The sequence below is a fragment of the Cuculus canorus genome, chromosome 3, assembly GCF_017976375.1.
Source record: "Cuculus canorus isolate bCucCan1 chromosome 3, bCucCan1.pri, whole genome shotgun sequence".
Taxonomy (NCBI): Eukaryota; Metazoa; Chordata; class Aves; order Cuculiformes; family Cuculidae; genus Cuculus; species Cuculus canorus.
In genome coordinates, this window is record NC_071403.1 from 18,497,548 (window position 1) to 18,610,189 (window position 112,642).

Here is a 112,642-nt window from a genome sequence, read left to right on the forward strand (position 1 = left end):
ATAATCCTCAGACTGGTATATGGCCATTTGCCTTGGCCACAAGTTTGAAGTACATTGGGCTGCTGAATGAATCAACATGACAAAGGATTACACTCCCTTGCCCTCCCTGATGTGGACTAAGCGAAGTGCCACTAATACAAGGAGTAAAGATCTATAGCCTACCAAGGAGCAAAAACTAATGAGACATATTAGCAATATTAATATCTATCCATAATAATTATTTATATTATACCCTAGATATACTTACTTCTTCATTAGAATGATTATTTATTTATTCCATGGAAGTCTTTTTTTGCACAATCAATTGATATAAATAATTATTGCTTATAAAATATTTATATGATACAGTTCACTGTCTCATCTACTTCAGATTAGATAACTTTTCCTTGCTTGCAATTAATTCCTTTATAGTGGCAATATGATTGTACCTAGATAATTTCACAGAGCAATTAAGCCTTGAGAAGAGCCACAGCAGAGCTAAAGAACTCGGAGAAGAGGGAGAAGATGAACAATCTAATCAGAGTAACTTCTTTTGGGCTTTGACATTGGCTTTAAAAAATGGGATGATGTTTATATGAAAAACTGTTCTCATTAGTTTAACTTTCAGCCTGCAAGCATGTGGAGATGGTTTTAAAATTAGTTCTGTGTCTGAGGACTTCCAAACGCATCCCAGCTAGCTTCCTAAATTTGTGCACCTAAGCAGGATACACTGGTTCCAACAAAGCTGAGACCCACATCTTCTACTTAAAGAGAGCAGAGGGAGGAAGGCATCCAAAAGCATAGCATCGAAGCAGCCTCCAAGGAAATCTGCAGCATGGTAGTGAGAAAAATGTTATTTTTTAATGTCATTAATTAGCCACTGTTGTCATCTTCTTCTTGGCAACCTACACATTTCTTAAAGCATGGACACCTCAGATGTGCAAATTTCCGCTCAGAAAAAGACCGCCTGTGGCAGCTGACCCCAGAGGATCACATGGATTCCCGGCTGTGCTCCAGTCAATTTGCCCAGTGCTCTAGGGTGCTTGTGCTGGCAGCAGGCAAATTGTAGGCTTCAGGAAAGGTGCAGAAGGTAAGTTGTGGGACAGCCTGCCCCGGCAAAGGTCTGCCCTCCCAGTTCCCATTCAATGTACAAACTGTTCGTATTCCTCCAGACCTTTCTTTTAAAAAACCAAAGATATCTCATTTCAGAACTATTTCAAGCCATCTTCTGTTTCTTTATATAAATAAAGATATATATATATAATAAATAGCTATAGATATGCTACAAAGTCTAAATGATCAATGCACCTAGTAATGCATGTGAAAGAGCATTTATTTAATTGCAGTGAAGTATATTCTATTGTAATGTTTGATGAATGAGCAGATGTTTCTGCAGTAATTGAAAGTATTCCCACCTGGGTTTTGCTTCAGGTTAGCAATGAGATTGTTGTAACGGGAAAGTGAAATACTGGTATGCTGGATAATATTTGTTAGGTGTAGTAGGAAGAAAGCAGTGGGAACTTTGTATGTTGCCACTGGTGATCCCTCCAGGCAGCTCACCACAAGACAAAACGAGAACTAAAAGAACTGTGCTTAGCTACAAAGAGAATCTCAATAACCAGGAGCTTTCCTGATGGGAAACCATAGAAGTGCTTGAATCATTGTGTTTGACAGAAGATGTAAATGTTACACTGTGCGATAAGGGACGACCTATTCACTTACCAGTAAAGAAAACATACAAAATATTATATCAGTTAAGCATGACGAAATGTAAACTGTTCAAAAGATCTCAACTTTAGAAATGTGTTTTGATTACTTTTAACTATTGGAATATCATAGTTTTTATTTGATTCCATCAGTGTTTTAAGAAGGAAAATGACAAAATAAATTAGCACATCATTTTGCAATGCATGGGATTTTCCTGTGCAGCCTGTCAAATTATTGTGCTCCTTGCATTGAAGCTTTCCAGCTGATATGCCTTATAAAGACTGCTAAATATGCCGAAATATGCTTGTATGATCTTTGAATTAACAAGTACAGGATTAAGTGTATGCATTGCAATAGTACCACTAGTAACTGCTTCAATATAGAGGCTGGTTTAAGGCAGCTTTATAATTTACATACTCAAAAGAGGCCGTTTTAAAACAACTGCATTTTTTTTAAATAATAGCATTAAAACTAACAATGTGTCTTTCAACACTAATTAATTTTTTTGTTTATTACATAACATGTTGTTAACTCCATGATTTGAGGTGGGGTAACTCAGGTGCACAGGGATTACACAGCTTTTGCACAGGGAGTCTTCCATAGAATCTGAAACAGATCCAGCTCTTTTGTCTTCTAAACCATCTGATAGATGACATCTGTCCTTTCATGCACTCAACTGCATCCAAACAGTTGTCTTTGAAGGTGAATATAGTGGAATGATGCATCAGAAAGTATAAAAAAATGTTAATACTGAGTGCAGGCTTTGGCCAAAACTTAACCTTTGATGTAAGTTTCCACTAGGTTCCACCTCACTTGCATCCACCAGCACCAGCACTGATTTTAACTTCTGGTTTGTATAAACTTCATGTTTTGAACAACAGCCATTTTTTCTGTGGCTCTGTCTGAAATATCAGAATTAAAATATATTTAATATCCTGGCTTAAATGCTCAAGTGCCAGATCCAACAGAGACAATTCCTAGTGAAATATGTATGTTTGTTTCCACAAGACTCTATATACGTGTTGACATTTCTTCTCTATCTTTCTGCCCCAAAATTTGTTCCTGAGAAGAACAGGGAAGAGGTGAATAGCTTTATCTCAAGTTACATCAGGTTTTATTCTCAAGTAAATATAACTGATTTGACTCCATTATATTTATAGGTTTTAAACTGTAGAACTAACCCTATTTCCTGCAAATCTGGACAGAGATTGGAAGTATTGGCCTGCAGTGCTGGGCTGCATCCAGGTTAAACTGCTGCTGCTCTTTACTGGTCCAGAAGAAGAGCCATTAGTCCAGTGCTTCCCAGCCATGTTTTGAGAGATTTATTTATAAGTAATTCCTCTGTGGGAGACTTCACCTTAACCAAGAAGCTAATGTGCGATACACAGTATATAAGATATGTGGTATATCTAACAGGCTCACATTCATAGTTTTCCCTGTGTTTCAGCTTCCTTTTAAAAATGATGTTTCATGGACATAAGGATGATAAAAACCTGTATGTGTAACATCTTGTTCTCTCTTACTGATACTTTTCTTACATGGTTTCTCATACTTTTAGAGAGCTAAGGTCTTTATCTGCAGCGATATCTGTCACAGCATCTATCATTTCTGAGGTGTGGCAAGCATGCTTTTGCAATGAGGGCTTCATATGTGTACATGCTGGAGAATGGCTATGCCAAACTATCAGCTGATGTTTTGAGGACACTATGTTGAAACGACAGCAACATGTATAGTCAGATCTGCAGCACCTCTCTAAATACCAAATCCAGCCTTTTCCATAGGTGTGTGTCACTGCTACTGCACCCACTTCATTGGGTGTGTCAGCCTTCTGAAGGCGTGTAGCTATTTGTAGGGATGATTTTGCACCTTTGCTTCTGCGCTAGTAATGGCCTGAAATATAGGGCACAGTCCCCTGCTGAAGCCACTTACAGCAATATAGTTAGGTGGAGAGGTGCATATTACACAAGCTGTGTGCTATTACGCTGTCTCCAGCTGTAACTGTGAGTATGGGTGGTAACGATGGTGCTGGGCATACCCTTTATCTGTGTGATGTGTGGAGGACAAAATCATGGTAGAGGAGTTATATAAAGGCCGTGTCAGCCTCTGGGCCTCTGAACCTGTGTGACCTGGCACACGGTCAGCCTTTCATTCTGCCGGGGCGATATTCTGTAGAATGACAGCTTGAATGCCAGGCCTCGTTAGAGGCTCACACTGTCCTATCCCGAGAAGATCATGTGGAAGTATTTACCACAGGGTTATACATTTTATAAGCAGGTTACCCATAGAACACCCTATTGAGATAAACATGTACTAATAACTTCATTTTATGTATGATGAAATCAAGCTTAGAGCAAAGCAATGCCAGGTCCAGCTCTTCAGAATGGAATAGAGCAAAAAAGTTGGGATCTCTCTTATGTTAGCAAAGTCTTGTCAACTCACTTGTATAAACCTGTGGTTCACTGCTCTTTCCAGCACTATATTTAGGTGTCATCAGTTAAGACATGAGCCCCAGGGCCCCACTTTGAAAGAACCTGAAGACCCACTAGATAGCCATAGGCAAGACAGACACATAAAATAGTCTGTTTCCTACAATGCAGAGTGAAATTTCAAATTTCTCACAAAACATATAAGGGTTTTCTTCTCGTGCCTTTTAGTTGGCAGATCCCTCAACAGAAAATTTTGTAGTAGTTATGTTTGTGTATAACAAAATGGTGGTTTAAGAGAACAAAGCTGAGCAGAAAAAGTCAATACAACATGAACATTTACTTGTGGAAATTAGAAAAACATCCACTATCTTGTAAAGGACCTTGAAACTGTCTTCTACAAGCTCCTGTCCACACACAGCCTAAGTTGCAATATATCCATCTCTCCAGCCTGGGGACAGGCAGGGAAATCCCCAGGAAGGGCTGCTGTATAGGCGCCCCATGTTTTCTGCCAGGATTTGCACTGCCCATTGCAAGGTGTTGCGGTGCTGGGTTTGGTGTAAGCCTATGAGCCAGCCATTCCTAGCACAAGAGGCAATTAGGAAGATTTTACCAGGATTGTAAAAGTCTGGTGGGAATTAAGTCACCTGTCCCCAAGGTAAGAGTCACAACTCTACATGGCAGCTAAATGGACTTCCAGAAAGGAAGGTGACACCCTAAACTGTTGTGCTTTTTAAAAGGCATCTATTGCATATGAGTAGGTGTACAAAATATGTACGTTGTATCTGCCATGCACATTTCATCAACCCAGCATCTAGGTACAAACCTTTATTTTGCCTCAGGTCTTGTCTCAAAATTTTAGATCTTACCTATGTAATGGAGCAGGATAAACCTGATATTGGAAGAGAGTCTCCCTGTTAGAGGCAATAGTAAAGGATACTCAATGAAAAAGATTAACCATGGACTGTAATACCTACCTCAAAGTTATAGAAACAGAGGCACTCATGGACACAGAATAATAGTTCTGTATCTGCGTTGCCTCAAGAATTCGTGAAGCAACAGTTGGACCAGATCCTCAGCTTCTATAAATGGACAGGACTCTTGTGGGCTGCTTCTTTTGATGCAGCCCACTATATAGTTGGCTTTCTGGGCCGTGAGTGTACATTACCGGCTCCTGTCCAGCTTTTCATGTACCAGTCCCCCCAAGTCCTTCTTGGCAGAGCAGTGCTCAATCCCTTTATTCCCCAACCTGTATTGATACCAGAGGTTGCCCCAGTCCAGGTGCAGGACCTTGCACTTGGCCTTGTTGAACCTCATGAGATTCACACAGGCCCATGTCTTAAGCTTGTTCAGGTCCCTCTGGATGGCAGCCCATCCCTCAGGGAAGGCAACCACGCCACTCAGTTCTGTGCCACCTGCAAACTTGCTGAGGGGGCACTCAAACCTACTCTGTATGAAGAAACTAAACATTACTGGTCCCAGTATGCACCCTTGAAGGACAGGGGATATTGAGCCATTGACCTTCTGGATGCATCCATCCAAACAATTTCTCATCTATCCAATTCATATCTCTCCAATTTAGAGAGAAGGATGTTGTGAAGGTTATGGAGCCAATCCTTCTATAAGCCATGTGCAGGCACATAAAAGAGACCAGCATGGATTTACAAAGTACAAATTGGGCTTTACCAGCCTAACTGCATTCTGATACAATATAATGACTGGATTCAAAGATGAGGGCAGAGCAGTGGGTGTCATTTACCTTCAGTTTGGCAAGCTAGTCTCTTGCAGCATCTTTGGAGTAAACTAGAGAGATATGGACTAGCTAGGTGAATCACAAAATGAAGAAGGAATAGGCAGAAGCAATAGGATGAAAGTGTCGTAGTGTCTCTTTGTAACTGGTATTCCTTGAGCATTCATATTGGGACCAGTATTGTTTAAGTTAATCTCCATTCATGGCTTTGATAGTGGAACAGCGTGTGCCCTCCACAAGTTTACAGATGATACACAACTAGAGGGAGCAAGCATTGTGCTGGATGATAGGGCTGCGACTTTAGGTACCTTGGCAAGCTGGAGAAATGGGCTGACAAATGCTTTACTAAATTCAACAACTGAAAATGAGATCCAGCACCTGGGGTGAAATAGCATCTTACAACATTGCAGGATGGGTATTTAACGAGCAAACAACTTTGCAGAAAAAAACCCATGAGAGTCCTGGACAGCAAGCTGAACATGAGTCAGCAGCATCCTTTTACAGCAAAGGTGGTCAACCCTGTACTGGGCTGCAATAGCAAGAGTGTAGCCAGCAGGACAAGGGAGGTGCCTCTTCCCTCTGTCTGGCACTTGTGAGACAACATCTTCAAAGATGTGTGCAGTTTTGGGCTCCTAATTACAATAAAGACTTGGACATACTGAGTCCATTAGCAGATCACCATGATGGTCAGGGGCTGGAGCACACAACATAGAAGGAAAGTGAGCTGGGTTTTCTCAGCCCAGAGAAGAGCCAGCTTCAGGAAGAAGTTATTGCTGTCTAGAACTACCTCCTGGGAAGGTGCAGAGAAGACAGAGCCAGGTGTGCTCCTCCGTGGAGCACAGAGGTGGGATTAGAAGCAATGGGTAGAAGTTCCAGCCAGGAAAAAGATATTCAGAACTCAACCAAAGGACCTAAGCAATCTGTTCTGACTTCAAAGTTGTCCAGGGTTTGAGCAGAAAGCTGGACTAAATGATCCTGAAATCACTTCCAACGTAAATTCTTCTGTGATTTGCCTTCAACACCTGAAATTAATCTTTCCAGACTTAATTCCCGATGTTAATTTTCATCACTTTTAGTAAACTTCAACACTCCAATATGAGCAGACTGATGGTGAGCTGAGGTTGGTACTGTTTCTCACATTATCCCATGTGTAGGCTTGTACAATTTTCTGTATTTACTGTTAATGCTTTTAAACTTGTTCTTAAAAACGGTCTAAGGAAGTGCTAGGTAATGGCCAGTGATATTACCATGAAGTAAATATAAGTACATCCATGCCAGCATGTAGCAGTTTCATTTTATTGTTTTTGTCTCTGCCTCATTAATTTCACTTTAAATTTCTGAGTTTCCACACTCCATGTGGCAGCATCTGAAACAATCACAACCATGGTGTTGTCTATGCTGGACAAGAATTCGTCAGCTGAACTGGATGATCATTCTAAGTCCCTTCCAATGGAAACTATCCTATCCTATCCTATCCTATCCTATCCTATCCTATCCTATCCTATCCTATCCTATCCTATCCTATCCTATCTTATCCATTCTACTGAGAATAAGCTGCCTGTATGTTCCATTTAAGTTAACAACTAATGAAAGGGACTGGAATCTGTATCTCCTGGAACAAAAGTAAATGTTGTACTTACTGTAAGAATGTGAAAGTGTCCAGGCAAAGGTATGCTATGTCTGGTAGAAACCAACAGGAGAACAGAAAGTCATAACAGAAGCCCATAAATGGTAGTTCTGCAATAGGCTTCCCTACCTGCAAGAGTCTGTGATCTATCTTTGAAATTAGTTCTATGGGCATCCTTAAATGACAGAACAATCAGTCTTACTTCAGCACCAAAGAACGCTGTCTGAAACATTAAAAAGGGAATTTAAAAAACATGAAATCTGTTAAGACCGTAGCTTCTTGGTAGTATAACCTTCTGGGGAAGGAAAACAGTTTATTTGCTATTCTAATGTATTTTTTAGTATGTCAGAGAAACTTGATGACTTAATTTATCTATATTTTCCACAATCCTTTAAAAAGATCAGTTGTTAAAGTGCACTAGAGAAGAAAAGCTGCCATGATGGAATATAACAACATACATCAGACACCGGCTAAGAAAAAAGAAATAATAATGAACAGTTAACTCTGAACATGAAAATGGCTATCATATAGCCAAAGGTTAATAGATGTACAAATGGTATAGAGTAGTTTTTATTATAGGAACAGGCTCTAGAAAGGGTATCTGTAAGTATAGGGCTAGCTCCACAGGAGTGTATTCAGACTCCACAGAGGCTCTTTAGGTACAGAAATGAAATTTTAGTTCTAAATTTTTTAGTTTTACACAGTACAACATTGGTACCTAAATGACAATGCCCCCTAGGACTGTAACGTATTATAAGAGGATCTATATCCTCTCTTTGGCCGACGCATGGGCAAGGGAGATAATTCTGCCAAGGTGCAGGTCTATGCACAACCCAGGGCTAGCCCAGAACTAATCAGCGGCTGCAGCACAGAGGACAAGGTCCTCAGACCTGCTGGTTATTGTGTCATGAAGGAGCTGAAACATCCATCTTGGTTGCTGTCACCATCCCTGCTCTCTTTTCAGCCCAGACTGGCTGTCTGTCAAATAACCTCCATTTACCTTTCTGCAACAAAGCAAGAGGAAAGTAATTTCTTTTATCTCTGTGGCATACAATAGTTTCCATTTCTCTTCTATTTTGAATTAAGTACTTACAAGTTGTTATTTATCATCATTTTTTTCCCTGTCTGAATGTCCCGTTGTAGATTTTAACTACCTTTTATACTTTCTCTACCTTATTGTATAGATCAGTCTACTGTTGGCAATCTCTTCCCTATGAAGGTATTCACTTAGTAAGCTCTTGATTTTTTATTGGTAGTCTTTCTTTAACTGTTATTGTTAGGTACGTTATGTCATTCACCTAAGTTTTTGGAAGCTTTAAGGACTTTTTTAGAAAGGTGAATACCAAATCTGGCCAGTGTCTCAGAAATGGTCTTACTGCTTACAGCTGAACAGCTCTTAATTTTCTGTTACCCTTTCTGTCCTGTCACTTAGCTACTTGTTAATCCATATAATTTAAATTAAGCGATTTTTGCATCTCTAATTTTGTTTCATAAACTCACGCAATTCAGGTCCCTACAGAATGTTTACCTTGTATTCCAATTCCAATGTCTTTATTGGTAAGACTTTTGATCTTACAAATAGCAAACCTATCTGACAAAATCTGTATTTCATAATATCAGGTTTATGGACATTAATTATTTACATATTTTATTTTCTTATTCATGACATCCTATTTCTGCTTTTCCAACTGAATCTTGAATCCATGTCATGTTAACGAATGACAAAGTTCTGAAATCAACCAGTTTAACATTTGGACATATTTTCTCTAATGCACTTGAAATTCATGAACGGTTTGATATCAGCCAAAAATCAACTGAATTGCAAATGCAAATTGTATTCTGTTCCATGCTCATTGTATTTGAAATGATAGATATTACAGAAAAGTTTTTGTATGGCAACTTAAAAATTAAATCCATTCCTAGCTGTATTTTGTCTTTTTTTTTTCTATGTGCAAAAGTATCCTAGAACACAGGTACAATGCAACATGTCGTATGGGATTTATGATCGTTAATGTTAATAACCCCAAATGTGCTCACATTCATGAATGATACAGATAAGACACACTTTAAGGGAGTATTTGGGAATGTACAGATGTGATAATAATCACAAATATGCTACTGCATAAGAATTACAATATGACTAGTAATAGCAACAGTAGTAACAAAACAGTCAGAATATCCCTTCTGGCCATCACAGGAGTGTATGCAATGCTGCTTTATTTAGAAAATCAAACTCAAAACTATATATCATATATGATTATTTATTACCACAAAGATTCAGATTCCCTAGGAATGTATATAGAGTTTTTTCTTGCATGACAGTATTAAACATGGCAGAATAGCTTTCAGGGTATCCTAAAATGTGAATATTCTCTATGTCTGGCACATGCATGAATGGAATTTAATCCATGAGGAGAATACATCCGGTGTATAACAACTATGGATTATGGGATATTTAAAAAGTATTCTTCTCATTTCAAATAATAATAGTTTATCTGGAATGCCATAGCAATGAGAAACTTCGCTAAAAATCACACCTACAGGAAGGACACAGTCCTTAGCATTAAGACATCACAACATAGGCTTGGATTAAAATATCTTGTAGACAAGTTGGATATTGGCAGTTTCAAAACACTCTGACATGCTTGCATGAAAAATGCTTTGGTCATAGAAGAGGAGATGAGGGAAAATGGCACCTGGTCCACGTTATTGGTAGAGACTTCCAAGAAAATATAATAGTCCTATATAAGTATAGTGAACTGTAATAATGATTCACGGACTTTACTGTTGTTTAAACACGCACCTGAGGTGATTCCACCTCCTTCACCTCTTCCTACTCCTCCTTTCGTTTTTCCAAACATGAGCTCAGCTTTGATGTTAGGTTTAAATAGATTCTGTATTGGATTTCTGCGGTTAGGGCTAGCCATGCACTCAATGAAGAAACCTGAGCTCACGGCTGCAGGTCTGCGAGTTTCCAAGTGATTCTCCTGTGCTGTGTCTGTACACTAACAGTAACAATAACCTGCATGTGCAATGATAGAGCTGGGTACATGCTTGTATATCTTTTCTTATGTGGCTATCCAACTTGACTTGAAGGATACAGTGGACACAGTGCATATTATCATCCTACACAGGTGATATTTTAGGCATATTCTTATGAATATATAATGCATAGCAGCAGTTGTTTGAGCAAAATGCTAAGTCTTTGATTAATCTCACTTTATTTTGTGTGTCTCCATATCTTGTACTAACTACTCTAAGTTTCATAGCCAATGGGGAGAAACAGTCACTTACAGAGGAAGACACATCCTGCCACACTTAGATAAAACAAGATATTGCCTAAGGTCTGCTGTCTCTATCAATAATAGAAAGAGCCTAGAGAAGTGCATAAGGTGAGAAACCTAAGTGTTGGAGGGCTAAAGAAAATGAAACCCACCCTTATATGTAGTTTAGGTAAACTTCACCCATTCTGAGCCCATGTGGATATTCTGTACATACAGGCAGAATGTGCTGTCCAATTATAAGTAATGTGAATACTTTTCATGTATCTATCTCAATCAACCAAGGATATCCTCTGTCTGCTTTATAAACATTAATTAATGTGGTTTCATAGCAATTTAATGAGGAAAGAATTGCCCCCAATTTAGAGATGAAGAAATACAGCCATAGCATGCTTAAATAGCTTGTCCCAGGTTGCACAGAAAACCACTGGCATAAATGCAAATACCAGAGGATGCCTTACAATCATAGCCCAAAGGATAAGGTAATAATAAGGTGTGGCTCTCAAATCAATACAAACAGTGTAATATGGTGCTTCCTTCCATCCTATTCAAAGTAAATAGGTTGAGGTGTGGTGTGCGCAGTGCAATTCCTAATGTGTTCACATCGGTCAAACATTAAACTTGTACAGTTGTAGCCAGGCTGACTAAGGGCAGAAAGACAGAGCGAGGGTCAAATACCTGTTCCACATACTTGAGACATTTGTGCGTCTGTACAGTTCACATTTTTTTATTTTGCAGAATCCAACCTTTCATAAAAGAAATACAATTTGAGAGCAACCCTGTGGAGAAGGAGTTTGGGAGAAGAGTGGATGGAAAGCTGGACAGGAGCTGGCAATGCACATTCACAGCCCAGGTGGCCAATCATATCCTGGGCTGCATCAAAAGAAGCGTGGCCAGGAGGTCAAGGGAGGGGATTCTGCCCCTATTCTCTGCTTTTGTGGGACCACACCTGGAGGATTATGTCCCGCTCCAGAGCCCTCAGCACAGGAAACACATGGACCTGTTGCAGTGGGTCTGGTGGAGTGCCACAAAAGAATGATCAGAGGGCTGGAATACCTCTCCTGTGAGGAAAGGCTGAGGGAGCTGGTGTCCTACCCATTGGACAAGGCTTAGGAACAGCTGGCAATAAGGCTAGTTGGTTTAGGCTGAAAGCAGGTCAGGGAGCGCTTCAGGAGCTTTGCTAGTGTAGATTATTTCAGTTCAGGATTGTGGAACATTCTCTGCCACCTATTTATTAATGGAGACATAGGCATCTACTGAAGATGGGCTTTGTTCACACCTTCAGTAGGCTTCACATCATTACTTCTGAGGTTACCTTCAACAAGGATTTCCTGGATATTTTTCCCCACACCGTCCCTCTTCCTTCCTAGCCTCATCCCCCTACTGCCATTCTTGCCCAACACCTCTTATGTACATGTCTAAACCTACCACCATCGGCATGTGCATCTGCAGAACTGCAGGACAAATTGTGAGGTGATGTCCTTGCTTTCAAGTATGGAAGAAGCAAACACATGGGTACTTCAAATGCTGTTGAAGTAGTCTGTAAGTAGTATTCATATCAATCCCTTCACATTTTTCTTCTCCTCCTCACATTTTTCCTTTGTCAGTCTTCCAAGTATTGGATAACTAACTTCCTGATGTGTTCACATTTGTACATGTTTCACTCTCTCTTTCCATGTGGTCCTCTCCATTTGCTACACAGTTCATCTCAGTTATGTCAGCCAACAAAATGCCAAGTCACCTTTCCTACTGCTATCTGGGTCATGGTATGGTTTGGATTAACTGCTAACATGAGCAACCAACAGCCAACTCCTTCAGCCACCATCACCTGCTATGACATAACTTGGAACATATGCTCTGTCATCCTTTTCCTGGAGGATACAGGTGAAAGTAAATGAGAGGTTGCATGTTAATGGCAAAGAGGAAGGAGAAGCAACTGTAATGACCATGGGCCTCAGGGTCAGCCTCTGGTGGTGGGTGCTCTGGAAGGTGTTCTGCTGACTGTTACAGGCGCTGTTCTAAGGAAAACCTGTGCACACGTCTTAGAGAATGGTCTATGGGCCCAAAAAGGTCCACTGATCCTCTTTACTATTGTCATGGGTGAATTGTAAAAGAACATGAAGAGATTCCAGAATTTCACAGCAGTATCCAGATTTACACCCTGGATTTATCACTGTTTTGCAGCTATGATGTATTGTATTTGTCTTTGTGTAAAGATAAGAGAAAAAGTATTTCTCTTGCACCACTTTTTTCCTATATTTGGTAATCTATGGAGGATGGGAGTAATTTAAATATACAACTGGGGACTACTTTAAACTATCTTTGCAATTTGCATAAAGAGATATAGGTATAGTAAGGAAGAGTACTCATCTCCCCTGATATTTTTGTAGCTCTCTCCCAGTAGTAGATTGAGACAGATTAACTAACACTGAAAAATTGTCCCAAATGGATGGGCTGTGGAACCCAGTACAGTTACAGTCTTTGACTTGTGTTAATTTCTTAGCAAGGTTTTTCTGACTGAGATTGGATAGGGAAAGGTACATGAAACAATTTGCTCTTTGGAATTCCCTTCATAGTTCAGCCTTCTTTCATGCTTGCCTAGATTTTAGCTAGCAAGTGACACCTCAGAATGCTTCATACAAGTGGTCAATGAGATGCTTCTGACTGTATGTTTTCAAAGGCAATCTCCATAACTAACATATATTACAGTCCACAATACATGAATCACAAGGTAATGAAGAAATCTCCTCTGCATTAACTGGTGGAATAATATTTATCTTTTCCACAGTTTGCCCTTTTTCAGACTCAAGACCTACTGAGTATGAATAAATAGTGAAACCAGTTCTGGTAACAAGATCATGATGCCATGCTATATTATACTATTACATAATATAGCAAATTCTCCTTTCATTTTCCTAATCATTAAATGCTTTCATTAGTTAATAAAGAAAAAGAAACTCTTATCATCATTTCTGTTTGTTTGTTTTGGCCCAGAATGTGCTGGCTTTAAAGACTTCCAAATGCACACTGTTTCAAATGGGAATAGATGCATGCCATGTTGATAATAAATCCTAACCAGGCTTTTGGGTTTGTGTAGATAAGAGGAGGACACTTTTTCCCTCTTCTATGAAAAATATTTTCAGTTGTTCTGCACATACTTTTGGTTTTGCACAAACATTTATTTTTGTTGATACATTGGCTGAATATCCTAAAAATGGGGTTATGTGCTTGGAAAATGAAGGATAAACATGTTGCTGCACACAAACCTTTAATTGTAGGTAGAGTCTTTCAGAATTCTCTAAACCCAGAAGTCTATGATGCACAACATGAAATCAACCCATAACACGAGAGTGGATATGCATACCACACCAGCGCACAACACTACATGACCTACAGTCACCTTTGCATTCCTTCATTCCTGAGACACGTCACCCTGCGATAAGGGATGTGAGAGCAGGAGGCATCGCTCATTCTCCCTAGTTGCCTCCCCTTAGCCTCAGAGGGAGGAGATAGGCTTTCTGTCTTTGTGTGCCAGACCTGCAAGCTCAGTGTGTATTGGGATAACATAAGCGACCACAGCCTGCCATTATCTTTTCAGATAATAAGAAGATAATACGAGAAGTATGCAATTGTACACTATATAAGCTGCAGCATGGCCTATATCCAGGTGTTTCTCCACACGGTGCATTTTGACTGCAGCCTGCACATCCTTCTATCATCCTGCAGTCAGCAGGCATCATGGTAGGGACTTGGTTTAGTGGGGAAGTTGGCAGTGTTGGGTTTATAGTTGGACTTGATGATCTTTTCCAACCTAAATGATTCTGTAATTCTGTAGGAGCAAGTCAGTGGGATTCCTTGCAGCAACAGTGACATAATACACCTTATTGATTACCTTGTCTGTGAGTAAAGTCTCTGCTGTCCCAAAAGGCAAGCATTGCATCTCTTCACAATGTGACAATATGTACCTTTCCTGATACTTCTTATGTATATATACATATATACAAGTTGAGTACCACTTGAGAATGATGGTATAGCAACTCAGCAATTCACTTCCCACACATTCATTTGATGAGCAAATAATGTACGTGTGAGTAACACTGATGACCATACTGACACTTGGTAAGTCCATTCCAGTGCCTGACTGTATGGTGCTACTCCAACAAACTAACTAGAGAAAAGGAGTGAAGTGACTCAGCACATGGCAAGTCATCTAGGAAACAAAAATAACTAATCAAATAAACATGACAATGTATTTTATAGAACATACACAATTAACTAGCCAACAAGAACAAAAATGTTCATAATTCCCTGGTAATTTCATAAGTACAAAAATTAGATTGAAGCCCTGCTGAGCAAGAGTTTTCAAAATGTTCAGTGGGATCTCTTTTCCCTCTGCTAGACTGGACACATGTTTAAATAGATTGTTTTTTTCTGATCTATCTTTCAGGCACTACATGCTTTTATCTCCTGTCTTATTTGGTGTTCATGTCTCCATTGTGACCAAAGACACCTCAGCTTGATTGGCATTAGTTGTACAGCATCAACCATTTCTTTGTTAATAGGCCCTCCACTTAATGACATTAAAAATGGCACAGTGATGTGAGAACGTGGTAACTCTCATACAAAAATGGATGACAATCCTGTAACTCCATTTACAGATGGAGTCTTTGAAACTGTATTGTTAATCTTATTTTTAACTGAAGAAATTTGGCCACTTGAATCGTGCAGGACACAAAACGTATCCAACAAAGATGTTTCAGACATTTTTCTTGTCCTTTGCCTTGTTGAGGACAGCAGATTATTGTTGACATTTCAGTAAGATGCTGCATCTTCAAAATAATACTATGAGGCATTAGCTACATTATTTACAAACTGCATACCTTGGTTATATTTAAGATTTACAGAGAACCAGATTTTAAAATAAAAATGTGAAAGATCCTACCCATTTCACACTTGCTTGACCTGCTGGTGGGAAGCCATGGCAATCAAATAAAGTGATGCACTGTAACTGGATTGTAAAAGGGAATACAAGTGGTGCCAGAGTCAAGTGGTTCTGATGCTACCACATTTGTTACTACAGCTCCAGGTTAGCACAGGTGCCTCTCTACGGTGCAATAAAGCAGTGCTCTGGGGTCTAGTGAAGCAAGCATCTCATGAATCTAATTATTTTCGCTGTTCATTAATATGTCACTACCTTCAGTAGCTTTAAAAACTTCCTTTTGGATTCTCTTCATATACTGTCATTTAATTCCTTGGCTTGGTTTTCTACTTATAGAACAGGCTGTCTCGTAGACTTGATTGGTTAAAGAAGTCTTGCATTACCAAAAAAGAGAAAATTGAATGGTTATCTCTTCAAATAACCAAGCACTCCAAGAAAATGTCTTTGTTGGCTTTTCCAGGGTATTCTATAACACATTTTCTCAGAAGAACTGTACTTTATATGGAAAAATTAACCTGAAAATCTTTCAGTAGATAACTTTAGAAAGTATTTAATTTGAAGTCATCTGATCCTGCAATCTTTAACATGTAGTGGCATGCACAAAATCACAGGTTAATATTGTAGAATCATAGAATCATAGAATAGTTAGGGTTGGAAGGGACCTTAAAGATCATCTAGTTCCAGTCCTCCTGCCATGGGCAGGGACACCTCCCACCAGACCAGGCTGCCCAAGGCCCCATCCAACCTGGCCTTGAACACCTCCAGGGATGGGGCAGCCACAGCGTCCCTGGGCAACCTGTGCCAGCGCCTTACCGCCCTCAAGGTAAAGAAATTCTTCCTTATGTCTGGTCTAAATCTGCCCCTCTCCGGTTTATCCCCATATATGTTATCTCTGTAAACAGGGAAGGATTTTCCTTCACAGAGAGGTCTTGATATACACCTTCCTGTTTCAGTTTAGATAATCTAGTTTTCCTGAACGAAAATAGTCACTCTTCTCAAATGCAATTACTATCACTATCACTGACCCATAAGCAATCAAAATTAGGAGAACAGCAAATGGATGGACTGCTGGGCAGTAATCTAGGGATCTGAAGTCCCCACACACCATCTGCTCATTGCTATCTGCCTGTATACCTACTCTCACCTTGTGGTACAAGTGAGTTCACTGAGGGGTCATCTATTTACCACATTCTTCAGAGATTAAACCAGACAGTAACGTGGTAACATGGGCAATTAATGGACAGTCAATGCACTGTAAATTCATACCCTACCTTAGGCTGCGGTAACTGGCTGATACGTTTATCTCTTCAATTTACCTTCCTGGTATTATAATAACACCACACATGGTTTCTTCTCAGAACACATGTAAGATAAAGGCTAGGACAAAACCAGATGTGATGGTATTCGTTGATCTGCCAGTCATCTGGCCAGCTAGTTTAAAACACTGTTAGATCTTTAGATGTGGGAATCCAGATTCCAATGAAACAGTCAACATGGAGCACACTTTGATATGTGAGAAAATTTTACTATTTCTGTCTAATGTTGGGTGAGAACTCAGCAGATTTTTTTTTTAATGGGCTTTGTGGGCTTTGTGAAGAAATTCAATAAATCAGGCACTCAGCTGCCATGCACTTCAGAAAGACAGGAGGACATTTTTTTGACAAAACAGGACTCGATATTTCAGAGCACTCACAGAATAATATGAGCTATGAAGCACTGGATTTGTTGAACCATGAATACTTGATTCTTTCAGTTTAACATGAAGAACAAAACTCCTCCTTATCCACTTCGATTATTTTGGCTTTTCACACTACACGGAATAACTCACTATTCCTGCACTGGTAAATTTTTAAAATTTAACTTCTTTTATCTTATAATTTTTTTTTGAAGGAATAACAGGAGAGCTTTTATTGTAATCCATTTTTCTAAGGCATCTTGAAAGGATTAGTTTACATTTTCATATGAAAGAGTTGGTAATGGGGCATGGGTCTTGTCTGTTGTCAGTGGCTGGGAAAGTAAGAGTACCTGTAAACACTCATGATGCAGGCTTTATCTTGGTTCTCTTTACAGAAATGATAGAGATCATTTGATGAAATCACTTTCAACATCTGTAGGATAGTTTTCCTTTACATCATTCATTGATAGGTTAGATTAATTGCTAATTTAAACGCATCCCAATCTTCTCTGCATGCTTTTCCTCTATGCTAGCTCAGTCCTTGATCTTTGCTACCTTTACCTACCCATGACTGTACTTCAGTCTTGAAGGATTTGATATCAGCTGCTTTAAAATCACTTGCTCACTTAAGACAAAAGGTCCTCTAAGGACTCATAATATTTGAATTTCAGCTTTCCCAGGACATAAGCTAAAAAAATGGACAACTGGAGTTGTGTCTTCCCTAGACAGCATCAGAAATCTGTACTGCCCTTGCTTTATTCTTGTATTTTTCTTCCTGGGGACAAATTCTAATGTGATGCACTCCAAGTTTGGAATAACTGGCTATTCTCACATCTTTGCTTTTAGAAAGAAGTTTCATTTTGTCTTTCCTCTGGGTACCTATTTCACACAGAGTGAAAACAAGTGTTACTACAAGACAACAGCCCTTCCAGTGAGCCTGGAGGTGCCTTGGCAAGTTCAGCCCTCTGGGTAGTGTACTCCACTGCCTCCACTGGCCTCTACACATGTCCATCCACAAATGGGATGCAGAGCAACAGCACTGGTAAGTACCAGTGTGTGGTCTGTAACCTGGTAGCTCAGTTAACCACAGCATCAATAACAGTACCATCAGCAGTAGCTGCAGCTATCCAGTGAATAGACAGTACATGGGTTACTGGCCCCTACTGTGCTGCCATGACTTCACCACCGTGTTACTTCTTCTAAGATCAAAACTAACTAACGCATATCTGTTCATACTGCTCACACATCCAATGGAAAGCAAGGTGGACAAAGCCTTCTTATCTCTTTTTATCAGTATTGTGTGTCTGGACATTTACTAATTGCTAATTTCAGCTGTCACGCCTTTGATTAAATCACCGTTTTTGGTTGGTTCCCCTTTGTGCCATTAATCTATGGGTTCCTTTTTGAGTAATCTCCTTCCTTAAGAAACCCTGGGAGGAGACGGTGCTGCAGTGAGTTAACACAAGGGCAGTTTGCTATGCAAACCATGGTTCCTTTTCTAATTTTGTGCTGCTTTCATACCAAATCAATTAGAAAAGCGTGCAGGTCAGCATGCAAGATCTGATTCCCAAGGAAGTAGCCTGATTTTTCATTATCAACCTTCTTGCAAACCTGTCAGGATGGAATAAAGGAACTGTCTCTGTACAAAATCACAATAATCTCTTAAATTACAGTCAGTTTCTTGTGAAGCAAGGAATACTTTTTACCAGGCAGAGGCACCATGCAATATATTATAGGTGTTTCTTTAAAAGTGCTATTTAGGTACCAGAAGCAACAGTGACACCATGGAGAATCCTGTGGGACAGAGCACGGTTTCTCAGCTCACCAGATTTCAGCAGCATATGGGAGCCCACATTGCTCTCCGTTGCTGCCCCTCGACTACTTTCAGTCACCAGGTTAGCTCATTTGAGATGAGCGGAAATTAAAAGCTCTAACAAGGATGTCCTGGGTGGATCTTTTGGCTCTCGTACTGCGATTTACAGCTGTGATAAAAACCAGTCACATACGTACTCCTAAGAATAAGATCTTAAAATGCACCTCATGTTTGGCAGGCTTAGATCAATTTTGTCTTCTAAATATCTCCTAAAACTCTGCCTAGTAACAACTTCCATTAGTTTTGCTTCATTGTATCATCTTGAATCATATTTTTCAACTGGAAAACTCAGTTCTTTTTGTGGAAAAGTGTCATCCAATACAATTATTTTAGCCCTTTTTAATAATTAGGGCTTGGAACTAGACTTTTTCTTTCAGCTTCAATTTTATTTTCCTTCATGCTATATTGAAACATTTCAACCAATATTGTGTCAGTTCTAAAATTTCAGTTTGCTTCTCTTTTGCTGAAGTTTTAAATTTATTTTTTTAATTCCAGCAATGGTAACAATCCTGGATGTTTCTAATCCCACCATTTTTCACTGTTTACATGGTCTCATGCTATGAAAACAACAAAGCTCTTTATTTTCATTTACTGGGAGTTATCCCAAAAATCGCCAAAGAAACACTCAGTTCCCTTAAATGCTTATTCTTCAGTTAACCAAAGTTTTCTTTTTTCATTAAAAATATGTAGAAAAATCAGACTTAATTTAAAATCACAACTTAAAAAATTGTGGAGAACATATTTATTAATTTTCTTGATATATTAAAAGTCAAACCACAAACTTCAAGGGAGCTACTGCCTATTTTGAAGAAAATAAATTGAGAAAAATAATTTCACAGCAGAGAAAATGAAAGAAAATAGTCTCTAAACTCTCTGCATTTTATGGAGAGTGTTGATGGGATTATTTGGCTGTATTGGTAATTAAAAAGAAATCTATGTAACTTCAGCTTAAGCAGTATCCACAACAGGTGTTTTTCCGAGACTGCAACAAACAGTTTGTATCTCAGCCTTATCTTCCTCTCTGGCAGGGTCTGATTAATCCCTGTTTCCTATATGATTAGAAACAACAGGGTCCACTTTCTCAACGATACTGATGAATATTAATTACAGTGTACCTCCAAAGAGTGCTCAAGACATTCACATCAAGATGATGCAATGTAAAGCTGACCTATCTGGTACTAGAATCTGTTCTGTGTGTAATTTTAATTATCAGTCCAATGACATATTATAGTATGATATGTTGTTATTACTTGTCTGGCTTCACAAATAAAATTGATTGAGTTCTGTCTCCATGTCATTTTTTTAACCAACTGCCTGAATTTTTAATATTTTTCTGAACTCGTTCCAATTTGTAAATAACTCTGCGATAACGTAATAACTTGGTGATAACGCAGTAATTGGATGCCACTGATGCAGTCTGTCCAGGACTGTTAAGAAAAAGAAGACTGGAAAGTCTGAACCTGATCTTTCTGCTAATTCTGGCAGCAAAGCTATTTGAATTCATGTCCCTGCCATCCTGCCTGAATTGACAGACTTCATTGTTAGCAGAGCATTGATTTGTTGTATAGTTGTGGTTTGTGCATGCTCACAGTTCATCTACCACATTAAAATCTTCTGTTCAAATAAGCAGATAAATACTTAGTGTCGCTGGCGTCTTCCACTAATGCTAAGTGTGACAAATGTCAAACACCGCATGTTCTTAACATCTGAATTGTTTTCTCGTTATTACCAGCAAAACCAGTGAGAACTTTCAAGGTAGAAATGAATGTATCCATATCCAGGGGTAGGAGATGTTTTTTGAGAGTAATTGGCCTGGATGTTTTGATCATACTACTGAGAAAAAGAGGTGAACCAGTTTGAGAGACTCCCTTCATCCCCTTGCCTCAGGCTACTTTCCCTATAGCAGAGTGCATCAAAAAGATTGCACGTCTGAGCTGCACCATTCCAGTCAAGCATTCTGCTTTCACTGGGATTAAAGAACCACACTGCATTCTTTGTCGGCATTACGGAAGTAGTGACCTCCAACAAAGGAGGGAGAAACCAGGTTAGAGGTGAAAAGCAAGATTCATCAGCGCTGTCAGAGGCCATAATTGCTTAAAATGGCAATTGCTTTTGGGGTGCAGTCACGACATACTTACATCCTTGTGTAACATCATCTATACTTCCTGTGCAGCATTACTGATCGCCCACTTAGTCATTCTTCTCCTGTGCTTATAAATGTTTGCTTGTTTGTTTTTTAGTAATTTTGTTTCCTGTTCTTGTTCTATTTTGTATTTTTCCAATGTTACATGTCACGTTACTCACTTCTATACCAATTCCTCCCATTTACTTATCAGTTTCACTAATATTTTAGTTATTTCCTTCTTATGGTCATTCATAAAGATAAAAATGGGTCAGAAGTGCAATTTCTATGGCATAATAATACATTGTTTGGATGCATTGATAATTCAGAAGATGAAGTATTAATGACTGGCTACTTAAATTTTGAACCCTATTTCTCCAAGGCATATGGGGAGAAACTTCAGTACAAATGCATTATTTTTTATGAAATAATAGCTGCATTTGCATACTTATACTAGTATCTTCCACATAAGGAACTGCAATGATTACAAACCCATGATTATCACTTTTCATAGATAACCAGGACGAAAAAAAGCGAAGCCCTAAGTTGTAGCTAAATGCCAGTCAGACAGTGGAAGATTCAGAAAGAAAATGCAAGTCTTTCCACTACTAACTTTTAATTGTCTCAGTTTTTACAGAAAAGGGATGCTGGGTGGAAAGTAAGAGGTAGTAGAGATTGGGTTGAACTTATTCCCGAGGGGCAAAAGTGTTCCCATATATTGGATTTGGTGTTTGAAGGCCTGATACTGTCTAGGCTTTTTGGACTTTGATTGTGACTTCTTGGTGCTGCCCAAAAGAGTCCTGCTATGCGGTCATCCCCAAAGACCTTCTATCTCTCTAGGTCTACTGTTTTTCCCAGCAGATGATTTCTGGAAAAACAACTCATCTGCTGTTTTTTTTTCCTGTTACTAAATATCACAATTACATGGGATTATAGAAGTTGCATATGAAATCAGTCCAATAAAAACTGACTTCTTCGTTAGCTATTTAGAAGTCAGTTGATGTTCTTCTGGTTAAGAGTATCATTAGATTACCCAAATCTAGATTTTGTCATCAATTTTGTAGGACTGAATTCACAATTATACACAGTATCTTTTCATGCTTTCACTGGTTGTGGTACAGGAGTCATCAAAGGAGAAATTTAACCACTGCAATGGTCATGACACACAGTCTGTGGAGCAGCACATCCAACATTCCACAGATCTCCCACACTTCTAAAGACTCCACACAGTCACACAGACTGGTGAATTGCAGAAACAGGTATGTATCCGATTTTCTCTGCATGGCCCTATCACCTGACAATAAACAAATATGGTTCAGCATTTATCTTTCTTTTTTTGGACTCTGAAACAATAAATGTCTGATAACATAGCTGTATGGCATATTACAGCTATAATAGAGACTGCTGTTTGGATGTCTGCAACGCCTCTTTTGAAAGGTGTGTGTTAAAATGACTGATGCATACTATTGCATTATGGCCACCTACTCTTCGAAATACTCTAATAATGGAGAGAACAATGGTAACATGTTGTAATAATTTTAGGTCTTGATCTAGCATTGTGAACACGTGCATCTTTCACTCATGCACACTTATAAACTTACTACATTGAGCTGCCCAAATAAAACTACTTCTGTTTGGTTCTTTCTGATATTCTGAGTATTTTTTCCATAACCTAACAATAGCAAAGTCTCAAGTCAGTCATTTATAAAGAAAGATGTCAAGAACGGATGTTAAGCAAACTCAGGTCTCGGATTTCTCAAGCTGGAAGGCATTCACAGATGATTGACAGGCTGAGAGAGTTGGGCTTGTTTAGCCTAGAGAAGAGAAGGCTCCAGGGAGACCTTACAGGAGCCTTCCAGTTCTTAAAGGGGGCCTACAGGAAAGCTAAGAAGGGGCTCTTTATCAGTGATAGGACAAGGGGTAACGGTTTTAAGCTGAAAGATGGTAGATCTAGATTAGATATTAGGAAGAAATTTTTTACAGTGAGGGTAGTGAGGCACTGGCACAGGTTGCCCAGAGAATTCGTGGATGCCCAATCCCTGGAAGTGTTCAAGGTCAACCTGGATGAGGCTTTGAGCAACCTGATCCAGCGGAAAGTGTCCCTGCCCATGGCAGGGGCAGATGTAACTGGGTGATTTTTAAGGTCTCTTTCAACCCAAACCATTCTATGATGTCCCTCTGGCCACATCTCTTATTTTCATTTAGAAGTAAATTGCAGTCTGAAAGTAATTTGTAAATTGCAGTCTCAGGTGAGAGCTTTGTAAGGGAGAGGTGAAAATAGATCCAGATTTCTCTGGCCAAGCTAAAGCTAGTCACATAGAAACCAAGTGCAGTCTAAGGGCTGTATGGAGGAACACTATGCACAAAATACCATGTGCTGCTTCCCAGGCAGGTATCAGGTATTCTGGTACAATCATGTCTTTTCTGAACTGGACCCAGTCCATAACCAACTGGACCAGAATGTGGGCAGAAAAGATTGCAGCTTGCAGCTATCTGACTAATCGCTTTCAACTGACCACTTCTGCCAAAGCTTTAATCACCGAAGTAGCAGCCAGTATTATCTACAGTTTTACAGGTCAAAACTGCTGCAATCCAGCCTGGACAGCCCAGGGGCTGCCAGTGTAAGACCCTGAGTCTCCCTGTAAAATTTGTAGGTTCAATATCCACTGGGCTAAATGAAGGCAAAATGATGCCAAACAATTGATCTAAAAGGAATTTATTTGTACAGGCATTCTTAGGAGTAAGATTGGCATTGGCTTGCTAAATCTGTGTTAAGGGAAAAGAAAGAGAGAAAAGGGAAGAAAGGGGGTGAGAGAGAGAGAGAGAGAGAGAAAAGCGCAAGGACACCATCTGGGCTCCAGTCCTCCTCTTCCCAGGATGGTGGGCATGCTACAAATGTCCCTCTGTATTACAGTTTTATTTATAGCTTTTTAGTAGGCCTACACAGTGTTTCCTCTAGGAAGGTTCTGGAACTGAGCTCGAGGGGCTGCTCCTTCCAGGAGGGCTGTCTGGGCAGCAAGTGCAGCTGAGCTGCTTGTGAGAGTGAGATAAGGTATTGAAAGACACTGCCTCTGCTGCAGTCTCAGCTGTGGTTTGAGGCAGCAAAATAAGTGGTTTAAGGTAACCAAAAAGAATCAGTCTCTTACAAAAACCCGTATTTCAAATTTCACTGAGGACTGGATTAGCAGCCAGCATAACAAGTTTGATAGGTTTTACTGTAGTTAATATATATTCTCTGACATTTTTAGAAATATTCGAGAATGAACTTACATAAAATATACTGCAGCAAACTGTACCATGCTTAGCTGCTATAAGATGGATTCTCAAAAGGAAATTTCTGACAGATATATATACAAAATATGGTTTCTTCTTGTTTTTTTTTTTACATCAACATCCAACAGAACCTATGGAGCCAGCATGACCCAAAGTTGTGAACCTGCATAACAGATCATTCACATGATTTCTCAACTTTGTTCTCTTCTAGTTATTTCCAGCCCACGTGAATCTGTAACTGCATTTGGCCATATATGAAGTAAGCTGCTGAACAGCACCAGCTGGATCTGATGAAATCGATATGTACAGGTGGGTATTATCCTCCTACTGAAGGCACCACAGCTCTCCCATCATCACGGATTTCCTGTGTGGCCTCATACACACATTGCACTGGCCAGACAATAGAACAAAACACAGGAGAACCCCAGCGGAAAAGTCATCCACGGTGGATTAGTAATTATCCAGCATGCAGTGAGCAATCACCTACTGTTGGTTGTACTCACTGCCAAAATGTAGAGGCTGACACTATAACAGGTCTACAATTATCACTGGTTTATGTGAATACATGTAATAATATACTTTTCCTCAAAGAAATCCTCAAATGAGATGGTTCTTAATGAGCTGGAATTGATATGGGGATCTCCGGGGTTGATCTCTAGATCTGTTTTGGACATCCTGTACAACTTAAGGTATGCCACTCACTTTCTCATGCCTTAGTTTTCCAATATAAGATAGGAATAATATTTCTGTCTTACATAGGTGCTGAAAACAAAATTCTCAAGTATTTTCAAGGGTTTCTGATCAGATAGTGATGCACAGAGAAACATCTGGAAATGAAAAGACACTGACAGGGTGAAGACGGGTATTGAAACTGTGCAGCAGTTCATCTTTGAGATACACAGGCTGCCTTGTTACTTCTAAGGGGAATAAGTATTACAAAATCTACAAAGTGAGTGATCAGCTGAATTAAAGCCATTCATTTTTGACTTAAAAACAAAATGCAGATCATTCAGTGAAAAAGTATATCCATGAAAGCAGAAGCTAGTAACAAAAGCTAGTTTGGGGATACAGCACATGACAGGATGAGAAGAAATAACATTGCCTTTGGAAGGAAGCAGCTTACAAAGAATTAACTTTATTTAATTGATTGTGAATTACACATTTACACAGAAGATTCCCTCAGTAAGCAGCTGAGAGGAAAGAAGACACCTTCAGAAGGTCCCTCACCTCATCTGCGGACTGGAAGGACATAGGGTTATAGACAGTCTTCCCTATGCTGGATGCAAAAGGAACATGGATCACCAGCTCTGGCTGGCTAGCTACCTTTCAGATAGCTCAGAGGAGGTAAAATTAACCCTGCTCTCTCCTCTTTTGCTTTTTTTTTTTTCCCCCAATAGCAGCCAAAAGCTTAATGCTAGCAGTTATCTCAAATTGCAAAAACGAACAATCAGTCATTGCACCACCACACAAGTACAGATGTGCCCTTATTATAAAAGTATAATTAACCCCATCATCTCCATAGAATGCTCTTGTGCAACTGCTAGCTTTTTTTTTTGGCAAGTAACAGAGGTTTGCATCCAGATTAAGTAACTCTTGTTCGATAGATTTTGAAAATTATTTGAGACCAGTATTCCTTAAGCAGCAAAGCAGAAAGAGAAGAACAACGAAAGAGGGAGAATAAGAAACATACAGATTTCTATAAGGGATAAGAAGATTCATCAGAAATTACTTCTCTGATTCCCCTAGGAAACAGATGCTGTGAAGAAGCAAATCTGAAGGTAAGAAACTTCCTAAAATAAGACCTATACTTTCCAAGCAATGGAGTGCTGACTATTTCTTAGCACCAAGATTATGTCTCTCCTGAGTCTTGTGGATCCATGGAGTTCAAGGTGGAAAGGACCACTGGATTATCCAGCCTGATCTCTTCTTAACACAGTTTAGAAATTTCATGTATTAGCCCTGCTACTGTTCAGAGTAAGTTATTCTTAAACATAAGATATTCTACCACAAGACTTAACTGCCAAAAGCAGGAAAACGTATGCATTTCTTTTCTGAGCTTATCATCCCTTTTCTGATTTCTCAAGCCTTTTTGACCAACTTTGTGCCTCGCTTTCTCTGTCCCAGTGTCCTCCCAAATACACTATCTGCCTCTAATCCTTTTTCTCTGTTGCTTCCAGTTTTGATAAATTTGTTTTCAAATCTGGTATGTCTACTACCTAAGTGATCTAATGATGTGGTTACGTAGGTGCTCTTGGTGTTATAAGATTATAGTCCACAAAAGATGGCCTTTCCAAAACATTCCCGTTCAAACATTTGGGAACTCTGGCTCTTCCTCACATAACTCCTCCATAATGACATGTACGATCCAACCACCTTTCACTGCTTGATCTGTAGCTCTCATCAGCCTCTCACAAAGTTATGCATGTTCAGCAATTTCTCGTGTCACGTTCACTAGATTTCCACGTCCCCGCAAGCTGGCGTAACCTTGGGCCATGACAGTCAACAGCCCAGTCATTTGCCTGGAGCAATAACACCACCTTTGCATCATGGTTATTGACAGCCGTTTTATATTAACCTCTGTGTCACCAATACAATATTCCCAATACATCACAGTTAGAGCCAGTATGTGAGGTATCCTTCTGAAATGGACTGCTTCAACAGTTTTTATTGACACCTTCTTTTTGCGGTCTGTTGATTAGCGAGTTTATAAATCAGTATTTTGCGTGTGTGCACATTTGCGCATATTACAGACTTTCAGCAAAATTGGTATCAGACAACAAAGAAGCCCAGGTTCTCATTATTTCCACGATCAAGTGTGTCCATCCATAGGGAGAGAAAAGTTTATTTTCTAAGTCCAGTCACACAGCATGCATTGCATTCATGAATGAAGAAATACTACGAGAACCACTGATGCAAGTAACTATTGTTGTCTCTCTCTCTTCATTAAAAATAAAAACCCACAAAACATGTAAGTCTCAAAGTAGTGTAGTAGTGACAAACAAGTAGTATGTCATGGAAAAATAACAGCTAGAAGCTAGTGGGAATACTAGATACCTGGTGATTACACTTCCTGCTGAAAATCTTAATAGTTTGCTAATTACACACTTATTATTTTCAGAACAACTCAGTCGTTGAGGTGACTCTGCCATCTAGATCATTTGTCTGCTTCTTTTGGTGTACATCTGTAGATTGTAGCAATGGAGCAGAAGTCAGGAACGGTCCTGATGCTCTCAGTAAATGGAGTCCATGAAATATTCCACAGACCTTCCTCCAAAAGCTTTCCACCGACTCAGCTACAACAAATGTCTGTCATTAGTTGTAACTATAAGCTACCATCTATTTTCTTTTAGATCAGTCCTTTGTATCAGAGACACTGAACCTCAAATACCAACTTGAGAGGACACGCTAGTGGCTGTCAAATTTGCATTTGAAAAATCCTTCATAACTCATCTGTGCTTTTACTACACTCAGATTTGCAGCGCCATCATCCATGTTAAAAAGTTTTACCATATCATCGTGTATTTGAAATAATTAACAGGATTCTCCTGATGGTAACTCATTACAAAAGATTGACCTCTCTTTCCTTTCTTTTCTCTTTTCCTCATCCAATCTTGTCCTTGGTTTTTCTGTGATTCACATGCCACTTTCTTCATTTGAACGTCAATTGGTATACAGCTTAAATTCCATACACATCTCTTGACTTTATAATGAATAATATGCATAAGCATGATGATTCTACCAACAATCCAAAACCGCACATTTTATATTTTGTTGAAAAGTAGTACATGGAGGGTCCTTTGCTTTTTCGTACACCATTATAGCCTTTTCTTCTCTGAACCTTTTCTCTCTTAGTTGCTTTTTTCAGTGGTCTACCTACCCTGTCTTCTTTCACCCACTCAGTTTGGTTTTGCCAGAATCCTACATGGTATCCTGATACGTGATAGCTACAGAAATCAAATGACAACCTCTTACAGGTTCATTCACTACAACAATCCCATTCTCATCTCCTTTGACCAAATTAAAACTCCTCGTAATTGAATAATGCATGATTTTGTACCTCTAGTGAAGACAGATGCAGAGTGGATTCATGCAGCTTGTGCTGCCTCTTTCATCTTTCACTAGATCTGGATTCTAGTGGAACAGGAGAGCTCAAATAACAAAACTGTCAAAACAACCAAAAATGTGTATATGCAAGGACGAGTAACACAACAGAGAAAAAAAACCAAACCTCATTCAGTCTTAGATACCTCAAACTTAGAACAGCTCTATACTTAAGAGAAAAAATCAGAACTTCGTCCATGGGATGACCCACTCTAAAATGTGTGTTTGGACTTAATTTCTCTCTTGAAATGCCTATTTTCCTTGACTGCAGTGAGCTTGTATCACTAGATTAGACAAGATACTTAAATTCTGAAAGAATAAAGATGAGTGAGATAAATTTTAATGATAGGTCACTTTAGGTATTACATTATTAAGATATTGTGCATGCTACCTTTGAAAAGTTAACAATTAGTAACTTTTCAAATTAATAAGACATGTATACCTGTTTTTTATATCCGCACCAATCTTGACAGTATTATGAGCAACTAAAGAACCATACCTGCTATAAAGAACACTAATTAATACATACAGCCATAATGTAACCTGAGAGAGGCTGAAATGTTTTACGTGCAACAGTTGCATTACCATAATCCATCTCCAGGTAGAGAGGGACAGCTCAGAGAAACCAACTGCAGCTTTCAGCAGCCTTGGGGATACTGCAGATACGGGACAAGCATATGAACAATCCACTGCAGAAAAAGGTAGAGAAAAGAGGCAATCTGAAGGAGCTGGTCAGAACACATACTCCTGCAGTTCCATTACAGGAGCTAAACGAAGCTAAACACATACTCCTGCAGTTCCATTACAGGAGCTAAACGAAGCTAAAAAAAATGCCTTAAAGAGAAAAATAATTTCAGTAAGTTTGCATGATCTCATAGAAACATTTAGGTTGGAGAAGACCTTTAAGATCCTCAAGTCCAACCATTAACCTAACACTGCCAAGCCCACCACTAAACCATGTCCCTAAGCACTGCATCTACCTGTCTTTTAAATACCTCCAGGAATAGGGACTCAACCACCTTCCTGGGCAGCGTCTGCCAGTGCCTGATAACACTTTCAGTGAAGAACTTTTTCCTAATATCCCATGTAAACCTTCCCTGGAGCAATCTGAGGCCATTCCTTCTAGACCTATAGCTTGTTACTTGGTAGAAGAGACCAACACCCACCTCTCTACAACCTCCTTTCAGGAGTTATTAGACAGTGATAAGGCCTCCCCTCAGCCTCCTTTTCTGCAGGATGAAGAACCCCAGTTCCCTCAGCCGCCCCTCGCAACGCTTGTTCTCCAGCCCCATCACAAGCTTCATTGCTTTTTTCTGGACACGCTCCAGGCCCTCAATGTCTTTCTCATAGCGAGGGGCCCAAAACTGAACATTGTATTCAAGTTGCAGCCTCACCAGTGCTCATTTCTGTGCTCTATGCTTTGCAATCATGGACTGAACCCGGGCAGCTCACAGTTCCCCCTTCCCTCTCTCTACAAATTAGGAGTAATGACTGGAGCCACGCCAGCATCCTGGGTGGCAAGAGCCCCTACTCGGGCCGCCACTGAGCAGCGCTTGGGCGGGAGCCTTTCCTCACCGATAAGATGAGGTTTAAGAAGACCAAGTGTTGAGTCCTGTACTTGGGACACAAAAACTCCTTGCAGCGCTACAGGCTTGGGGAAGAGAGGCTGGAAAGCTGCCTGGCAGAGAAAGATCTGGGGGTGTTGGTTGACAGCAGCTGGATATGAGTCCACAGTGTGCCCAGGTGGCCAAGAAGGCCAATAGCATCTTGGCTTGTGTCAGAAACAGTGTGGCCGTCAGGACCAGAGAGGTTGTTTTGCCCCTGTGCTTGGCACTGGTGAGGCTGCACCTTGAATCCTGTGTTCAGTTCTGGGCCGGTTGCTACAAGAAAGACATTGAGGTCCTGGAGTGTGTCCAGAGAAGGGCAATGAAGCTGGTGAGGGGGCTGGCGTTGTTTAGACCGGAAAAAAGGAGGCTGAGGGGAGACCTTATCACTGTCTACAACTCACTGAAAGGAGGTCTTAGCAAGGTGGGTGTTGGTCTCTTCTTCCAAGTGACAGGTGATAGGATGGGAGGGAATCATAGAATAGTTAAGGTTGGAAGGGACCTTTAAAGCCCATCCAGCTCCACCCCCTGCCATGGGCAGGGACACCTCCCACTAGATCAGGCTGGGTCAGGTCACTCAAAGCTCCATCCAACCTGGCCTTGAACACCTCCGGGGATGAGGCATCCACGGCTTCCCTAGGCAACCTGTGCCAGTGCCTCATCAACCTCATGGTGAAGGAATTCCTCCTCTAGTCTAAATCTGCCCCTTTCCAGTCTATACCCATTGCTGCTCATCCTATCACTACAAGCCTTTGTGAACAGTCCCTCCCCAATAGTAAACTACAGCGCTTTGTAGTAGGAGCAGGGTTCAGGTCTCCTTGTTAGAGGTTAGGTTTCACAGGCTCACTTTTAGGTCCTTTACATGAATGCACTATAACTTTTTCGCCTCAGCCTGTAACCACATATTGCCAGTTACAAGTGGGGTTCCTCAGGGCTCGGTACTGGGTCCAGCCCTGTTCAATGTCTTTATCAATGACCTGGATGAAGGCATTGAGTGCACCCTCAGCAAGTTTGCAGATGACACTAAGCTGGGTGGAAGTGTGGATCTGCTGGAGGGTGGGGAGGCTCTGCAAAGGGATCTTAACAGGCTGGACCGCTGGGCTGAGACCAACGGCATGAGGTTCAACAAGGCCAAATGCCGGGTCCTGCATTTGGGGCACAACAACCCTATGCAGCGCTACAGACTGGGGGAAGAGTGTCTGGAGAGCTGCCTGGAGGAGAAGGACCTGGGGGTGTTGGTTGACAGCCGACTGAATATGAGCCAGCAGTGTGCCCAGGTGGCCAAGGCCTATGGCATCTTGGCTTGTATTAGAAACGGTGTGACCAGCAGGTCCAGGGAGGTGATTCTCTCTCCGTACTCGGCACTGGTGAGACTGCACCTTGAGTACTGTGTTCAGTTCTGGGCCCCTCACCACAAGAAGGATGTTGAGGCTCTGGAGTGTGTCCAGAGAAGAGCAACAAAGCTGGTGAGGGGGCTGGAGAACAAGTCTTATGAGGAGTGGCTGAGAGAGCTGGGGTTGTTTAGCCTGGAGAAGAGGAGGCTGAGGGGAGACCTTATTGCTCTCTACAACTACCTGAAAGGAGGTTGTGGAGAGGAGGGAGCTGGCTTCTTCTCCCAAGTGACAGAGGACAGGACAAGGGGGAATGGCCTCAAGTTCCGCCAGGGGAGGTTCAGGCTGGATATCAGAAAAAAAATCTTCACAGAAAGAGTCATCGGGCACTGGAACAGCTGCCCAGGGAGGGGATTGAGTCGCCTTCCCTGGAGGTGTTTAAGGAACGGGTGGATGAAGTGCTTAGGGACATGGTTTAAGGGAGTGTTAGGAATGGTTGGACTCGATGATCCAGTGGGTCCTTTCCAACCTGGTGATTCTATGATTCTATGATATAGTTGGGGCATGGGATGCTCCCCTGGGATGGCCTCAGCCTGCACCACGGGAGGTTCAAGTTGGACATCAGGAAGCAATTCTTCATGACGAGGGCTACTGGGCACTGGCAGAGGCTGCCCAGGGAGCGGCTGAGTCCCCATCCCTGGGGGTGTTTAACAGACGGGTGGATGAGGTGCTCCGGGATGATTTAGCAGAGGACAGGCGCGCTTGGGCTTGGCGATCGCGAACGTCTTTTCCAACCAAACGCTTCCACTACCACAACTCGCCCCCGGTCAACCCCCGCCCGCTCCGGACCGGGGCGGGGAGGGGAGGGGCCGGGACCCGCGGGGCGTCACGTGACGCGACGGCTTTCCTCCAACCGACGGGCAGGCGGGCCCCGCCTCGTGTTTCCCTCCGCCGGCCAATCAGGGCTCGCGCCCTGCCGCGCCTCGTGAGCCGCGCCGGCCAATGGGGAGAGCGCGCTGCGGGCGTTGGGGAGATTCAAACGGATAGCGGCGCGGGCGCGCGTGCCCACCTGGAGCCGCGTCCCGGCCCCGAGCGGAGCGGGGGTGAGTGGCGGCGGGGGGCAGCGGAGGGGGGGGGGGCGAGTGGCGGCGGGTGGCGGCGGGGGGCGGCGGGGGGCAGGGGGCGGGTGGCGGGTGGCGGGGGGCGGCGGGGGGCAGCGGTCCGGGGGATGGGTGAGTGTGGGGCCGCCTCTGCTGAGTGCCTGCGCGTTAGCTTTTAACCTGAATTGGAGGAGGAATTCCAGGAGGCAGCGCTTCTTTGTTTTTCTCCTGGGTGCATGCTTCTGGTTTTGTTTCTTTATGTTTTCCCCCCGGGTGCAATGCTTGTGGGGTTTTTTTCCCCCTGTGTTCAACGCTTGTGTGTTTTTTCCCTGGGTGCCTGCGCGTGTTTTTCTTTCTTATTTTAGTTTGTTGTACTACTGAACTCAATGAAGAAGTAATTGTGCCCAAGGCAGTTAGCTGCAGGCTTGGCAACGCGTGATCAGGTGTAACAGGGTGAGAACAGCAGTCCTGCAAGTTGTAGAATCGTGCTTGGTTGGAGAAGATTTTCGAGATCATCCAGCCCAAACATACTTGTTCACTACTAAATCATATCCCTAAGAAACTCATCTACCTGTCTTTTAAACACCTCCAGGGATGGTGACTCAACCACCTTCCTGGACATCCTGTTCCAGTGTCTTATAACCCATTAGAAATTTTTTCCTAATGTCCAATCTGAACGTCCCCTGGTGCAACTTGAGGCCATTCCCGCTCGCCCTGTCTTCAGTTAGGCTGAGGAGTAGCACTTTCTAGGAAGAGATACAAAGCAGACCTGTGCTTGGTGCTAATTTGTAGAATTATAGAATGGTTTGGGTTGGAAGGGACCTTAAAGCCCGTCCAGTTCCAAACCCCCTGCCACAAGCAGGGACACCTCCCACCAGACCAGGCTGCTCAAGGCCATGTCCAGCCTGGTCTTGAACACCCCCAGAGATGGGTCATCCACAGCTTCCCTGAGCAACCTGTGCCAGTGCCTCACTACCCTCGGTGTGAAGGATTTCTTGCTGATGTGTAGTCTAGCTGGTGGTTCTTTTTCTTATCATTGTGCTAGTCCTTGTCATCTGGCTTAATTAGTTACAGTGACATTATTTCCCATTCTTTCTAATGGCAGCCTTGTTAAAATTCCTTATTTAAGCATAAGTATCCAGGCTAGCTAAAAGTTATTATTCAAGCAAATCCTATATTTTAGTTCTAAAATAACGAAAACTATACATACTATTCAAATATATAATAGGTTAGCAGCTTATAACAAATCATTTCTTCCTTCAGTTTCCCTTTAAGAAAATCCAATTTTGGGCTTTAGGACTTGTAAACAAAACCAAGCACAGATCATGCACATATATAGGTTTTTTTTAAGCCCTGGGTTAGGCTTAAAAATCATTGTGTTTCTGTGTGTTTTTTGGGAAATGGTGACTGGATAAAGGAGAGAAGTGTACTCTGCCGTAGGGAAAAGGTTAGAAGTAAGTAATCAAGGCTGTCTAGTTAGAAAACTAATTAATAATCTCCTAATGCGGTCTTGTAATTAGGGTGTCATACACAGGCTGCCCAGGGAGGTGGTCGAGTCGCCTTCCCTGGAGGTGTTTAAGGAACGGGTGGATGAAGTGCTTAGGGACATGGTTTAGGGAGTGTTAGGAATGGTTGGACTCGATGATCCAATGGGTCCTTTCCAACCTTGTGATTCTGTGATAGGGTAAGAAGGGAACTCGCGCTGGATAGGATTTGAAGGGCCTTTGTCACTTCATCTGAATTCTGATTTTGGTGAAGGTTTAAGGAAAAAATTAGCCTGACTCTTTCTAGTAACCCTGTCTGGAGTAAACAAAAGTCACAGGATTTCTGTCACATTCCTGCTATGCAATTTGCTGTTTAGGCTTCAGCCTGAAAGCTTGTATCTTTCAAGAAGGAGGTCGTCTGCTTTCAGGGCTTCCCGTGGGCTTTAAAGAAACTCAGCAGTGTGCAGGCTAGTACTTTTTTCCTCCAAAACAGAAATAAAAACTAATTCCTGCTGTAATACTTACAGAATGCTTGCAGTCTTCCTTGCCTTGGACCAAGGTGGCAAAATCCTGAGGGCAGGAACTTTTAAACACTTAAATGTCCATGTGATAGATTCCAATGTTCAGGAAGGGTCTTCAGTAGTACCGTAGTGTATTTAAACAATGTTGATATAACTGCACTTGGAGATAGTTCTGCTTCCTGTAACTGACAGCATTTTCTGTACATACATGCAAGTATATGTGTCTGTGTAAATGGTGAGCACTATTAAATCTTGAACTGAATATATAGACAGAATAATGGAAGTACTGTAGAAGAAGGTGGCTACTGTGTTTGCTCTCAGTCCAAAAGTAGTCTCTGAGCTTTTATTCCTAGCTAAGAATTGTTTTATTGATTTAATGGAAACTATTTCTGGCATGTCATGAAGATTAAGTAAATTTACAAGCTATGCTTAGTATTTACTTAGTATTTACTTATAATAAATACTTAGTATTTACTTTTCGATGTCCAACTATTCTGGTTTTGATTCACAGGAATTGCTTCAGGATGGAGAGCTACGTTTCTTGCTTTTGCTGGATTCTTTGGATCATCTGAGGTACCCTGACAGTCATCCACGGTATCTTTTTGACAAGGCATATCCATTCTTAAGAAGAGATTTTCTCTTCTTTGTGTGTTGAGCCCCGAACAGTTAAGCACCGCACCAGAAATGTAAGTTTGATATGTATTCATGAAAGTTAACATCATATTTATGCAGCAAATAATTTTTTTTATCTACTACACTTGGCAAGCTATCCCTGCAAAAAGAATAAGCCTTTTACGTTGCTGAGAAAAATATAAATATTGTGTTTGAAAAATGAAATCTATCTGAGAATTGTTAGTGATTATGGTTGTAATAAGAGATAATGGTGTAACTAATTGTGAGTTAAGTTTCTTTTGATCTTGGTGCTTTGGGTTCTGGAGAAGCTGACTTCATCCATACTTTGAGGGAGTGGGTACAGTTCAAGGACAGATTTTTAAGGATATTCTCCCTCATAAAGAGGACATTTGGAGTACTGAGTTCCTGTAGCCGTTTCTATTATATTTACAAAAGGCAAAACTGCAATAGGTACCAGAATCTTCCTTATGAAGAGACAAATGGATTTCTTACCTCCCCCCCCATCATAAGTAGGAGAATGGCCTGTGAACAGTGTTTGCTGCTGTTATCAGCTATGGAAGTTTTGGCAACGTGATCCCCAGAAGATGGGAACAGGTTACAGAGCCAGTCTTGGAACAATCTAAGCCGAGGATGTGGCGTGAGTTCCTTAAAAAAAAAAAGTGTTTAAACCTCTAAATCTGTGTCCTTTTAGAAGCCAAAAAATAGGTGTCTCTTGTCTTTGGCAATAACCCTTTGAACGAAGGAGGGTATGAATCCTCTTCCACTTACTGAAATCTTACTTAAACTAATTGCTGTTACCTGAGGCAAGCAGCTTATTGTGTGCTAAACCTTTAGGTAAAGTAAAAGGATGCTAACAGGATTACAGTTCATTTTGGCTTTATGGATATGTACCTGCAGAACACTTCTGGTTTTAGGTATTTACCCTTTTGGGGAATTGCATATAGCAGTTCCTGTGGAGGAACAGGCTGTAAAGTGGAAGAAGAGACTAATTTTGTGGGAGGTAAAGCCTGTGAGGACCTCCCTTTCCGCGAGCTTTGTCCTAGAACTGTTGAATTCAAGCCTCTGACTTCTGTTGTGGTCTGAACTTTGTCTGCTTGCTGTATATTGGGCACGTGCCACTCATTAAAGCTGTAGGGGCATCTAGAGGAAGGGAATCATCAGGATGAGTTAAGTTTGTGCCGAACAGAGAAGATATAGAAGTTAATTTGCTTTTGGTATGCAGATTAGTCTACATAATGTAGGAAGTAACTACATCCCTCTGAGACTTCCATATACCTTGCTGTATATTCATGATTGGTTATTGTGTTTGTAGATTTTTAATATTAGTGGATTATTGTGATGGGAAAGGGATGTGAGTTGAGAAGCTGCCTCAAATGTGAAAGTATCAATTAAGGAAAAGGCCATTTTTCTCACAGGCTTTTGCCTGTGATACATCTATTGAAATTGCTGTGTATTTTTGTGTTATTTCACTAGCTCTGCTGGAAAAAAACTCCAAGCTTTATGTATCCTTAACAGACACTTCACTGTAGCAGTGGTTTTCAGCATGTATTGATTGGTAGAGCTCTCAAATCTTCTAATGAAGTGCTGGACAATTATCATTTTAGTGTAGTTTAATTTGTGTCTTTGCTAGCCTGTGTCCATCTGAAAGTTAGAGCCTTATAGTCAGTACATAAATTTTGAGTACCAATGTGCTCTGATATATTAATTGAGATTTGAGGGTCAGTGGCATAACAGTTCTTACATTTATTTTGGCATGTTAACAACTGCAAACCTAGATTTAAATTTCCAGCCTAATAAATGGTTGCAAGCACTTATATATAGCATTTCATAGTTAAGCTTCTGTTATAAAAGGCTTAAATGTTTTAACTTTTCCAAACCCCATCTTCAGTGATACTAATCTTTAACTTAACTTTGTTTTTATGTTTTTCCCTATATTCATTCTTTCTTGTACTTGAATGCACTTTAACCGACCTGTGTGCGCTCTGCCCTGATTTGTGCTTAGGTAGGAACTTGCAAGCCCTTACGTAGTTAGCTTGTTCTTTAGAAATAATCCCATCTTTGCTGGACTTTTCACCCAAAATATCTTCTCACATTTCTGTGTGTATATTAAACTTGTAGTATTGTGACTTTCTCATCTTGTGGTGAGAAGACGGCAGAGTCCTTTTACTGTGAAACTGCAAAATAATGCTGTAGGTGCATGTTGTGTTTTTTAAGGTATATGTTTGTTTTGTGACTGATACAATTTTTCTCCTGAACTCTTCAGGCAGAGATGTGTAGTTCATCCTTATTTTATCACTGCCTTAATTCTGTGAAGGTTTACCATGACATATTCACTGTTTTGTTTGGCTTATATGTAAAAGCAGTGGTAATTTCCATATATTTTCCTGTCTTCATTGCTAACCATGAGAAGAGCTTTGAAGTTGGGTATTTGTCTATGACTTCGCCCACTCCCAGCCAATTTTGTTCACACTTCTCCAACACAATGTTAGTTGTAATCGTAGAGTCATAGAACGTGTTGGGTTGGAAGGTACCTTAAAGACCATCTAGTTCATCCTGGGTCAGGTCACTCGAAGCCCCATCCAACCTGGCCTTGAACACCTCCAGGGATGGGGCATCCATAACTTCTCAGGGCAGCCTGCTCCAGTGCCCCATCACGCTCATAGCAAAGAATTTCTTCCTAATATCTAATTTGAATCTGTCCTCTTTCAGTTTAAAGCTGTCCCCCCTCATCATATCACTGCATGGCCTTGTAAAAAGTCCCTCCCCAGCTTTCTTGTTAGGCCCCTTTATATTATGGAATGCTGCTATAAGGTCTTCCCAGAGCCTTCTCCTCTGTAGGCTCAACAACCCCAGATCTCAGTGTGCCCTGCCAGGGGAGGTGCTTCAGCCCTCTCATCATCATGGCTCTCCTTTGGACTTACCTCAACATGTCGATGTTCCTCTTGTGTTAGAGGCCCTGGAGCTGGACACAGTACTCTGGGTGGGGGTCTCACGAAAGCAGAGAAAGGGGTCAGAATGATGTCCCTCAACCTGCTGGCCACGTTTCTTTTGATGCAGCCCAGGATATGGTTGGCTTTCTGGGCTGTGAGCACACATTGCCAGCTCACGTTGAGCTTCTCATCCTCCAGTACCCCCAATTCTTTTTCTTAAGAGTTACTCTCAATCCATTCTCTCTCCAGCCTGTATTTGTGCTTGGGATTGCCCCAGCCCGGGTGCAGGACATTGCATTTGGCCTTGTCGAACTTCATGAGGTTTGCACAGGCTCACCTCTCAAGCCTGAAGATCCCTCTGGATGGTATCCCTTCCCTCCAGCATGTTGACTGCACCACACTGCTTGGTGGTGTTGGCAAACTTGCTGAGGATGCCCTCAGTCCCACTGTCCATGTCTCTGACAAAACTGTTAAGCAACGCTGGTACTAAAACTGACTGACCCCTGTTTAACACCACTTGTCACCGGTCTACACTTGGATGTTGAGCCACTGACCACAACTCTCCAAATGCAACCACCCAGCTAATTGCTTATCCACTGAGTGGTCCATCTATCAAATCCATGTCTCTCCAAGTTAGAGACAAGCAGTTTGTGCGGGATATCAAATGCTTTGCACAAGTCCAGGTAGTTACTCTTCCCTTATCCATCAGTGCTGTAGCCCCATCATAAAAAGCCACCAAATCTATCGGGCATGATTTGCCCTTAGTGAAGCCATGCTGGCTGTCACCAATCGCCTCCATGTTTTCTATGTGCCTCAGCATATGAAGCTTTATAATTGTTTTAAGACTGAATTATATTGAATTAACTTGCAAGATGTTAGTTAAATGTAGGCATACAGAGAGAGGTTTGTGTAGCAGACCTCTGAGTAAAGAAAACCTTTTTGTTAGTAAGCTGCCATATGTCAGTGATGCTATTGCATGCTTAGAGGAAGTAATATGCTGTGTTCTTTGGAAATATGCATGAGAGTTTGCCCTTCCTGAACAGAGAGACTATAGAAAGGTTAAACATAGAAAGTTTCCTCTTCATAATAAAGCAGATATTCCAGCTAGGAATTGATACAAATTTGAAAATTATTTATTACAAGCAATATAGTACAGTAATTTGTTACATATCTGGTTACTGGTTGACCTGTATTCAGTGGTTTGTCTATATTTGTGTAGTCTCTTAGGATGGATTCTTTTGAATAGACATCTAAGTGGTAAAATTTTGTAACAATGACAATTAGTGACAACTACAATGAGGAACTATCTCGAGGTGTTTGATTTAGACTCTTGGTGGCATAAATAAGTGCACCACAGTAAATGCTCCTTCAGAGAAGCATAATGTTAACATAATAAGTATAAACTGAGGCATAACAAGTATAAACTGATATTTTCCAGAGTACATCTCACTGTCCAACAGTGTGTCAAATAAAAAATTGACATTCCCATTACAGAGAGGAAGTAATGCTAGAAGGTGGGCTTTAAGTATCTTCTACGTTTTGGGACTTATTTCTACTGTTATACCCCCTTGATTAGAAAAAATATTGATTAAATTTCAAGTTCATAGAATCACTTTTTCTTTCCATTTGTGAAATATTTACCTTTAATAGAGGTGTTGGGGGAGACATGTCTAAGGTAGTCTAACTCAGCCTTACAGGTTTCATGAAATGGAAGTCTCTCCTTTCTGCCTTTTCTTTCACTTGTCTGTATGGTGACACGGTTGAGAGAGCAGGAAAAACATCAAGCAAGAAGCTGAAAGCTCTTCCTGTTTATGTAGTTTTCTGTTGAGGTTTGTCCCCAAGCCAGGTCACAATGAAATATGACAAATACTTGTTCCATCGCTGTTTATTAAAGAGAAGTGGCAGGAGTATATGGCTAGGAGGAGGTTTGCCTTTTAGCCATTCAAATCTATGGATTCAAGCGGTGAGCTAATACTATAGACTCTGATATTCAGGCAGCACATTCCACTCTCCTTTTATTCAAACATTGGATATACCTTATTGGAAAGGGCTGCTGTGAAGGATGGACTGGTATTTGGGCAGATCAATTAAATCCCGATTCCTTTTGCTCATCTGTGTTGGCTTCTGCTAAGAAGTTTACTTGTGTAACTACATTGACAAAGGCTTAATAGAGTATTTGTTACATAATGTGGTTGAGTCTTGGTTAATCTGCAAAATATACACGAGAGGCTCTCCCATGGTAATTCCAGTTAAGGTGAGCTGTAACAGTGTTCTTCAGTAACTTCCCTGGTTTTTAACCTTCTGTTTGCAGATGGAGGAGGAGGAGTTAAGTGAAAGAGGATTGCCACAAATTGCCTCAATCATGAACAGAGTTAGAGACTTGAAAAACAAATACAGAAATGAAGACAATATCACAGATGAATTTAACTGTACTAAAATCTCAGCTGATACGACAGGTATGTTACTCTGTCAGTTACACAACTGATCTTAATCTAGACAGAGTGAAAGAGCCATCAACTGAAAGTATTTAAGGTTTAGCGTTTCTTCAATATTAATGACCATGTTTCATCTTATTTCTTTAGTTAACTGTGTTGCTCTAATCTTGTATTAAAAAAAGTAATCATTAGTCATCTTGCGTAAAAAATTTATGAAAAGTATTTTTTTCTGTTCATGTTTGCTGCAGTTTTAATCAATATCCTTTTGTTATTTTTCTGTCAGATAACTCTGGGACTGTTAATCAGATAATGATGACAACAAATAATCCAGAAGATTGGCTCTCTTTTTTGCTTAGGCTGGAGAAAAAGGGCCTTCCTCAGACAGATGTTAGCTTACTGAATAGACTCATTGGTCGCTACAGTCAAGCAGTGACTGCATTACCTGCAGAAAAGCATAGTCAAGATGAGAGCTATGCTCGCATTCTTGTGAGATTTGCCGAGTTGAAGGCGTAAGTATGAAGTTTCACTTTTAAATTTAAGAATGTATATTCAGAATTCTGAATTAGAATAAGATGATAAAAATAGCTGGGTTTTGTTAGTGGTTTCTGCCACAAATTATCACTTTGAATGGGAATGTTTTCCTTAAAACGAGCAGCTTTGGCTAGTCAGTTTATCTGTTGCCTCCACAGTACGTACATTTTGTGTATGCTAATGAAAAAGATTGTTCAGAGCTATTTGATTGAGATGTTATAAAAAATGTTGCTTGTCTGTAGTTTTTGGATATTAATGTTAAGTTAATCATCGAGTGCTTATTTGGATCTTTTGTATTTGTGTTCACTTATTGCTCAGAGTTTTATTGGTGTTTGATATTTCCCTAGTGTTTCAGACTCACCTTCTCTGTTCCTGGCTGTTAGCTTGTCTACTGGTATACACTTTCTCTCTACTCAGCTTTAGCTTCTGTTAAATAAAATCCTCTCATTTCATGACTTCCCTTCTGGAGTGCTTCTGACTTATTTTTTAGCTATTGCGAGCGGAGTAATGCTTTGACATATAGGTGCTCTGATGATACTGTCTTCAGTGGGAGATGTAGGTTGCTCCTCAGTAGGGTTTGTTTGCTGTTCTCCCAGATATTCCATTGAACAGGAAAAGCAAGCAAGTCAGAGCATCACAAACTTCAGAAGCAGTGACAATAGCTTGAGATTTTAGGGTCTGTTTTTATTAGTTTTCTTCTGATCAAAGCTGGATTATTCTGTTCTTGGCACTGGACCTGTTTTGTCTTTGTCTTCTCTAGCTGGAGCCTGGCTATGACAAAACCTTTTGACCTATTATGATACTGAGGTTGTTTGAAGAACCCAGTAATGTACTCTGAAGCGGGCAAAGGTTGAATAGCCAGCTGTGTCTGATTATCTGTATTAAACATTGGCCATGCCAGGCTTGCTTTCCATCTACTGCCTCTGGCTGCAGCACAGTGCCATCAATCATGTGGCACTTGATGCCTATTGCTAATGCTAGGTCTTGTTCTGCATATTGTTGTCTGAGGTGTTGCTGCTTTCCACGGGAACTTAAATTTTAACATGCTTTTTCAAGGTGAATGTAATTCACATATTACTGCTTAATTTGTATTAGTCTGACTTTGCCTGCAGATGGGTTATTCTGTGCCTCCTATTGCTTTGGATGATCACAGCTGAGTTTATTAAGTTTGCTGGAGTCCAGTAACATCCCTAAAGTATAATGGGCACTTTTTTCATTCTTAATTCCACAGGATTCTGCTGGAAGTACATTCATTTTAGCTTTGTTTTCTATTTTTCTGTACTTATTTTTTTAAGCCACTATCATAAATTTTTCATTGCTTGTACTTCCAGATACTACCTTTGCTTACCTGTTGGATCAGGGTGGAATTTGGGGAGAAATTCCTTTTTTTTTCATTGTGGATTTTGCTAAAAAGTGTTAAAGTAACTTTTATATATATATATATATATAAACATATATATGTATAAAAGGAGGAGGGAGTAAATTGAAATGTAATTTATTATTTCATAGTGTTATAGATTTGGGTCTTTTCTATCTTGTCAAGTATTTACTTAAATTGTAGGTCCTCTGAAATATTTAAATAATGGTGTACTGTGTGTAAGCACCTCTATCCTACTTAACAATGTATGGGTGAATGTAAAACTGGGATTAAAATTTAGTAAAAGTAAAGGAACCTAAAAATGAAGTATCTTATCTGGACTCTGTGGCATAATCTATACATTTTTTTAATTATAGCATTTTTGCTATTGCTGCTTTCAGTGGGTCTGTGGAAAATGGACTTAAATGCACCTTGTGCTAAAAAGTTTAACTGTTACTTCTGAGTATGGGGAAAACGGAATTACTTGTGTACATCTTGTAAGGAGTCAATGTTCTCATAGAACCTTAGATGGAGGTAGCTATTGGGTAAATGGTCTTGTTGCATCCTAGTCTTCTATAGGTATGGTATTACAGTTGTACCAACAGAAACAGCTTCCTTCTGCTTCTCTGCTAAGGGAATCGCACAATTTGGGTAAAATTGCTCATAACCTGTAGCAAGACTTTGCTGTTCAGTATGGTTTTAATATAGTGGCTTGTGAACTTTGTGACCATATTGCTGTAGTTTATAACTAATAGCATATGTAATATTTCTTCTGACTTGATTAACATGATACATTGTTCCACACTTGGTGTTTCTAAAGCTATCTCCTCCCTGTCCCCTTGCCTTGCAATCTCCTTAGTATAGGAGTGGGTGCATCTGGAAGAATGGAGATTTTTTTTCTCGATGGTGTCAGCATGTAACGTGGAAGGTATCAGTGGGTGTTCTGAGGGGATATGTGCATATTTTGAGGAATAATGACAACAGACAAAGAATGAGTCCTCAGTCTTTCTCATTGGGTTTGAGCACATCGTTTCTTGGGAAGGGTCAACTTGATATCTTCAAGTTATTAGCTTTTTAAGTTTTTGTTATTTGTCCTTCATTAATGGCTCTAATGAAGAAGCAAAACTTTGCCTTTAGAGGGATTGCTTGAAATTGATCCTTGTTAGTCCAGCTTTTCACCTCATGTAACTATTGGTATGCTATCTTTACAGTCTTCAAGATCCAGAGGAGGCACGGGACCAATTCCATCTGGCCAGGCTGAACTGCAAGAAATTTGCTTTTGTGCATGTGGCTTTTGCACAGTTTGAACTATCACAAGGTGTGGAGAAAAACTTGTTTGTTGTTGCTGTTCAGTGTTGTAGACTTCATTGTTTTAAACTTTTGCTCTGTTATGTATTCATTTTTAATTGAAATTTATCAAGAACTTGCATGATAATTTTTTAAATGAAACTATATACACAGCTAATAGTTTTTATCCTTTTTAGAAATAACCTTCAAGATAAAACTGGCAGTGCTTACAGTTTTTTTTGTTAAGCTTAGATATTACAGGGGCAAAGGTGAGCAAGACTATTGCAGTGTTGAAAAATAATGCTCAAATTTGAGTGGTAATTTCCATTTTAGGTACTTTCAACTTGCTTGTGGACAAAACTATAGATCCTGCCAAAAAACTACTGTAGATTCTTTGTATGTTTCTTTATTAAACCAAAATGAGTTGTAAATGTGCTGTAAATGGGTAATTTGGTCCAATGAAGTTTTCCTCCTTGCTGCTCAGGTTCTTAAGTAGGTAGCAATTGGATTTTCATTGATTCTTCCAGTTCCTGTTCCACTGAGGATTCAGGTTGGGATAGCGGAGATGGATATTATCTTCTGTTGCTTCATAATTGCTGTGGACTGTCTTAGAATCCTAGAATGGGTTGGGTTGGAAGGGGGACCTTGAAGATCATCCAGTTTCAACCCCTCTGCCATGGGCAAGGATACCTTCTGCTAGATCAGGTTGCTGAAAGATCCATCCAGCTTGGCCTTGAACACCTCCAGTGATAGGGCATCCATGACATCTCTGGGCAACCTGCACACCACCCTTGCAGCAAAAAATTTCTTCCTAATAGCTTCCTAATATCTGCTTCTTTGACAGTATCATAGATGCTGTGTTCCAGTCAGCTGGGCAGGGAGGGAAGAGTCTTGTCAGTTTTCAAAGTAGAATGGTAATCTTTGTTGCATGGTGCCATATTGAAGTATGTTAGGAAAGCCATTCTGCTAAAAGTGATCATGAGTTGGAAAAAAAAAATCTGGTTCCCTTCTTTGAGGGATGTCTGACCTGTCTGTCCCTGGTAAGGATGGTTGCACTGGGAGCAAATTTCTAAATGAATTTATTCTGTTCCTTGGTGTACTGTATTGGACTTTGGTGGCATCACTTTTCTTAGCTGCTCATGATGCTGTGTTTTAGTTTTATCACTGAAAGTGTGTTGGTTTCAGACCAGTGTTGTTGTTGAACACTGCTTGCATAGTGTCAAGGAGTTTGGTTTCTTGCTTGGCCTTTTCTCCAATGAAAGGATGGAGGTGGGCAAGAGGTTGGCAGGAGATGCAGCTGGAACAGCTGACTCAGATTGATCAGAGAGATACTTCATGCCATGTAGCGTCACACTCAGCAATAAAAAACTGGGGAATATTTTTTTTCACAGTAGCGGTTGCTTGGACACTGGTTGGGCATCAGTCTGCTGGCAGGAGGTGATGACTTTGCATCACTTAGGGGTGGTTTTTCCCTTTTTCCTTCACTTAGTAAACTCTTTGTATATAATTCTTTTTCTTGCTTTTGTTCTTCTCTTTCTCCCTCTGAACTACTCTAGACTATATAAATTATGCTGTTAAATATCTAAAACAATAGGTCCTCCCTCAGTACTTTGTGCCAGTAGTCCGCAAAATTCTCCTTGGCTCCTTATGTTGTTTCTTGCCTGTTGTGTAGAGGGGAGATGATCTTGGGACTCAGTAGCAGGGTTGTGCTGCCTATGCACAGACTTGTTTCTGGGGGTCTTTTTTCGTCTTTTCATGGGTGACTTGAGCAGTGACTTATGTCAGCCTGTTTATTTCCTCTCTTTAAAAGAAAAAAAGCACTGTATGCTTTTTAAAGACAATAAAACAGTAATACTATAATAATAAAGATTATCCTATAAGTCTAATAAACAAAGCCTGTTGTGTAATTTCAGTGAAGTGTAGAAATGGTATTAATGATTACAGATTACTAGATTCATGCTTCTGTTACAATTACTTGTGCATTTAATTACCCTGTACCTATGGGATGTGTTAATGCAATAGCTTCTTCCACTTTGACAGTGAATTGTCAACCTGAAATGAAATCCTAATCCCGAAGGACTAAGCTATTTGGAACAAGTTGCCCAGAGAAATTGTGAATACCCTATTCCTGGAAGGATTAAAGGCCAGTTTGGATGGGGTTTTTAGCATCCTGGTCCTAGTTGGACGATGTCGCTTTCTATGGCTGGGGGGCTGGAACTGGATGATCTTTAACGTCCCTTCCAACACAAACCATTCTATGATTCTGATTGGCTTTGTTTTATTTCCAGTGCTCTGTTATTTGTATCTGTGTTACTTGTGCTGGTCTGTTTACCATTTGATAATGTGTGTGGTACTATGATGTTTCTGCCCCTACTTCAAGAGTATTAATATGACATGTGAATTGTATTTTGTTACTTTGAATGCTGTTCCTTTTTCACAGTGTTTAGCTTGGGCCAGAGGGAAAGGATAAGAGCAATACTTTGCTACCTCCTCATCCTGGCACACCTCCCAATTATTTCAGGCTTAATCTTGCTGGCTTTCACTTTGCGTTAAGAGGAAAAAGTTCATTATACGTTCACTTCCCTGTCTTGAGCAAAACTGAGTTAATGCTCAAGTCAAAATTTTTAAGTTATGGTTGGCAAACTGATATTGGTTTCATTATAAATGGAATGTTCATGACCCGAAATAGCAACATAAGAAAGGTAGCATTCTGTTTTGTTTTTATTTTAGTGCTGAGTACAACTTCATTTGCACAGGTCAGATGAGCTGTGTCTTTTCCTTAATTTTGCTATGCCTTGGGTAGTGTGCTTGAAGCAAAATTTGCTGTGAATTGCTCAGAACTCTTGGCCGTAAATACAACTTTACTTTTGCTATGTAAAATGTTACACCTAGGTGGATCATTCAGGCTTTTTTGTGATTAATTCAGTTGATTGAAACTCTCATAATTCTGGATTTACTTCTGTCTTGGTTCCTCATCTGATGGGGATGGAGCAGTTCATTTTTCACATAGGTGTTTTGATGTCATATTATTTCTTATTCGGTGAGGCACATGGTACTGAGAGGAATTGCTTTCATTTTGAGTAGCAGGTCTTGTTGAAGCAATGTACGGTTACTAAATATAGCCGAAGGTAGAATGTTGGTTGAGGATTCTCAAAGAAATACTAGGCCTATCTAATTACTATGGGTTTGGGAGAAAAATAGTATTTGGTTACAAAACAAGGCATAACAAATATGTACCAAATAAATTTAGACGAAATCATAGTTGATCTTATTTTGGCATTTCGTTGCTTCAGTGTCCAACATCGCCCATTTAATATTCTCAAAATAGGTTACTTATGCTTAAGCACCCCACTTTCTCCCCTGTCTGAACTGCAGGCAACATTGACGCCTAACTTCAGTTATCAGTAGAGTTTTGAGTGCTGGAGATGTCGTGGACCTCTGAAATAAACTATTATATAGTATAAGAAATACTGAACTACATATGTATGTGGCAGCTCTAAAAAGCATGTTTTACGTTTTCCTGCTTCGGAGCTGAGGAAGAAGGACATTTGGAACTTTGAGCATTAACACCTGTAAGAAAACATTGCATCATTTTGCCCTGATGCTCTCTAAACCAAGAAAGAACTTTTGGTTGCAGTACACTTCTTTACTTATTTGACGCTCAGGTTTTTTGATAGCTATATGTGTATGTGCTTGTATATGTAAGCTGTTTACGTTCACTCTATTGTTAAAACACCTACTCTTCCTCTTCCAGTTCTCTTAAATTTCTGCATGTAGCCTTTAAAAATGTGTAAAACTGTAATGAAGCATTTTTCTTCCTTTTCACTATGCTTTTCTTAACTGCGATGCTTCTTTGAGTAGTGATGTTTGGTTTAATAGCTGGTTTTAATTTTGATTTCTATTAAATGCATTTAAGATGTTTTGTAATGCATATGTAATAAAGCTTGTATCTGGTCAGATCTAAATAAAAGGCTATGAAGCTCTTTCCTTGAAGATACTACAGGAAAAAAAAATGAATTTTGGAATTTGTATTGTACTTTTTAACAGTTCTTATAACACTAAACGAATGCAGAGAATGCAGTTTTGTGACCTGATGTTCAACTTCATGTGAAAAATTGACTTGCATGATATGCTTGTAATAAATTCCAGGCAGTATCCTGGCAGGGGATGCTTAAGGGGAAAAGTTTCCAATGAGCACTGGTTTCACAGAATGATGCAAAGTAAATACAAACCAGCATGAGTGTAATTTGTCTTTGAAAAAAACTGTTTTCCCAGTTTGACTCTGTGTTTCCTTGATTTATGTTTTTGTGTTCCTTAATACTTAGGAAATATGAAGAAGTGTAAGCAGCTCCTTCAGAAAGCTATGGAGTGCTTTGCTGTTCCCCTAGAAATGTTGGAAGCTGCTCTACAAAACTTTCATTCACAAAAGAAGCAGTTGCTTTCAGATGAGGAGAAGGAGAACTTTGCAGGTAACTGCAATTTCTTAAATTGTTGGAGTTTTTATATTTTGTAATGCTTGATTGAAAAAAATATTATGTTTGTCCTTTTGAGATACAAACTCAATATCTGTTCTTGTTCAAACTAGTCATATTTATCCATATTCTCCAGCTTATTCCTTGAATACTTGGTTCCATCTTTGCCATGATTTTTAGTTTGCAGGAGCCATAGGATAGTAGACTCTAATTCTGTAAGGAGTGTTCCTCTGACTTACTAGGTATTTGTACTTCATAAAAGATGCTTCCACCTGAAAATGTGAATTGGTAACTTCTGGTGGTAGAGAAGAATTAGACTTAAGCCATACAGAGTAAGCTATACAGGTAGCTTGCTTTGAGGTATGATACTTAGCTGCCAAAACTTTCAATGTACTTTCAATGCATATCTTGGAGAGCTCTTTCTGGCTTTAAGTCCGTGTTTGGCTTTTTTCTTTTTTGACTGAATAATTGTCTTGCATAATTATATAAAATTTCTGTCTAGACCAGTAGAAATAGTGATATGTCATTGATAGTAGATTACTGCAAAACTGTGCATATCAAAACTTCTCTTACTGTGAAAGAACTTCTTTTCTTTTGAAACAAATACAATCTGCAGTATTATCTGAATAATTCTAACTAATTTTACCTACAGTATCAAGTACACATGAGTCTGGACTTCAGAGCATAGTTGGAAATCACAGAAACATAAAAAGGAATTCTGGTGAAAATTCTTCTACTGTAACCAGGCTTTTTTTGGGGTAATGGCTTGATGTCTTATTTAATTTCTTATAACATCATTTAAACCAGACACATACTACAGTATAGTGTTTTTTTCTTGCCTTCAGGGAGGAGAAGTCACAGGAACTTGATGCTTTGACTAATAACCACATTCCGTTAAGACCACTAAATAAATTGAACCAGGTAGAACATGTAACAATTTACTTGATAATGTTAAAACTTTACATTCTGCTTTACACAGCTGATAACTTTCAATTTGCCCTTAGCCCTGCCCCTTTGGAAGGGTTCCTGTTAAATTGGTAACTGATGATGATGATGATGTGAAGATGACTGATATCCTACCTACAGCTAGTGTTATGAAGAGGTATGGTTATTTGGTTTACTACGGCACCATAGACTTTAATATTGCTTTTCAACAGTGTTTTTATTAGATAGTGAAAATGTCAGATGTTAATGTTAAAATTGATCTTAAATTTATCATCGAATAGTCATTATAATTGCAATAGCTATTGCAGTAACCTATATTCTGTCATGCCACTGAGATTCTTTGAGAGCATGCAAAGATGAATTTCTTGGTTTGGCTAATTGGTAGACCCAAAAGAAATGGAGACTAAGACAAAAAAGTTTTGTTCAAAATAGCTTTACGTTTCTGTATTCCAGCTTGGATATAAGGCAGTCTTGTAACTTTCAAAAGATATTTAAATCCTCATTTTCAACATATTCCATGTGATAATGATTATAGTAAGAAAATTGTTACGCTCATGTTATTGTGAAGAACTAGTTGTAGCTTGTTGCTGTTTTCTGTGAAAGACAACCCATTAAGTCATCTGTCACTTTATAGGATGATGGTGGCATTGTTACAGTTTCTTTTGTATTGTTTCACACGTGACTACTGGAGTGGACCTGTGTTTCTGTATATTTGAAACTTGTAGGAATCGGGTAAATAACAATACCATTTCAATAGGCAAATATCCAGCTCCAAGTGTACAGCCTTCATCACACCTCTTCTACCATCAGAGCCAAGATCTCGTGGGGGTGATTCTTGCAACCTGGGAGACTTACAGGTAACTTACATATTCTTAAAATAGATATAAGGGTCTCTAGCTGGCTGTTCTATGGTACTAGAAAGGAAAAATAATATCAATTTTTAAATTTAAGAAAGAAATAAGGTAGAATTTTCCTTTATGTGAATTTGCACAGAAACATTCATTGTGGCTTTTAAACTTGAAAATTGTTATGCATAATTAGGCGTTAAGAAAGAGCTTTCTCTGAACAATACATCTGATGGAAGAAATGAGAGGAAGAGTGTTAAATCTGTCATGATTTATGAAGAGATGATAAGCAGGTTTCTTCTTGACTGGAGTAGCTCTTTCAGCTGTACTCATGAGTTTTATCATGGGAAGTCCTCTATTCAATGAAGTACATTTAATTGAATTAATTAAATGCTCTATGAAGCTGTAAATGATGGCTTCGACATAAATTAATTTTGTGCTGTGTCTTGCATTCTCATGTCCTCTGTCTCTGGTCCCCAAAAGAAAATTAAAGAATAGAAAGCATTTAGGTCTTTGAATTTCCTATGAAAATTTTCCTAATGAAAATTTTCCTTTTTCCTATGAAAATCCTAATGCGGATTCTTTATCAGAGTGTTAATGGATTTTAAAAAAGGTATCAGTAATTCTTGTCTGTGTACTGCTGTGTAACGCGCTATTTTCTGAAGCATATTTGCTTTGTGGTGTATTGGTCATTAGTTGTCATAAGGAAATGTCTTTTGGACATGATGCTTGGGATCTCCATTGGTTCTTTAAGATGCTTTTTGTTCTTTTGGGGCTTTACAAGAAAAAAACTCTTCACAGTTGCAGGTGTTGGGCGAGAACAGCTTAGAAACAGCTACCAATTCATCTGTAACTCTGAAAACTAATATGGATACCAGTCTTACGATGAAAAGAGAAGGTAACTATTAATATCATGTTTTAGTAGTTTGAAATAGAATAAGCATTGGAAATTTCCTGTTCTGTGTTTAAAAAAAATGTGGTGCTAAATAAAATATTCTTCTGAAAGTGAAAAAGCTGGTCAGCTTGGAATTGAGGAGCATTTAATTAAAACTTGGATTTTGAGTCGTACCTCTGAAAGTAGTTAAAATCCCACAGAAATTCCCACTGCAACACTGTCCAAAAGTGTGGAGTGCTGGGCTGAAGTAAAATGACAGTGTATGGTGCTAATTCATTGTGTTCTTAGGTCTTAAAATACATGTAGTATAAACAGGCATTGAAATAGCAACAGTGGGATGTTTTGCATTAACACTTGCTGGCCTGAGTGTAGGAAAATGTTACCAGAGTATCGGATAACAGTGCTGGTTTATACAACAAAAAAAGGGTGGATGTTGGCTGAGAGAAATTCAAATTAATATTTATAATGTTTTTGAGGAGTAACCTGTTTTAGGTTTTTTTTGAGACAGACTCAAATTTATAGTGGTTTGCTTCTCCTGTGACTTTCCTTGTATCTGCTCCTAGTTTACCCTATAGATGCCACAGCTCTAATTTCTTTTGTTGGATCATAGAATTATAGAATAGTTTGGGTTGGAAGAGGCCTTTAAATCCCATCCAGTTCCAACCCTTTGCCATGGGCAGGGACACCTCCACTAGATCAGGCTGGTTGAGGCCCCTCCAGCCTGGCCTTGAACATCTCCAGGGATGGGGCATCCACAGCTTCCTTGGGCAACCTGTGCCTGTGCCTCACCACTCGTGGTGAAGAAATTCTTCCTTGTGGCTAGTCTAAGAACTGTGTCCACTGCTGTGGTTACCCCATCATAGGAAGCCACTAAGTTGGTCATACAGGACTTGCCCTTGGCAAAGCTGTGCTGGCTGCCATTAATCACCTCCATGTCCTTTTTAACTTACACCAGAAATGCCTGGTTCTAAAGTATCATGGAATCATAGAATAGTTAGAGTTGGAAGGGACCTTAAAGATCATTTAGTTCCAACACCCCTGCCATGGGCAGGGACATCCCACCAGTTCAGGCTGCCCAAGGCCCCATCCAACCTGGTCTTGAACACCTCCAGGGGTGGGGCAGCCACAGCCTCCCTGGGCAACTTGTGCCCAGTGTCTCACCACTCTCCTAGTGAAGAAATTCTTCCTAATGTCCAGTCTAAATCTGCCCCTCTCCAGTTTATACCCGTTCCCACTGGTCCTATGCCCACAAGCCTTTATGAAGCCCCTCTCCAGCTTTCCTGTAGCCCCTTTCAGGTACTGGAAGGTCACTATAAGATCTCCTCTAAGTCTTCTCTTCCCCAGGCTGAACAAGCCCAACTCTCTCAGCCTGTCTTGGTAGGGAAGGTGCTCCAGCCTTCTGATCATCTTTGTAGCCCTCCTCTGGACCCGTTCCAACAGTTCATATGCTTCTTACATTAAGGATTCCAGAACTGGACACGGTATTCCAGATGAGGTCTCACAAGAGAGGAATAGAGGGGCAGAATCACTTCCCTCAATCTGCTGGCCATGCTTCTTTTGATGCAATCTAGGACACAGTTGGCCTTCTGGTCTGCGAGCACACATTGCTGGCTCATGTTGAGCTTCTCATCGACCATCAACCCCATGTCCTTCTCTGCAGGGCTGCTCTCAAGCTGTCATCCCCCATCGTGTACTGAAAATGGGGATTGCCCCGGCCCAGGTGCAGGACCTTGCACTTGGCCTTGTTGAACCTCATGAGGTTCTCACAGGCCCACTTCTCCAGCCTGTCCAGGTCCCTCTGGATGACATCCCCTCCTTCCGGTGTGGCAACTACACCACTCAGCTTGATGTCATCTTCAAACTTGCTGAAGGCGCACTCAATCTCGCTGTCAATATCCTTGATGATGATATTGAACAGCACCAGTTCCAGTACGGACCCCTGAGGGACACCACTTGTCGTGGATCTCCATCTGGACTTTGAGCCATTGACCACTACTCTTTGAATACGACTATCCAGCCAGTTTCTTATTCACCTTACTGTCCATTCATCAAATCCATATCCCTCCAATTTAGAGAGAAGGAAATTGTGGGGCACTGTGTCAAAGGCTTTGCAGAAGTCTAGATAGATCATGTCCATTGGTTTACCCATGTCCACTGCTGTGGTTATCCCATCATAGAAAGACACTGTGTATTCCAGAAGTAACCTAAGTTCTACTAAAGTATTTTTCTAATGCATGGAGTTTGACTGTTGTGTGAAGTCATCTCATGTCATAGGAGTATTGGTGGTGTGAGATCATCTTGCATTGTGGTCTTTCTGGGAAACATAAACAACTCACATTTATAGTGAGTATTTCAGGGCTGGTAATGTTTATAAGCTTACATTTAATAACTCAGAACCAACATCGTGGAATAAGGAATATGCATACTAATATTTTGCTGTTAATTGCCACTCTGTTTTATCGGAAATCTAGTTCCCTAGGCAGCTATCTGATTTCTGATCCTGCTGAAGAAATTAACTGAAATGTTTTAATATTGCAAGAGTTAGTTTTAGGATTATATACACAGCTACTGTAGAAAATAAAAAGATTACGTTTGAAGAATAGTGATTTTTGAGCTTCATTGTCCCCTTAACCTCCCAGCAAAACCTTTCCCACTTACTTGCACTGGGAAAAATTTGGGTTTCAGGTCATGCTTTCCCTGTTTGTGCTTCATTCAAGCTTTCAGATGAGATACTGGTTGTAGTAGCTCAATCCTTTCATAGGTGGATTGCACTCAACTTGTGCTTAGCATGGGATACTGCTTGCTAGTAATTTGAAAAGAAAACTGAACAAGCAATTGAAGGAACTCTCTTGGGCTGTGCTGTTTGCAGCCTGCCCTGCAATCTTCCATCAATTCAATGTCCTATTACCTCTGCAAAAGGAACCATGGAATGGAGCATGCCTTGTTCTTTATGCTTCTGGATTCAGTCATTACACTGGATTATAGGTTGCCTATTGTCGCCAACAAGAGGTCTTAATTTGAAATATTGCTATAAGCTTATCTTCAGCGCTCATTGTCCCAGGATGTTGTAGTATAACTTATGAATAGGACCTTGTTCTCTGGGTTAGTAAAGGAGATAATTTTATCTGTTACTGTTAGAGTAGTAGCTTAAGATTTTGAAGAAAGCTTCCATGTTGCTGCACTGAACTGGTTATGAATCCTGAAGATTATACTAATGCCGGATTCTAGTAAGTTAAATGTGCTTATTTATTCCAATACAGAAAATGAAGTAAAAATTATCTAGAAACTCTGCAATAAATCTGCCAGAACAGTTTCCAGTACTAAATATAGAGTCGTCTTAATAATCTGATTTTTTTTTTTTTTTCAGAGAATGAAGTCCAGCATCAGGAGCTGAAGATGCCAGAGCCAAGGAGTCTGGAAAGTCAACAACAGCAATCTAGTTCTGGTGAAAACTATAGAAAGCAGTTGGATCAGATTAAACTAAACTGTGTAAACACCAGAAAAAAATGGCCAGTTCAAGAAGTGTCACAGAAAAGCTGCTATAGAGAGGTAAACTAACAGGAATACATAGTGTTGTTCTATGTTGTGTGAGCTTTCACATATTGAAAAAATTTGTTTTTGTAATTGTGACTCTGTGGAATAATATCTTTTCTCTCTATAGGGAAAACAGTCAAGCCTTGAAAAATCTGGTCAGCTGCTTTCAAAAGGATTATCACCACCAGATGCTGTTTCTAAGAAGAGTGATCCACCACGTGTTTGTGGAACACCAAGTGCCATATCTAATGATTATATGGAGTGGTAAGCCACATCTTTGGGCTGCGCTCTCATGAACGGTAGTTGATCTCTGGAAAGACTTAAGCAGTTTTACAGCAGAGTTTCTTAAACTTTTCTGTTCAGATAAGCAAACAAGATTTCAGAATGCTTCCAACACTTGATATCAAGTGCCTGATTTTAAGGTTCAGCCTGTGTTTAGGGAACTTTTTTTTGTCAGTCAGGAAGTACTCTGTCAAATCAATCAAATCAACTCCTTATTTACAGCACTTACCTCTTTCTCTGATCCTTGCTATACTATCTTTTGGATACCTTGAGTTTTGTGGCTGACAGGCTTTTTAGGCTGATAATTATATCAGTCTAGTTCCCACGATGCAAGTGCTTGTAGGCTTAGAAGTGCAAGGAATCTAGAGGCTTGTAAAATCAAGCACTCAAGTTAGGAAATGCTAGCATTTGTTTATCCGTGCAATCTTAAATTAGACATAAATCCCTGTGCATATGTTGATAAATCTTTCTAATTACATGATTACTTACTATTTTCATTAGTCTCTAAGATGAGTCATATAGGTCAAGGCTGTAAGGACGAGTAGCACTGTTCATATTGGTAGGACCTCTGTCTCCGTAGCTGTAGGCTTTACAATATATGTAGTGAATGAAGCACATAATAGAATCATAGAATAGTTTGTGTTGGAAGGGACCTTAGGGACACGTCCCCCTAGATCAGGCTGCCCTGATCATCTCGAGGTAGAACTTGATGAAAGTAGTCCTTGAATAGTTTGTTCTTGTTTCTTTCAGGCTTTTTTTATTACCCTTTGCTAGTCAATAGGTTTTAACTTTCAAGAAGCAGTGGAGTTTTCAATTTGTTAGAGTACTCTTTTAACAAAGTACTAAATGCACACATTTTTCATCGTTTCCTTTAGTTTCAGGACGCCAATTGTGAAGAACAACTTCCTACCAGCATGTCAAATTTCTACTCCCTACAGCCAGCTCCCATATTTCCTACCACATACTCCAGCAACTCCATTTCAAAATCAAGTTGGCTTGCAGGTAACAATTTTAGGCTGTCTTCTCCATTTTTCACTACATACTTTTATTGGACACTACTTTAAGTTAAATATATGTGTGTATGTGTATATATTTTTTTAATCTGAAGTTGTTGTTCATGTTTCTGGACGAGTAAGGAAAAGTAGTCTGTATTGCTTATTCTCAAAATAAAAGTTTCCTCATACATATGTTGGAATTTAGGTAAAATAGGCCAGCTCCTGAAAAATCAGTTCAGTTATGTCAAAGTCCTGAAGCCTTTGTGTGAAATCTAGGCCTTTTCAGATGCCACTTCATGACAGAGGCAAGAACTAGTTATTATTTTTATTCTATTATGTTCCCTACAGTAGCGTACCCATGAAAAGAAGCAGTGTGTGTTTGAAAACCTTACTATTTTGTTAGATTTTACTAATTTTGATGCTTTTGTAGTGGCCTGAAATAATGTAAAAATGGATTATCTTACATCGGTTGCACATTCAGGAAGGGATTTTCCCTCTTTTAGAGAGAATTGGGGAATAAGTGTAAGCTTCCTACCAGATGATTGATATTTAAAATTTATGGCTGTTGCAGCAGGTATGTGCAATGCAGGCAGTTTCAGCTTTACAGCACTGAAAACTGCTGGCCAGTGGTTAGCTTCATATAAAAGTGATTTGAGTGCTGCTCTGAGTTGCACTTAGTCTCCTGGGTAATCTTCCCACTATTACGTGTAAAGAGAGAGGTGTGTCTGAGAATGTAGTGATCTGGGAAGCCTTATTAAAGAACATCCTTTTCTTGATTTCCTATGTGAAGAGCATTGGTATCTTAAGATTTCAGTGGTGTTGCATGCCAAGTGATGACAGTTATACCAATACTCCTGCTATGGCCCTCTTTAGCTTTCAAAACAAACTTATTTAAAGTTTAGCTTTATTACACTTTATCTTGTTCAGAAAGACCAAGACTACTTAAGCACATTAACAATAAAAAGTATAACTCTACCATGTTCTGCTGCATGTGTACCAATAGTTATTTTTCTTACCTGTTTCTATATGTACACAGGTTCCAGCTCCTATACCTTCACATGAATGCCTTGCCATCAAAGGAAAAGTTTATACAATATTAAAGCAAATAGGTAGTGGAGGCTCGAGTAAGGTAAGATGCTCTTGTCATTTTAGACAGTTATCACAACAGTAGTAGTTGTATCGTAAGCATACATGTCAAAGTCATCTAATAAGGAATGCCTAATACTTACACGTACAAAGTGTTTGAGTGACCTGGAGAATCTAGAAGTTTATTTTAATGCTATGCTTAGACTTTACCCCTTATGGATGCAGAAGAAACATAGTACTATTTTCCCTGACTCTTCAGGCAGCTGGCAATAATAACTGAACTAACACCTAATAAAAATGGTGCTTCAGTTATTGCAGGATGTTAAGCATGCTACTGTCCTTTTTAGTGGAGATGTATAAACAGTGGGTACATAAAGGGGAAGTTGAAGTAAAGAATAACCGGTGAACAAATTCTGAACAGATGGGGTCGGCATGCTGAACAGAAGTTACACGAAATGGGAAAAAAATGATTACCCAACTCGTGGTCTTCTAAAAGTAACACTTAAATCAGTAAATGGTGGAAACCCAGTTCCTTTTGGTTTCTGAAGGAGGGCCTGAAGGTAGATTGTTTATGCTTGTGAAGGTAATGATTATTATGGTGAAGTGAGTATTAAAATCACTAATAAAATCGGCTCATATAAGAGAGGTGCTGGAGCATTGCTGTACATCTTAATAGGAGAGTGTTGTTTAGGGGAATGTGATTACATTGTTGGGCAACGCATGGCTCGTAAGGTGATTGAAAGTTCCTGAAGTGGGCACACCATCCCTTATTACTGAATTCTTCTATACCTTGTGTGAGACTTGGAGCGTTAAGCACAACTGAAGGAGCGAGTGAGCTGCTTATTATAATGAAAATTGGAGTCATCAGAGCCTGAGAAGGGGTTTTGGCAAATTTCTTGCTCAGAAGATAAAGAATTAAAACCAACATAAGCAGTTTGTGTGAGTTAGATTTCTGTCTGCTTTCTTTTGTCTCCCACACCTCTGCTTCACCTGCATGCTTCTGTCTGTGAGGGCTGAGTCACAGGGAGGCCTAAAAATTTGTAAGGGAAATTTGATACCTGCACAGGCTGATTAATCCTTAGTAACAGCTTCTGTAGTACTTAGTTTGCAACACAGGGGAAGTAAAATGGTTACTTTTAGTTAATGAGGTGCGCAGTGAAATATAAATGGCATACTTAAGTTAAATGGTAGAAATTAAGTATACTATTGACTTGCCAAAAATTGCTCAGCAAGCTTAGAGATAGTTTTAGAACTGAGTATGTCTAATCTTATCATTTAGTTCAGTCCACTAAATCCTGTTTTGTCTAAATGTGTGGATTTTCCCAAACTGGCTTTAAGTTCCTGGGATCTACTTAAAGTAGACCTTGTTTCATAGTGTTTCAATTTTCAAACTTTAAAAATATTTCATAGCTGACATTTCATCAGCAACTTAACTGAATGGATAATATTCAAGCTCTCATGTTGCAGTTACCTTGTTCACTTGAAACAGGCTTCCTCCTTTGCAAAACTGAAGAGTGCACAGGTGCAGTTTTAAAAAGGGACAAGTATTGTCAACGACATATGTGTATGATGTTTGGTTTCAGGTATCTTACAGTTCAGTAAATAGTCATGGAAAATGGGGCTAGGACTCTTCTCTCATGCCTTTCTTGTAAATTGGGACAACCTTGGCTAACTTCCAGTCAGCAGGGACCTCCAGGAAGAAAACTGCCCTGTGTTGACAGCATACAATCATAGAACAAGGCAGGATGGAATGGGCCTCTGCATCTCATGGGGTCCAATGGTCTGCTTAAAAGAAGGCCGAAATAGAGCAGGTTGTCCATGGTCTCTTGCAGTTGAGTATTGAGTGTTTTCAAGGATGAAGATTTCACAGCCCCTCTGGACAGCTTGTTCTCCTGTTTGACTGTGTGATGATGAAGAACACTTCCTGATATCTAACTGGAATTTTCCTTGTTGTCTGTGCCTGTTGCCTCCCATACTTTGGTTCAAGATGAGTCCATCTTTTTTGTACCCTTCTTTTAAATAACAGAAGACAGCAATAAGTTTCCCTGTAGCCTTTTCACCTTAAGACTGAACAGACTCAGGGCTCTCAGCCTCTTCTCCTGTACCATGTGGCACATCAAGTCATCTTGGTGTGACGAATAGGAAACACAGTGGCAGGTTAAACCCTTATATCTGTGCGAGGTGTTACTTCAAATTATTTATCTTGGGAACAGTTCAGTCTTGTGATCAAATACACTTAGTGAAATGTGATGTGGTACTAAGATGTTTTTTAAATATGAGGTTGTTTGTGTTGTAGCTGATGACTTGATTTACTTTTCTTCATTCTGATTTGTATGAACTTTGTATATTTAGTGTTCCTTCTTCCTTTTGTAAAAGTTCATTTTTTTTCTCTGACATTCTGATTGTGGTGAGATGGACTGTAGTAAATCAGAATTAGAATTGAAGTTTTTAACTGATACTGCTTTGCAGGTGTTTCAAGTACTGAATGAGAAGAAGCAGCTATTTGCTGTCAAATATGTGAATCTGGAGGAAGCCGATCAACAGACTATTGAGAGCTATAAGAATGAAATTGCTCATTTGAGTAAACTGCAGCAGCATAGTGATAAGATCATCCGCCTTTATAGCTAGTGAGTAATCACTCATTTTATTAAACCAGTATCTTTTGATATAAAGAATTTACCGTAAATTTTAACTTAAGTATATTTATTTATTTTCAGTGAAATTACTGAACATCATATCTACATGGTAATGGAGTGTGGAAATATTGATCTCAATACCTGGCTTAAAAAGAAAAAGAAAATCGATCCATTGGAACGCAAGAGCTACTGGAAAAATATGCTGGAAGCTGTTCACACAATCCACGAATATGGTATTCTTAAATAATTCTAGGTATTTGTATAGGTTATATGGCAGAGATAATGAATGTGTTTATTTTAGAGGTGATATTCCTTAGTCTTGGTGTAAGTCTAGTGGTCTTCAAAGCTGGTTATTTATTGTGAAAATTTTCAGTGAAATAAATGACAAGCAGAAACAGACTTTGCCAGCTCTCAAAGGGTTCTCTAAGCATCACCATTGTGTAATACTTTGTTTCCTTGCAGCAGCCAAAAAAAAATCTTTTCTGTATTACACTGCATACTTCCAATACTGCTTGTTCTCCATTAGACTCAAATTTCAGCCAGTTATCCTCTCCAAAGAGGCCTTGACATTTAATGACAGCTTTCGTACAGCTCTGTCATCTTTACTTTGAGGTAGTGTTCCAGCTTTTTCTCATAGTTCTTCATGCCTTCCTTTCGTCTTTACCTATGTAATTGAAGTGCACTCGTGTATTCTGTTTGGCTGTATAACATAAAGGAGAGAGCAGATTTGGATCTTTTTCCTATTTCGGAAAAAAGAAATGGAGTTGTGTACCTAGAGCAGAGAGCATAACCTCTTCATAGCACAAGAGTAATAGAACTTTCAACACTATAAAAAGGCAGTAAAATCTACTAAAACACAGGTTACATACTATGTGATGTGTCCTTGAAATGATTTTGCAAAATAGAAAGATGGATTGGTTCATTATATGGATAACTAAAATTCATAAGTAAGCAGGATTTGTGAAAGGTCAGTTATGCAATCCTCGGTGATTGTTACCTTTGAGAAAACACCATACTAAGTGATATAATTCTTTAAAATAACTGCTTAGGTAACTAAGAGAAAGCTACAGGAGTGGAGTGGCCATTGAAATGTTCCAGAAGAGCAGGTCAGGATGGCAGTGTGCTCATCCATCTAGAAGGCCTCTCCCTGACAGAAACTGTAACTCAAGTCCTGGAGCTATTTTAGGGTGCCTGCCAATTTGAACAAGTAATGATTCAAATTACAAACTCATGCATGTCTTAACAGTTTAAAAAGAAATGGAAACACTTTTATGAAATCAGCAGAGAATAATTTGGTTTTGGCTGGGTAAAGCTGATCTGCACCTTCTGTCTGTGCAAGGGCTATGGGAATCGAGCAATAAAAAAACCCCTTATACTTCAGTATTAAAACCAGGATTTACTTTGAACTCTTGTTTTACAGGCATTATTCACAGTGATCTCAAACCAGCGAACTTTCTAATAGTTGATGGAATGTTAAAGCTGATTGACTTTGGCATTGCAAACCAAATGCAGCCAGACGTGACAAGCATCATTAAAGATTCTCAGGTGAAATACTTCTGGAAAATTGATGTCCACTTTTCTCTAAAGTGCTATGGTACTTTCTGATTATGTTGATTAATGTTGTAGCTTCAAAGAATACTGAAATTTTATGCTGAACAGCTTTATATGTATATATGAATACTCATATATAAATTTTTATATCATTTTATTGAATTGAATAGCAATGGCCTTCAGCCTTAAAAGAAACACATCTTCCAGGTGTTCTTCATTGCTTTAAGACAAATCTAATTTTTATCAAGTGAGTTAAATTAAGTGCATGCTTCACTTAAAGGAATTTTTTTTTTACCTTTTTATGGCTAGGTTGGCACAATGAATTATATGCCACCAGAAGCAATAAAAGATATGTCTTCCTATGGAGAAAATGGGAAATCTCGATCTAAGGTAACATCTTTTTTTCTCCTGTTCCCTTCATATTAAGAAGAAAGTAATTCGGGCATAGATCTTAAGACTTATTTCTCAATCTCTTGCTGAAACTAGAACACACAGAAATCCATGGTGCCGTGATGATGTGGGCAGAGATTGAAGGTTAAGTTTATTCCTCTAAACTACCTAAAATCATTTTGCAGATAGTGTTTAAATAAATGTGAGTCTTTAATTAATGAGTAAAACTGAAGGCAAAACAGATGCACAGGCTTGGGTATTGGAGGAGCTGATGACGATAATATAATGGTAATATTTAAACTGATAATAAACATAAAAATATTAAAAACCTTTTTGTGGAGCAATATAAAGCAGTCCTTCGCTATGTTATCAGTGTGAATGGCACTGAACAGCATTATAGAGTACAGCAAAATGTATCCAACCTTTCAGATTTTGCAGGCTGTACTGATGACTAATGTGACAAAAGCCTTTTGAGCATGTTAAGGGTCCCCCATGAAGTGCAACTCTGACAAGCCTTTCTTTTCACTGATATCACTCCAGCCTAGAGCTTTCAAGGGGTTTCTGTAAGGATCTTCCATGGAGTTGAGTGGGAGAATCATTCCTTGGTCACTTCTTGGTTGCCTGTTGTGCTGCTTATGCCCTTCTGGTTTAGATTTGTTCTGTCAGAAACAGATGGAGCTCTTATGGTACTTCTAGCTGCTGTGTTCTGCATAAATAAATCTGGCTTAGAAATACTTTTCTGAAAGGAAGGAAATTTGCTTTCTGTTATCAACCATTGTGAGTATGTTTGCTAAGACAACAAGATATGGTAATGCTTGTGTCCATTGCCATATTTTTGATTTATTTAAGTGAGAGGCAGGTTTTGCAAGAAATGAGTGATACCTAATAAGATACTTTAAAAGATGATACAATGAAGTCTAGTATTTTAGGGGACACATGAATTCTGTGTATCCTATTAATTTTGTATGCTCTGGAGTATTGTGTAGTGTAGAACTTTTCATAAGTTTACCAGGTTGACAGAATGTGAATGATGAGGAAAGTACTGAAGGAAAGCCATTTCAGACCGGCAGCCCAATTTCAGATAAAGGGTACATAGTTTTGAAAAGTATAAAAGGATAATAAATCCATATTCACATTTAAGTGTGTAAACACTCAAAGATTATGATGCTTTAACAGTTGAATGTATTACTATGTGGAGAAACACAATCTTGTCTTTCTAAACACAAAATAGAGCATTTTATAGGTGTATTTCTTTTGTTCAGGGTGATACTTTTACCTCTAAAAATTCTACATTTTTAAAAATAGCATGCAAAGCACAGACTTGTGGAGCTCAGCTAATCTAACCATTGTGGTGGGAATCAAGCTCTTTGTGCCTCTTTCCCCACCTTAGTCCTCTCCCACACTCCCCCAACTTTTAGATGCTTTTCTTAAAGTACTTCAGCTTCAACAGGAGAAGTGGGAAACTCTTCCTGTAAGGAACAGCCCAGGTGTGGTTAAAATCTGGATCTGAATCCTTTAAACCTATAGGAGCTAGCTTACCTATGGCTTCCCACTTTAGGGACATAGCTGTGACGTCTCCCTGATTTCGGGTTTGAATTCATTTAGTATGCTTTTATTTGTATTTACTCAGACCTGAAATTAGAATCCTGCTGTTTGACTTAAGGACTACTGTTAATTTTATTTTAAGTTAGTTGTTCAAGTAAGCTAGTTTTCAAAAATAATAACTGTCTTGTGGAATACTATTGAATGAAGCTACATCACTGTCTTAGTAGATAATGGCATGCTGTTTTGGTGATTTTTGTGTGATAGTTACTAAGATTTGTTATCCCATGTAACCTACAAATACTGTTCAGTGAAATGACTGTACAATTATATGATAAATTGACAATTTCTTAAGTGAGGAATAACCTTATTTTTGTTTTTAGATAAGTCCCAAAAGTGACGTGTGGTCACTGGGATGCATTTTGTACTGTATGACATATGGAAGGACTCCATTTCAACATATAACGAATCCAATTAATAAACTGCACGCTATTGTTGATCCTAGTTATGAAATAGAATTTCCAGATATTGCTGAGAAGGATCTTCAAGATGTGCTAAAGGTAACTGTTCCTAAAGTTGAATTTTTATTCAAATAATGGCAACTCTTTTAAAGTGTTTTTTCTTAAACTGAGTGAGTTGTGCTTGAGGAACTTATTTCACAAATAAATGTTCCCTGCAACTTGTAGTAACAGGCCTTATTCCAAAAGAGGACTTAATGAAGCTAGAGCCGTTTCATGGTTTTTTCCATAGTAAGTCTGTTTTCAACTTGGTACCAAATAAACACATAAATACTTCAAGCAGTCAGGCTTAACTCCCTCAGCTGAACAACCCAAAGTAAGTACAGTGGCTTTTGTATTTGCCATCCCTTTATCTCACTCTGCCTATTTGCCTGCTTTTGAAACTTGGCCTGTGCTTTTACTTGAGCCCTCGGTGTTCCTCAGCAGGTAATAAACAAATCCAGAAACACTTATTTCCTCAGCTTTCAAGTCTGTGTCCTTCTGTGTCATTCAGAATGAAAGTACTTTGTAGGTTTTTGTCTACAGCTCTTCAGGCATTGTTGCTTGAGTAAAACAGGATGCCAGACTTTACTCTGAAGATAGCTGTTAATTAAGGCAATTAGGATAATCAGTTAATGTTTTGAGTTGAGTCTTTCTGCTATGTAGTTTTGCAGTAAGAGGTTCTGACATGTATCTACAGTGTCTTTTAATGTCCTCACTGTTAATTATTAGGAAAAATTAATTTATGGGTAAGGAAAGCATTCTTCCTCTTCTTTTTCTATTTGCAGCACTGTTTAATAAGAAATCCTAAACAAAGAATATCTGTTTCGGAGTTGCTTATGCATCCCTATGTTCAAATTCAAAGTCATTGTCAAGCAGGTACGTTTATTTTAAAATACATTTTCATTAAACAGTATTTATAATTCTGTTTAAGAAAACAATATATTTTACTCATATATACTTTCCACTTGCTGGCATAAGTATTTTGATTGGTGCCTATGTATGTTTCAGCAAAGACTTCCATATTTCAATTCTTAAACTTTTTATTTCAAAACTGACTTTTTGTTTACCTCATACAAACTGCACTGGTAATTTATACATAGTTGTATACAACTTTAGCTTAACTGTAAATTAACTGCAGGTGTTCCAAATGCAAAAGGAACAACAGAGGAAATGAAACTTATCCTTGGTCAGCTTGTTGGCTTGAATTCTCCAAACTCTATTTCTAGAGCTGCTAGGGTAAGTATATTTTCTTTTCTGTTTTGTATCATAGCTTATGGCCATGCAAATGAAGATTAGTGTGTTCCGTAGTGAAAGCTGAAAAGATACATATATCAGCTTTAGCCACAGGTGGAGAACAGTACACGTTGCAGTGCTTTTATTTGCGAGTGTGCAGAATCTCTCAACATCCTTCTGAATGGGAAGGACTGAAAGGACAATGGTAATCTTGATCTTAGCTCATTTTTCCCTTTCTACCTCCCAGTATATCTGTATTGCTTTATTTCTGAATCCCCTGGTACCCTGGCATCTCCTCTCTAAAACAGTGCTTACTGTGCCACTTTGCTCTTAAGCTACCTCAAAACTGTAGTAGATCTTCTCATTTAAGAACCATCATTATAGAGAAATGTTCTAAATCTATTTGCCAAGTGTGCAAGCTTTTAGACTGCAACTGTTCTTACTTCCTGGAAGTTGCTGAACTGTTAAGGCACTGCTATGTGTAAATTAGTCCCTGTGATTCCAGCCTCTGCTGACTGAAATAGAAGCTTGGTAACTCTAACTCTGTTTTTGACACCTGTTTCTCAGAAGAGGTGATGGTGGTTGAATATGTAATAAGTTGAAGTGGAACACAAAGGTACTTTCATGGGAAGGAAAGCAAATTCAATACGCGTGAAGTAAACCTAAAGAAGTTCGTACTTACCCTGCTAGTGATACCTCATTTTTTATTTTTTTTAATATGGAGGTGAACGAGACATGATCTTCCACAATATTATGATGTGGCTATGTTTGTGGCCACTGAGTTCTCCTATCTGACATAAAGCTTGCTCACCCCTAGTATGCAAATAGCTCTCTTCTGTGCTTGTGTTTCTACATCAGAGACAATGGAGTAATCTTGATTTTAAATGTTGGCAATTAGTGTGTTCTCTGCCAACTTATGCAGCTCTATCTTTGCTCATGCTACTAAGTCAGTGTACGTGGGGGTTTTAGGCATTGCAGTGAATTACAACTGTGCTGTCTTAAGCATATCTATTTTCTGATTTGAGAGAGATTTTAGTATGGAGTTTAGAATATTTCAGTATATGATGACTTATTTCAAGTGGTAACATTTCTTACAAAGTCAGTTTGAATTTTTGTGCGATACAACAGTGTTCACCTGAATATACCTGTGTTCTTATTAACTTTCAGACTTTATATGAACAGTGCAACAGTGGCAAAAGTCTTGATGTATCAGTATTTGCAAAACTTGGGAGTCAAAAATCGAGGACAACAAAATGATGCACTGCTGTACAAGATGCAACAGTCTGGTCTGTTAAAAAAAATATTTTGTGCTGCTAGCTTTTAAAAGGACACTCAGCATCTAGTTCACATTTTTTAAATGTTCTTTGTTTTCTGACAATGCTTGCAGATAATTAAAAAGAATTTCATTATGTGCTGTTTCACTTTTTGCTTGCCACTTGGATTGAACAATTAAAGTTGTTTGTTGACAATTATGTTCTTTGTTATTTACAAAGCACTACAGTATCTGGAATACAAAAACTTATATGAGAATCCTAAGCTTTATTACTCTCAAGTCAAAACAAAGAGTTTATAAAATACCAGTTGGTGTGCATTAAAAACCTGCAGATATCTCTTGAAATATCTCTGTGTTCATGTCATAGGAGTTTTATACTGTTCTGTCCTTTGCCAACAAATACCTCATGCCCAGCTTTGTGCTTAACTAGGAAAATGAGCACTCTGTTTATACAAGTGATCACTTGCAATACTGGGACATACATGTAAATGTCACACAGTGTTTGAGCTGTTCCTGTGGTGAAAGGGACATGATGGATGCATCAGTAGTGTTCTGAAGTTATGTGAATACAATGACTTGGTTCTATTAAAAATGCTCGTATAAATCCAAAATGCTTCTCAAATTTCAAAATAATAGAAAACCCAACAACATTCATGATGGTCAGAAGTAACTAATTTAGTTTTTTATAAGCACTTATACTAAGCAGTCTATAACATGCACAGAATGTAGCAGGACTGTGTTATGCCATTGTTAGGGGATTGATTTGTTTTTCTTTTAACTGAGTTACTTTTTGGTACAAGTGTATGAATTTCAAAGATTTAAGTAAATTCTAAAGATGTTAAAATCTAATAGTTTTAAATAGGAAAAAAAAAATCTTGCTTTCAGTTTCATGATAGCTGCCATGCTGTCCTTGGACACCTTCCAAAATGTGGAGCTTGTTAAGTCTCTATCTTGATCAGGATTTTTGATTACTCTGTTCTGCCTTTCCTTCATAATATCCCGGTATATAACAAGCCCAGCTTCGTTATTTAGGTGGCTCTTTCCTTTTTAATCTGTGTGAATTAAGAGTATGACATACTCCTTCAGCAGTGATGGAAAAAATTGAAGGTCAGCACTAGAGAAGCTTTCCTGGACAGTTTCTGCAAGTTCAGGTTGTCTTAGCCTCAGAAGAGCATTGACACATTTTAAAGTCTTTGTTGTGATAGCTTTTGTATGCTTATTTAAGTTTGGATAACTCGTATTGGGAAAAGATGTGATAATGTAATGCTTTACAAGGGCCTCAGTTGAGCTTGGTTTGTCTTTCATTTTAAGCATATATTAATATGTTCACTTTTCCCAGTGTTCTAAGTGTTATTTTTCTTCAAATTGCTGGGGTTCACAGGATTTCAGGTTTTTCTCTTTTTGGTCTTGGAACACCAGGTTTCACTGATGTCTTACTACCAGTTGATTTATGTAGCGGTCATTTTCATGACTCCTGAATGATTTAGAGGTCCTACTGGTTACCTGTTAACCTGAATCTACAACAGTACCTTGAAATTGCCATAAAGCTTCTGAAGAAGGGAGGTAGTCTAGTTTAGACTGCTGTGTTTTACTGCCTGACAGAAGTATGATTACGCATCCAAGCACTGGAGTGCAAAGTGTCTGGAAATTCTCGGCCTCTGCAGTGGAGGTGCATATTCATAGCACTTCTGTCATCTGCATACTATCTGTCAGGTTGATTAGGTCAGCTGTATGTGGCAGGAAAAACTGGTCATTCTTGCTGCTGGAGGCTTACTTAAGCCAACACATCTTGCTGCCTTGGGAATACGCGGCTGGAGTCCAGAATTCTTATAAGTTAATTTCAGCAGCACTAAATACTGAGTTGTTGCATTTGATGTTCTGAGGATGTGGGTATTCTTGAGAACATTAAGTTTGATCCAATAAGAGGAGAATTCCCACTGTCTTTCCCATGTACATTAGCAGGGCTGAGATCCCTTTATCTTTGTCTAGGTAAGCTTACCTTGTAACTATAGGAATAGGTGCACTGTGCTGCATCTCCATCCTAATTTCCCTTAGTGTTTACAGAGATCACTCTTTACTGACAACTTCAGTTATAGAAAATATTACCTTTAATCCCTGCAAGATACAGCTATTTCTGCAGTATCCAGGTGCAGACTGGCAGCTGTACTTTGCATGATTCTTCAGCTTGCAGCATAATGTTTTTTCCATGCTTGCACCCTGAGCAGCAGTAGCTTTATTGGTGTCACTCAGCACTATCATGATCTGAAGTTAACAGCGAAAAAAAATATAGGGAGTTGTAAATACCGATGGAAAGACTTTTCATTTCAGTGTGTTCTTGCTATCTTTCCTGCCATTGATTTATCAGGTTTTTTGTGACTTTATAGCCCTGTAAGAACCAACGAATAGGAGAGAGTAGCACCCACTTTCATCTCAAATGATACATTAAAGTCATAAGTGTTGTTTTTTCCCAAACTTGAATAGCTTTGATTTTTAAATTAGGTTTTTCAAGGCTTGCTGATATATTAAAAGCATGCCTTAATAGGTGGGAAACTCTCCTATTCAAAGCAGCAAAACGAGTCTTTGCGTACCTAATTTTTTGGAAGTTCCTTAATGAATAGTACTTTTGTAATTTTATCAGGCCTGTGCTTATTGTCTGTTTCAAAACTAAGCCCTCACCACCATCTACCAGTTAAGACTATTCTGCTGTGACAGGGCAAGTGCTTGTAAAAGAGCATTAATTATTTTGGGGTGTGGTGTTCCTGTGACTGTTCAACACCTACCTTCCTTTGTTTCAGCTTAGCATCGGTTCTCTGGATTATAAAGGGAGAAGAGTGATTTGGAATGGGAACTACTCCCAGTACCAGCCCTTCTCCCCTCAGCTTGGTCTGGGGTGGGGTCTGAAGCAGTGGGCAGAGAACGTGTGATCACCTTAGCGATGGGGTGCATGCAGGAACAGTACCTCTCTCCTCGATGGGCAAACTTGTAATGATAAACTTAACTTTAGTCTAATTGTTATTATATGAAACAGATTGTGGATTGTTAGTCATCTGTGGGGATGGAGGCAAGCTATCACATATTTCTAGGAGGAAAAAGATAGAGTTGTTCCCTGTAATGGTTCTGTTCTTTCTGATTTATTTTTTTTTAATCCCAGACTTTTAGTACTCCTGTGGAATTTCAGTGATATTTTAAGCATAGTGAGCACATATGCTGATTGTACTCATCTGTTATATAAATAGTATAAACCTTGAAGCTACTGAAGAAAAAGAATGTTCATGCTCTACATCTTTCATATTTAGTACTGTTTGGGAGACTACTAATGGTTTGGGAACCGAAACACTATCTCTGACTTTCTCTGGAGAGGGGGAAAACGAGTATTGGCTTCTTCAGAGGAAAGCTTATGAAGAAAATCTTTACTCTGCAGAAACAACTTTTCATGAAGAGTTATTATTGAAGTGTCTCCCAACTACTTGTCTAGGTTAGAGATCTTGAAATATTTCTGCATAATCATTCTAATGTTACAATTGTTAACTTGCACCGTTTTGCTTCTGTGGTTTGTGTTGAATATATAAAGAAGCAGTGCTACATGCCTTATCTTTTTTTTTTCTGATGTAACCTATGGTGGTTTATCAATCCTTTCATTCCAGAACTGCTAAAGAACCCACAGGAAATATAGCTGGCATGGGAGGGAGCTTATGAAAGAAGACTGGGGCAGATAAGAGGCAGTGGGTTGTTATCAGTCATCCCTTTTAAATAAAAATTTTCCATTGTAAATGGGTAATTGATTCATACTCCTTCTGTGCCTCAATGACATGTTAGAAGATGTCTGCCTACACTGGCAGCCGCAGCTTGCCAGCCCTCAGTCCATTCCTATTGTGATTTTTTGCTTTACAACCAACCATCTCCCTTTTCAACTTCTGCTGGGATCTTAAGTGTGTGTTAAGTACTTAAAATTGTGTGTTAAGCTATGCATGAGTAGCTTTAAAAGACTTATTTTCTATCTTAAATGTTGGCTTATGGAGCTTGCTGCCTGAAGGTTTCTCAAGATTACCAAATGCCCATTGTGTGTCACTGTCACCCTCAAGGCCACAGTTCAGGACACTGTTTACAATCGGGAGAAGATGCCTGACTGAACCAGAGTATAAATGTTTGTAATTACTGTTTCTAGATACATGTATAGTATAATGCTGTATCAGCTACCATTGAGGTACCACAGCTACACGAAAAGTAGAAGTGTAAATGAGAACACTTTAAGTTCCCTGTAATAATTCTTGTTTGGAAAAAAGTAAATCAAATACTGTGTTCCAAAAAAACCCTTACTTAGAAGCTAACACTAGGAAAAGCCTAACTGCAAAAGGATGACTTCCTGTATGGATATGACTAGGTAGCATTACTCAGCCAACTCATTCCAACTGTTTAGTTGGAATTTAAAGACTAAATGGAGGTATAATATATTGCTTTTATCGTCTGTTTAGATGTGCCAACATGCAGAATTGAGTCCTTGGCAAATATTAAAAAAAAAAGGAGTCTGTTCTCTTGCATAACTCCTTGCTCTCGGAACACTTGTCAAAGGAACAAGACAAGTCTATTCCTATGGCCTTGGAGGAGTCAGACCTCTGGCTTCTCATCAGGCTTTGCTGAAGGCACTCAAAGCTCCTGCAGCTGAACTTCTAGCTGGACAGGAAGGGCACAGTTAACAGTACAGTGCAGAGCAAGGTATGAGTTAGTCTGAATTTAAGGGGTCAAGTTGTTGCCCTATTTTGGTCCTTCGGTCCTTTCTTTAAGCATCCAATAGTGGTTTTGTGCTCAACCACTGTTTGGTTTTTTTTGTGCTAAACCACTTGGGTTTTTTTGTGTGGTAAGTGTAAAAAATTAAATAGTTTAAGAAAATGCTAGTTCTAGTCCACCTTCAAAGCTTAGCTTGCTCCTGAGCAAGGATCCCAGGCTAATCCTTGCAGGTGCCAGTTACAGCAAGTAAGAGCTGAAAACTATTTGCTGCATCCTTCCCATTGTCTACACTCATACTGCCTTGCTGCTCCCTCAGTTTGTCTGAGTCTACGGCAGCAAGGATGAAATAAATACTACTTTTTATCATATTTGTATCTTAGACACTGTCATGGCTCAGATGCATCCTGTGAAGTATAAATGGCTGATACAAAAGCATTCCTTTTTCAATGCATCTAACGCCTCCCAACTCTGTTATCTGTGGCCACCTGCCAAGAGCATAAAGCCTGTGTGTCTGTCGGTGAGCTTGAAGAGTATACCCTTGTTTGCTTGCTGCTCCACATAAAGTAATTAAGAGATAAATATTCTTGCAAGATAAAGGCTATAAAGAATGGAGCAGGTAGAGTAGTATGACTACTTATAGGATATAGATGCGTATACCTGTATGGAAACAGAAGGACTCTTTGTACAGCCTGCCCATACACATTCATGGGAGTTGCTGAAATGAAACCCGAGATAAAAATCTGACTCCTCACCTCAATTCCTCCCCTTGGCAGGTGAAATAATCACAGCTAAACAGTGATGCAATTCCAAGATGCCAGCTCTAATCGGATGAATTGCTAAAATCCAGGCAGCTTTTTGCAATGAAAGAAATTAGTAATTTAATTAGGAATAGTGGTGCTACTCTTTTGAACCCTTAATAAACACAAGGAAAAGGTCAATGATCAAACAGCATTGGCCTCTTGGGCTTTATTTTTACAGTATTGTAAAGATCTCTGACTTGTCTCTATACCCACTTAACGTGCACCGTATGTGGTTAAGTGCAAGTAGACTTCCATACTTGCTTGTTCCTGGCTTTGACTATCTACTGATCTCAAGGTTATTCTTAGCTTTTTATACATAGCTGTTGGAAAGCAATTAAAAAATACAACTAAGTAACTTTATTTAAGTTATGATATGAATTAGATTCTTTGCGCTGACACGTGTTTCCTGTATGGTCTTGATAAAATATTTTGTGAGCATTTGGTCTTTACATTCCTTGTCTGTTTACAGTTTGGCCAAAAGCTGTTTGTACCATGAGCCTGGGGGACAGAGCTCTTGATGCTGCTATCGCAGAGTAGCATCATGCTTTAAAATATTCTAAATGGGAGTAAAATTTGTCATTCACATGGTGTTTGGAGTTCATACAGTGGGGTTTGGATTTATGGATGCACAGTTCTGTGCAACAGGAAACAGTGATGTCACCTCCACAGTGGCTGAGGAGCGCGGGCCACCACAGAGCCGCCGTCTGCTGGGAAGCACTGACCAAAATCTGCCCCTTAGGCAGAGGAAGGCCTGCAGCCTCTGCTTTTCGCTTCCCTGATGAAAGTGCTAGCTATTATGCTGTAATGCAAAACAAAACTTCCCTGGCTGCCTCTGCTACATGTAATTTGGACATACCCAGCGGCCTGGGTAGGCCTTTAAGAAACTGAGCTGCTGAGACAAAGTTTCTTAATTCATGATGGTTTGGGGTAAAAGTTCTCAGATATCCAAAAGTGAGCATCCGAAGTCTTGTTCTTCCTCAACCAGCTCATTCTCATTTTTGTGGGGAGCCACAGATACTCGGACCTCCAAACAGTGCTGTTTTTCACAGTCCATTCTTATTATGCATGTCTATGAGTGTTGATGACTGTGGGAATAACTGGGTGGAGGAATGTGAGTCTTGTTCTTGTAGAGAGCACAGAGCCAAAATAGGAAAGTATCCCCCACAAAGACTTCCTAAAAGATTTGAATGTGGGATAAAAGTGTCTTCCTTGTGTTGTTTAGTGCAAGATTGATCATGAATAAAGCATTAGATTGGCTAGTAGGGAAAATTTCTTAACTGAAAAGATTGTCCAGAACGGGGACAGGCTGCACAGGGAAGCGGTGGTGTACTTAAGAGACATGTAGGTGTGGCACTTGGGGGCATGGTTTAGTGATGAGCTTGGCCATGTTAGGTTAATGGTTAGACTCTATTTTATAAAGGTCCTTTCCAGCCTAAATTATTCTACGACTTTAAGAGGCAGCTGGTGATGCCTGTTGACATGGGCACTGGTGGCACTGGATTGCTTCAGTGAGGTTTATAGGTGAAAGTACTCACAGACAACAAAATACCTTTTTATGCAGTTTTGAGTCTTGAACAGGTCTTGGGTACCCAACTCAAAGGTGAGTGCCTGCCTGAATCTCTTTCCGTCTGGGACTTAGCAGAGGTCCAGCGCTGCAAAGGTAAAGGCATTTCCTAAAGCCTTTTAGAACAGCTGATGAAACGAGCGCTAACAGCTCTCCAGGCTTATGTGGTGTTGAGTGAAGGAGTCAAAATGAATTTGCAATAGTTGTGCTAGACATTGTGATTTTTAAACTAGCCTTAAGAACACAGTAACGAAAGGTAGGAAATAATACTGGTCTGCAAGAATGTTGGAGCTTGCACGTTAGACTCCCAAGTATGACTTCCATAATATATAAATTGAAGGGAGAAAACATATTAAAGAGCAGAATGAAGGGGATATATGAATGAATATAAACTATGACAAGAGAATATTTGTTAGAGAACTAATGCTTACAAATCTATTTAATTCTTTCCAATGAGTCCATAAGCGTGACACTCATATATGGCACACTGGGATTTTCCTCAAGCTGCTAATGCAAGGTCCTTCAATAGCACAATATGCCAAGATAAATCTCAAGGGTAAACAGGCGAGAGAAAGCTATGGAATAAGTAGTCATTCTCATCTAAGAAAGATGACCAGTAGGTGGGTCATGGAGCTGTGGGAATGCACATTCCCAAGAGATCTTAGGGTTAAATAGTGAATTGTTGGTACAGGAGTGTTCAGGAAAATAAAACTTAGAGCTTCCTCTGGGAAAACAGGTACAAGAATCTCATTGTTGATGAAAAGGCATAGGAAAACTTATATTGAGAAGACACAAAGGAATTTGCATAGAAGGAAAGTATCCTAATGTGTGTACAACATAAGGGGCTTTGGAGTGGCATTTGGGGGAGGTTCTGCACTATACATGGTTCTCTGAAAACATCTGCTCAGCCCTTGTACTGAAGAAGCCCATTATAGTTATTAGTTGGGAAAGGAAGAGAACAAAACAAAATACTGATGTGCTGCTATATAAATGTGTTTTGTTTGAATGCTGTCTGCAGTCCTTGAAAAGGATCTAGAGTAGAGAATATGGAGAGAAACAGTGAAGGTGTCCAAAGAGACGGGACAACTTCCATACAAGGCTGCAGGCTGTATGACTCACTTAGGAAACTATAATTCTGGCAGCATGCTAGAAGGGAGACATCAGCATTGCATAGGGCTATAAGCTGATGAAATGATCAGTCAGTTTTCAAACAGATGAAAGGAAGATACTGAGATTTAGTATGGAAAATATAATTACATTCAGAATGAGGTTAGTGGGGAATATGGTGGAAATCAAAGGTATAAACATGTTCAAAAAGAGATTAGATCGAGTCAAGGTTAGGATGATCCTTAGCTCTGAATATAATAAACATTGTGGATGTAATCGCTGGCTTGGGAATTCCCTTTAAGCCTCTGATCCCAAGTGCCTGGGATGTTTTGCCAGAGATTGAATCACTTAATTTGCTGAAAGGGTTCATGTTAGGAAAAAAGGATATCAGACCACACTGCCTCTTGCTGTGACCCACTGTGGCAACACTTAGATCCCTTAATTGGAGCCCTGTGGTTGGGTTTCCTTGGGTACTAGATACTTGATTCCAATCTCCACGTCTGTCAACACCACAATTTTCGCAAGCAGCATTCAAATGTATTTGATTAGAAACATCAGTGTCAACTGAAAAGAAATCATGTTTTAGCAGGTGTTTTGGGTACAGGCAATGGCTTGACCATATCAGTACAATTGTTATCTGGCATCCCACCTTCGCTTTCTACCTGAGCCACTGCCTTGAATAGTCATGCAGGTTTTGTAACTTCACTGCTGAGATCGTATGCCATATCTCAGAAGGGCACCTGGATCATGGCAAAGACTTTTGCCAGGCAAGCCTACAGGAAAGCAAGTAGTAGAGTAGTCGTAGAATCAGAATCAGAGAATAGTTTGGGTTGGAAGGGACCTTAAAGTCCACGCTGTTCCACCCCCCTGTGATGGGCAGGAACACCTCCCACTAGCCCAGGCTGCCCAAGGCCCCATCCAACCTGGCCTTGGACACCTCCAGGGATGGGGCATCCACAGCTTCCCTGGGCAACCTGTCCCAGAGCCTCACCACTCACATAGTGAAGGAATTCCTCCTTATGTCTAGTCTAAATCTGCCTTTCTCCAGTTTATACCCATTGCCCCTCATCCTTATCTCTACAAGCCTTTGTGAACAGTCCCTCCCCAATAGTCAACTACAGCATTTTGCAGTAGGAGCAGGGTTCAGGTCTGCTTGTTAGAGGTTTGGTCTTACAGGCTCACCTTTAGGTCCTGTGTATGCACTATAACTTTTTTGCCTCAGCCTGTAACCACGTATTGACCTAGTTGGCATTGGGTCATGCTTTGTACGTAACCTGCTGGTAACGCCAGCAGCAATTCCTGCTGGCAGATTATCTTTGTGCAGGCGGCCATGTTCCAATAACCACTGGTGGGGTTTTTTTCCTACACGGGCAGGTCTATAACCAGTCCTGCAAAACTTGTTGAACTAGCCCTTCCTCTGCACGGTCCCTGTGTGCTCAAGCCTTCCCACAGTGCCTTACCTCACACTTCGCTATATGTACGTCCTTATTCCCTGTGTTAGGGCAATAACTGGAAACTTTCCAGTGGTGGTTTCATGGTGAAATGCCAGTTCATGGAGTTCACAGTGTTCCCTTCAGCTTCTTGCGGGTTTCACTTTTGACTGGTGCCTGGAATCATTTGGGCAGACTCGTGTCGTAGTTCTAGCATAGGGCCTCCATGTCCTGGAGTTCAGATCCTTTCAGGATCTGGATTAAGCTGCTAGAAAATAAGGAGCCCACAGCACCTTCCATTTACTTCATGGTCTGTCATTATATCAGAGCACTAAGTGTTGCTCTGTCAGCCATTGGTCAGAGATGTTTTTTAGTTCAGGGAGGTTCTGGTTCATGAAAGTCTAGTGAAAAATATACTTTCCTGGATATCGGACATCCTCATTTTTACTGTGTCTGGAAACCTATATCTTCCCAGAAGGAACGTGCATAAAGACTGGTTGTGTAATAAGTAAATCCATAAACATTGCTAATGTATGAGTTGAGAATGATACGTGTACCCAAAGCTAGTGCATACAAGCACATTTTTCTGTAACAGCTTATTTATCTTGCCTTCTTACAGTAAACAGGAGTCATTGCAAGTGGAGACTTGCTCATTCTTATTAACCAAAACATTATATCTTTCTTAATTTTGCAATTACAATAATAACTTGAAGTCTATATTGAGATAAGGTATCACAGAGGTTGACTTTCATCTTAAGCATCTCTTAGAAAATCATAGGGAAAGGAAATTATTCATTATTATGCAAAGGCAGGCCAAGCATAAAAGGAAGACAGAGATATTAATGCAGGACTAGATGAAGCATCTACTTCCTTCTGCAGCAAAACCCAAACTGTAATTCTGATACAAATGGATCCAAAGACAAAGCCAACCCCAAACCAAACAAAAACCCCAAACGCACACACACACAGAGTGGAAAAAAAAATAAGAACCCCCCCGTCCCCAACCAAAGCCAATCAGAAATGGGCAGGTGCTGCATATCCACTCTTCTGTTTCATGAGCTGTCAAGAGCAGCTCAGAGGCTGAGCTCACCTGCCCTCCTGCTTTCCCCCAGGCTGAGCCAGTCAGACTTTTCGTAGAGTGTTTTCCTGACCCACCTAGTAACCTGTCTTTGGCTTTTCAGACATCCGGGTTGACCACATTCAGAGAAGATGAACTAAAAATGAAACGAATTCAGAAATCTCACCAAGTGCCTTTTAGATGGAAAAAATAACACTAACCTTGTCTTTCAGGGAATAATTTTCTAAGTACAATCCCTGGGCTCTTCATCCTTTTTGTTGGCTTAAGCAGCTGTGATTGATAACTAATAAGAAATGACTATCACAGATCTCTTCCCTCCCCTCTGTTCACCTCTGACTGCGAAGCTCACGGCATGCAGGTGAAATGCTTTGGCTTTGGTTCTAGGTGCCTGACCTGCTGCTGTATGAGTAAGCTTACTACAACTCATTTTAACCCCTACCCATGAAGATAACCACCTAGACCTGAATTGCGGATCTTGAATTGAGGATGATAAAGGCAGAGTTAATGATGAATTTAATTAGAATTCTGGTTTTGTCATTAATGGAAATATTAAGTGTGATCATAAAACTTCAAAGGAGCTCTGAGAGCTTCTTTTCAGTGTACTGAAAGTGGTCTTGGTTGGCACCGAGCTCCTCAGGCTTCTGATTTCTTTCTGATCAGCAGGATGATATCTAAATTCATGTGATGAGTAAGACCACCATTAGTTCTGTATGTTATCATCTGTCTTAACAGTTGACTTTTCTCCCATTTTCACCACCATGAAGCTGTTGTGGCAAAGGCTGTATGTGAGAAGATATGTGAAATCCAACCTGACATTCTGCCTGTAAGAAGGAAAAAAATTGTTTAGTGTTGTCCTATTTACCATTAATAAATCCAAGCTGTATTTTGTACGATTTTCTATGTTATTATCATTACCTACTTTTCTTCTTAGATATAGACATACCTGTGAGATCCAGCTTTAGTCTTGCAAAGATCAGCACCCTTTTGCCTTTTTTAAAAATCTTGGTAGTCTTCAAACACATTGCCTTTGCTCTAAAACGAGGCCACCTTGCCTGCAATTCATATGCCAATCCTTTCAGAACTAGAGAAGAGCAGCTGGTGAGGCCAGATTTTAAGGTCCATGTAGCCTGATACCTTGTCTAACCAATACTGGGTGCGAAGGAAAGAATGACCTGGGGCAAGTGTGCAGTGAAGTTTCCGAGATGGCAATCAGCACCTTCCTTTGAGTACAAATGAAGCTGTCTTCCAGTTCCAAAATGATGGAGTAGTGCAAACTCATGCTCAGTTTCAATGACCGTCCTGCTTTTGCTCCATGGAGACATTATGGTCCTCACTGAAAACTGGCACAGAAAATTGGTTTCTTTTGGGGTTATATGTAAATTTAGTTATCTGAATATTGTCTTCATCTTTTCTTGTTGCTTTTTATGTATAAAAGAACATCCCGTTAGTTTTAATATCTTTTCCAAGCTCAACCTTTGCTTGCCTTTTAGATGAGAAATATTTTTTTCAAGAAGATTTCCCCCCTGCCCTTTTTAGTTTTGAAGGTTCTCGTGTGTTTCATATGTTGGGTATTCATGCTATTTATTCTTAGATCTAGGGGTTTTTTTTTCAATTTGTCCTGCTGCTATATTTTAGTCTGTGATCGCTTCCTATTTCTAGAAGAAAATCTTGCACCCTTTCTATTCTCCTTGCTTAGCAAAATAAAATTTGTTGGTTTTTGCAGATTTAGGGGCTATTTGGTAAAGAAAAACGTCCCTCTACAGGTTGAGTGTCAAACTCCTTTTTTTTTTTTTCTCTCATTTTTTTGACGATGCCAACCTCTCATACAGATATAGCACGTAGTTATATTTAGTTTCTGGTTTAGCCCCTTTCCTAGTACGCAGTTCTGCTGCCCAGGGTGGCAGATGTGGAAGTAACCTGCTGGTCAGAAAGGAATCAGAAGCCTGAGGAGCTTGGTCTGAGACAAGACCATACATCTGTGCCCTCCTCGCGCTGCTGGTGCAGTGAAGTCACGGATCTGCCCTAGGAAGATCAGGTCAGGTGGGGCCAAGACTGGTGCTTGGTGAGCACTGAGGAACTGACTGGAAGAGATGTTCTGCTGTGTCTTTTGGACACTAAGCTTAACAACTTGCCCTGATCATCACACTGTCTTTTAATTGTTTAATGTTTCATTTCTGTTGTAACTGCTGCCTCCTGGTTGTCCTTGCATTAAAGACTACAGTCTGTTAATGCCTGTTGTGACTATTAAAATTGTATATGTACTAGCAGCAGCCAGAGTACATTTGCTTCCTCTGTGGTTATCCCACTGTTCCAAAGTGTCATGGTTGGAACAGAGCAATACTGGTGTGTGGGGTGGTTTTTCTCTTCATCCCCTTGTCAGGTACTGTCCTGGGGTGTGCTGTCATCAGTGATGATGTTCTAGAGCAATACATCAGTGTCCTGTCCATGTCAAATTGATACTGGTGTTGGCATAAGAGCTGGAATACCAGTGCCACCAGACCCTTCTGTTCTTTGAATGGGCCTACATTTTTGCCCTATAACTGGTAGGTCTTGCCAATGTCTTCAATCCACCTATTCATTTCAAGTTAATATGAAATGTCTTTTAGCCTTCTCAGAGATCTGTATCTGTCTATATACAACAGTTTTATTGGTCACAGTCTAGACGCCTTTAAACAGGTTTCTACCAGTACAAAGAGTTTCCTCGTATGCCAGTAAGAGGTTACTCATAATCTTTCGTATTCATAGTTCTAGCTTCTTTTTTTTTTTTTTTAACATGGTTTTGGTTTGAGTTTCAACTCTTGGAATTGTTGTCTAAGCTGTACAATACTTTACTGAGATACCACTGGATCTGGACTATTATTTTAGCTCTCTTCTGAGAGACGTTCCTGTGCTCGCCAAACCTCTCCTTGGATGTTGTTCGATTTGGAAATTGCATGTGTTGACTTCTAATACACAGAGCATTTTGTTAATGTCTGAAGGGCATGTTTCTTGAGGCTGTTGACCATAAAAGCATTTTTATCCAAAGTCAGACAACACTAGTGTGCCATGAATGGCTCTAAAAATTAAGACTATACACTGTTATCAAACCTGCTATACACTGTTATCAAACCTGCTGTTTTGTGCTCAAACACGCTGGTTGCTACTGGCTGATGCCTGGTGCACACACTACTGGGCCCTTGCGTTGAACCATGTGCTGCTGGTGTTTTAGGAGTACAGTGCCCATACACCCCTTCAAGGCCTCGCATTTATTGTAATCAAGTTCTTCATTTAACTCCTTCAAGTTTCCCGCCATATTTATTAAGATTTGTATCGGTGTGTTGGATACTTTTTCATGGGCGTGCTCTAAAGCAGCTGATTTGGAGAGCTAAATTAGGTATCCTTTTCTGAACTTAGCTTACTGTTTTAAGAAAGTTTGTATTCCTTCTTGCTCTGCTAGACAGCTGATTCTGATCAACTCCTTTTTACCATGATTTCACTGTATTCCTAAGAACATTCTACCTAATAAATACAGTTTGCTGTATCTCTAGCCTGATAATGACGGTTCTTTCCAAAGCTGCTCAGAAGATTCAGTCATGCTCGACCAACCCGATTGCCTTCTGTGATGAAATAACTGGATCTGTGGACAGGGTGGGAGCAATCGATAATGTTTACCTTACTTCAGCCAGGCTTTTGACACTGCGTCTCACAATATTCTTGGATCCAAGACAGGATATCAGAGACTGTGTGGATGGACGGACAGCTAGAAGATGGATGAAACGCTTTTTGGATGATTGATCGTGGAGGACAGGGACTAATGGGTTGTGCTTTACAGACACCTGCAGTTCTCTACATGTCACTGGGGTGTGTTCTGTTCAATGTCTTCATCACCTTCAACGCATTTTGTGGCCTGAAGGAGTCGATGCAATGCACCCTCATCAAACCTGCAGATGACAAATGCTTGACAAACTTGCAGATGACAAATGCCTTTCCTGGGAAGGTTGGAGGAACAGGCCTACAAGAACCCCATAAAATCAAGCAAGGACAAATGCCAAACCCTGCCTTGTGGAGGAAGAGCCCTTGGCGCCAGGACAAGCTAGGACTGCCGTGCTGGGGAGCAGTTCTGCAGAAAGGGACGTGTCAACACTTTTGGCAGCAGAAGTGTGAATGTGCATTACCACTTGCATTGCTCTTCCAACAGACCTCTGCCCATGGAGTGGTTAGATGAGGCTATTTAACAACTATACTTAGCTAATTTAAGTTTTACATCAGTTGTTATTATTTAAGCCCTCTCTAGTAGTAGCGTGACCTGTCCTATGACCTCTGAGCAGTAAGCTCAGTCAGGCTCATAGCATAGTCTTAAAAATGAGGGGGTTTTAAAAATTATGTGAACTGGATGTTGGACACTTCTTATTTCTGCTCCATCCACTCAACATCTTCCCTTCTTTAAGAGTGTCTGTCGGAGCCTGTGCTGCCCCTATATCTTTCTGATATGACAAAAAGCATGGTATACTGATAACATAACATGGGAAGGAGGAAACCATAAATGGGGGCTGTGTCTTTATTAGAGTGCTGTTAATGTCTATGTCCAGTTCATTGCTGATTATCTTTATGGTAATATCTTTATTTCTGCTTTCTGTCCATCTTTTGCTGCTGCACTGATGCCGCTGTGAAGAGTGGCGATTCTGGCACTGATTTCCAGTTAAATGTTGCAGTATCTCTTGACGTCTGGCTCATGACTCCTGCTGGCGTTAGATATGCTTTTTGCAGAGCCCTGGATGCACCTGTTCCCTTATTAGGTGACACAGATCTCCTAAAGGAGCATCTTTCTTTCTGCCTCAGCGGCTCTGTCTGCTCTGGCAGGTAGAGAAAACTTGGGCCCCTTCCCCACCCTTGAGGATGAGGCACCCTGTGGCATCTCACCCAAGCTGCCTTCCCTGAGCTCTTGCTGTTCCTTGAATTTTATGAGAAGGGAATAGTTGACTCAGGCAAAATTTCCAGTAGGAGGTAATTTGCAACCAGTGAAACAACAGGGCTGGCTGTGAACCAGCTCTCCAGCCACGGTGGTGGCCTGATTTACTAGTATGAAAATGTCTGTAGGACTCTTCTCAAACCCACTCTTCTTAATCCCAATCTCTGGAAGAAGGGGATGAGAGTTTGTTGCCAGTGGTGGCACCTGTGTCTCAGTAGTTTGCTGGTTATTTTAAAAGTTTGTTGAGCAGGAAAGGGATTACTTTTGCCGAAGGTCTGGTCATCCCTGAAGTCATAGTTGGGAGATCTTCTGCTGGGGGGCAAAACAGTATTTCATAACTGCTGGGACAGCAACGTGACTGGATGGCACATCAGCAAGAGCTGGTGTCGGCCAATTCCTCATCAGCTGCTGATTTGCAGAGGAAGAAAACAATACTGCATCTGGGAAGGGAATCAAGTTCAATGGCATTTTGTCTGTGCTTGGGCCCAAAAGGCCAACCTAGCCCTCACAAGCCCCTCCTAGCTCTCAGGAACATTAGGAAGGTAATGCTGCAACCAAGGGCTTCCCCCCCCCCCCAAATGAAAGTTCTTGAGAAAGCTTTCATATCCCAACAAGCTCTAGTGCTCCAGGGCAGGCAAGCTAGAGAGTGGCAGGAGCACCCAGACAGCAAGAAATGCTGTTAAGTAAAAGAAAACAAGCTTTCAGCACCGTTTCCAAACATGGCTCCACTACTCTTACCTGTCTGAGACTTTTCATCTGGCACTTTCTTTAACATTGAAGTTAATTTAGTCCACAGGCATTGCAAAGGGCTCTTAGGGTGGGCACATGCTGTGTTTGCAGTCCGGGGCTGCAAACCAGGGGGCACAGACCACTCTTAAGAGGAAGACTCAGACTGTAGCACATTTTAAGTGTTTTGCGTCCACTTGAGGGCACCACAGTATTACCGATAGTGCAGTTTTGACTAACCGCATCGTGGACTCTTCCCTGTTCCATTAAAGGAGTCTTTCTAAAACAGAGCAATTTCTTACTTTATTTCAAACCACTACTACCCTGTAAGAATGCCTATTTCTGATCTGCTTCATCTTCCCCCAGATTATGGACATCTTTCCATAGCACACAGACCCTCTACTGCAGTACGCATCCTATACCAATCCTTTCAGTAACTCTGAACAGCAATATGAGCTTTGTGGATGAACAGACTCTAACAGATCAGAAATAAGGAGTAATTTAGCTTTGAGATCTTATGAGACATGACTTCTATTATGTTATCTCTTTGCTTGGAGAGCCAGGGCAGTGACAACTCATTTATTTGAGAAAGGTCTGAAAGCCAAAGGCAGCCACTGTGCCCAGCGTGTCGCAGGTGGGCTGGGCATGCAGCCCCCACGCCATCGCTCCAGTACACAAAGCCTCCTCTACTGAAGTGCTGATCTTCTTCCATCCCTTTCTTCTTCCCGTGCCTCCTTCCAATCCTCCCTCTCCCTGCCGACACTGCTTTAATCTCAGTCTCCAACATTTCCAGCTGCAACCAGGCTAATGCAGCCACTGTTTTTATTACCCTCTATGACAGAGTCAAGTCCAGATTTGAATGCAAATGCATTCACTTAGCAAAGACTGTCCCTTAAACAAGAAGGTCACCTTCATGCAGCTGAGCGGGTCCACCTGGTAATGCAGCTCCGGAGAGCAGCAGAGGCTGAGCAAGCCCCAGGACCTAAGTGGCCTTTAGTCGCCCTGTGTCTGCTAAAAGATGTGTCATCTTGGCTTTGTTGCTTGAAGGAGGGTGGCTGACGGTGGTTGATGGACAGCTTCTTGCTGGCTTTAGGAGGGTTCCGAATTATGGCAGAGAGGGTTAACTGAGGGCCTGATTAAACTGGAAAGGACAAAAGGGTGGTCTGTTCCTGCTAGGGATACTCGCTAAGGACACAGGAGCTCTTCAGAGCACTGCAGATTGCTGCCTGGGGAAACTTCTTGAGGGGGACTTTGAATTTAAGCTTATTACCTCAGAGGAATAAAAAGAAGGCGATGTGTGCACTTCTCTGGAAAGCGCTGCTTGCCTTCAAATTGTCCCCAAAATGTGTTTCTGTTTGGGTTTCAGAAGCTGGGCCACTTCAGGCTTGTCAGCACAGGAACGAGCTCTGAAATGCATAAAGCTACAGTAGGAGAGATCTGTCCTGAGTAGATTTTATTTGGAGCTTGGCCCAGGACTCTGAAGGGCCCCGGCTGGCAGGACAGCAGTGAAAGAATAGGGGAAAAACGGTTTTGAGCCTTAAATCTATTGCTGTGTGACAAATGGTGTGACCTCTCTGAGCCTCAGCTTCAGTAGCTGCACTTAATTGCACTCAAATTCTATGTCCTAAAATGTAAGGGTGACATTGCTGTCTAGGTTTGCTTTTGTTATTCATGGCCTTGTTGAGGACCTTATCTTTCTCAGTGACTCATCTCTTCCAGTGCTCTTCTGCAACAGATGAAATTTCACCTGGATTAAAGGCTTTAGGCAGGCTGGCATTGGTCTAAGGGGTGGGAAAGATGAATGTCTCTTGTCACTGGGTCAGCTGCTTGCTCACCAAATATTTCTCTCTGAGCTTTTAACTTTGTTGAATGAGGTTGGTGATCAGGCTGTGAGATTTGGGACCTTCAGTCATTCTGGTGAGTTTGTCTGCAGCCCATGATCTCACAGAAGCTGCAAATCAGACTACGGCTGATTTTTATGAATTGTTTCGAGAAGGAACATTGATGGAAATAGTTTCCAGGCTGCCCATGGCTAGAACCCAGATGTCTTACCCTCACGAAGTTGTCACAGTGGGAGAGCTGTGCCAGGGTCTCTCACCATCCTGGTCAGCCTGGTAAGTGGTTTCAGAGTCCAGGGATCAGCTCTGCAAGTCATTGTGTCCATTACCTCCTTCCTCTGCAGAAAATCAACTGATTTTCTGTAAAGAAATCAGATCTATGAATTTTGAACATTGAGTCCAGGAATATTTCTGAGACATCCTTTTAAAGCATTTTGGTATAGGCATCAGGAGAAAATGGTTCCTGTTAACCAGCATCTGAGAGATGACTATTTAACAGGCACCCGCACAGTTTGAAAAGGCACTGAGAAATAGGCTTGGCTGTATGTTTTTGTGGGGTGTTTCTACTGTATTCAGAGGCCCACAGGCTCTCCTCTGGTTGTCTAAAAATTCTGCCCTGTCCTTTCGAGGTGCTGGGTAGCTCAGCTCTCCTTCTCAGTCTTCAGCTCCTTTCCCTTCTTGCCCAATTGCTCCATCCATGCCAGGAGGAGTGGTTACCTGCAAATCCTTCCCACAGCTTGTTTTCTTTTGCATAAATCCATTAGCCTGGCAGCCCCTGGTACCTTTATGCCTTATCTTCTCCAGTGCCCATTTTTTCACTAAAGTTCTTTCTTTATTGCAGATGGTCATCCTGGCTACCATTTCTGATGCAATGAGATAGAGAGTCCATCTATGTCACCACAGAGTGGTCATTGCAAACCGTTTTTGTATTTTTAGTTCTATCTTATGTGACAGTGCTGCCCAAAATTTCCATTTTAATTTCACATGGAAATCCTATTCATTCAAACTGACTGAAATATCTACATGCAGTGGAACACAGAGATGAAGATTTGAAGGACTTAGTCAATAAATTTATGTGGGGATAGACAGCTTGCTTTTTTCCCCACCCTATATGTCTTCTCAATATAAACTGAGAAATTAGTATTAAAATTATATCACTGGAGGGGCTACAGGACAAAAGGATCAGTCATAAGTGATGTTAGCTGGGGGAAACTGCCCCTGGGCTTTCTCTTGGACTGCTCTAAAACACAACAAAGCATATGCAAAAACCTGATTTAAGAGGCCTATTTGTGCTTAGATATATGTATGTGTAAACGATGTTTTTATTTAAAAAAAACCCCAACTTTAGTGTCTTTGCAAAGTTGATATTAAATCACTGGTTTCACAGTGTGAAGTGAAGAAAAAAAGCAATCCTACTTGAGGCTTGGTGTGAAATGGTACTTACGACATTGTGGCTTTGTAATGTAAACATGGTCATGTCAGGCCAGAGATTAACGTTTTCCATTACTTTTACTTGTTGCATAAACAAGATGGGATTATGTGTATTTTTGCTTTTGAAACAGCATATTTAGCAAGCACATGCTGCCGCTGGATCCCAATTAAAGGTTAACTACAGTCTGCTGTCATATTGGTCTCTTATCAGTTGTTTTCTATCTGTGAAATCAACCTGCATATATATCTCTGTCCTTGGATTTTGTAATTACATCTGTGTAGTTTGGCTTACCTTTAAGACGGTTAGAGTGAAAATAAATAATGGACTTATGGAGATCATTGTCAGATGAAAAGTCACTGGGTTGGTTGATGCATAGAAGTACCAAGTGTGAGGCCATCATCCTGTTTGTCGCTAATCCATCTGCATGTTTGGGGACTCAGAAGTGTACCTGGATTTGTCAAATGATGGAGTGAGAAAAAAGAAGTCTTGGAAATAGGGTGATAGAGTAAAATTTCATAATACTCTATAAACAGGGAAGTACTTTTCCATCACTGCTCCTCTTGCTGTTTGTACTGCCATCACCTGTTACATGTGATACACATACACAAGGGTATATCCCAGCAAATACCTTAGAAATAATGCTTTATGCTAACAAAGGTTAATCTGCCTTCCATTTTTACTTTCACATTTAGAAATGCTCTGGGTTTTTGGAGAGAAATGAGCTAGGATTCACCTGTAAATTGCTTCGTGATGACACCAAAAGAGGTCAAGGTTCAGTTGTTTCACCTAGTCTGCAGTGACAAAAAAAAGCACATAAAACAGCAGACAGGAAACAAATGGCTAGCAGAAAACATGTGATTATAGAGGAAGTCAAAGCACTTCTTGATGTATCTTCACATGCCATTTTTTCTTTTAGCATTTTTGAACCTTGTCAGCTATGTGCAGCTAAGGCATATCCAAATCCAGCCACTTGTGTGGGGTCTTGTGGATGTCAGTACTAGAAATGCTTAATTTGCATTTATTTTGCTGTTAGAAAAGAAAATTAAAGGGGAAAAAAACCCTCCTACATTCTTGTTTTTTATCTTTGACATTAAAACTTTCATAGTAAACTCCTCCCTCAGACAGTGAAGTGTTAATTTCTTAATGAACAACAATAACCAGTAATATTTTTTTCCAATTATTTTCTTTTATTTGTTTGCTTATTTTGTTTTCTCAGTCGTTCTCTTCTGAATGCCTCCATTTGTTGAGATTTCACTGTTGGGATTTAGTATGTAACATAATGCACAAAGACCTCACTCTTAGTCTCACCCTTATCCTTTTCAGCACCAAAGTGGCTGCATAACCATGTGGTATCTGAATGATTTGCATGTGTTTACTGTAAACAGCAGAGGTGTAAATAAACAGGAATTGGAGCACTTCGGTGTTAATGCACCGGTGAAGTCATTAACTTTGATGACGTTAAAGTAACTTTAACATGCATGATGTCCTTCCAGGTGCTGCTTTTGTTACTGAATGGGTCACAGACCCTGGCTCTCAAGCTCAAAGCAACTGCATGGCAAACAAAATCACTGATGGATACCCTGGGACAGAATGCTGCTGCTGTCTGTGAGTGAGTTGGAGCAGATGGGAAAGCTGCAGCAGAATCTTTCATCCCAGCTGCCTCTTGCAGGTCCTGACACGTGTGAAGGTACACAGGACTTATTAGTCAGGCTAAGATGCAAAAAAAAAATCATTATTACTGCTATGAGTTTTGTTGTGGTTCATATCTTTTATTTCTCATGTCTGGAAAAATGAAGTAAGAGGAGTTAAGTTATCTGTCTTTGCTGAAACACCTGCGCTGGGCACAGTTATCATTTCTGTGTCCCATGCAAGTTGAAGTGTTGGCAGAAGCCCTGCCCCAGAGGTCCTGGTTAGAGTCTCACTTGAGCTGATGAGACTCTCCTTCTGCTGAACTAGAGTCAAGGCTTTTGTCCATCCCTCAGATCAGCTCTGCTGTCCTTTTCCACCAATGAAACAGCTCAAGGCCATTTTCTTCCCTCTGCAGATGACTTTTCTCCTACTTTCTGAAGCAGATAAGATGCTCTCAGGAGTCTTGTGGGTGCAGAAGTGTGTGGGACCCAGCAGGAGCACAGAGCTCTGAAGGGGTGGCCTGCTACCACGGGATGGGACCTGTTGGGTCAGCTTAGTGTACATCTTGTCCCAGCAGCCTCTGCAAACACTGAGCTCGGAACCGGGTTAAGGTACCCTCCAAATGTACCCTGATGTCACATGCCATCAACTCTAGTCTCAAATGAGACTAAGTAATGACTTGTGATGTTTGTTCACGCTTTTGAGATTGTAAACAACATGATTAGCAGGGTACATGGTGTGGCTACAGAATAAGAAGTTGAATATGAAACATTTATATCCTGGGATCTGAGCATTTCCCAGCTCAGCTCTACTTACATAATGAGTTGAGAGCTTGTTAAGGGTTTTGGCCAGTTATGGGAATAGCTGTGACCTGTCTGAGCAAGGACAAACCTTCAATTTATGTCCAAAGTTGATTCACATCTCCACAACAGATGGTATCAAGTATGGGCTTAATAGAAGGAAGTGCTAGAGCCTCTCTTGCTTGACCTAATGAACGAGAAGTACACCAGGCAGGAAGAGGGAGGAAATGGGGAAAGTTTGGACCAGATTGACCTACACTGTTGGATCTGAGCTATAAAGAGAAACAGGTCCTGAAGATATAAATGCTTCAGTCCATCTGAGTTTGGATGTACCCTCCTACAGGACTGCCACAGAGCTCTTACCATCTTCTTACAGGAATCATGGAGTCTAAAAGCTTTGTTGAGCACTAACCTGAACACTCTACAGACGTGTTTCTCTTGGTCTGTTGTTTCTTTTTACATGTTCACACAAGCCTTGCAGCTCTATTGACTAATCTGGATTCTCCCACACTCTCTGTAGCTTTCAGATGAATCTTGCGTTTCTGAACATGATTTCAGATACACGGCTGTACTCTAAGGTGTGAGTTCCCTTCAAGGTGGTAGTTCTAGGTATCAGACACTATTGAGGACAACAATCCTCATATATGTGTTTCCTAGGGTAGCTAAAAGTGAAAAAGGTATGTCACCAATTAGTTTTAAAGGCCAATTTAAGAGGTGGCAGTGCAAGCATCTCTGAGAGTTTTGGTAGCCATTGCATGCAAGGAGCAGTTGGTGGCATATAGCGTGCTAAAATCACTCCTGAATTGTGAAGGAGAACATTGCACTAAGACACATTTGATTTCTTGCCCACTGTTTTATAATGTGTTTGAAATCAGCACATTGCATACATTTCAATTTCCATTGCTCTAATGATCTGACGATTTCCTGAAACACTCTAATGGAGTTTCCACTGACCTTAAAATAATAGTATTTTTAAAAAAAATGGTTAAGTGCAGACTTTTATGAGACAAATGGAGCCAGACTTCTCTTTCAAAAATATGATTTTTGCAAATGTGCTTGCTTCTAAAAATCTCAGAGCTGTTTTTCAGAGTGGCAGGAATAACATAAATGCCAAAGTAAGCAGTAGTTGACCTCACAGCGCTAGAATCTCAATACTGAATGAGCAAAGCATTCATTTACTGCAAAGAGAAATATGTTCAGCAGAAGGTCTGAATGTCTTTCAAACTACCAGTAAACAGCATGTAAATACTTGTGTCTTGTGGCCACCATTGACTCTGTGGCCTACTCACATCTTCATGTGAATATTTGCAAATAACATTTATCCTGTCATAATCTACTCTTACTAAATGTACTCCTCCTTTCCCTCACCTCAGTTTTTAACCTGTGCCACTTAAAGGTTTCAGGATCTTCTACTCTCTCAGTATCCTGCTTCTTTCTATACAAAAATACTGTGATTATTTTACTCTGGATTTGAGCACTCAAAATTAATTTTCTTAGTCTTAGTTTCCTAATCTTGTTTGCTCAAAACCATCCTGCTCTTTGGCAAGATTTCGAGAACCTTCTTCACTCCAGTTTCTTCTTCACTCCAGCTGGACTCCATGGCTATCAGAAAGCTGATTCTTTTCCAAAAGTATCTTGACAATAGAGCCCCACACATGGAGACAGAAGGATTTCCTTTACGATTTCCAATATGTATATGATTCAACATCTTTTCCTCCTCTCCATTTTTTTCAGACTAACTTACTCCCAAAGGAATGACTGCCTAAGGGTTAGCAGACCCTTGCCTTTAATGGTCTTCAGCGATGCCATTTAGGTAAATGTTAACAGATTGAGTGTCAGTTGTAATGTAATACCATGGAATCTTTAAAATCTGAAGTAATTCAAGCTGATGTAATCAAAGATGTGCTTAGATTTTGATACAGACCTTTTGCAAAGATATTTAAGTTCCAAAAATGGACTGAGTTTTGTCGCTGATTTCAGTTCCAAGGATCCCCTGATGTCCTAGTCCCTGGATGTGGTGGGTTTGTGAACAGCTCTGTCCCTGCCCCTTTGAAAAATAGTAGGAAAATAGTAAGGAAATAGATCTACCATAAGATCCTACCACAGCTATGTTTGAAGTCTTCCCAGCCTTACTTCAAATCAGATGGGAAACCAGGTGTGAGAGAATGGAGCAGGAATCTCCTTGGCAGGGGTGTGGTAGAAGAAAGTCATAGTAATCAAAGTGGGGAGATGGTCAAGGACAGACAGAAAAAATGGGGCTCTTCTGGGTAAACTGTGGTGAAGAAATATCTAATGAAAACTCCCTCAGGAGTTCGGTGAATGCTTGGAGATTTGCGCATACAGGCTCCATAAGTCATACTTGATAACTAGTTATGAAGAATCAAACCCAAATTATATAGATTTTTCTATCTGCTTTTAAGTAGTCTCAACTCTTGAGAAAATCCAAAATTTGAGATAGAACTGCTTTTCCACTCTCACCTTCCCCCCCGGCCCTGATTAGATATTTAATTTAAGAGTTATTGATAGAGATGTTACCCTATGACAAACAGAGAGAGAGGAGTTCGGGCATGTTAATTTTGTCACAGGGAAAACTCAATGTGTTAGTTCTATACTCTTCATACATTTCAAAATAAAATGGAAGTGTTTGTGATTCAGTTTTTTGGACCACGGATTACTATTTAAGATCTTGCGCATTTTATCATAAATAAAATGTGTAAAGATAACTCTAAAGATATACACCACATATCTAATCTGCCATCTAACCTTCACTCGCTAATCTGTGGTATTTATAGAATGGTAATCACTAGATTAGGCATTTATCTTCAATGATATAGGACAGGCTTAAGTTTAATATGACAGCAGGCTTCATACTATGTTAAAATATTTGTCATCTCAACTACTTTTCTCAGCAGCGGAGGGGGTTGAAGGGAATAGACACCTTTTCGGTACCACTCTGGAGATGACATTGCTAGCCAGGAGCATTTTCTAGCTCTGCTTTTTCTAAACTGTGCTGATTTTCTACATTGCCTTCCAGCATTTTCCACTTGCTGAGCAATAATAATAGGTAGTATATCTACCTATATTTAAAATGACAGATGGTGCCTGTCCCAGTGCTGATAAGGGTGACTGTACAAACACTTTTCTTGGTGGGGGAGCCATAGAAGAGTGGCACAATCTGGTGTGAGGTCATTTCTGGTTTATTTTATAATCTCTACAACTCCACCTACGTTGTGTCCTTATAAAAATTTGCCAATTTACCTCTATAAAAATTCACCATTTTTTCTAGTACAAAGACAGCCAATAATTGATGTTGGGCAATTTAAAACCTACTCACATCTCCAGATTCACACTCTGTTCCATACACTGCTTAAAACAAACCCCTACCTTTAACCAAGGGAGAAACAGCCCCGTAGCAGCACATCTGCTCTGGCATGCACAGCTCTGCTGCAACTGCAGAGTGATAACTGCTCATGTTTTTAGATTAAGGCAGCTCTGACCCCATGATACCAAGAGGCAGGAAAAAGCTGTTAAAAAATCATGGAAAGAATTTACTTGTCCAGCTGGGGTTTTTGTTTGTTTGCTTGTTTTAAACAACCATGAAAGCCTTCTTGGTTTTATTTATGCATTTGCATATTTAGGAATCCATTACTGCTTTAGATTCATAAGAAGCTAATGAGTTCAGAAATATATTCCTGCATCACCCCATCTTCTGGCCAAGGAGCATCGCTGAGCTCTTTATTTACCTTCTGTGCTAGTGTTTTAGTCTCAGATTTGCTTCTGTCTCCAGACGGCATGTGTTGCATTTACATTTGCAACAGGTGAAGTATGGTCAGGCAGCATGAAGTCTCGAACAAAATGTCCTTGGTCTAAAATGAAGACACTCTCCCTTCCTCAGCCCCTGCCAAAAGTTCCGTTTAAATGCTACTGGAAACAAAGAACAGCAGAATAGGAGTTAAAGGTAGATGGGTGAGATAGGGTTTTAGGAATCAGTTCTCCTGCTTCACATCAAGACGTGGGGCACAAATTCAGAAGCATTGGCCTTTTCTCTAACTTGGTCACCAGAGACAAGCTTAAAACAGGCCTCGTTTCAGTGAAGGATAGACAACATTTCACTACAAGACCTCCTGGGGAAGTTCCTTCTCTATTAATTTGCTATTTATATTCAAAAAGCCATCATCAAAAAGATGCTGATTTTACCAGACCTAATCAAGCAAAGTATTTTAAGCACGTGCTTAACTTTAGTGACTTGAGAAGTTCACAAACTGACCTTCAAGATAAGCTAAAGGTGTTTAAATTAACTGGATTTATAATTTGTGTATCCGTGCTTCAGCTATAAGGGCTGAATCCTGGTTTGCTATGGCATTACCTTTTGGAGCATAAGAGGAAGACACTGTTTCAGAGCTTGTTTCAAAGCTGAGCAGGTTTTAACTTGAGGATTATACTTCCCACTATCTGCAGTAGTAGGCAGTCTGAATGGTAGCTCTCGGTTCCTTTAGCTGAGAAATGAATACCTTTATTATGCAAAAAAGATGGTGTGCACCGTGGGGCAAGGAGGAGATGAAACCCTTCTAGAAAGATATTGGGTATATTACTGTCTCCTTTTGTCATCATTAAGGCTGTAGTGAAGTCAAGATGTCTCAAAAGTACGTCACCCAACTCCTCCCAGAAAAACAATATGTATAAAACTCCTAAAGAAAATCCTATTCTGAAGTCATACAGATGTTTATAGGCCAATTAAATGTTTGTATGGGAGACAACAGAGATAAGAGATCACTGAGTCACGGAATAAGTGCATATATCAGACTGGTGTGACGGGATGACCTCAAAAAGACTGTCCTGAACTTCCTAGGAGTTTTTTCCTTCTTGTAGCCCATATGAAAGCCCACATGTAGCCCAGTGGAAGATTCTTCTCCAGAAATGCACCTGCTTCTAGTCTCACCTTTTAGGAAAGTAGGAGAGCTCACATCACTGCTTAGTAATAACTTAGTTACTATATATATAGTGACCAATATGTACAGTCTAACACACATGCACTTGCGTATGCGAAGTCCAACACAAAAAAACGTAGACTCTGCCTATAACTCCTTTTATTTAATAAATTAATAAAATCAACTCCAATCACCTGGAAAATAGCTCCCTTCTGAATTGACACACAGCTGCATATGATGCTGCCAATATTCAAAACAACTCCACAGATCATTCATTTTCTGAAAGGCTGTTGAGGATCTCCATCGTTTTCACTTTCACATCTTCTACTGCCAAATAATGAGTTCTTTTGAGCACTGACTTGATCTTTGGGATCTCCTCACTGCAAGCCTCAGTTAATAACTGAAAAGTTTCCGTCAAAGATTTCTTCAATTTCACAAGAAACTTGATGCTAATTTGCTGTTTGCTCTTGCACATTGACATTTTCTGACTGGGGGTAAGGAAACATCTGTATTTGAACGTGCAGCCACTTGTACAGAGTGAAGTGATCAAGTGGAGACTTGTCTCAATGTAACAAGCCAGAACATGTTCTATAACCACCTCTTTGTCTCTCCCCTCCCACTCTTGGTTCCCAAGCTATAGAGTTAGTCTTGGTTTTTTTTTTCATGTTGGACCTCTACAGAAACTCTTCCACAAGGTCAACAGCAGATCTAATGCCCCACAGTTAAATTATGACAGCCTTCACAGCACTGTCTTGAAGAGCAATGCCTTCAAAGTTTCACAATATGAATGTTTGTTAATGATAGAAAACTATTCCGAGGAAGACTACGGCTGTCTGAAGAATGGCATAAAGGCTTTATGAAAATGATTAACTAGGTGTCAAATGATAATTCAGTTTATATATATACAGCAAAAGACGCACATAAGATAAACCACTCCTGACTGCAGTCCTGTCTAAGATGAGAGCCTCTGAACTGTTAAACTATCAGTTGAGAGTACAAACAATTTCAGGGCAACAGCAGTTCAGTGTACAGGAGTGAATTCTGGGAAAGACAAAACAGAGAACTTCATTGTGTCGCTGCATAAATCCATACTCTCCTAAGTCCTAGACACTCTGTCCTGCTCTGCTGCTTTCCCCACTTGAAGAATATCTCAGAAAAACTAGGAAAGTTTCAAAGAAGTGTAACAAAGTCATGGTAACACTATAAAGAAAGTACAATTTTGGAAGATAAGTCTCTTCAGTTTGGACAAAGGATGAGTGTAGGAGTCTTACAGAGATTTATAAAATAACGCAAGCTATAGAGAGGGTGAATAGTGATTGACTGATTATTTTTTTTTACCCTGATATAAGAGCAAGAGCATACCAAATCCTGTGGATGTCATGTCAGATCAAGTTTTATTTTTTTACACACAGAGCTCCTTGACACAGGGTGATGTGGATGTTCATGTGGCTTCAAGAGCAAACTGCACGAGATCATAGGGTACATATTAATTGAGGCTTATTAAATGCATGAAATCACTCTGGTTCAGGAACTCACCAAATGATTGAAGGCAAGAAAAGCAGTGCTAAGAAGAGTGCTATATATCTTACAAGTCTTCCTGAGGGCTCATGTTTTGGCTACTGCCAAAATAAGGATGAGATGGCCACTTAAACTCTTATATTATCTGAAAAGTCTCTTCAGCCTCCCAAATATCTATTAGGTGAATTAAGCCATGGATTAAGAGCCAAAAACATTACATGGCTTATGCTTTTGGACCCAACAGGCTATTTTAGAATGAGTATAAGTCACTGGATATTTAATAGTAACAAATATCCCTCAGCTGCTGCTGACTTCATGACACTGACCCTGCTGTCGCACACTGGTTAGAAAGGGTAGTAGCCTGGGAGAGGGGCTATTCGTAAAGGCTTGTGGGGATAGGACCAGGGGGAATGGGGATAAACTGGAGAGGGACAGGTTTAGACTAGACATAAGGAAGAATTTCTTCACCTGAGAATCGTGAGACACTGGCACAGGTTGCCCAGGGAGGTTGTGGCTGCCCCATTCCTGGAGGTGTTCAAGGCCAGGTTGGATGGGGCCTTGGGCAGCCTGGTCTAGTGGGAGGTGTCACTGCCCATGGCAGGGGGGGTTGGAACTACATGATCTTTAAGGTCCCTTCCAACCCAAACTATGCTATGATACTACTATGATACTATGACCATCCACACTTACCAGGCAGTTTCCGCAAACCCGAGAAATCCAGGGATTTTAGGAAAAAAGGTTGCATCATGTGTGAATCATCTAAACAACAAAGATTAAGAGCTATATTAAGTATATGTTACCCGTAACAATAGTATATAGGCATGCAAAAAAATTATCGCTCATGGAGGATACAGAGATGGCAGCCTTGTTTGGAACAGGACAATTCCTAGCAATGTTGTGAATAACCACGAGGGGTTTGTAGCAATTTTATGTATGGACTTATGATGCAGTTTTTTTGGTTTGAATGGTGGCACTTGTGCCCAATGAGCAATTCTGATGGTTGCAGAGACAATGCGGTGGCAGTGAGTATTTTTGGATGCATGTGCTTTGTTGACAGAAAAGGTGTATAAATGCAAAACAAAAAAAAAATAACATTTATGTGATTGCGTCTTACTATTCTCAAGTCATCATGCTAGAAACAGCTAAAATAGAAGTCCATGGGGATTTCTCACATCACAGAATTGGCACTTCAATACAGACTCCTGAGTCTGAGTAATCATTGAAGTCCTGAGTAATCATTCTCTCAGAAAAAGCTGATGATGTGTCCTTAGCAGTTGCAATGAGGCAGTAACCTTTACTCTGTATTTTAGGTAAGCAGTCATAAAGCTATTATAATATACCAGGAATTCCTGTTAGAAAATTATAGTTTGCTTCTGTCTCTTAGAACTATAAACAGTCAAAGGAAATAAACCATAATAAATAGAAAAGGTATCTAGTACCATATGTTACTGATGTCAGGACTCTCTTCATTTAGCTGCTGCAAGACCTCAGAAAAGTCAGAAAGGAACCAACTTAATTTAGAGCAGAACTTTAATATGCACAATTAATAAGAACTGTGAAATGATGATATGAACCATGAGGGTGAGATGATGATGAATTGTGAAATGGTGCTGATTTCATCTGAAGTCAAAGATTTCTCTCCTTGCAGCAGAAGAGTTCACCAGAATTAGGGGACAGAAATTCTTTTCGCAGTTTTTGTGAAAGAATTATTTTAGTAAGCTCAATCTCTTTTTCTAGAGTCATTATCCAATCCATGTAACTCATGCAGATCTTCAGATGGCATTAGCCCTGCAGCTAGAATTCATTCCACTGAACCTCAGCCCAGCGAGAATTTTACAGTGAGAAGAATGGTGTATTCTAGAGATTTCTCTCTTGCTGTGCCATATAACCTAAAAAGTTCTTTGATACCGCAGCAATGGACAACAGTAGAGAGCTGTTAAATGGACAGAGAGATGGACAAGCAAATCCCATTGGGTGTTCAGTGGTCTGTGCCCCCTTGACCTTCACTGCAGTTAGTGGTAGTTGCACATCAGCAGCACTTCGAGATTGTTCAGCTTTGGAGCAGTCACCTCTTCCTCCACTTTTTGTCTCCTCAGAAGGGGAAAATTTTATAACATAAATATCAAGGAGAGGTAAATAAAAGGAAAATTTAAAATGGGCTAACATGGAAAAAACAAACATTTGTAGCAAAGCACAGATTTGCAGCTATGCATCCGATGGGACAGCCTTTACACACTTAAGGCTTGGAGATCTAACAGATGGAGCTCATAGAGCTGTTGTTTTTTAATGCTCATTTTTTGTTAACACATGCTAAGAGCCCAAATTGTAGGAATGCATGAACATTATCCTTGGTGAAAAATATTAGTACCTCTTCCCCTAGTATAAAAGCAAGTATGGGAGTGCAAAGTGGCAAAAATCTGGATTATCAATTTCTTCTTATTAAGGCTGAATTTCTTGCATTCCTACTACTTATTTTTCCCTGATGGTGATCGAAGAGTCCTGACAATTCTATTATTCAGCTTTTGCTCTGCTATAGAAGTTCACACATACAATAGTCTGAATTGCTGTTTTGCTCTCTTTCTTCATTGTTTTTATTTGCACAGTTTCTATCAAGAATATTTAATTCTTGATAATATTTAATTCTTGATCAAGAAGGATGTTGAGACTCTGGAGCGTGTCCAGAGAAGAGCAACAAAGCTGGTGAGGGGGCTGGAGAACAAGTCTTACAAGGAGCGGCTGAGAGAGCTGGGGTTGTTTAGCCTGGAGAAGAGGAGGCTGAGGGGAGACCTTATTACTCTCTACAGCTACCTGAAAGGAGGTTGTGGAGAGGAGGGAGCTGGCCTCTTCTCCCAAGTGACAGAGGACAGGACAAGAGGGAATGGCCTGAAGCTCTGTCAGGGGAGGTTCAGGTTGGATATCAGAAAAAAATTCTTCACAGTAAGAGTCATTGGCTACTGGAACAGGCTGCCCAGGGAGGGGGTCGAGTCACCTTCCCTGGAGGTGTTTAAGGAACGGGTGGATGAAGTGCTTAGGGACATGGTTTAGGGAGTGTTAGGAATGGTTGGACTCGATGATCCAATGGGTCCTTTCCAACCTTGTGATTCTGTGATTCTGTGATTCTGTGTAATTGCATGGCAAGTCTGGGAGAAGTCTGCACATTCTATGGTTGAAATTATCATATGTGAAACGCAGAGATAACATTGTAATGAGCTATAGCAGCTGACTTTCTCTGAAGTCTCACTTAAATTTTCCACGAATGTGAAATAATTCCTATACATGAGATTTTCATGTCTGGGACTTCCACCTGTGAGCTCCCTGACATAGGTGTCACATTGTCTCAGCTACAGCGTAGAGTATGAATAATGTTAAGTGCTCTGTGATAACTAATGGTAAACACCCACAGAGCTTTCAGGTGGCTCCTTTCAACAAGAAATAAAGACATGTACTCAAGGGACTACTACCACAGCATCATTCAGAAGTATAAATGTATTTCTGTGCACTCCAGAGCACAGTGTATCAATAAAAATATCATAGAATCATAGAATAGTTAGAGTTGGAAAAGACCTTAAAGATCATCCAGTTCCAACCTCCCCCCGCCATGAGCAGGGAAACTTCCCACTAGATTATGCTGCCCAAGGCCTTGAACACCTCCAGGGATGGGGCATCCACAACTTCCCTGGGCAACCTGTGCCAGTGCCTCACCGTTCTCATGGTGAAGAGATTCCCCCTTACGTCTAGTCTAAGTCTGCCCCTCTCCGGTTTATACCCATTGTCCCTAGTCTTATCACTTGTAACACACCCTTGTAAACAGTCCCTCCCCAGCTTTCCTGTAGCTCTTTCAGGTACTGGAACGTTTCCTTAAGGTTTCCTCAGATCTTTCTCTTCTCCAGGCTGGACAACCCCAACTCTCTCAGCCTGTCTTCTCACATGGAAGGTGCTCCAGCCCTTTGGTCATGTTTGTAGCCTTCCTTTGGACCCGTTACAACAGTCCCATATCCTTCTTATGTTGAGAATTCCAGAACTGGACACGATATTCCAGATGAGGTCTCAAATACTCCAGATGAAGTCTGGACAATTTGTTCCTTCTTCATTTATGTTGTCATAGTTTTGACTGGGCTTCCCTTTAGGGGCAGGTTGTACGTGTCATTAGCTGGGCTCCGCAAAGCGCCACTGCTGGGAGCATCAGCACAGTGGCAGAAGGCCAGGCACAGCCTGCCTGCACCGGGACAGGGTGGCGAGCAGCGCCCAAGCCCTCCTGCTGCCCCAGAGCTAGGAAACCCTGTGTGACACTGGCAGCTCGCAGCCCCGCCTTGTTCGAAACAGAGTGGTGAAAATAAAGTTCAAGGTAACTTTACAGATCAGGGTCATATTACTTTTCAGCCACCTGTGTATATAAAAAGTACACAACGCCACGCCGTATGGCAGAAATGATCTTCCCTGCTCTTGAGGCATAGCTCCACACACACTATTTCTTGCCACAGGGAACTCTGGCTCTATGGCTACCAAGATCCCAGCTGAGAAATTTGGGAAATACCAGTGTGAGACCCACCATGCTAAGAGCATCCTGTACCAGATCCTCAACAAAGAGCACAGAAGAGAGACCACGTGGCACCAGCAGTATTGCAGTCTCCATCGCTCTACGGGAAACAAAGGCTGCCCTTGTATGGACAGAAGAAAAGCTGTCCTGAAAATGCCAGAAGCCACATGCAGAAAAGCTTCTGAAGTGCTCTTGAAGACTTTAACTTTTATTAGAAACTTGCCTTCTTTTTATCATGTGCCTTGGGAGGATCAGCTTGTCCTCATACAGCAGAACTGGGCCCCCCTTTTTGTCCTTGGCATGGCACAAGAAGGGGTGGATTTTGACCTGACAGAGATTTCCGCCCCTAGTTTATTGAAAAAAATCCTCCTCAACCAGTCTTTAACAGCTAGCAATGAACCAGGCAGCTCATCACAGGGAGCACCTTTAGCAGAAGTTCAGAAGATGAAGAATTTATTGTGGAAATTCTGGGATCTGGACATAAGTGCAAAAGAATATGCCTATCTTAAAGGTATTATTCTTTTTAATTCTGGTAAGTTCTCCTGGAAATTACATAGATAATTATATGCCTAGAAGAACATTTGGCATTTTCATTTGCATATAGGTAAATGTTTAGTTTTACTCTTTTCTATGAATATAGCTAAATGTTCTCAAAACCCTACATACCACAGTTTAATGATTTTCTGCCTGAAGTGTTTTATTTAGGTTCCTTGGATGTGTCCAGTAGGCCATCCATTGTAAGCCAAGCCAGCTTCTCTTTTAGACAAATTTTAAGTCATAAAGAATTAACCATGTCACTGCAAACTGATTTCCAGTTCAAAGGTAATACAGCAGCCTCACCCATAGTACAGCAAAGGGGAGATGGTACGTGATATAAGTATTAGAAGTATTTTAACAAAGACATCCTCTGTAGCAAGAAGATTAAAGATAAAATAATCTGTATAATTTGATTTTCATCATTGAGACAAAAGCATACTGTCTTCAGGTTCCATAGCTTTTATTTATTTATCCTTTAGTATCTCTACATTCAAAGCCCAGGACAGCAGTCATGGAGCAAAATAATTGGACAAAGGATTGCATCCTTTTATTTCTGGTGCCAAGTTCAGCCTCTTTAGGAAGGAAGGCTGCCTAGGTCAGCACCATGGAGTGCATGAGTCACTAAAAGCTGAGCTCTAAGTGCACTAAAGTAAATGGAAAGACTTACCGACTCCAGTTTGCTCTGGCTCAGATCCCCAACTCCTTCCACAGCAATCACTGCTGTTGGCTGCCCTGTCAGCAGTGTGCTATGCTTGGGACTGCACCAAAACGATACTTGACTGCCTCAGTTACTCCATACTGTTTCTTGTGGTGAATGGTTTATAGGCTGCTCAAAGGCTGTAGTGGCTTTATATTTGTTTCCAATAGCCTTCAAATTCTGATTCTTGAGATATAATGTCATCCAGATGTTTAGTATTGACTTGCGTGTCTATGCCGTAACACCAAGCCAGAGGAGTTCATTTCAGTGCAAGTTGTTGTCTCAGTTTTTCACAATAAAATCAGGCTGAAAGAAGCCACCAGTTGTACCCAGAGTGATGATAAGAAGAAATCCCTCATCTGCAGTGGCTTACACAGTTTAAATAGCAGGCACTTTTACTATCTCTGTGGATAAAATGCAATTTTCACCTAAGGAGAAAGCAACAGAAGCAGTATTATGTTCTGGATTTGTGCCTCCTGACTCCTGCTGCTTCCCCGAGGTGCCATATGAGAGGCCCAGCAGCTTTTCGTGCTGTCTGCAGACACTGTCCAGAGTTTCGGGGGGACTCCCTAAGTTCTTAGGCAGGATGACCCATTTTCTGAGTTTGGTGGAATGCGTTCAAAACCTTCTTGCAGAAGGCCACTGGGAGGACTTCCATTAAGCCTAGACTTAATGGACTCCAGATGAAACAGTCACAGTCTAACTCCGGGTTGAAACAGACACTCAGGGCTTTTACACAGACCAAACCACCCTTCCTCTACCTGTTTTGCCACAAACAAACCTGCACAGCTGACATTTCACAATTACTATTTTTACAGCTTTTGAACACATTCCACCAAACTCTGGAAATATTTTCAACATACATGCAGCTCATTTTCATCTACCCACTTAGTTTTGTCCTGATGTTTGGCCAAATCTTAATATTTTTCCGGCCTAAGTTCTAAGAGGATTTCAGGCAGCCACCAGCAGGGATAATACTAAACCCACTCCTGGATCATGAATTACCTCATCTGGGCTCCCATCCTGAGTGTTTTATTCTTGCTAGGGCCACCAAAACTGGTTGAGGCAAAGGGGAAGGACCAGGCACAGCACAGTCCGGAGCTGGTTATGAGTGGGAGTTCAACACAGTGCCCAGAAATGCAGTTGTAGCAGCACGGCTAGGCCAGTGCTTGGGCAAGAAGCATAACAAAGAAGTATGGCAAAACTCTGCTTGTGCCCTAAGTGATCCCTTGAGGCAGAGAGATTCCGCTTGCTATCATAAAAAAAGTCCCTTTGGGGACAGGGTGGCAGGTGGCATAAAGTGTAGGTCCTCCCACTAAAGCATAATCCGTGCAGCACTTCCGTGCCAGAGGTTCTTCCTGGGTTACTGATTGACCACATCTGGGCCAGCAAGAACCTGCAAAGGAGAAAGCATGCAGCCAACCTCAGAGGCGAAATTAGGCAGCCTTGCATCAACTGAATCTGGCCTCTCTAGAACACATTGCCATCCCTGGTCTTTGCAGTGGTGGTTCAGTTAGGTGGCTTTGGAGTGGTCAAGCTGTGTATGGGGGAAGGATCCAGCTGTAAGCCCTTCTCAAGGACCCAAACAGTATGTCACAGGAAGGAGCAGGTAGGACTGTCCCACTGTGAACAGCACAGAGTGAGGTGAAACTGCTCATGCTGCTTTTCACAATTATAGGAAAAGCAATGGGAACTATGCAGTGAAGAGAGGAGAATTATGAAGAACAGTGCTGCTATTGTATCAGTGTCGTATATATACTTAAGGAGTTGTTATATATATATGTAACTCCATGAAGGCTGCGACAGGACTTCTGTTAAAAAAGGCGCTCTTACAAGGTTTACAGTTCAGATGGAAACCTGTGTTTAGCTGAATATTATTACAAGAGATCTGAGAACAAGATGTTTCCCATTATTTATAAATGAAAACCAGTGTTTGATTACATATAAAAAAGCAAACAGGGGAGTTAGGCAAATTTGAAGGACTATAAGCAACTGCAGTTTCATCCTGAATATACACAATCCTGATGACTTCCTTTCCATGAAAAATCCAACACTTGGAACCATTCTAACAGCTTGCAGCTGGTGGTAATCCTGGTGGAGAAGATGACTTTTCCAAACCTTTCATTTCTGGCTAGGCTGGTTGCAGGCTTTGCTGAAGCTTCCTCTCCTCTGGCAGTGATGTCTAGGGAGAAGAGAGCTGCTGAAGACTGACAAAGGGCTGCCAGCCACAATCTGAAAAAAACCCAGCCAGTCTGGTTTTGCCCTTGTACAGCGCGCCAGGCAAGAAGGCAGAACCTCCCACACTTAAATGAATGATCTTGTGTGAAACATTCCCCAGTCTAAGCTATTCAGACCCCAATCAAGGGAAGTTTGGAGCAGATCACTGTAGAAGATGCTAAATGGGCCTGGAGTGTGTGCTAGGAGACAGATTAAAATAAGAGGTGGGAGGCAGGAAAGACAGAAGTCAAAACTTGGGAATTTATGCTACCCTTGTCCAGGCTTCAATAATTCTAGGAAAGAAAAGACGGTGTTATCTTCAGGTGGTGAGGACAGGAAGCAACAGGTTGCCAAGGGCTACATGACAAGGTAATCCCACCAGAGACAAAGGATAAACATGAGGTGTCCTTTGAACTGAGCCCTCGCACCCATGAAGATCTTCAGTGAGCCAGCAGGTTTCAAGTCATGTGCTATAGGAGGTATGTAATTGAGGCTCAAGACCTTACTCTGCAGGACAGAGACTTCTCCCTTTTCAGAAATGGCTGAGGAAAGGGACTACGAAAACAGGAAATACAATTATCTATCCTACTCCTGTGAGTCATGATACACCTCACAGAGAACCTTCATGCTCCTTTTAGACTGTAAATTTAGATATACAGATAGCGTGGTGAACCATAGCGCTCCAGCTTAGACTAGCACGCAGAGGCAACAATAGGAGGGAGACAGGGCTATGTAGACTGGAAACCTATCTCTTCAGACTTCCAGCCTGCTTGCTGCTCCAAATCACCACCTCCATCTTCCTGTTACCCACCTACCTTAGATTAGAGTTGGAATGTTTCCACGTACTCAGACTATGGTCTCACCATCATTTGGTAGGTAGCCAACACCGTAAAGCTTCTTCTCCACATGGATAGAGTCAAAGTTACCTCCAGTCACCATTTCAAAGCTGGATTTAACATTATGGGCTAGATTCCAATATGCTTATAATGCTGCTCAAAGTTTCTTCAAATTATTGAACTAGGCTTATCTTCTTTTTCAAAAAATATATGTTTAGAAAGGTTTTATTGTTTTCTAGAGAAAGTAGTAGTATAAGCTAGGAAACCAGACACCCATCATTATGAAAGGCACAGAACGGAAGTGTTTACTCAAGACACATTGTTTTACTTTTTATTTTGACAGGATGTTATGCCCTAAAATATCTCCCCTATATACAAACACTGCAGCAGGAAGCTCAGCAAGCCTTGATGGAGTTTATCTCAACAATGTTCCACAGGAACCTATGCAGGTTTGCTTGGATTCTTCAGCTAATTGCCTCTCTTAGAGACATTGATGCAGAAGCTATTGAAAAGCTCTTCTTCAGACCCATCCTAGGAGAGGCCACCTTAAATGTATTAGTTCTAGAAACCCTATACATCAAGCCAAATTGCCTTTGAAAACAGATGACATCTGTGCGCTCAAATACATATTTTTGAAAAGATGGGAGGATTTTATGAGCTAAACACATTTCAAACAAATCGCTGATGCATCTTTGTAAGCCATATATAATTTTTTGTAAGATGAAGTAATTTTGTATATTTTAGAATTAAAAGCAGAGATACCTAACCATTTCACGTTTCTGTGTGCTTTCAAAAACCTGTATTCTAATGCATTCAAAGAGCATCTAGCATATTTTCCACTTGTGCCAGGTTCAACTGTATTATTTCTACTGAGCATTTTTATAGCTGTTTAAAACTATATCACATGCTTTTGGCTTTCTAGAAGCTTTTGCTTTCAGAAAAAAAGGGCAGCAATAAATTTTATTCACTGCATCCCAAATTGAAGATGAATACATATGTAAAAGGCTGATCCATGTAAAATCAGAATAAATCCTCCTTTTTCCCTGGATGTCATTCTCTGATCCCAACCCCTTTTCTGTTCCACTAAGAACTCTAGTTCTTGGCTGTAGTTGCTTGATGCAGCTCCCCCATACTAACCAATTTCTTACAGGTTCCTTTTCTAAGTCTTGCATTAAACTGTGGGCTTTAAACCCCTCTCCCATTATTCACAAAGTCCTTCCCTGACTAAGAAACTGAACAATACAATTCAAAAACTTGTAGACTAGACAAAAGACGTAGTTCAGGATTGTTTCCAGGATGGGAATAGCAAAGGTTGAAAGCTATCATGTTATGCCATAAGCAGCAGAACTGATGTAGCAGTTTCCTACCTATTTAAGACCTTTTCCATTTAGCCCTCCCTGCACCCTTTTATAATTACCCTCACTCCCCTCCAAACTTATGGCAGATGTTTGTTGGGCAGCAGATGCTGAAATATGGTTTCCTACAGATGTGTACAATTTGTTCCTCTCTCTCTCACTGCAAGATTTCCATGTCTCCACCTCCAAGTGAACTATGGCATGCCCCAAAACATTTCACTGTCTCCTATCTGTGTGGCTGAAGAAGAGGCAGCATATGTTTGGGTTGGCACCAACCTATATGTGTGTGCTGACTGGTCATCCATCAGGATAAAAAAAACCATTAAGCTTATATTTTGCTGCAGTAAGAGAAGTTATTTGTATCTCTTTTCTGCCCCATTCCTCTCTCAATGGTTTCCACGAAACTTAAGAGGAATTAATTTCTGAGTTTTCTCAAAAGAGGCTCCATAATAGTTTTGTTTGGCAAGGAGCTCAAATTCACCAAATGAGGACTGGCAAGCAGGTAGACAGAAGGACAGTGTATGATAACTTAAACGATGCTTGCTTAGAAAGTCAAGCTAAAACGGTAAGAAAAAGGACTTACATATATATAAACACACACACATCAATACATTATTTATATGCAGAGAAAGATGTTCAAAGGACTTTAAAAGAAAGTCAATCAAGGAAAAAAAAAAGAAGTTTAAATAAGAAGAGTTTACTACCTACCAGTTTTGACCCAGTATCACACATTTGTTTCCCACTTTGGTAATTGAGAAATTGTAAAATCGGGGGAAAAAGCAAATCCCAAATAATACAAACCAACTAAGCCCCGGGTTACTAGTGATCAAGCAACAACCCCTCCAGTTAACAAAAGTCACCTTCCTGTGTTACAAGTAATAAAACCTTTCAGAAATTAAGCTTTTTGGACAGATGTTTTCCATGGTCTTTCAGCAGGCTTTCTTCAGGCTAGCAGTTTTCAGTAGGTTTTTGCTAAATTGCTTCAAAAGTACTGCCACAGATGAAGTGGTGGGTGGCAACAGGATTTTCCATGTTCCGTTGTTTGTGTTAGTGAATGGAAATATTAGTTATGGAGATTTGCTTTTTGTCTGTTCTTTTCAAGATGCACCCAAGCTGTATAAATCCAGAAGCCATATCTGTACATTTGGTATCGACAATATCATATGGTAGCAGACATATGAGTGTCTCTCTCTCAAACACCTCCCAAGTCCACACAGCTTCCACCTTCTGGCTACTACAAATGCTCCATTTGCACACATGACAGCACGGCACAGGCCAGGGCTACAGGAGCGAGACTCAGCTGGTTTTGCAGATACTGGAACTTCTGCAATGAGAACAGGATGAATATCTCTGCTCTGGTCTTAGTGTTCCCACTGCTGGTGTGAAGAGAGCAGAGAGGGGAGAAAACACCCTCAGCTCAGCAGGACCAGAGGAATTTTGGGTAGAGGTAAAAAGTATAGAAAACACGTAAAATAAGAAATAGTCACAGATGGTTAGAGACGGGGGTAAAAAGGGTGATCAAAAAAAGCAGGAGAGGGGTACAGAAGCGGCTTATTAATAGAGCTAATTTCTGTGTAGGGTCCAGCTTACCTTTACAAGCCAAAGGCCTGCTCAGTCACTCCCCAACAACCTGAACCAAGCACAGGGCTCATGATTCACTAGCCTGAATTTCAGGCTACTGAGAGCACAACAGACAGTCTCTGCTCACAGCTTTACTTCTTATCAAAATCTGCCTCAAGGTCTTTGACTTTATCTTCAAGGTATACAATGGCTTCAATTCAACTTTCTTTGAATTGAAGGGTACAATGCCAACAAATTCCCATGGCTTGGCTCACCTGGAACACAATGCTATATTTGCTGACTACTCTTTTAGCCTGATGGGTATCTATCTAACCAGCTGTCTGAAAAGAATACCCAGCACTCCACAGTGAAGCTCATTATCAACTTCTTTGGTTTAAGATGGTATTACTTTCTACCATAAAGGCAAATTTGAGGCTCCAAAGTGAACTCTCACAAGGTCCTCATGGATCTCGCCTCATTGTGCTTTGAATGCAACATTCAGTCCATCAACAGATCTTTAACAAAACATACCTTTTTTTTAGTCTGTATGTAATTAAAAGACTCAACAACCTTGAGCTTAAACTCTACTTAACCAAACATTCCCTGTCTCACAGACCTGATACCAGAGAAAGCATGAATGTTAAGAATGATTTTCTTTTCCTGTTCAAAGGGGCTGAGGTGGTATTGTCTTGCTGAGGCCAGAGTAAGAATCTGTATCTAATGTAATTAAGCTGTGTATGAAGGTGAAGGCCATGAAGGTATGAGAGGCAGGCAGGAACAGGAGAGGTGAGGGATCATGAACAGAGATTAGGAGCAAAAGCAGGAGCTCCCTCTGGAAGAAGGAGAGGCACAGCACAAGGCAGCCTTTGGAGGCCAAAGGGAGTAACAAATTGGGATGGAGAAGCAGAGACAGAAATGAACAGAAGGCAAGAGGAAGTAATAGAAGAGTCCTCCCCACCAGAAAATAATAAAAAGAAAGGGAAAAAAAAGAAAACAAAGAGGAGAGAAAAGTTCCTTAAGCTTTTGGAATTGTAACCAGAAGCACTGTTTCTCCAGCTGTGAAATCCAGCAGCAAAGCATACATCTCCATCCCCCTCTAGTGCCCAGGGGATGACAGGATGACAGTATTGCCACCACCTGGAATGGGAGCTTAGCTGATGGAGACCTGCCAAGTAAAGTACCGAGCCCTGTTGATGACCCAGGCAGAGCTTTCACTCAGAGACACCTTTCCTTTCTTGGTTGCTGATTTCTTCAAAATACCATATGAGAATATTTTTAAATTGTTACAAGAAACTTACATTTGCAAAATCAAGAATGAAAAAGTAAATAAAATTTCCTTGAGAAATCTTATTCCAACCTCCTTCTGGATACTATCATAAGCTTTTTCCCCTCAGGGCTCTGTACCTTACATAGGGCAAAGAACGGCTTGTGCTGTGGGAATTTGTTGTGCCCGTGCAATCAAGGAGGCTGCGGTTGGCTAAGGCTCATAAGGCTTTCATTGCAGCACCAGCACTGCAAAACCTGGATTAAAATGGAATGTTTTAATTCAAAAACTAAAATTTCACTTTGGCTGGAAAGCATAGGCAAGTCATAATCTGTCTTAGATATAATTTTACTAAGCCAACTGTTTTAGAGGACAGATATGTGAAAAATGTGTTGCTGTACTTTATCATAGAATTATAGAATTATAGAATGACCGGGTTGGAAAAGACCTCTTGGATCATCGAGTCCAACCATTCCTATCTGCCACTAAACCATGTCCCTGAGCACCTCGTCTACTCGTCTTTTAAACACCTCCAGGGATGGTGACTCAACCCCCTCCCTGGGCAGCCTCTGCCAGTGCCTGATAACCCTTTCTGTGAAAATTTTTTTTCTGATGTCCAGTCTGAACCTCCCCTGGTGCAGCTTGAGGCCATTGCTCCTTGTCCTGTCCCCTGTCACTTGGGAGAAGAGGCCAGCTCCCTCCTCTCCACAACCTCCTTTCAGGTAGTTGTAGAGAGCAATAAGGTCTCCCCTCAGCTTCCTCTTCTCCAGGCTAAACAACCCCAGCTCTCTCAGCTGCTTCTCATAACACTTGTTCTCCAGCCCCCTCACCAGCTTCGTTTCTTTTCTCTGGACACTCCAGAGCCTCAACATCCTCCTTGAAGTGAGGGGCCAGAACTGAACACAGTATTCGAGGTGCAATATTATATTAATATAGACACACAGGGAAACATATGCCATTTACTTTCATCACAGGTCCACTGAAAAAAATGCTGCCTAACTCAGGGGAAAAGACCTGGAGACAAGTTTCTGTAATAAAGAAATAAATTTGTAAAATAAAATATAAAGGCTACAGAAGCTCCAATTATTTGAATGACAAAAAACGGATCTCGGTGAAAGCAGCTTAACTAATTGTACAGAAATCCTCAATCTTTTGCAGTGGGGACACAAGACGGGAGAGTGAGTCAGTAGTTCAGTTTTGCTTGGGCTTGTTATCAGCTGTTGTCCTAGGTGAGGTTGTGATTTTGAAAGTACAAGCTGTCATTCTTCCTGAAGGTGCTCTCTCTCTCTCTCTCTCTCTCTCTCTGCCGCGGGGCCGGGTAGGAGAAACGTTGCAAAGTGAAGCACTCCACATCTCGCCTGAGATAAGAACTTCTTCACCAAAGGAGGACAAATCCAAAGCTATCTGCTATCAGGTAATCTCAGGAGAATGCAAAGATTAAAGCAGCGTGGGAATGGTTCCATTTCAGTTACAGCAGAAACAGTGCGAGCCATGCACAGTCACATAAGGATAATGGAAATTTATTGTGGCTGAGACAGTAGTCAGGATAGCAGGAGAGGAACTTGCATACTAAAGGCCTTGTTTATGCAGATGACCACACAGTGAAGGATCTAACAACTTTGACCACCAGGAACCTATTAGCAATTAAAACTGATATGTCATATGCCTATAATATAAAAATATTTTCTTCCAAATATACAAATATCAGTCAGTGCATTGGAACATAAGTTGATGCAGTACATGGCTCTGGTCACTGCAGCATGAGGAGGGGGTTGGACATTCGTTGAGGAGCAATGCAGCTTCTGGGAGCATGACATGAATATGATATGCTGGAGAAGTAGCACAGCAAGCTGTAGGCAACCCAGGAGACTCCTGGAGCACACTGAAGATAATTTCTTAGTCGGTCTGATAGAGACCCCCACCCGAGAAGCAATACTGGACCTTATGGTCACCAATACAAGCAAACTCATCAGTGAATTAGGATCGGAGGCAGCCTGGGCTGCAGTGATCATGCACTGGTGGAGTTCATTGTCCAGAAAGATATGGGACAGGTGAGGAGTATTGTCAGGACACTAAATTTCAGGAAAGCAGACTTCCAGCTCTTCAAGGAGTTACTTGGTAGGACCCCTGGGACATGGTCCTCCAAGACAAGGGAGCGGAGCAGAGCTGGAAAATATTTAAGGAAGCTTTCCATAAAGCGCAAGAGCGCTCAGTCCCCGTATGTAGAAAATCAGGCAGGAAAGGGAAGAGATTGGCATGGCTGAGTCGAGACCTGCTGGTTAAACTAAAAAAGAAGAAGGAACTGCACAGGCATTGCAAGCAAGGACAGAGAACCTGGGACGTGTATAGAGATGTTGCCTGGTTGTGTAGGGATGAAGTCAGGAAGGCCAAGGAGCAGCTGGAGCTGAACTTGGCAAGGGAAGTAAAGACCAACAGAAAGGGCTTTTACAGGTACATCAACAAAAAGAGGAAGATAAAAAAGAACAGACTCCCATTGATGACTGGAAATGGGGATCAAGTATCAAAAAATGAAGAAAAGGCTGAAGTACTCAACAAATTTTTTGCCTCAGTTTTCACAGATAACTGCTCTCACTGCCCCTCCTGGGTCATGGGACAGCAAGATGGTGACCAGGGGGGTAGACTCCCTCCCACACTAGAGGAGGATCAGGTTCGTGAACACGTGAGGATCCGGAACATATATAAGTCCATGGGACCTGATGAGATGCATCCCAGAGTCCTGAGGGAATTGGCAGATGTGGTTACCAAGCCACTCTCCATGATATTTGAAAAGTCAAGGCAGTCAGAAGAAGTCCCTGGTGACTGGAAGAAGGGTAACGTTGTGCCCATTTTTAAAAACGGAAGAAAAGACGACCCTGAGCACTACCGACCTGTCAGCCTCACCTCTGTGCCTGGGAAGATCATGGAACAGATCCTCCTAGAAGCTATGCTAAAGCCCATGGAGGGCAGGGAGGTGATTAATGGCAGCCAGCACAGCTTCATCAGGGGCAAGTCCTGTCTGACTGACTTGGTGGCTTTCTATGATGGGGTAACCGCAGCAGTGGACATGGGTAAACCAACAGATGTAATCTATCTAGACTTCTGTAAAGCCTTTGACACAGTCCCGCACAACATCCTTCTCTCCAGATTGGAGAGAGATGGATTTGATGGGTGGACGGTACAATGGATAAGAAATTGGTTGGATGGTCGTATTCAAAGAGTAGTGGTCAATGGCTCAAAGTCCAGATGGAGATCCATGACAAGTGGTGTCCCTCAGGGGTCCGTATTGGGACTGGTGCTGTTCAATATCTTTATCAATGATATTGACAGCGAGATTGAGTGCACCCTCAGCAAGTTTGAAGATGACACTAAGCTGAGTGGTGCATTTGCCACACCGGAAGGAGGGGATGTCATCCAGAGGGACCTGGACAGACTGGAGAAGTGGGCCTGTGAGAACCTCATGAGGCTCAACAAGGCCAAGTGCAAGGTCCTGCACCTGGGTCCAGGCAAACCCCATTTTCAGTACATGATGGGAGATGCTGTGATTGAGAGCAGCCCTGCAGAGGACTTGGGGGTGCTGGTCAATGAGAAGCTTGACATGAGCCAGCAATGTGCACTCGCAGCCCAGAAGGCCAACCGTGTCCTGGGCTGCATCAAAAGAAGCATGGCCAGCAGATTGAGAGAAGTGATTCTGCCCCTCTATTCCTCTCTTATGAGACCTCTTCTAGAATACTGTGTCCAGTTCTGGAATCCTCAGCGTAAGAAGGATATGAACTATTTGAACGGGTCCAGAGGAGGGCTATAAAGATGATCACAGGGTCGGAGCACCTTCCCTACCAAGACAGGCTGAGAGAGTTGGGCTTGTTTAGCCTGAAGAGAAGAAGGCTCCAAGGAGATCTTATAGTGACTTTCCAGTACCTGAAAGGGGCTACAGGAAAGCTGGGGAGGGGCTTCATAAAGGCTTGTGGCCATAGGACCAGTGGGAACGGGTATAAACTGGAGAGGGGCAGATTTAGACTGGGCATAAGGAAGAATTTCTTCACCATGAGAGTGATGAGACACTGGCACAGGTTGCCCAGGGAAGCTGTGGCTGCCCCATCCCTGGAGGTGTTCAAGGCCAGGCTGGATGGGACCTTGGGCAGCCTGATCTAGTGAGATGCCCCTGCCCACGGCAGGGGGGTTGGAACTGGATGATCTTTAAGGTCCCTTCCAAACCTAACTACGACTATGACTATGACTATGACTATGGCAGTGAAGGAAGGGATTGTCGAGGAGGAACAGTGGCGTCATCCCCACTGTGCAGTATTGTCGTCTAGGAACTCAGCACAACTGTGAGAGCAATCAAAGATGTAAGAGTAAGTCATCATTACTGGTGACATGTCATACATGATGTTGGCGAACCATACTTCTAGTCTGCCACCAAAAATCACACTGTCATACATAAGTGACCAGAGAGATGTCACACACATCTCCCAAGTGTGCTGCCTTGGTACCCTGGATTAGTAGATGTTGCTACTGAGTTTCGTCTCAGATTTTGAGTCCACTCAGCCCTGCTACATAGAATCATAGAATAGTTTGTGTTGGAAGGGACCTTAAAGATCACCTAGTTCCAAGCCCCCTGCCACGGACAGGGACATCCCAGTAGATCAGGATGCCCAAGGCCCCACCCAACCTGGCCTTGAACACCTCCAGGGATGGGGCATCCACAACCTCCCTGGCCAGTTGCCTCACCACTCTCATGGTGAAGAAATTCTTCCTTGTGTCTAGTCTAAATCTGCCCCTCTCCAGTTTATACTCATCGCCTGTAGTCCTGTCACTACAAGCCTTTGAAAACAGTCCCTCCCCATCACCTTGTATAGTCTCTGCACCCTTAATCCAAGTAATTTTCACACTTCTCTGAGGCACTGAACATGTGAACCCCACACAGCCCTCTGAGAGTGTATGGATAGGTGAGTACTCCCTCACCCACACTCAAAG

General features: G+C 40.6%; 2 protein-coding genes across 4 annotated transcripts; both read left to right on the forward strand.

Moving 5' to 3' along the window:
• The first annotated feature begins 32,685 nt into the window (after positions 1 to 32,685).
• TTK (TTK protein kinase) lies at positions 32,686 to 66,338 on the forward strand. Its single transcript, XM_054063659.1, has 23 exons — positions 32,686 to 32,788; positions 35,302 to 35,476; positions 40,665 to 40,809; positions 41,072 to 41,297; positions 43,888 to 43,994; positions 48,289 to 48,432; positions 49,088 to 49,193; positions 49,281 to 49,356; positions 49,440 to 49,537; positions 50,138 to 50,237; positions 51,027 to 51,123; positions 54,488 to 54,669; positions 54,782 to 54,918; positions 55,812 to 55,938; positions 56,968 to 57,060; positions 59,487 to 59,644; positions 59,735 to 59,886; positions 61,074 to 61,198; positions 61,514 to 61,594; positions 63,520 to 63,696; positions 64,422 to 64,512; positions 64,775 to 64,872; positions 66,037 to 66,338. The coding sequence occupies exons 3-23, from the start codon at positions 40,665 to 40,667 to the stop codon at positions 66,124 to 66,126; spliced, it is 2,610 nt and encodes an 869-aa protein (XP_053919634.1). The 5' UTR covers positions 32,686 to 32,788; positions 35,302 to 35,476; the 3' UTR covers positions 66,127 to 66,338.
• Positions 64,888 to 105,210, forward strand: LOC104062723 (nuclear receptor subfamily 0 group B member 2-like). 3 transcript variants are annotated; one of them, XM_054063662.1, is made up of 4 exons: positions 64,888 to 65,074; positions 87,284 to 87,477; positions 99,147 to 99,713; positions 103,833 to 105,210. In XM_054063662.1, exons 2-4 carry the CDS (start codon positions 87,381 to 87,383, stop codon positions 104,084 to 104,086), a joined length of 918 nt encoding a protein of 305 aa, XP_053919637.1. In that variant the 5' UTR covers positions 64,888 to 65,074; positions 87,284 to 87,380; the 3' UTR covers positions 104,087 to 105,210. The 3 variants fall into 3 exon arrangements, with proteins under 3 accessions (XP_053919637.1, XP_053919636.1, XP_009563125.2); XM_054063661.1 differs by having other exon boundaries at positions 64,891 to 65,074; positions 99,147 to 99,734; positions 103,833 to 105,202; XM_009564830.2 differs by lacking the exon at positions 64,888 to 65,074 and adding an exon at positions 89,954 to 90,032 and having other exon boundaries at positions 87,398 to 87,477; positions 99,147 to 99,734; positions 103,833 to 105,202.
• The last annotated feature ends 7,432 nt before the right edge of the window (positions 105,211 to 112,642 follow it).

What these genes read in the sequence shown, in the direction of transcription:
- TTK (XM_054063659.1), top strand. Translation starts at nt 40,665, where the DNA reads ATGGAGGAGGAGGAGTTAAGTGAAAGAGGATTGCCACAAATTGCCTCA. An exon ending in GGAGAAGGAGAACTTTGCAG is followed by an intron (nt 48,433 to 49,087) that starts GTAACTGCAATT and finishes TTTTACCTACAG; the next exon opens with TATCAAGTACACATGAGTCT. An exon ending in TCTAATGATTATATGGAGTG is followed by an intron (nt 54,919 to 55,811) that starts GTAAGCCACATC and finishes CGTTTCCTTTAG; the next exon opens with TTTCAGGACGCCAATTGTGA.
- LOC104062723 (XM_054063661.1), top strand. Translation starts at nt 87,381, where the DNA reads ATGCTGCTGCTGTCTGTGAGTGAGTTGGAGCAGATGGGAAAGCTGCAG. An exon ending in AGGTCCTGACACGTGTGAAG is followed by an intron (nt 87,478 to 99,146) that starts GTACACAGGACT and finishes TTCTTGCCACAG; the next exon opens with GGAACTCTGGCTCTATGGCT. An exon ending in TATTATTCTTTTTAATTCTG is followed by an intron (nt 99,735 to 103,832) that starts GTAAGTTCTCCT and finishes TTATTTTGACAG; the next exon opens with GATGTTATGCCCTAAAATAT.